This window comes from Chionomys nivalis, chromosome 22 (assembly GCF_950005125.1).
Source record: "Chionomys nivalis chromosome 22, mChiNiv1.1, whole genome shotgun sequence".
Taxonomy (NCBI): Eukaryota; Metazoa; Chordata; class Mammalia; order Rodentia; family Cricetidae; genus Chionomys; species Chionomys nivalis.
This window is the reverse complement of record NC_080107.1, coordinates 38,732,173-38,875,455: the sequence shown is the minus strand read 5'-3', so window position 1 is coordinate 38,875,455 and position 143,283 is coordinate 38,732,173. Positions and strand designations below refer to the sequence as shown.

General features: G+C 43.6%; 6 protein-coding genes across 6 annotated transcripts; 2 read left to right on the top strand and 4 right to left on the bottom strand.

Annotated features, from left to right (window-relative positions):
* Positions 1–35,315: 35,315 nt before the first annotated feature.
* Positions 35,316–38,418, bottom strand: Il1f10 (interleukin 1 family member 10). Its single transcript, XM_057755836.1, has 4 exons — positions 38,387–38,418; positions 36,554–36,639; positions 35,812–35,939; positions 35,316–35,528 (listed from the first exon to the last, which is right to left on the bottom strand). Exons 1-4 carry the CDS (start codon positions 38,416–38,418, stop codon positions 35,316–35,318), a joined length of 459 nt encoding a protein of 152 aa, XP_057611819.1.
* Positions 38,419–50,310: 11,892 nt separating this feature from the next.
* On the bottom strand, positions 50,311–54,306 carry Il36rn (interleukin 36 receptor antagonist). The gene is made up of 4 exons (XM_057755746.1): positions 54,175–54,306; positions 51,976–52,061; positions 50,743–50,870; positions 50,311–50,535 (listed from the first exon to the last, which is right to left on the bottom strand). The coding sequence occupies exons 1-4, from the start codon at positions 54,204–54,206 to the stop codon at positions 50,311–50,313; spliced, it is 471 nt and encodes a 156-aa protein (XP_057611729.1). The 5' UTR covers positions 54,207–54,306.
* Positions 54,307–71,499: 17,193 nt separating this feature from the next.
* On the top strand, positions 71,500–76,385 carry Il36b (interleukin 36 beta). The gene is made up of 4 exons (XM_057754603.1): positions 71,500–71,581; positions 73,360–73,467; positions 75,162–75,301; positions 76,173–76,385. Exons 1-4 carry the CDS (start codon positions 71,500–71,502, stop codon positions 76,383–76,385), a joined length of 543 nt encoding a protein of 180 aa, XP_057610586.1.
* Positions 76,386–89,748: 13,363 nt separating this feature from the next.
* Positions 89,749–91,746, bottom strand: Il36a (interleukin 36 alpha). Its single transcript, XM_057754602.1, has 4 exons — positions 91,662–91,746; positions 91,484–91,597; positions 90,877–91,016; positions 89,749–89,961 (listed from the first exon to the last, which is right to left on the bottom strand). Exons 1-4 carry the CDS (start codon positions 91,744–91,746, stop codon positions 89,749–89,751), a joined length of 552 nt encoding a protein of 183 aa, XP_057610585.1.
* A 13,833-nt stretch (positions 91,747–105,579) lies between these two features.
* On the bottom strand, positions 105,580–121,703 carry LOC130864341 (interleukin-36 gamma-like). The gene is made up of 5 exons (XM_057754601.1): positions 121,641–121,703; positions 113,453–113,555; positions 109,490–109,597; positions 108,568–108,707; positions 105,580–105,789 (listed from the first exon to the last, which is right to left on the bottom strand). The coding sequence occupies exons 1-5, from the start codon at positions 121,701–121,703 to the stop codon at positions 105,580–105,582; spliced, it is 624 nt and encodes a 207-aa protein (XP_057610584.1).
* A 15,125-nt stretch (positions 121,704–136,828) lies between these two features.
* Positions 136,829–140,699, top strand: LOC130864340 (interleukin-37-like). The gene is made up of 4 exons (XM_057754599.1): positions 136,829–136,913; positions 139,165–139,284; positions 139,872–140,014; positions 140,466–140,699. The coding sequence occupies exons 1-4, from the start codon at positions 136,829–136,831 to the stop codon at positions 140,697–140,699; spliced, it is 582 nt and encodes a 193-aa protein (XP_057610582.1).
* Positions 140,700–143,283: the final 2,584 nt, after the last annotated feature.

Genomic DNA, 143,283 nt, shown 5'->3' with positions numbered 1-143,283 from the left:
GTGTGTGTGTGTGTATGTTTTGGTCAGAGGACAGCCTGAAGGAGTTAGTTCTCTCCTAGCTTGGGGGTTCCAGGGATTGAACTGAGGCTTTGGAGGCAGGAGCCTTTACCCAGCGAGCCAGTGAGCCATGTCGGCCCATTTTATATCATTTCAAGTCGCCAATTCTGTGGCAGTTTGTTACAGAGCACTAAGAAGGAATTGGTACGCTCCTCTTTGGAGACCATGTCCTCTTAGGAACATCCTTTGGGTATTTCTTTGGGAGAAAAACACATGTGCTGTCTATCTGGAAATATATTTATTTCTTCTTGAAGGATCATTTCTCTACTATTGTTCTGCTAATAACAGTTAATTTTTCTTGAAGCATGTGGAAGATGCTTTCAACTATCTCCTGACTTTCATTGCTATGGGGAAGTCATTGGTCAGCATACCTTTCTGCCAAGCAAACTCTTCAACTTTGGTGTTCTACAGATTCAGTCTAAGTCATCTGTGAGTGAATTTGTTCTTGCTTATCCTTCTCTGTGAAAGTTTTGTACAGTTCTAGGCTCTTTAAATTGGCTCTTCATTTTGTGAATTTTTAAATTCTTCTTATGCAGCAGGTTTTCTTTTCATGTTTAATACCTACTGCTTAAACCGTTCTATTTTAAGTGCCATTTTTAGCAATTACATTATTTATAAAAAAAGTTTGTTTAATTTTTTTTCTCAAGTGTTCCAGGGCTTTTGTTTTATTCGAGACAGGGATTCTGTGAATAGCCTTGTCTATCCTGGAACCCACTCTGTAGACCAGGCTGACCTCGAACTCACAGAGATCCGCCTGCCTCTGCCTCCCAAGTGCTGGGATTAAAGGTGTGCACCACCATCTTTGGCTCAGGTTATTATCCTTATCTCTCTTGATCATGCTTACTTTTTTACTTTAAATATTCCAAACATAGTCATCGTAATCCCAAATCTGATAACTATAGACTTTGTGAGAGGTGACCTCGAGCTTGAATTTTAAGGTCTGAGTCAGGCAGTTTGGAAGACGGGAATTATGGTGACACGGAAAGAGATGGAGTCCCTCACTGCAGAGTCTTGTTGAGCTTCTCAATAGCTGGATTCTAGGACAGGGATCGCAGTGGTTAAAAGGCACTTAGGCTCTTCCAGAGGAAGAGTTCCCACTACCCACATTGGAGTGTTCACAACTACCTAGGGATCTGATGGACCTCCCAGGCACCTGCACTTACCTGTGTACAACCCCACCGCCACACATACACTCATAATTAAAATAAAAACAAAAGAATTCCATCATAGATTAGTTGTTAATAGATAGTAACTGCATAAGGCCTTTCTCAGGTCTCAGCTGAAAACCTGCAGTTTGCTGGGATTCTCAGCAGAAATTCCATTTGCAGGGAATGGACACGTGTTACCCCTGTAACCCTGGTGACACCTGGCTTTGTTTTATGGGGTTAAAATCTCATCCAAGGCACCTACCGGGGGGGGGGAGGGAGAGAGAGAGAGAGAGAGAGAGAGAGAGAGAGAGAGAGAGAGAGAGAGAGAGAGAGAGAGAGAGAGAGATCCTTTTAGCTACCCTTTAGATGAGCCTTGCACTCTCCCAAGTGGTTTAGGTTTACTGCTAAGATGAAGCTCTCATGCACACGATGTCTCATTGCGTCTCACTCCTTCCCAGAGTAGCTTTCTCTGAACCCTCATGCTTAAAATTGTGTTAAAAATTGTCTCACAATAAACCATGACTCTTCTTTTGAGGTTACATCTGTGATTTTGGATGTGCTTTTAATTCTTTTCCTGAGTACTTTTTCTCCTGTTTCTCTCCTCTCCTCTCCTCTCCTCTCCTCTCCTCTCCTCTCCTCTCCTCTCCTCTCCTCTCCTCTCCTCTCCTCTCCTCTCCCCTCCCCTCCCCTCCCCTCCCCTCCCCTCCCCTCCCCTCTCCTCCCCTCCCCTCCTCTCCTCTTCTCTAAATTTTATGTGCATTGGTGTTTTACTATGAATTCTGGATTTCCTGTAACTGAAGTTACAGACAGGTGTGAGCTACCATATGGGTGCTGGGAATTGAACCCTGGTTCTCTGGAAGAGAGTCAGTGCTCTTAACCTCTGAGCCATCTCTCCGGCCCACTTTCTTCCTGTTACTAATAAGATCCCAGTTCTGCTTCAATTGTTTCACTGTGAACACACCAAAAAAATAAAAAAAATAAAAAAGAACAGGAAAATGAAAGAAGGCACAGAAGAAATGTCACATTAAATTATTATTAACATCCACCTTTTTTTTTTTTGGTTTTTCGAGACAGGGTTTCTCTGTGGCTTTGGAGCCTGTCCTGGAACTAGCTCTTGTAGACCAGGCTGGTCTCGAACTCACAGAGATCCGCCTACCTCTGCCTCCCAAGTGCTGGGATTAAAGGCGTGCGCCACCACCGCCCGGCAACATCCACCTTCTAATATAATAATGGAGGTCTTTGTTAAGACAAGTAAATAAAAAATGTTTAAGTAAACATTTTGGTTAACGTAGTTAACACAGTAAAGATACTTCCCTCAAACTTGTTTCTTTAATATATAAATTGAAGAAAAAAATAAAAAAGATTGAAACCATAGATTAAAATTTAGAAGACAGAGTAATTCTGTGTGCTGATCGGGCTCCTGTGCTAAATGAAGCAACTGAACAAAGACCCACTAGACCATTGGAAAAAGTTAGTGCTGACCAAGTAGTTAAGATATTTTATTAATTTAAAAGTTAAATATAGTATTTTGGCTATGTTTTTAAGAAATCATATTTTAGAGATGTTTTTTGAAGTATTTATGGACAGAACAATAAAATGCCTAGCATCAGTTTCAAAATAACACAATAACAAAGCTACACAAGGGAAAATAGATGGAGCCAGGACAGCTTTATGCTGACAGCATGCTCGACAGTTTCAGACACATGGAAGTTCACTATACTGCTCATTGGGAGGATGGCTTGGGCGGTAAACTGCTTGTCATAAAAGTGTGACGACCCAGCATCCATGCAGGGTAAACACCCATTAAATAAATGAATGGAAAAAAAATTAAAAAGTGCACAAATCATTTAAAGGTATAGTTCAATTATCTCAAGAAATTTATATTCTCATTTTTATTCTTATCTTTTTATTTTATTTTTGTTTTTCGAGACAAGGTCTCTCTATGGAGCCTTAGCTGTCCCAGAACTCTCTATGTAGACCAGACTAGCCTTGAATTCTCAGAGATCAGCCTGCCTCTGCTTCCCAATTGCTGGGATTGAAGTTGTATGCTACCATGCCTGACTCAACTTTTCTCATTAAAAAAAAATTTTATATTTATTCTTTGTGTGTGTGTGTGTGTGTGTGCATGCTGAGGCCAAAAAGGAGGATGAGAGTGTCCTGCTAGGTTCTCATCCAGCAAGTCCCAGAGATCCTCCTGTCTCCACTCCTGCAACACTCAAGTTATAGGTGATCACAGTCACACCAGCTTTTAACATGAGTACTGATGATTTGAACCTGGGTCTTCAGGCTTGCACAGCAAGCACAGGTGACCACTGGGCTATCTCCCCGGATGCTGAGGTTCAGATGTGTGTGCGTGACTGTGAGAAACTGTCAGCAAAGATAACACCTAGGAGGAATGTCCTCCAGGGCAAAATCAGATCACAGGGGCAGCGAGGTATGGAAGATCAAATTCAGATTATGGGATCAAAGATATTGTTTGCTCAGGTAGCTAGCTAAACAATATAAGCACCAGGGGAAAAATTGTTTGCTCCTGAAGTGAACCTAGCCAGTGTCATGTGTCTCTGTCTGCCATTAACGCTCCTTTCCAGGTCCATGTGTTTGTTGCTCATGGCTACACTGGCCACATCCCCCAGCCCCTAAGGAAATCTTTTAGCAATGGAACTTTTCTCACACACAAAAGCATAGAGGGTAATAATATGAACCATTATGTGTGTGTTCGTATATATATATATATATATGTATGTATGTATATGTATATATATGTTAATGGGTGTGTGCACATGTATTAAGGTAGAGGTCAACATCAAATGTCTTCGCCTTGTTTTTAAAGACTTGCTCTTATTGTTTTTTAAGATTATGTGTAGGTATGTGTGCCTGCATGTGGCTATGTGTATGTGAGTTGAGTAGTCCTGAGGCCAGAGGCATCAAATCCTGGGAGATGAAGTTACAGATGGTTGTAAGGCTGGGGACCAATCTTAGGATCTCTGGAAGAGCACTAGAAGCTCTTAAGCCTTGAGCCATCTCTCAACAGAACAATGACTAAGACACAAACACACCCCAAAGTGCAGCAATGATTCTGAACCTGAAAGGTTTTACAGAGACATTTCAGGAACCCAGGGCCTCTTATGTCTGGCTCATTTTGAGGATAAAAAACCCATATTCCAAAAGTGTGTGTAATCTCAGAAGTGTTTAAAAGTCACTACTCTCTGGGAGCTTCGGGAAAATAAGTGAATTATTTGTATCTTTCTTCATTAGTCCTTACTACTCCTATTTCCAGTCCACTTTCCTTCTATGCGGATTTGAAGAAAGAACAATGGCATATATTTTACATAGCCTTTAAGTTACCCGCCCACTTGGGCGTGACCTCTTATACTATAAATGCCATTGTAAAGCGTGTTCACTCTCTTCCAGCTGCGGATTCGGTTGCTGCTTCCCATTCAAACAGAGGACTGTGATCTGTGAGTGTACCCCTAAATAAATAACACTTTATTATACTCAATTCTGAGGTAGTGTGGGATTTCTTTTTAGTGTCTGTCTTCATTACATATAATTTGAAACCACAAATTGGAAAGAAAAGAAGTAGAATTCAGATAAAAATAGAAATATAGAAAATGCTGAATTCTGACATAAACAGGAGAGCAATACTGAAGCCCTCATATCTAGTAAATCAGCAAAAATTAGAAAAAGTGTTCTTTTTTTCAGTCAAATCTATGCCAGCCATAGGCTATCACTCTTCTGACTTCCTCAAATGATGATTTATGACATGTAGCAACATTCTTCAAAGCATTGCTCCATTTTACCTGAACTGTGCATCTTATCTTAATAATAAAAGACTGGCTAAAATAGCAATGCATCTTAAACATTCTAATGGGGAGGAACATGGATATGTCAATTTCATTTTCAGGAACACTGACACAGAAAATAATCCAAACGGTAAAGCACGCATGATTGGCTCACCACAGATGAAAACAGCAAAACACGAGAGAAAAACTCAATGCACAAAATAAGGATGGTTAATCAGCAAGCTGTGATTTTGGAAAAGTATGCAGCTATTTGAAATGTTCAGTTGTGAAAGGCAAAGGGGTAAGTACGAAACAACTCGTTACATCGCCCAACGGGGGTTTTAAAAAGGGAAGATTTCCGAGGTGCACAGTTCTTGGAGGCTGTGGAAGCAGCGTGCAGGTTTTCCCTTATTTCTGAGCACAAGGTGATGCCTCGTGAAAGGATTGCACGGGTGACACACTGTGAGGTCTTGATTATGTTCCAACAGTTTACATTCCCAAGGAAACACTCATCACCAACAGAGCTACCCTGACGTGAAGTTAATGAGGAACGTGATCACGGAACATGATGACAAATTAGCCCCGCCTCTCAAATGCGGGTGAGAAACTGTGTATTTTCAGCGTGGCTCAAGACTCAGAGGAGCGTGAGGGTTTTCTTTCCATGGACTCTGCAGTCCTCATCTGTGTCAACAGCAGCCCCTGACGTCATAAGCCCTTGACTGTGGTCATCGTCTTCTGCCTACTCATGCTTCGCAAATGACCCACCTTTGTCTATGTCCTTCTGCCAGGAATACCTGGATGGTCAGACACGCACCTCAGCTCAGCTCCGAGGCCACCTTCCCTGAGAAGCCTATGTACTTGTTTTCCTTTATTGATCTTGGAGTCTCCTGTTAGGGTTCCCATGCCCCTTTTGCTTTTAAGTTTTGCTGTATCTTCCTGTGAACCTATCTGCTTGAGATTGAGAGTCTCTAAAAATCAGAACCATGATAAAGATGAATCAAGTAGAGATTTCGGAGTTAAGAGACCTTAGTTTCAAATTTTTAGCTGTTCCACTTAACCCCAAACACGCTACTAAGTCTCTCTGGACTTCTGTTTCTTTGCCAGTCCACAGAAGTCAGAAAGAGCATCTTTCCAAAGGCTATTGGCCAGTGTTAAGAACCCAGCAAGAGTTGTGCAGGCATCCAGGTGTGGGAGTCACTGGGGAAGAATAAGACCAAGTTTTCCAGCCACCAGTTCAGTCTTTGCACCAAAGAACAGGGAGAAGACCCAGAGGACCTCAAACCTGTAAGCCAGCTAGACTCCAACATCTGAGTCTGGACATTAGCCATTCCTCTCCCGTCTCCTTGGAGACCCCAGACATTAGAGAAATTGCTTGACACACCACTTTCCTCAAGTGAGTAAACCCAGGAATAGATGTAGCGGGGGTGAGGGAGTCAGATCCCCTATCGGCCCAGCCCGCCCCTCCCTTCTTTGGCCTGACAATGAGTCATTGCTGACATCATCTGAAACACTGCTGGTCTTGGAGCTGGTGACCTAACAACATGGGGAAATTTTCCTTCTGTGAAGCATTTCCTCCAGTTGAAGGAGATCCATCTCCTTTCCCACTACTGTTGCTTTAGCATCTCCACCGGCCCCTGAAAGTATCACCTCTAATACCTGTTGTGATGACGTTTCTCCTGTCTCTGTGCAGCCGAGAAGATCTGGGTCATGTGTCAGGATTCTCATCACTTCCTCCCTGAATGTGCAATAGGTGCGGCGGAACATCACGTAGTGACGAAAGTCGCTCAGTCTGCAACCAGGCGGGATCAGGGGGTCTCGACCCTATCTGCTGTGACGGACTGTGGTTTTATGATCCAATTTCTTAACTCTTGCTCCCTACCCAGGCCACTGACCTGGCAGAGTCCAATAAAATAAACCCACATCCTGGATGTCATGAGAGTCAAGACAGCTTGGTAAAGAACCGCGAGCCTTGAAAGTGGTTACTGAAATTAATAATGCTTACCTCTTTTCCTCTGAATGTGTAGCTGTTTGTTTCACCCTGTCCTCAAAAGTCCCAGCTGCCGGGCATGTGATGCCCAGAGTGCAGAAAAGTCTCCTCCCAGCTGCTGGCCTCCCCAGACGAGCTCTGTGCACAGAGCACCCACTTCTTGTCCCCATTGTTGCTGTTAACACATTACCATAGAAGTCACGTCTTGAACAATCTGCCCCTTTGCGGTTCTGTAGAAGTCACATAGGTGGCAGAGAGCTAAAATCAAGATGTCACTGAGAATATGCTCCCCTTAGACTCTCAGAGAAAATCCATTCATTTGCCTTCTCCCGTGAATGGGGTGCTCAGACAGCAGTAACTCAAGGTGCAGTTTTGTTCTGCAATTCTATTGTCCTTCTGTCTCTTGCTCAGCTTTCTTCCCCCACAAGGCAAGCCCAAACAACTAGAATTTATTTTTCTCAAGATGAGACAGTCATAGAAATGAGAACCCATTTCCTCCCAAACAAGCCGTAAAACTTAAAGTATAATCCCCTCCTCTTTAGCTTCCCATTTTAATGGTGACCACAAGGAAATGTTCTGACACACCTTGTCTCTTAGACACATCTTGTGACTCTAGGGCACAAGATCCCTCCCCATTCTGGGAATGGTCCTGCCTCATCTTGGGAGGGAGGAATTCTGCACAAAGGCCAAGTAGAATCTCGAGACAACTGGTTTCCTGCTTAGTGTAGCATCGTTAGATCATACACCTCGCCTGACGACGCTTTCTTTCCAGCTGTTCATACTTCCTGCTGACCTTATCATCATCGATGGGAGTGTAAACTAGTGCAGTTGCTATGGAAATCAGTGTAGATATTCCTTAGAGAGCGTCCATATGACACAGCTATACCACACCTGAGGGTATGCCCAGAGGACTCCACGTCCTGCTATAGAGATCCTTGTTCATCTGTGTTCACTGCTGCTCTGTTCACTACAGTCAGGAAGTAGAATCAGCCTAAATGTGAATGGAAGATGGAAATCAGTACATATACACATAGTGAAATGTACCCAGTTATAAAGAAAAAATTCAGGTAAGTGGGTAGAACTGGAAAACACCAGACTAAGGTTACTTAGGTTCAGAAAGACCAATATATTAGTGTTCTCTAAGGAACAGAACTGAGAGAATGAATATATATGGAAGATTTATTAGAACGGCTTGTAGGCTGAGTAATTCAATAATGACCACCTCCCGATAGAAAGGTCAAGGATCCTATACTTTTTTTTCCTTCACAAGACTAGATGTGGAGGGAGCGGGCAAAGAGAAAAGACTTCCTTCTTTGGTGTCCTTTTTTTGTGGGCTGCCACAAGAAGATGTGACTCCCCTGACCTCAAATCATCCAGATTTAGGGTAGGTCTTTCTACCTTAAATGATCCAATTAAGAAGAATCCTTCACAGGTGTGTCCAGTTGTTTGGGGCTTAGCTGATTCCGGTTGTCATTAAGTTGACGAGGACGATTAGCCGATCACAACAAGCGTTGACAGCTCTCACCCTTGTGCCTATATCAGCTACCTGTAGTTGTAGAGTTGGCTATTTAAGTTTGGGTGTGTGTATATAGAGCCAAGAAAGTTATAAAAGAACCCATGAGGGGGCCAGCGAGATGGGGGAGGTCAGAACACATGCTATAAGGAAGTACGGGGAGAGGATGTTGGGGGTAGAAAGTTTAGATGGAGATGGGAAGGTGGGGCGGCTGATATTTGGAGGGAGGTTAACCAAAACTAAGGATATATGAAAAAACCATATGGAAACCTACGATTAAACTAATTTAAAAAAATGATCAGTTTACTCTGAATTTTTGATCTTCAATTTTGATCAAATAGATTCATTGTGCTTTTGTTTTGTTAATTCGTCTTTTGGTGTGGGGGTATGGAGCATGGCCCCTGTTGTGAGCAGAAAAGGGTCACTTCCTTTACCGCCTCCACACTGGCTTGTAGCGCACCCACCTGCCTTAAGCGAGTCCACTTGGTGACGCTGCATCACCCCAGCCCCTCCTATAGTCTGTGCATCCATCCGCTCCAGCCTCCCTGGGAGGACCCTTGGGGGATGCCTTCCACACAGTCTCATTTTCTGGCTGTTAAGGAAGAACAGGATGTCAGAGAGCAATGCTCCTCTGTGAGCGATTTCTCTTTCTGCTCTCTGGATTTTCTTTCAGGACCTAAAACTCTCCTCCCTTAACTGACCATTTCTAAGCCAATTCTTCAGCCTTCCCAAACAATTAATGGAAATTATCAGATAATTAAAAAAAGTCTTTTTAAAAAAGGTCAATGCATTCTTGTTTAAATGCATTTAAGTTTACTTCTATTGCTTGTCCAATAGAGAGATATACATGGACTGCTAACAGTGACTGGTTTGCCGTACTAACGTTATCAGTACCCCATGTGTACACTGGTAATCCCATAGGGCAGCATGGCTGTCTTTGGTGTCATTGGAAGTGATTTCAGACCTCTGAATCCTTGTGTTAGCTACGTTCCTCACCGCTGTCACAATAAAACAGACAACTTGGAAGGAAGGAGGAAAGGGCTTGTTTTTGCTTGTAGTTCAAGGAGATACAGTTCGCTATGATAGGGAAGGCACGGGACAAGTGTGTGGGACAGCTGCTCACACGGCATCACAGTCACAGAGTAGAGAGAGATGCATGCTGGTGCGGAGCTTAGCTCGTTCTTTCCTTTGCACTCGCTCCAGACCCCAGTCCACCAGATGCGCAGATTTCATTCAGAAGTGGGTCTTCCCTCTTCAGATCAACCTCTCTGGATGCTCACATAAACACATCTAGACATGTATGTCAATCTGTCTGGATGTTCACATAAACGCACGTAGACATGTATGTCAACCTCTCTGGATGCTCGCATAAACACATCTAGACATGTATGTCAACCTCCCTGGATGCTCGCATAAACACACCTACCATGTATGTTCGTGGTAGTTCTAAACCCGGCTCATGACAATGACAATTTCCCATCATAACGCTGGTATGTTTTAGTAGTATAGCTGTGTGTTTGTGTTAATATTCAACAGAAAAGTGTTTAATTAGCATCTTAAAGTTATGATTTCACAGTTACTGGTGCTCGGGAGGAGGTAAAATGGTAAAAACAGCACAATGATGTGTGCTTTCCTGGCGTAGTGGCTTTTTCACTTATGATCCATTAACTGTGCACGCTTCTCGTTAAGAAGAAGACCAATCTCTCACTGACTGAGTCTTGGAGGGATGCAAGGCGGGATACTCTGCTGTTGGGCTAGAATACAGTTGTCTTCTGGGACCAGAGAATATGGTTGTCTTCTGGGACCAGAGAATGCGGTTGTCTTTTGGGACCAGAGAGTACGGTTGTCTTCTGGAACCGGATTACAGTTCTGCATTATGTGTCTTATCCTGAAAGAACCAAACTTTCCTTCCTCTCTGGACGGTAGGGAGAATTTGGACGCGTGAGCAAAGATAGGATAATTGTGTGCTACTATTAAGGACTTTGAAGCCGATGGGGTGGCACAGAGACTCAGAAAGCTTTAAGCTTTCCGTGGTGATGTGTAGTGGCTGGTATATGGATTTTTATTTAGGTGATTTTACCAAATGAGATCCAGGATGTGGAAGTGCTTGATCACTGTATTAGTTACTATTCTATTATGAATAAAAAGTAAAAAAATAAAAATGCAAGGAGGACAGGACTGCCCTAGCTATGGTGGAGGAGACAGCTTATTGTAGATCTGTGGGAGAGCATAGCCAGAGCAGGGGCTCTGGGGGAGTCCAGAGTGCACAGGACCAGGCTGAGCTGGACCATGTGGGAGAAGGGGAGGGGGAAGGGAAGAGAGAAGGGAATCAGGTGCAGTAGCCAGGAGGCCAAAGGTCCAAAAAAGGGAAGGGTAACCACAATTTTCTGGATTCTATAGGGAAGAACCTCTGGGGGGAAGGGCAGACCAGGCCCTGGGCTGGAGAGTTCAGGGTAGAGAGCAGGGTATGCCAGCCACATCCTGTAACAGGTAGGGATTGAGGGATGCTAGGAGAACCTGGCAGCCAGGTCCAGCTTAGATATATTAAGTAGACACCTCAGCTATTTGCTTCCAGTTTGAAAATGAATATATTGCTGAGAAGAGACATCATGATCAAGGCAACTCTTATAAAAGAAAGGATTTCATTGTGGGCTTGCTTACAGTTATAGAGGATTAGTTCATTATTGAAGCACAATTAATAAAAACTCAGAGACTGAAATTGGGGTTCAACCTGAAGACCAGAAAAAGCAAAGCAGCCAGCCACTGGCTCTTACCTCGACCTCAGTCTGAAGATGGCGATCCTGCCTCTAGGGATCTTAGAATAAGACTGTGTCTGAGAGCTATTTCCTCCTATTTTATAATCTTCTATAGTTTTGGGATTAAAAGTGTGCACCACTGGGATTAAAGGCATGCACTGCCTGGTTTTTATGGCAACTAGTGTGGCTACTGGGATTAAAGATGTGTGTTACCACTGCTTGGCTGTAAGGCTGACCAGTTTATTAAAATACAATGGAAATGCCACTACACAATATCAGGGCAGGGAGCGTGCTGGCATGCAGTCAGACATAGTGCTAGTTGAAACCTCAAAGCCCCCTCTCAGGGACATACTTCCTCCAACACGGCCACACCTCCTAGTCCTGCTAATCCTTTTCAAACAGTGACATTCCCTGGTTACTAAACATTCAAATATATGAGCCTATGGGGGCCACTCTTATTTAGATCACCAGAGGAGAATGACTCATAGAGGGGCAAAACTTCTGCTTCCCCACACAGTGAATAGCAGTCTGTCTTTGTGAATCAGAAGTCACATGAATGCTATACTCAGATACCCTGGGCACTCGGCTGCAAAGTAAAGACCAAGAAAAAAGTACACAGGCTTCCTTGAAGAGGGATGCAAAAAAAACAAAAACAAAAACAAAACAAAACAAAAAAAAACATTGGCTTAATTTTTCTCTGTGAGTATAACTATGTCTAGCAAACCTTTCCCAATTGGTAAAAACCAAGAAAAAAGTACACAAGCTTCCTTGGAGAGGGATGCAAAAAACATTGGCTTAATTTTTCTCTGTGAGTATAACTATGTTTAGCAAACTTTTCCCAGTTGGGCAAAGGGAGAAATGACCCTGAATACCACACTGGGCTCTCGACTTTCACATGCAAGTTGTTTCTTCTTTTTACACCACAGCAAATGTGGAAAAACACTAAAACAAACAAACAAACAAACAAAAAAACCCCGGTAGCTTGCTGCCTCCCAATGTCTTTTGGCAGCTTTTTAGTTAGTCCCTAGAGTGCCTGGAAATCAACCATTGTCCTTGCGTGTTTTTGTTTGCTATAAAAATATTTAAGTCTGGATACTTGATAAAGAACATCAATTGATATTGCTTATAGTTCTGGGGGTGCAGCCAGAGTATGGCCCAGGCTTCGGCTTCTCCCCAGTGAGGGACTCACAGTGAATGGAGTCAGAATCGTGAAAGCAGGTGTGGGGAGCAGCGCTGGGTGGTGCCAGGCTCACTAATGACAACCTATCCTCATGCCAATGAATCCAGTCCCAAGAGATAAACTGATTCTAGCCAGGCAGCATTTGATGCATTCCCGAGAGGGGAGGCTCTACAATCTACCTCCTAAGGCTCCATTACCTCAATACCTTCTCACTGGGGTCCAGACTTCCAGTGTGCAAGCCTTTGGGAGATAAGTCACATCCAGACCACACAGCCACATTTCTCTCAGACTCCCTTGCAGCTAGAGTTCCAACTGCGATTCCAATTCCACTAAGAAGAAACATTTATGAGGCTCCCAATGTGTCTTTTAGATGCACTATCTGTGGAAGGTTGTTTGTTTTCTTAACGGAGATTTTAATTACTATGGCATGCTTCTAGAGGCAGCGTTCTGATTTCTGAGGCTAGCTTGAGCTGTGTGTTTCTGGAGTCAACCAGGCTCCAGTGGCAGGCAGTTGGAACCTGACAGGTAATGGCGTCTTCCTGTTGCTGAAGTGGTAGATGAGAGAGAGCCAGGCTGAAGGCCTGACTCCTCTGGGAACTGTTCTTTACGGCCCTTCTCTCCAGCAGGCTCTCCAAGGACTGAGCTACTCACATGGAAACATTTCCTTTTCAGACGCCCAGAGTACTTTCTATTACCTGATGTGGAATCCTGGCAAATAAATCATTTCATCATTTTTCTTATTTCTATAATTCAGCGGGTTTTCTTGCCTCTGTCTAAAAACTCCCTTGCTCTGTCTGGATAATGCCTCCTTTCCCAAAACATTTGATTCAAAACTTATCACTTCTTCCTTGACACATTTACCCCCTATTGTTGCTTTTCTTCACCTCCATACACAGTATATGCGTATCCCTCCTTTTTATCCCTCTCTCCCTCTTTCCCTCTCTCCCCCTGCCTGCCTTTCTCTTCTTTCCTTCTTCTATTTTATTTAGTCATTTATCACACTTATATTAAATATCTACTGAAAAATAGCCCACCGGGGCTACAATAACACATAGAACACAAGTTTTACCCTTAAATTGATGACAGATTACTGGAAAGGTCCCAAATGAGTCTAGTTTGGCAACTTTGCTGCTGGGGGTGGGCCATGACCTACACTGTGTAGAGAATGGGCCGTATAAGCTGGCTGTCGAGGTGTAGAGGTGTTCCAGTGGGTTTGCTGCTGTGATGGAGCTCAGAAATCTGAGTATGATTACCGTACACAGAGAGGAGAAAGGATTTCCTGCAACCAATGGGCAGCAAGTGTGGGATGGAGCTTGTGAGAGAGCCTGGCGCCCCGGGGGACCTGCCAGTGTTTTATGATGGCTGTTCTTAAATACAGTGTAAGTGCTGGGAGATGGGGGACAACCGAGAGATGGCCCGAGGGACCTGTCAGCACTAAGTGTATATACTGAGCCACTGAGAAAAGGCATTGACTCGTCCAGGTGGAGGCAGTGTGGACCAAGGTTGAAACAAGGCCAGACTTTGCTAAAGAACTGGGTGGGAGCTTGCATCAATGACCCACAGATCAGGAGACAAATTCTAGATAATGATGCTGGCTACTAGGACGGAGAATCTGTTAGAAGTATTATGGTGGTAGATTTGATAGGACTCAGTAACTATTTGAGGCAAGAGGTGGTATTGAATGTGGAGGGATAGAAGGGACCAGGGATATTCTTATTTTGCTGCCTAGATACCTGGGGTATTAGAAAAACAGTAAGCACCTCTAAAAAAGAAGATGCATGGGAGAGGGGCAGGATGGTCCTGAAGGAAGTGGGAGGAAGGGGAAATCACTTTCAGCTGTGCAGTGTTTGAGATGCAGGTGAGAGGCACCTAAAGGAGATGTTCAGTTAGCAGCTGTACACATGGCCCTGATGCCAGAAGACAGTCCCCCAGTGACGAAGACTACAGGGCGTATTTGCAGACTTGAAGCAGAAGAAAGAGTGTGGAATGAAGGGTACACCAACATTCACATTATTTGACAATGTCACTCAAAGTGCCTGTACTTCCTGACTGCTTAAAGTTACACTTTTGTATATTAAAATTTGTATACTATTGTAATATATATATATAAAACATATATATACTACATAGATATAGTATATATAATATGTATTACAATAGTATCTTGAATGTAAGTGCTCAACAGGCAGAAATGAATGAATCAATAATGGATTCATTTGGTCATTTATTTTAAAGGGAGGAGCATAAGCTAGAGGGACCAATATTTTTCATGATCTCAAGGGAAGGCAGGGAATCAGAGACCCTTAGGAAAGACAGGCTTTAGGTTTTATGATAGAGGCAAATCAGACAAGGGAGAAAGCCTCGAAGCCCAGGTGACAGTTTCAACATTTTGGCCAATCAAAGCACCAGGGATGACAGGGTCTGGGACCACTGTGCCGGGACCGCCTAGAGCAGGAACACCTCGAATATCCCTACTTCTCACCACCAGCCAGGGCTGGGTCTACGTGCCAGGCATGTTTTCAGATCTTCCTTTGCCCTTGTTTAGAGACCTATTAAGAAAGTTTCTTATGTCGCTTAGCGCCTGGTGAAGCAAAAACTTCCTTTTCTTTTGCCCTAAAAAGGTCTCTTCCAAGCTTCACTGGGTGTCATGTCTGAAGGACTAGCCACTTCCCTTTGCTCAACTCCCAAGAGCACCATTGCTTCCTGTGCAGCGTGCAGACGGCCTTGCATGCTGCCTCCCACCCCCACACAGTGGACGTCTGCTCTGGTCTCCAGTGTTTTTGTGACCTATGGGGCCTGTGGCCAGGTATTGCAACCGTCTGACATTGGTCTTCAGGCTCAGCAAGTAGGGCAGACACAGCTGACCACAGCTTCTCTCAGGGAGCCACAGTGGAGGAAGAGTTCTGAGAACCCTGGTAATGACTCTGCAAAACCATTGGTCCCACGGCAACGATTAGTAAACTTTAATGTGTTTCCCTCCATCTGCTACCCAGCAAAGCTCTTTACTCTAGCCAACATTAATCCACTATGATCTATCTGGGCTTACTATTTACACAATTCCCAGGACACCCTCCCTTCCCTTTGGAGAACATAATTTGTAACAAGAAAAGTTTCACTTCCTGAACACTGTCTTCTGTCTCCATTTAATAGCCTTGTTTGTTTCTTCATATGTCATATTACTCTCCAAAATAATATTGCGTATGTATTTTTTATGTGTTCTGAGCAATAGAATATAAGTTCCTTTATTACGTCCTATTCACAAATGTGTCTTAGTGTCCGGAACCTATCATCCTTACAGCACACCAAGGTGATTTTAAATGAGTGAATCTCTCTCTCTCTCTCCGTTTTCTTTTTCCAAATGCTCCTGAAGGTCTTGCCTTAGATGAAACCTGCCATTTCTCCAAGACTCCTTTAGCTTTCTCTAGAAAGAGGAGAAAGACTTGGTACCCCTGCATTCTAGATACTTCAGGTCCAGGAAGATGGGTGAGCATGGAGTTGTCTCTCTGCCAAGGTTATGACTTGTCTGATGTTTATAAAATGCAAAACCAAGTCAAGCAAACAAAGACTCTACTCTTGGGATGTTAATACTTTCCTGTACATCCTAGCACTTAGCTACTGATTTCTTGATCTTCACTTTTATTTACCAGACATTTGGCATGCTGAACCAATTTGTCCTAAACCCTACAGGCACTTGATGTCCATTTGGATGACCAACACTGAGACTTCTAGGCCTCTTGACTTTCAACCTTTGGGGACTTCCACCTTCATTTCTGTTCTGACACTTACCCCCAGGGCATTGTGAATTGTTCATCACCATGCTTGCATCTTTCCTCTGACTAAGAGTCTTTAAATACCCCCCTACAGTTCCTTTACCCCCACTAGCACCACTACCCACGCATTTCAACTGCCCAGAGATGGGTTGTTCTTTGACTTACCCACCTCCTCCTTGGAAGTCTTCGCTTCCTTCCAGCCACTCACTTGAATCATTCTTCTGCATAGTCCTCACAGGCTGGCTCTTCTACCCACGCACCATACAACAGGGAGAAGTTTAGTGCCCAGGCTCTACCCTCTTGGATTTTGCAATGAAGTCTCTGAGCACCTCAGGACAACATGGCAGATCAGCACCGTGTACTCTGGTGACAGTCAAACTTCCTGGCCTTTGTGGTTGCTTTAGCAACCTTTCCATGGTTCTCGGACTGGTTAGCTCTTACTTTCCCATGGAAAACGCTTAAAATCATCTCCTCTTTAATGCCCTACCATACCTAATCTTCCTTTGGTTAGGGAAAAATTACATAAAATAGCAAAAGAGACCTTAAGACATTCTTAGTTTTCCATTGGTCTCTGTTAAATCTGATGGATTTTCTCCTCTTTCCTTTGTCGCATCCAATGGGACTAGAAAGCTACCATTCTCCAAGGCAAGTCTTCTGCCCTTTGGCCTTGGGTCCTTTATAACCTCCCTAAAGTACTCAACATCATCTATCATTCAGTAAACACCTCGGCAAGCTTGGCATATTTGAGATTACTCCGTCTCTTCCTAGAGCCTGTAACGTTTCTGTTTCTACTTGTTCAAATTCGCCCAAGCTGGAAGACAACTGTTCTCTGCTATTTATCACACTGCTGCTAAGTGAGATCCTAGTTAGTCCTTATTTCAAAGTCCAAAGGCCTGCCTGTTTGCTCGCCACACAAACAATGCTGCTTATAGCCGTAGCGTTCAAAATTAACAAGGAGAGAAAAAGCCTGAGCAGCTCAGGGAATATCTCTTCTCCCTCATGGCTTCAGTAGGAGAGATGCGGTTCTGCAACATAAACTCGTTCAAAGGCTCCATTTGAGAGCTGCTGAGCTGAGAACAGCCACCAGCCAGCACTTTCTCTCTGCTCATTACAAGGAGCGCAATGGATGGATGCCTGTCGCCATCACCAGTTCTGATCCCAGCTGAAAGAAATCTGTCCCACGAGTATTTCAACAAAGGGGTCTTATTGTAACTAGAGGCTAAAGAAACTGACGCCGCATCCCTCAAAAAAATTACCGCCTCCTTCCCTCCAAAAAAGAAATCTGTCATTTTAATCTGTTGTGTTCTTGAGGTTTGAAAGCAGACCCACAAATCTTGAGACTTTTATCAGTAAGAAGCGGAGTCTTCCTTCCCTCCCCTTCAATGCCAGCTGGCGTTAGCAAATAGGGTGAAGGGAAGTTATACTGGATGATTTCTGAAGTGAGGTCATCAAATGATACACAGTGGTTGTCTGCTATTTTTCCAGACATTTGCTTCTGGAAGCCAGTCACCATATTGCGGGGCAAGACTAAGTAGCGCGAGAAGGCCCCTTAAATGTATTTTGGCTGTCTCCCTGCGGATTCTGCAGACAGCCGCCATCAACTTCCAGATATGTGAGGAGGGAACTCTCAGGTGACTCCCGGGCCCACTCTTTGAACCCACTCAACATATGCTCAGTGGAGCAAAGGCAAGAGGTCCCCATTAACTCTGGCTGCTTTCAGATTCGTACACAAAATTAATAATATTTATTATTTGTTCCTATTGTATATAGTTGTATTTGGTTTGGCTCTATCTTATTTAGACAAAAAGGGGAGATGTAGGGGAGACCCAGCCAATCACCTTGTTAGCAGGGGGCGGGGTCCCCCGAAGATATTTTTTACTTATAAAGATTGCCGGCGTGCTCCTAGCCGCCCCTTCTACTTTCCTGTTCTCCGCTGGAACTTTGGTTCTGTGAGTCTTTCCCTAATTAAAGCTGAATATTTTATTATAATTTCCGTCTTCCGTTCATTTACGTCGCTACAGGTGCTTAAGCTCATACACGTAGCTATTGACCCAGACCACAGTGTCATGTGCTTTTTTGTTTTTTTTTTCTGATTGCCCCTTCAGAAGAACAAGTTTTAAGCTGTTGCGCCTTGAAAACATCTTGCCTTATCTCCACATCTGCCTCCAACTCCACCCTTTCTCTTCATTCTCTTCACAGCCAAAAAAAAAGGATTCATTGCCATCATGCCTATGTCCTCGCTCTCACTCCTTCCAAAGATGCTTGACCGCCATCTTTACTCCTGGAATGACTCGAGTCTCAGCTCCAATGCCCAATGAATGAAGCTGACAGGATTTGATCTTTGCCAATTTCTGTACTAATGGATCCTGCTCTGAAAACCCACTCCTGTTCAGACTTCCATAAGGCATGTCTCCTGATTCTGCTTGCTTCCACCTCCTCTAGTGGAGAGTGGTTTTCTGACTGTCCTTCCAGGCTTATCATCTTCTCCTTCTGCTTCTTCTCTCCTAATTAATCTCTCTCCAGAATTCACTCACTCTATTGGCTCAGTTATCACCTGGAAATTCCAAAATACTTATGCTTGTTTTAAATTTCTCTCCAAATATATATGTCACTGCCCACTGAATGCCCCCACCTGCAGTGTTAGATACGTCTTCAAACCTAAGTAAGCCCTTAAAAAAATACAACTTATCCTTTCTCCTCCATTATACCTTCTGCCAGGAGATAAAATCAGCAGCCATTAGTAGAAGTATTATAACAGACAGCAAAACTAGAAACTCCAACTTCACCAAAATTGATTAATTTTTTTCAGTTCTTTGTCCTAAATATGTCTTAAATCAAATAAATTCTCTCAACAACTGCTGGACACTATCCATCTCTCAGTGTGACTGGAGGTGATGAACTCTGGGGCAGGATGCCACTCTGTGAGGTTTCTTACGGAACTGCCAACAGCCTATTCTTGAGGATGGTAGAATAATTACTTTAGGAAGCAATTCTCACTGTGTTGGTGCCCTACTTAAAGTCATATGTGGGGACTGCTGTGGAACAAACTTTTTGCACACTATATATATGTATTACTCTCATTTGCTAATAAAAAGCCGATTGGCCAGTAGCTGGGCAGGAAGAGATTGAGTGCAAGAGCCAGGCTAGGAGAATTATGGGAATAGGAGGGGTAAAGTCAGAGAGTTACTGGCAAATGCAGAGAGGCAAGATGAGAATGTTCTACTAAGAGGAGGTACCAAGCCACATGACTGAACATAAATAAGAATTATGGGTTAATTTAAATGTAAGAGTTAGCTACTAATAGGCCTGAGCTATTGGCTCAGCATTTACAATTAATATAAGACTCTGTGGTAATTTGGAAGCAGCTCCTGGGATGAAAAACTCTGTTTTCAGGGGCTATCACATTTCCTTGATAAAGAAGACAAGGTTTTCAGTGTACCTTCACGAATTTCATTGTCTGGTGACATTCTGTTTTTCCCATGTGAGATTATTTTAGAGTGAATGAGCAAAAGTCCTTCTTTCTCACTTTTATTCCCCTTCAACTAGAAAACCATTAGAAAGCCTTGCCATTTTAGCACACATCCATTGATAGCCAGTTGTCATAATAAGCAAGCAATTTAAGTCTATTTCAGAAGGCAAGAAATTGTGACCCTATGAGTTATACGGTGAAGTTTGTGCACCCCCAGGAAGTTCCCAAGGGCTTTACGCTGATTTATAAGAATATATAAATAAAACTCGTCAGAGCTCCTGCCTTTGGGACTCACGCTCCAGTGCCACATAGCAAACATGTTGATAAATGAGAAACCTGAAGTACTGCATGCGGATAGGCACCAATGCATCCGTGCTTGGTTGTCAGAACCTCTTCAGAGCAAGAACATCTGCAGTCTTGATGATGGGATTGCCTAGGCCTGGGGAGGGCTTCTCTACAAGGAGCTATGAAGCTGGGATAAGGAAAATGCAGGAAGGAGAAGGGCCTGACCTCCAAACAGGGAAGGAAGCAGCATAACCTTCAACTGACACCAAACATCCACTGTGGAGCCTCGGAAAAACACCTCCTTCCCCAAGTGAACCTCAAATTCTTGCTTTCCTTGCCTGCCATATTGGGGAGGAATCACATTTCCTTGAACTTTTCTATCAGACCGTCTGTTTGCCTCTCTTGAGGAAGTGTGTGGGGGAAGTCATGACCGATGTGCAGCTTCTCCAAATGAAGACGATTTTCCATGATCTTCTGTGACTAATGGGTTGAGCAGAGCACGCCATGTTGGGTCACAGTTGTGGCATATGGTTCTACAGAGGGCAGTTATGTTTTGATTGTCAACTTCCTATTTAATTAGCCTCTTTCAGTCATGGAAACGTACACACACTGTGTCATACGTTCTGATTGGGATTTGACTCCTCTCGGGGCTGACTCACGCCTTCACTCATGAAAAGGACAAAGGGTTTCCTGCTGCACAACCCACGGCTGAGCTTCTGGTAAAGGCGGCAGACAACAAGGTGCTTGGGAGTGTAGTTTCAGGGATAGTCAGTCTGGTCTTACCCTTCTCCTCTCCCCTTTGCTCACAGTGACTTCGAGAGCAAATTCCTTACAGTTCTTTACTTCAGGAGGTAGCATTTATTTTCCCACCCATTTGCTTCGGGCCTGGCCCTGTGACTTGTTTGAACAGGATGTGAGCACCACTAGGTGAACTCTGGCGCTCAGAGCTCAAATGGAGACATAACCACTACCTTTGTCCCTTAGAATGATAGCATTCAGATGGTCCCACGAGGAAGTCCCTTCAGCCTGTTGGAGGATGTGAGGACACCCAAGGGAGATTCAGGGCCCCCACACAACAGCTATAACAACTATTAACCGTGTGGTTGAAACTGCCTTGAACTGTCTAACCCAGACCCCCCCCTGCCCCCAGCTGAAAGTGAGTGTCGTACACAGTGCACAGGTAAGATCAAGTGACAAACTGCTGTGTTAACCTGCTAAAATCTGGGTTGTTTTGTTTTGTTACGCAGCAATAGATAATTGAGTTGTGGTGCATAGCAAATTCTCAGACACAGCTGGATGACCAGCCCACCTCTGTACCCAGCTTTCTGAAGATCAGACTCTTCACTACTCCTACCTGCTGCTACAGTCTTCTCTGATAATTGGAACCGGCATCACGATTCAGTTCTCTAGAAGGCCAGACCCCCACGCTGGACTCTTTTTGGTTCTTCTACTTTGTTATTTCGGGACTGGTGCCCTGACCAAGTGTTCTCCCAAATTGCCTGAGTGTTTATTTGCTCAAAAATGACCCTGTCAATGTCATAAACATTGGACGTGCTTGTGATGCATAAACTAAGCAGACTGCAGCCTCTGCCTGGTGGATCTTCTATTATGGGGAAGGGAAAAGATAGATAGTGAATGAAAAATAAACCAGAATGTGTTGGAATGTAATAGAAGGTGATTTGCTGCTATGATGTAGGTGATTTGGGAGCGCCAAGATTTTGGTGCTGGGGACATTATAATTCTAAGTGAAGTAACTAAAGTGACTTTCTTTCACCAAAGATGTAGCTATCATGCAGATAATCAGAGAATAACAAATTTTTCCAAACTGAAGATGGACACAAAGGCCCTAGGGGTAGCATCAAGGCAGGTGGATAGGGTGAAGGGGGAGGGAGGTGTCAAGATTGAGAAATAAAAGAAAGCATTTGGCAAAGGAAGACTGAAAAGTCCCGTGTACGCCATGTTATAAAACAGAGGACATGTGAAGAATGGCCCCGAGATCTCGGAATAGGAAGAAGACGGAAGCAACAGAAAGGACCTGCAAAGGATCAGGCCTTCATGGTTCGGTCTTTTGAATCTCTGTAGTGCTCCTGGGGCAACAGGTTCAAACCTTCCCTCTCCCTGCCTTTCCTTTCTTTGCCTAATGGAACCCCAAAGCTGGGAGCCTAGGGAGTGATCTTCCCAAAAGATCTTTTGGGATGTTGGTGGGGCTTATGCGGGGCAAAGAAGTGTGTGGGTCGGCCAGCAGCTGCCGATCTCACACCTAAGACTAAGAAAGAGCTGCCCAGGCAGATCCGCATTTCAACTGGGAGGCCCACAGGCAGAGCCACACTACCCCTGACCAGGCCCAGAAAGGAACAGGGCTGTGAAGCCCCAGGGGACTCATGTCCTACTAATAATTGGGCTCATGCATACACAGAGCTGACCACTGACCACAGACAGCCGTGTGAGCCATCAAAGAGGGTAACAGTCACATGATCAATCCAGCCGGTGATCACAAGGGCAACTAAGATGGTGGCCACATATGGAGGTGGCCTTGATGATGCTAATAAAGCAATGATACTCACACAGCAGCTGGAGCTCTACATCAGCCCAGAAACACATGACCACCGAGGAATCTGAGATGTTCTGTGTCACTAGCCTTGACTCACTTCCTCTCTTCTTTCCTCCTTTTACTCCCGGAGGGCTCCTTGGGATGACAGGAAACACAGATTCCCACAGACTTCTGGTTCCTATACGGCAGCCACTCTTTCTTGTCTCTTCCACCCAAGATAATGTCTCAGAGACCCACTGCTGCCCCAGGGCTAGGATACCCATTCTATTGCCCGTGCTGGGTTCTGACTGTCTGTATCCCTGGGGGGGGGGGAACAGAAGACCTGGGGGGAAGTGTCTTAAAACCAGCATGCAGATGAGCTAATTGCCCAAAGCTGTTTGCTAATGATGGTCTGTCCGGTGCATATGTTCTTCATCAGAAACCCACTGCTTGGGGTTGTAATGTCCCAGCAGGCACCTGGAGACGTGAGAGGATGGCAGAAAGTATTAGTGACGTAATAAAAAACTCTATCAACAAACACATTGACAGCGACAAGATCAGAGAGGTCACCCAAGGCAGTAAAATCTTGCCCCATTTTCTTTCTTTCCTTTTTAATCATTTATTTATTTATTTCGACCAGCTTCCCCTCCCTTCTGTCCTCCCATTCCCTCCCCGTCCCTGCCCCCCCATCCATTCCTGCTCTGTTTCTGTTCAGAAGGGGCAGGCCTCCCATGGGTATCAACAAAGCATGGCCTATTATGTTGCTGTAGGACTAAACACTTCCCCTTGTATATAGGCAGATCAAGGCAAGCCAGTGAGGCATAGGATCTCAAGTGCCAGCTAAAGCTTTAGGGACAGCCCTGTTAGGAGTCCCACAGGGAGAACAAACGACACAGCTGTCACGTATATGTAGAGGACTTAGGTCAGTCCCATGCAGGCTTACTGGTTGTTGGTTCCGACTCTGAGTTCCTATGAAGCAGGTTAATTGTTTCTGTGGGTTTTCTTGTGATGTCTTTGACCCCTCTGGGTCCTACAATCCTTCCTTCTCTTCCACAGGATTCCCTGAACTAGGCCTAATGTTGGCTGTGGGTCTCTGTATCTGTCTCCATCAGTTCCTGAATGAAGGCTCTCTGATGACAATTGGGGTGGTCACCAATCTGATCACAGGAGATGGCCAGTTCAGGCTACGTATTTGCTATTGCTAAGAGTCCTAGCTGGGGTCATCCTTGTAGATTCGTGAGAGTTTCTCTTGCATGAGGTTTTTACCTGATCCTAAAATGACCCCTTTCCTGTCATCTCTTGCAACACTCTTCCTTTCCACTCTCCCAAACCAACTCCTCAAGTTCCCTTCCCCACCTGCCCAAGTCCATCCAGGAGATCTCCTCTATTTTCCTTTCCCAAAAAGGTCAGTGAGTCCCCACTTTGGATCCTCCTTGTTCCATTTACAACAAGCTAATTGAAGCTTTTAGGAAACCCATCAATCTGGGCCCCTCATAACCCAAAGGGAAAGTCCTTATGGGTTACCATATTATTATCCAGTTAGCCATGGCAGCTATAGAAAGCTTCAAAATCACAGATAGGATCTCTGACTACACAGACTCAAGTACTGAGTAAACACCAACTTCTCTGTGTTCAACACTGAGACTGAAGAAAGGCAGAAGGGACCAGAGAAAGGAGTCCAGATGACTGTGCTTGTCCCTGTAGGTGCCATTTGCCTGGCCCAAGGGATCTGTCTGATAAGGCTCAAAGGGTAGAAACTGGGTCTGTTTCAAATGTGACCACCCGGGCCACCAGACACATGACTGTATCAAATGCTGCCCGACCCCATGGCCATGGCCCTCGTGTAAGGATCCAGAGGATTGGCCCTGCTCCTAGAGAACGAGAGGACCAGCTGGTGGGAACATCTCACAGAAGTAAAGGTGCCCAGGGAAACAGACTTGCCGCCACAAAAGCTGACGGCAGCCTTACGGATTTCCAACCCAACCTCCTTTCATGTTGTTAACGTAATTGTGTCCTGTGTACTCACGTAATTGTTTATATGTTAATGTTAAAACAACGCGGGACAGAGGTCAGTCTGCTCCTGGAATTCCCCCAAATCACAGCACATGGTTTTTATTGTAGGCTTAAAAATATTTTGGCATGCCCAATTTAAAAGAAAATGACCTACTGGAGAGCGTGAAGGGGGCTGGTCCTGTGGAGACACAACCACAGGATCTCCATGACTCGGGGCACCAGGAGGCTATTCAAGGAGTTTCCGTGCGGGTCCATCCAGTGATGGTGTACCAGAGGCCAGGCGCCTTGAACCAGACCGATGACTCACTGCAATGAACATGTTGCCTGTGGGGCTGACTGGGTATACAACTGGCTGATTGACGAAAGTGTACACTGCGTGATACATCACGGCTTCCAGTGCCACCGGGATGAATGAAGAGGTGTTGCAAAGACAGAGGAGTGAGGGTTTTTTTGTTGTTTATTTGCTTATTTTGTTTTTAATTAGTTTGGGGGAGCATGTTACAGGGGTGAGAGGAGAGGCAGATATAGATGGACTTGGAGGTGAGTGGGATTGGGGTGCATGATGTGAAATTCCCAAAGAATCAACAAGAAATTATGTTTAAAAAAAAAAGTGTGTGTGTGCGTGTGTGTGTGTGTGTGTGTGTGTAAACTTAGGCACTCTTCTTTAACTCCATAGAATGGTATTTTTGGGTTTTTAAATGTTTCATAAAACCTTAAAATGTTACTTGTTTTTAAAAAGCAAGATTCAATAGAGTTATTAAACTATGAAATTTAACAATGGGTACAAATTTTGGTAAGGATTTCCTTTCAAATAAGGTGGTGGAATTTTTTTTTAAGGTTAATAGTCAAGGGTAGCAAAAATAAAAAGAAATAAAATACATTATATTGATAAAATATTTCCACAAGTTCTTTGTATATTTTGGAGATCAGCCCTCTGTCTGATGTGGGGTTGGTGAAGATCTGCCATTTTGTCTTCTTGACTGTGTCCTTTACTTTACAGAAGCTTCTCAGTTTCAAGAGGTCCCATTTATTAATTGTTTGTCTCCATGTCTGTGCTACTGGGGTTATATTTAGGAAGTGGTTCCCTGTGCCAATGTGTTCAAGTGTACTTCCCTCTTTCTCTTCTATGAGGTTCAGTGTGACTGGCTTTATGTTGAGGTCTTTGTCCATTTGGACTTGAGTTTCGTGCATGGAGATAGGTGTGGATCTATTTTCATTCTTCTACATGTTGATATCCAGTTAAGCCAGCACCATTTGTTGAATATACTTTCTTTTTTCCATTTTACATTTTTTTGCATCTTTGTCAAAAATCAGGTGTTTATAGGTGTGTGAATTGATATCTGGGTCTTCCATTCGGTTCCATTGGTCCTCCTGTCTGTTCTTATACCAATACCAGGCTGTTTTCAGTACTGTAGCTCTGTAGTAGAGTCTGAAGTCAGGGATTGGGATGCTTCCAGAATTTTTTTTTATTGTACAGGATTGTTTTGGCTATTCTGAGTTTTTTTGCTTTTCCATATGTAGTTGATATTATTCTTTTGAGGTCTGTGAAGAATTTTGCTGGACACTGAATCTGTAGATTGCTTTTGGCAAGATTGCTATTTTTACTATGTTAATTCTACCTACCCAAGAGCATGGGAGATCTTGCCATTTTCTGGTGTCTTCTTCAATTTCATTCTTCAAAGATTTAAAGTTCTTCTCATACACTCATACACTTTTCATGTACTTGTTTGGTTAGAGTTACTCTGAGATATTTTATGTTTTTTGTAACCAAATTTGACAATCTAAAACTAGAATCTACATTGAGAAATGAGATTCCTAGAATCTACATTGAGAAATGAGAGAACCAAATCTCACAAACTGTCCTCTGTCCCCCCCCCCCCGCACAGAGAGAGAGAGAGAGAGAGAGAGAGACAGAGACAGAGACAGAGACAGAGACAGAGAGAGGCAGAGACTATGGCATAAATACATGTATACTGATCAGGCTTGGCTCAATGTCTTTGAGATATAAAGTTTTTTACTTTATATTAAGAGCTATGTCCTTGCAAATACAGACTTGGCATTAAAGACTGTTTAGTGCAAATGTACCACATTTTCCTTTTACACAATGGAGTACTACACAGTAGAAAACAACAACAACATTTTGAATTTTGCAGGAAAATGGATGGAGCTAGAAAACATTATTTTGAGAGAAGTAACCCAGACACAGAAAGACAATTATCACGTACTCACTCATAGGTGGTTTTTAAACATAAAGCAAAGAAAGCCAGCCTACAAACCACAATCCCAGAGAACTTAAACAACAATAAGGACACTAAGAGAGACTTACATAGATCTAATCTACATAGGAAGTAGAAAGTAGAAAAAGACAAGATCTCCTGAGTAAATTGGGAGCATGGGGACTTTGGGGGAGGGCTGAAGTGGGGAGGGGAGAGGCAGGGAGGGGAGCAGAAAAAAATGTAGAGCTCAATAATAAAAAAAAGAAATCTTAAAAAAAATAAAGATACTGTATTTACGCAAGTATAGCCCTCTTCCATAGCATAAGGCTGGGAAGGAAAGAGACTTAAAGAGAAGTTATCTCCAGGACAGCACAGTCAAAAGTGTGCAGCACTGACAAGCCCCTCTAAGTGAAAGACTACCAAAGAATTAAAGTAAATGCTTTGTTTTGAAGAAAAAAAAAAGATTTCTTAGTGCTACTCAGGAAATAATCAGATCAACATTCTAATTTAAAAATAAAGGCTAGATCTAAATGAAAGTCACAAAAACGTTATTTTTAAAAATCTATCTTTATGTGTACCTAATGTTTATATATTTTCTCTACATGTTAACCCAAATTCCTTTTAATCTTTTAATTCCCTGCATAACTGAAATTTTAGAGTAGAGGACAAAAGCATATAAAATTGAGCATTACAGTCGAGCTGTTATCTGATTGATCATTGTCTAAGTTCTATGTCATCAAGTAGTCTGAAGAAGTCCCTGTTGCTTGGAGAAAATTACGGGAAGAGATAATAAGATCTAGATAATCCAAGTAAAGTTTTAAAGTTGGTTTTGGGGTGCTGGAGAGATGAATAAGAGGCTGAAAATGCTCTTGCAGAGAGACCGAGTTCAGTGCCATTACTTACAGGGCGCAGTGCACAGCTGGAAATTCACAGAGAGATGGGTTCAGTTCTGTTCTTACAGTGCGCAGTGCACAGCTGGAAATGCACACTGCTCTGGCAGAGAGACTGGTGATGGCAGAAGATACAAAATAATCCCACACTTACGTATAGTAAAGGGTTATTTATTTAGGGGAGACTTAGATCACTGTCCTAGATCGGGTTCAGTTCTGTTCTTACAGTGGGCAGTGCACAGCTGGAAATGCACACTGCTCTGGCAGAGAGACCGGGTTCAGTTCCGTTCTCACACTGTGCAGTACACAACAGCCTGTAACTGTAGCCCTAGGGAATCTGAAATCCTCTTCTGGCCGTTTACAGGCACCTGAACTGAAATACTCATGCCCACAGAGAGACAGACAGAAAGACAGGTGTATGTATGGGTGGACGGGAACACACACACAAAACAAAGTTGATAGAAAATTAATATTAATTAATTACTTAATTAATTAATTTGGGGTTTGAAACAACAGAAAGAAAAAAAAACAGTTAAGGCCCAGAGAAAGCAAGTTACAGGCTCAATTGATAGCTTTGCCCAGGGGATAAAATAGTTCCATAGACAGATAAGCCCTTACCACCTTAAGCAAGCCCCAGGCTGGAAAAACTATTATACAGGGGGCAATACCTGGCACAGCTATGGGAAAGCAGGGTTCAGTAGGGAACTAAGGAACATCTTTTCATTTTGTGCAAAGAAAGGTGTCCTATTGCTTGAAAAGAGGCTGGGCTCCCCTCAAAGATCAACGACACACATGGTTCCCTAATAAAAGCTCACGGGCCCCGCAATGTGATTTCTTTCCCAATATCAGGGCTTTGTTCTCTATCAGGCTTAATTGGTGACTCAGGAACTTGTAGTAACCAGAGTTAGTGGAAATGCCCCAAAGCCAAAGGAGTTATTGCCGTCAGTCCCAGCCTTGGGGATTGCCCCACAGACGGTATCAAAGCAAAGGATGATGCGGGGAGGACCTGCCTCACTGGGAGTGCCAAAACTCTTAGACCTAGAGCTTACCTCACTACCTAAAATTTGTAGCAAGTGAATATCTAAGATGCTTCTAAACTGTAGTAGCTAAAGCAGCTCTGATAGATGTCTCCTGTCAAGAATATAAGTGTCTTCTGATGTTTACTGAACATCTTGTCAGGGTAGTTGAGGATGCATTCTACTCAGACTAAATGAACTCAATAGTTTCTCTCTGAGTTCTTTACCTTCTTGTGTCTCCACAGCCTCAGGAACACCTTAAGGACAAGGCCCCTTGCACCTCCAGCTAAAATGCTAAAAGACTTCAAGATTCTCTTCAAACAGAAAGGATATCTTAGCTTCTTAAATACAAAGTTGTGATCTTTTTATAAGCAAGTAGCTGTAAACTTGCTTTGTGTTGTGATACATACATACATACATATACATACATATATGTATATATATGTAGAGGAGCCCCTTGTTTGGTTCCTGGCTGCCCAGCTATCTTAGACTCAAAATAATCACACAGAAACTGTAATTTAAAACACTGCTTGGCCCATTAGCTCTAACTTCTTATTGGCTAACTCATACATCTTAATGTAACCCATGGCCTACCAGCAAAGTTCCAGCACATTCCATGGCGTCTCCTGGCTCCGCCCTTCTTTCTCCCAGCATTCAGTTCCTTCCTCCTTGCCTACCTAAGTTTTGCCTTATCAACAGACTAAGGTGGTTTTTTTTATTCATTAATAGTGCTCACAGCACACAGAGGGGACTCCCACATCATATTGGTACTCTTGCTTCCTTTTGATCTATTCTACCATTAGATTCCAAAAAAAAAAAAAAAAGAAAACCAAAAAAAAAAAAAAACCAAAAACTACAGTTTGGGATTTTTCCACATTCTCAATCTTCGGTATATTTTGTCAATAGTCAAAGGGAACATTCCCCCAGGAATAACCTAACCAAAGATGGCTCTTCTGGAACAAGTATGGCCGTGGCTTCCCTGGGTCTTGTCCTTTCAGGGGACATTGATTGGCATAATTATCTTACTCTTATGTAGGCATTGTACCATTAATCTTATAAAATTTGTGTCTTCCAGGATATGATAGTTTTAAACTAGTTCTTTATGATGCAGCTTCTGCTGCGTGTGGTCCAAACCCTCCTCTCCAGTCATCAGGAAAGGATGGAGAGAGTTAAACGGCTGCCCTCAGGCAGAGTCTGTCTTTCTTCTGCAGAGACAAAATTATAGAAGACTGATTCTTATCATCCAAGCACCCCCAAAAGATTTCTGGGCTACAGCTCTTGGGTTGGAATTGGGTCAGGAGAGCAGGATACAGAGAGACATCATGATTAATGTGTCAAAGAAGTTAGCTGGCAGCAGATGCAGGGAAATCCCTCCTAAACGAACTACATGGAACAAAACTGAACGTGTTCAAAGAAAACACTTCGATTTCTGAGTGTGGGAAAACCGGGTGTTATTAAGTAACACATAAAGGTAGGGTGCTGTGGTCAGGAGCTTCTGAGTCCAAATCCTGGTCCAGGCGACGTTCGGTCTCAGGAATGTGTTTTCTTAATAAACTGCTTCCTTTTCTATCACTATCTGTGTATCCCAAGTCCAGCTCTTCATTCCATGCTGTGGAAGCTTGGAAATCTCAGCAGGTGCCCTCTGGACTCAGATACACACCTATAACACTATAGCGTCCGGTGTACGTGTCGGAGAACAGTGCAACAGCCGCTGCGGTGCAAGCAGAGTGGAACAGAAAAGAGCATGCAAGAAAGATCACAGATAACCCATTTCCCCAGATGTGCAGGATCCTCCAGTGTGGGGTTCTCTAAAACCAGTCAGGAAAATACATAGCTGGACACTTGAGTCTGCAGCCGTCTATGTGGACAGGCTAACATGGGTAGTAGTAGTCCACGTGATATGGCTATGATAAATGTCTGTCTACATGTTCCAAAGTAGAAGAACCTCCACTGAAAAGCAAGGTTCCAAGCCTTCTTCATCACACAATTCTATGACCAGAGCCTGGGCAAGATTGTCTCAAGACAGTTGGAAGGGATGAGTGTGTGGACGAATCATTCATTGTAGCATGTTTAAGTCTCCAGGGAAGAAGACATATGTGTTGTCTGAGGACATCTGTGTCAAAAAAAGTACTGAGTGAACTAAGAATAAACGTGTATTTTAATATTGAGCACGCGTGCGTGCACACATAGACACACGCACAGATGCACAGACACACACACACACATAGATACAGGCATACACAGAGACAAAATCATACACAGCCACAGCCACAGCCACAGCCACACACACACACACACACACACACACACACACACACACACACACACACACACACTTGGCTCCAGGCTTCCAGAGAACAGGGCTGATGGTCTCTTGTCACAGGAGTGCTGTAAAACTTTTTTTTTAAAAAAATATTTATTTATTTATTATGTATACAATATTCTGTCTGTGTGTATGTCTGCAGGCCAGAAGAGGGCACCAGACCCCATTACAGATGGCTGTGAGCCACCATGTGTTTGCTGGGAATCGAACTCAGGACCTTTGAAAGAGCAGGCAATGCTCTTAACCTCTGAGCCATCTCTCCAGCCCCCTGTAAAACTTTTTAATGGCAAAACAGTAAGGCAAAGCTTCTTCAGCGATGCAGAGCTACACTTTCTGTTTGAAAGTGAGGCAGAGGTGGGCACAGACAGAGACAGGCAGACAGGCAATAAGAAGCATTCATATTAAATTTGGTGAAAATGCTCACCAGGGCTCACGACCTCGCAAAGCTGAACTCTGTCGCCACCTGCAGTCCAAATGGTACATTGCAATTCCCCATCTTAGAAATAGGCTTGGGAATTGGCACCTTGGTAGCTAGAGATGCAACTAGAATTTTTCTAAGAGGTAGACTTTTGTTCAGAAAGAATCACAGTAAACTATTTATGTATGTAAATGTGAAATCCAAGTTAAAATGTTGTCAAATAATTCAAATGCGGAGGCATCAACTTTTTGAGTTTTGCTAGCTGATACCCAAGATAACATGATGTCCATTAAAGCTTTATTAACTTTCCTTTACCTACTCCCCCCCCCCCCCACCGGGATTGCCTTCATTTGAACTAACATGTGTCATTTATCTGGGGATGTTTTGTGTGTGCTTTGTGCAGTTCTTGATTGGGTCGACAGTGATGCTCAAGTTGGTATCTTAAGAATTTGGTCAAAAAAATCAGTCAATGTAACATCTGAATCTTGGTTTGGGTGATTTAGGGGACCTTGAACATATTGCCCTCTAGGCTAAATCTGTTCTAGAACCTCTTGGAACAAATCCCCTAAATGAATTCCACAGCAGACATGCACAGCATGAACAGGGCACTTGTGCGTGTGCACATGCGCACAGAGCACACCATACACACATTTCTTGCCCACCCACCAAGTTCCTGAGTGCAACCTGAGAGATCTTCACACTGTGTACCAGTCGCTTGTCCTGTCCCCACACCCACCGTTCTGAGAAGTAGAATAGCGGATAAGATCTCAAGGGTGCCTCTCCCACACATTTACATAATTAGAACATCTGTGGCCTGCTTGAGAAGATGGCGTGGTTTTCTAGGGAGGAGAAGGAATTTAAGTACGAGTCTTGGGCTACAACAGAAAAGTCTCCCTGCAGTTCCTGAAGTGTATCTGTGCGAAGTAACTCCTTCTCTTTTTGATTTTTGATCCCCCAATACCACAACATCATCATTCATTATCATTTATGCCAAGTAATGCTTAAGCATGCATGGGCAGCCTGTTTATGGTGGTTCTCCAGCTGTTCCTATCCTGGGCAGTCCTAGATGCTTGTTTTATTGTCATGCCCAAGGTTCCAATCTTTCTTTATGCTCTATCCAGTGTTTTGGGGGCCTTCCTCTTTGCCTTATCCTGTGCACTCCTCCAAGCAGTGCTATCTTTGGGTATCTTCCGTCACTCATTCTCATAACATGACCAAAGTATCTCAAGCGCCATTGCCAAATCCTGTAGTTTACTTCCTTCTGTAGATGGAGATGCTTCTTAATGTCATCATTGCATAGCCTTTCTCTTCATGTGACACCTAGAATCCTCCTGAGACATGCTATCTCAAACACATTCAGTCGCTGTTCTGAGGAGTGTCTCATTGTCCAGGTTTCGGAGTTATAAAGAAGACAACTCAAGACAAGTGTCTCATATACTTGTAATGTTGTTGTTATGTCTCTTGCTGACCAAACCTCTGCTAGTGAAACCCAATGTGGACAATTCCATAATAACCAGCCTTCAACTAATTCTACCAGAGCTCTGCAGCACGAGAATTTTTCTGGATTTTTCCGATTTATTTATTTATCTTGGTGTATTGGGGTGGTGGTAGGGGATGCACCATGGCCCACATGTGGAGGTCAGAAGACAGCTTCTGGAAGTTGGTTATCTCCTTCCATCATACGCGTTCCAGAAATCGAACTCAGATCATCAGGCTCGTGAGTAAAAATGCCTTTTCCAGCTAAGTCATCACACTGTCCCCAGTGTGTGTGTGTGTGTGTGTGTGTGTGCGCGCGCGCGCTTCCTAGCTCTGGATCTGTCAGGCAAGTGATCTGCCACTAAACAAAGCTCTTACCCCCAGGCCTGATCAATCTGAGGCAAGGTATCTGCTTTTTATAGTGTCAGGTCTACTTCCTCTACACTGTGTGTCCTTGAAGGGCAGAGGCCATGCCTTCAAGATCTTTGGGTCCCCAGCACCTAACGTAAACTTAGCAAATATCAGATACTGAAAATTTCTTTTGTCTGTGCAGAGAATGTGATTCTGCTGGGGCTGCTGATGTGCCTGGGTGTCCCATGGGCACAGATCACAAGAGGAGACCAACAAAAAGGAGGGATCGTTGTTAAAACAATTAACTGGGGGCTCTTCTAAGTCTTGAGTTCCGACTTCATCATAGCAAGGGGCAGCTTGGAGAACGGGCATAGTCTAAGAAAATGAAACTTAGATTAACTAAACAGAAACTGCCAACTAACCTCTAATTAGCAGCTCAAACAATTAGAAACTCCTGACTAACATTTAAGCTGGGACTTTCCACTTTAAGCAATCAATTTTTTCTTCCCCTTGTTTCGAGAACGCCTTCTGAAAGTAATCTCCCCACCCTCCAGTAAGCCCCCCTGGTAAAGCCCTGAACAACTCGTCATTGGTGCTGCCTGACTCACAAATCACTCAGATAAACTCTAACATGCCTAAACTTATGTGCCCAAGTTTATCTCCTAGCTCGTAGCCGAAGGAGATATGCCACTGTGGGAGGGTGAAGCAGGGTCAGGCTACCAGGGAGCCAGAGCACAGAAACTGACCTCTGAAGGGTACCTGAGTGTGTGGTGAGGATGCAGGACTGAGTGGAGGCTCTGGTGCTCCCAGATACGGGCCCAAACTCCTTGGCGAGCCATTTGCAATTGGGCCCCACCCATCTTCCTGCTTTAATTTTCAGCAACTCCTCAACCGCAAGCCTTGGGTTCCAGCCACATGGATGACACACCATACCCCAGACGTGCCCGGGGCTCTCCTCCATCACACCTTCCTGAATTGTTGATTCTACATAGAGTGCTTGGCCCCCTGTTCACTGACAGGAAGTTTTTTTTTTTCTTTGAGTCCAGGGTTGGATGTCTTCTTGTGCAACCCTGCGCTTCCTGGGCAGCTCTCCTCCCCAGTCTGCCTGGCACTGCGCTCTCCTTGGGTCATGTCCTGAGTGTCTACCCAGAACCTCATGCTCATCTTCCCAGTCAAGAATTTGTTCCCAATACCTTTTGTGTTCCAGCACTTTGCTGTAGACACTGGTGACACGGAAGAGGGCCAGCAGCTCACCTGTCACTGAGCCGGGATAGTACAGGCTGGATAGAGTCGTGTTGGATCAGGGACATGGGGGAAAGGATAATTCCATACTAGAGCAGGGACACAGAGTTTCTATGAAATGAAAAATTGCTGGGGCCCTTGGACAAAGAGTGCAACTCTAAACGCTCAGAAGAGTCCAGCTTGATTTTCTGGGGCATGACCTCCCCTTGAGACAGGGACTCCACTGGACCCTGGACTCAACATCCAAGAAAATCTGTGGGTGTCTTTCCAAGAAATCACCAGGCACCTTTGCCCGTTGAATTGTGTGTGAAACACAAGTCTTACTATGCCTGCGTCAATAAACCATCGCAAACTCCGTGGCTGGAAATAATGGAAGTATATTATATTACAATTCTGGAGGCCAGAAAAATCTGAAATCCATGTCAGGAGCATTCTTGCCTCCTTCAGTTTCTAGAAATCGCTCGCATTCATTATCACAGGTCCCTACTCTGTCCTCAAATTTTTTTTTTTTTTCGAGACAGGGTTTCTCTGTGGTTTTGGAGCCTGTCCTGGAACTAGCTCTTGTAGACCAGGCTGGTCTCGAACTCACAGAGATCCGCCTGCCTCTGCCTCCCAAGTGCTGGGATTAAAGGCGTGAGCCACCACCGCCCGGCTCTGTCCTCAAATTTAACAGCAAAGTTTACCGTAGTCTCTCTCTGACTCCTTCCTTCTCATGAGGCCTCATATAATTTCATTGGGCCCAAATGAACCATGGAGGAAAAGTCCCTTTTTGCTTTTTAATGTAACATCCTTACAGATTCTGGGGATTAAGATGTAGACGTCTTTGTAGTCAGACTCTGAGGAAGAAGGGCTCTGTTTGCCGGTGCTAGGCTGGACCGCAGTCCCGCGCCTTCTTATCGACTCTGTTCAAAGTAGAACTCAGTACGGGTAGAGGGGTCACTCTCTTTGGTAAGCTGCACTGGCTGCTGGGGCTCAACGGGGCCACAGAGGAACCAGCCAGGGAAAGCAGCAGCCTCGAGCCTGAATGCAGAGCCCAAGCTTCTCTGGAAGAAGGTGAAGCGGGTGGTTTGCTCTCCGCCTTTGTATAGGTCCTCGATGCTCACATCCTGTGGGGCAAAGAGAGACAGCTACGAGGTGAGATGATTCTGATTGGATGTCAGCCCTTGACGCCTCAGAAACTTGGCCAAAGAACTCAATAGGAAAGAGTTTGACCCAGGGACGGTCCTTCCGTTCCTCCCGTAGATCCCAAAAGGTGAGAATTCCCTCCTTGGAGGCAAAGAGAGATAGGGGGCAAGAGAGGGGATGTTCAGGTGCAAAGATGCATTTGCAATCTGACAACATGGGCAAGACTGACTGCTGTGTCCTTCAGGATGAGGAGGGGTCTCTCACCTCCACCTTCAGGGAAGGGCCCTCTCTTGTCTCAACACATGCCAGGCAGCAACTTCCTCCCTGGATCCCCAGGAAGATGGGCACCTTGGAGCGGTCCAGGCCTCGGTTAGGAAGGATACAGATCTTCTCTAGGGGGTAAGACAGAATGCGAGTCAGGCAGTAAGGGGACCCCAGGTGGAAGTTTTTTTTTTTTTAGCAAGATATGGCTCAGCAAGGAGCAGCTGTGCCTGGGCACACCTGGCCTGTTTCTGCATGGAGACTGCAGGGTGAGTGGAACTCTCCAGGACAGGCTGAAGCTGCCCTTCACCTCTTCTCATTATCATGGGGGCATCATTCTCATGTCTCTAAAGACATGAGAGAGGAAAAGAATCAAGGGCCTGTAACATGGAGATTGGGCGGGTCCTGGGAGAGAGGCCCCCTGAGACTGACCTGAACTGCAGTGGTCTCAACAAGGGCCTGTAACATGGAGATTGGGCGGGTCCCGGGAGAGAGGCCCCCTGAGGCTGACCTGACCTATAGCTGTCTGAATTAGGACCTCTAACATGGAGGTGGGGCGGGTTCCCAGAGAGAGGCCCCCTGATGCTCACCTGACCTACAGCTGTCTGAACAAGGGCCTGTAGCATGGAGATTGGGCGGTCCTGGGAGAGAGGCCCCCTGAGACTGACCAGAACTGCAGTTGTCTGAATTGAGGCCTGTAACATGGAGATTGGGCGGGTCCCGGGAGAGGTTCCCTGATGCTCACCTGCACTGCAGTTCTCTGAATCAGGGTCTCCCACGAGGAGCTGGCCATTCCGTGTGTACAAAACCTTTTGATGCGCGTCTTTGATTCTGAAATAGGAGGGCAAGGTTAATGGCCTGCTGTTACCAAGGATCCTTGCGTCTTCCAATCCCTGGGCTCTGGGCCACCACACTGAGCCTTTGGTGAATTCTCCATTTCCGGAGAGGAGTGGGGACGCTGCTCCCCTAAGGGCAGAAGCAGTCTCCATGCCAGAGCAAGAGCAGGTTTTCTAGGCTCATAAGTGTCAGAGGCTCTCAGGAGTGACAGTGGCCAGTTTCTCATGAAGAGATAGAGATGTTTTCACGGCTGAGTACTTGCTTTGAGACTCGGGTATCCCAGGGACACAGTGGGATTTGGAACCTATCCCAGCTTTGGAACCACTCACTAATGAAGAGACTGAGGATGCAATAAGTGTGATTTGCTTTGTAAACTTAAAAATAAAAGAGAGAACTCTGAAAACAGAGTCTGTGTCAGTAGACGCTCACTCCACTCTGGCCATGGTGAGGTACACTCTGGGGGGACTGAATCCAGGAGGCCAAAGCAGAACTAGATCAGGGCCTGATTAGTCACTGGGGATGGCTGTGGATCTAATGACCTGCCTGGGAGGGTGAGTATGCACCAGGGAAGCTGGGAGAAACTGTCATGCATGCGAAACATCAAAACCATGCCTGTTATTAGCCTAGTTGCCAGGCTGGTTTCAGAGATGCCCATCAATTGCTCTCAGAGCCCAGGTAGCTCCCAATACCTTGGACCAGCGCCACCACCTCCAGGAGCCTGGTCTCGCTCCGCAACAGCTGGTGATGGCTGTTTAGAAACAGCTCACCTGCTGTATTTAAAGCAGGCTCATTTGTACGTTAAGATCAAAGGTCTGCGAAGATCTTGCCACCTGGCAGTCTTCTCAGCCTTTGGGAGCTGGGACGTGACAGTTCACCTCCTGGAAGCATTCTGTTTAGACACCACTAAGTTATTGTCAAGGAAGCAGTGTAGTGGTAAATACTTGAATTCAGCACTTGGGAGACAGAGGTGAGCAGAGCTCTGTGAGTTCAAGGTCGCCCCGAATGTACATAGCAAGTTCCAGGCTAGCCAGTGCTATAGAGAAACTCTTCTTCCTTCCTTCCTTCCTTCCTTCCTTCCTTCCTTCCTTCCTTCCTTCCTTCCTTCCTTCCTTCCTTCCTTCCTTCCTTCCTTCCCTCTTCTCCTCCCCCTCCTCCTCCTCCTCCTCCTCCTCCTCCTCCTCCTCCTCCTCCTCCTCCTCCTCCTCCTCCTCCTCCTCCTCCTCCTCCTCTTCTTCTTCTTCTTCTTCTTCTTCTTCTTCTTCTTCTTCTTCTTCTTCTTCTTCTTCTTCTTCTTCTTGCCAGGTATGAGTTAAGGTCACCGTAAAGATGCTGCCATTGGGACTCAAGACTGTCTGAGCTTTCTAAGTGCCAGATATGCCAGTTCAGAGAACACAGCATCTGATCCCACTCCCTGCTTTTGAGTGGTTGTATAATATGAGGAAAGTAATACAACCTCTTGGAGCTGCAATTTCCAGATCTGTAAAATGGACTTAGTAATACTCTCCTGACAAAGTTCTTAGTCTGCTATCGGGAAAGAGGGCTGTTGTTTTGGGCAAAAACGAAGAGTTCAATTCTTGCTTCAATTCAATGCTTGAGTTCAATTCAGTGCTTAAGAGTTTGTGTGTGTGTGTGTGTGTGTGTCTGTGTGTGGCCAGAAGGAGCTTCATCCTTTGATTCAGCCCTTTCCCTTCTTATGTGTTTCCCCAGACCCCTTGATTGAGAAATCACCAAAATTACTTACATGTAGTATCTTGCCATGGGAAGGGAGCACATTCCTGCTGTTGGGAGTGTCTGGTCTTCACTGGGGAAAAGAAGACACAGGCTGTCAGAAGAGTAGCGGTGTGTACTTGGGGACAGCCAAGCTGGGACTCAGAGATACTCAACCACAAGCTGCTCCCATCCTGTAGGCATTGCAGAATCCTCCAAGGTCTCTGCAGCTCTCCCAGCTCTAGGCAGCTCTGCCTTTTCCTAATTCCTGGCCATTAGATCAGGTTTAGTCAATGGAGGTGTGAGCCTCTGCTGAGATTCTAAAGAGCAGATTCACTTAAAGAGCCTACCACCTCACTTCCCAGGCTGAGAGGTGGGTGTTCTACAGATGGGGGATAATCTCAGGGCAGATTCAGTCCCATTTCCCAGCCTGGCCGGACGGTCACCCAGACAGAGGTGACCTCTGTCCTCCTTACCCAGCAGGGTGTAAGACACTTAGCATAGGAAGGAACACCTTAGCTGGGGAGAACAGGCAGGGTCTAAGGGACGAAAGCATCGTTCCTGGGACTGGGGACTGCTGACATGTGTGTGGAGTTGGTCCACACACCTCCCTCTCTTTTTTCTTCCAGGTGAAAATCAGAACAGGATGGACATACAGACATTCGTGCTTTTGAAAATGAGCACCTTGACTTGAAGAGAGTGACCTACATAAACTCTAAGCCACAAAGCTTCCCAGGACTGTGTTCCTTCCTGGAGGAGTACCCTAGCCTCGAGCTCCTCCCTAAAGTGATCACCCAGAAAGTCCAATCCAGAACAGCACACAAGAAACTCAAGACAAACTACAGTAGGAGAACAGCTCTTAAGAGTAAATGCAGGGGTGTCTGGGCCTACTGAGTAGATCTCATTCATCCTGAGCAGGAAGGGGGATAAAGAAAGAAATCTTTATGTAAGAGAGTAGAAAATGAGATAGAAGAATACGGGAAGACACAGGACTTGGAGATGGAAGAAGTTATACTGAGGGAGGCAGGTAAGGAAGACAAGACTGATGCTGGTGACGGCACTGAGACCACCATGATGTCACTGAGATCCGTGCTCTGCTATTATAAAAAATGGAACTGTAGCCCAAGTGGATTTTTTTTACTGGAAAGCAACTGGGCAAAAGTTTGAGACCTATTGAGAGTAAAGAAAACAGGGCACTGATGAGGTTGAAGACTCCACACAAAGGCTGGCGTTACGGACTGGGCTCCAAGCAGCCTGTCTAGTCTATGATTGCATGTGCTGTTGCCATTTTCCAGGGGAAGGGAAAGGCCAAATTACCCAAATGTTTAGTTATAAAATAGTTCAATTGAATATTTTTGCAATGTTGGAAAGTTGGGAATACTCCCCATGTCCAAGATTAGGCCATTGGCTGAAAAAGAATGACAAATCCAGAAAATGAAGCATATGTTCATTAATGATGACATTTATGGCATAAAAATTTCCAAATATATGAAGTGAAAAGGGTAGGTTATAAATAACATACAAATTCCAGTCAATTCATAGGTATGTGGAGATACACACACGGGACCAAAGACCGCTGGTACTCTCCCTTGCAGCATTCAGTCACGGCTGGCAGGATCATCAGTGATTGTTAATATTCCTTAACATTTTCCTGTAGTAGATTTAATATCTTTTGTAAAGTAAGCATTATTCTTTAAAATTATGAAGTGTTTAGTTAAAGTCATAGATGCCAAAACACTTGGCAAGTATTTTTCTCCCTGGCCTTATTCAATAGTGCTTGAAGTAATGTCTTGTTCTCCAGGTCTGGGGTAAGGCCTGAGACTGTATTTTAAACATTCAACCAGGTCTTGATAATGCTGCTGGTCTCCAGACCACACTTGGAGCAGTAAAGAATAGTGAATTCTTCCTCTAGCCCATGCAAACTAATAGCAGCACAACTCAAGGCAAGCCTGTTTGATGACGTGTTCCCTTTGAGCCAGACCACCAAGGCTCCGTTAGTTGTGGCAGAGAAGTAAGAGCTGGGTTGAGGCCCAAGAGGGGCCGTTGAAGTTGGTAGGTGTGTGTGAACCTGCACATCCAGCCTGACTTCAACTCTTGGTCAATGCCAGCTCCAACAGGCAACAGAAATCAGTGTTGGTCTCATTAAGCTGGATCCTTGGGATTCTAGAAACTACCCATTTTGGCATGGCGCAGACTTTCAAAGTTTCCTATAGACTCTCACGTAGGGTTCCTCTGCCTAGGTTCTGGCTAGATCGTGATAGAAGAGTAAGAAGTTACTAGCTTGTACTAGTTTGAGGTCACACAGGAAGCCTGGGGTCCTGATGCTCTTCCCTGTGTGCCACACACTTGATTGCCAAAGTTTCCCCTTCCTTGTTAATCCCCAAACAACCATTCACTCAGTTTGGGTCTATGTCCCCCTTTCCTTTCTCTGATTTATTCCTGGCCACGGACCTTGGCTGACTCAGACTTCTCTGACTCTCCTGCCCTGCATTGAGTGCCTCCAACAGATAGTGCCGCGATCCCTCAACATTCTCTTCATTTTCTCTAACATTCTCTACACGAAGCCTTTTGTCCCCAAGAACAAACCAGCCTTCATGGAGCCCAAACCAAAGGCATTTTAAGAATTATTTTTCTATTTCTTACTACCTCCTTGGGATCTTTGACATTAGTTGAGTTCTTCCAATTCCCCGTCTATCAGAGGCACATTGTAGAGTCCCTTTCCTAGGGTCATGGCTAAGGCTGAGAGTCACAAGGAGGTATCCTATGTATTTGTATTTTCATTTGCTATGGAATTGTAATCCATCTCTTCCTACAGCTGCAACCATCACTTTGGCCTAATGCCTCCCAGACTTCAGCAGTCCATAGTCCACCCTCTTCTTTGGAAGTCCTGCCGTCATGCACACCAGATATGTGTAAGGTTACTTATCTTTTTCTCTCAATCCACTTATCTCTCTCAATTCTACTTCTCTCACTTTTCTAATATTTCTCTCATCAGTGAACTTCAAAACCCAAGAAGTACTGAACATGTACCTCTCTTTCTCTTTAGGAGACATTCCTTTAAAATGTGACTTTCTTTTTGTTTTCAGGTGCTACCGTAAACAACCTAGTACTCCTGGTTGCTGGACCATCAACCCAATCTATAAAAAGCATACGGAATTCATTTTTAAAGTACATCTTTGACCATACTACTCTTCAGTTCTAGAATCTACAATGGACACCTATTTTGCCACCATCTCACCCTAGTTTGCTTGTGCAATATGATCTCATTTCTCTCTCCAGGACTCCTTCCTCATCCTCTCTAAGGGCACACTCAGTGTTGCCTCTGGTTTCTCTGCTCCAAAGCCACCCTCTTCATCACTGATCATTCACGTCACTCATATTAAGGTCACTGGGCATGGCTTCAGTACACACGGGCTCAGTACCTTGTTTGTCCAATTGCACAACAACCGAGAATGAGAGCTCAAACACACAGGGTCATGTATCCTCATGGCCAATCCTCAGGTTCATGGCATTACATTATGCGGTTGTCAAGGTTCTTTCTAGGTCAAACTATGGTTGCCATGACTCGAAGTTTAATGATTCATTCATTTATGGTTATAACACTACTCTGAGCTCCTATTAAAATTTACTATATTGTTTATTAGTGTACATTAGACAATTGTTTGCCTTATAAAAGTTGATAAGATCCTGAAATCATGAAGCTCATCGGAAGCTCTACCCAACCACATGATTGACACACACAGGAACTTAAGATGAGAACACAGAAACACTGTAGGCTTTGACTGCAAGGATGGATTCCAGAAGTAACTAATTCATCTTGATTCTTTTTGTACCTGGGCCTCCAATCTATTCCCATAGCAATGAGATGTTAGGTAATTTTTTTTCAAAACTGTTTAAATTTCACAGGAAAAATTTTCTTTTTCCTCAAAAAAAAAAAAAAAAAACGATAGTTGGATGTATGATAGATAAGGGGGTGATGGAATTGCTTCAGAGGAGGTAGTGGAGACATTAGCATCTTGATGGTATTCCTACTGTCCTACTGAAGTGAGTCACAGAATATCTCTAGAGAATGTCTGTGTGTCACAAACAAAACACTGTTTGAATACTACTGGCCTAGATGATTATTTTTGAGATGACTTTGTGGTTTCAAATATATGACTTTGCTTTAACAAAATCTATACTTCTCCTTAAATTCTATCAAGTACTCCCAAACTTAGAGAGCATCACACAACACTCTGTAAAAGGCATTCCTTGCTCCTTGGAGAACTTGGCATTTTGAAGGCATTGACAGAAAAGTGTGTGTGTATGTGTGTGTGTGTGTGTGTGTGTGTGTGAGAGAGAGAGAGAGAGAGAGAGAGAGAGAGAGAGAGAGAGAGAGAGAGAGAGAGAGAGAATCTGTCACCACTGACCTGTAGATCCTGGTGTCTGGAACTCTGATGCCTGGAACCTCCAACTGACTTCTTCCGGGCACCAACACTGTGTTTATAATGTCTGGTCAGGGTGGGACAGACCTGCAGCAATCTGTAATTGCCTCCAGATCAGGGAAGAAGAGCCCAAAGATTTCATAATATCTTCAACACAGTACAAATAATAAGGAGGTGGGGAGATTAATGAGTATTTGTGGGAAGGGGAGAGAGTCACCCATAAAGCCTTGACAGAGGCCAGACAGTGACCTCCTGTCTCTGTAGCTACTGTCATTTGACTGTGTTATTAGTGGTTTTGCAGCTAGATAAACAATGCTGGGATCAAACATCTTTGATGCTCTGTGGGGTTCCATTTGAGACTTGGAAAGGTCTGAAGGACCAGAAATAGAAGACTACAGCTGCTGGGAACCAGATGCATCCAGGGAGCCACAATGAAGCTGGGGCTGGTTACATCACAAGTGTGGCTCTGCTTGGGAAGATGAGAGGAACCCTTTGCTTTTCAGACTTAATTAGTTGATGCAAAATTATTGAGATGGAGTATATAAGGAAACATGGCTGTAGAAGACATTGGCCTGTATAGGAGCCACGTGTTCTGGATTATTAGGAAGTATGAGAATTTGAACAGTGCAGGGTCAATAAACTCAGTTATCTTGTTGAAATTACATAACTCTGTCCATCTGTTCATCCATTTTCCCATCTATCCACTCATCTGCCCAGTGAATTATCTATCCAGCCAACCCTCTACCTATTTATTTTCCATCTGGACATCAATCCATTTGTCCATCCTTTTTACATCCCCCACTAGGGGTAAGGAATTGGACAGAGTGTTCTCTGGAGATTAACTGCCTTATTGTAATTTTCCTTTTTGGCTCATTTGCAAATTTCTGCAAAGGAGTTGGTGAGGAAGACCCGGATAATCACAGAATGAGAAGTGGGAAAAGGTGGATGAGGATGAGACCCAAGTTTTGCTTTTTTGTTGCTGTTATTATTGTTGGTATTTTAAACTAACAATTTGTCAATGACATATATGCCTAGAAACATTTATTTTGTATGAGGTAATGGAAGCTACTGTAGAACTTTGCTAGGTTTCCATTATTGTATTAGAATCCAGTTCATGTTTTCCACCACCTTTTGGAGAAAGAAAATAAATCCTTATTTCTTGTTAAAATTCTTCATTTTTTCTCCTTGAATTATGTTTCATAATCATTCATTTCCATGTACTGTGTTGTTCTGGGAAGATAAAATGTTTAACATATGATCGTCATCCTTTGGGATATGCCCAAGAGCAGTATAGCTAGTGTAGTGGTATAGGTAGGTCTTGAGATAGATTGAGTTCCAGCTTTTTAAGAAACTACCATGTTGATTTCCAAAGAGGCTGTATAAGTTTGTACTCCTAATGACAATGGAGGAGTGTTCCCTTGCTTCATATCCTTTTCACCGTGAGCTGTCACTTGTGTTTTTGATCTTAGGTGTTTTGACAGGTAGAAAACAGGATCTTAGAGTCATTTTGATTTGCATTTTCCTGATGGCTAAGAATGTTGAACATATCTTTAAGTATTTCTTGGTCATTTGAGATTCCTCTCTTGAGAATTCTCTGTTTAGATCTGTGCCCCATTTTTAATTGGATTATTTGGGGTTTTTTTTTTTTTTTGGATGTCTAGTTCTTTATAGATTTTGGAAATCTGCCCTCTGTCAGATGTGGGGTTGGTGAAGATCTTTTCCCATTCTGTAGGCTGTCATTATGTCCCTTTGATGGTGTCTTTTGCCTCAAAAAAGCTTTTAGGTTTATGAGGTTCCATTTATTAATTGTTGATCTTAGTATCTGCACTATTGGTGTTCTGTTCAGGAAGTTGTCTCCGGTGCCAGTTCGTTCAAGGCTATTTCCCACTTTCTCTTCTGTCAGGTTCAGTGTATCTGGATTTATGTTGAGGTTTTTTTTATCCACTTGGACTTGAGTTTTGTGGAAGGTGATAAATATGGATCTGTTTGCATTCTTGTCTATATTAGGACATCCAGTTAGACCAGCACCATTTGTTGAAAATGCTTTCTTTTTTCCATTGTATAATTTTGGTTTCCTTGTCGAAAGTCAGGTGTCCATAGGCGTGTAGATTTACGTCTGGGTCTTCGATTAGATTCCATCGATCCACTTGTCTGCTTTTATGCCAATACCATACAGTTTTTATTACTGTAGCTCTGTAGTACAGCTTGAGATCAGGGATGATGATGCCCCTGGAAGTTCTTTTATTGTACAGGATTGTTTTAGCTATCATAGGTATTTTGTTTTTCCATATGAAGTTGAGTATTGTTCTTCCAAGGTCTGTAAAGAATTGTCTTATGATTTTAATGGGGATTACATTGAATCTGTAGATTGCTTTTGGTAAGATGGTTATTTTTACTATGTTAATCCTACCAATCCATGAGCATGGGAGATCTTTCCATCTTCTGATATCTTCTCCAATTTCTTTCTTCAAAGTCTTGAAGTCCATGTCAGACTGGTCTTTCACTTGCTGGCTTAGAGTTACCCCAACATATTTAATGTTATTTGAGGCTGTTGTAGAGGGTGTTGTTTCCATGATTTCTTTCTTAGCTCATTCAATCCTCCTCAAAGACACTTGCTCAACTATGCTCAGAGCAGCTTTATTTATATTAGCCAGAATCCGGAAACAATCTAGATGTCCCTCAGCAGAGGAATGGATAAAGACACAATGGAGTATTACTCAGCTGTTAGAAAACAACAATATATATATATATATATATATATATATTGAAATTTTCAGGCAAATAAATGGAACTAGAAAAAAAAATCATCCTGAGTCAGGTAACACAGACCCAGAAAGACAGACATGGAATGTACTCACTCATAAGTGGACATTAGCTGTAAAATAAAGCATAACTATGTCACAACTCACAGACCCAGAAAGACTAGATAACAAGGAGACTCTGAAACAGGAAACCCAGATCTCCCTGGGAAAGAGGAATAGAAGTGATTTTTGTGAGTGGACAGCAGGTGGGTGGGCATGGGAACATGGGGTAGGGCAGAGGAAAGAGACTACTGGAAAGGGGGGCATTTCCGGGTCAGGTAAACACCTGACACAAGGGAATCTATGAGGATGATCTCAGCTAAGACTCCTAGCAATAGCAGATACACAGCCCGAATGTCCATCTCCTGTGACCAGGAAAGACTTCAAGTGGAGGGAGTGGAAAACCATCCAGCCACAAAACCTTTGACTGACAGTCTGTCCTGCCTACGGGATGTGCTGGGGGTAAGGATGGCCTAGAGACTAAGAGAGTGGTCAACCAATGACTGGTCTACCCTAAATTTATGCCAGTTGAATAAGTTCAGACCTGACACTGCCTGGAGCACCAGGAACGGCGGGCTGGATGACCCAGAGACCTAGGACAGAACCAAACACGCCTGGAGGAAAACTATAATGTCAACGTAATGATGCCTAACAATATTCTGCTATACTCATAGATTGGATGACCACCCCAATTGTCATCAGAGAGGCTTCGTCTAGCCACTGATGGAAACAGATGTAGACTGGCAGAGCTCAGAGAATCCTGCTGAAGAGAGGTAGGAAGGATTTTAGGAACCAGAGGGGTCAAGGACATCACAAGAAAACCCACAGAATCAATTAACCTGGGCTCATAGGAGCTCACAGAGACAGAACAGACAACCAGGAAGTCTGCCAGGGACTGACCTAAACACACTACCTACATGTTATAGCTGTATAGCTTGGTCCTCTTGTGGGACACCTAACAGTGGTAACAAGGCTGTCTCTGACCCATTGACTGGCTTTTGAGACCCTATTCCCCATACTGGGTTGTCTTGCTCAGCTTTAATACACGGAGAAGTGCTTAGTCTTATTGTAACTTGATATGCCATGTTTTGTTGATATCCATGGGAGATGTGCCCTTTCCTGAACAGAGATGGAATGGGTTGGAGGGTGAGGGTAGAGGGAGTAGGGGGTAGGAAGGAGGGAAACTGTGGCTGGGATATTAAATAAGTAAATCAAAACCAAATAAATAAATAAATAAATAAATAAATAAATAAAATATTTAATGGTTTTAAAGATTCCTCATTCTAACTCCAAGGTCAGGGACTTTGTATCCCCTGGGAGAAGCATAAATGGAGTTCATGATCTTTAAGGTTACACTTGGGAGGGGAGGCCATTCAGGAGAAGATGTCCTCCAATAATCTGTTCCCAGTGGTCCTGTTGCTGCTTCCTGAAATTATACAAAGCAAGTGCATCCTCCTGCCTGCAGACCTTTGGGTGCTTTAAGCATGAGGTGGCTGCATTTTGTCTTTTCTTAAACACCATCAGCTCCTTTATCTCTTCCCTCATGCCCTGATCTTAAAACATCTCTGCTCTCGAAACATCTGCGCTTGACACAAACCTCAACTGCTGTGGCCCAGGTCTGTGGCTTCTACCAAAATCACAGAAATCTAAAAACACTAGGTTGTCTTCATTTGAACAGCCATGACGCCAGACTCTCTCAGGCTGTACATACCTCCCTTTATTGTTACTGTTACAACAATGGCAAAACAAATGTGTTTCTGTTCCTTCTTTCCCTCTGGATTTGGAAGTGTCAGCTTTTCTAGGCTGAAGTCGTTTTGAATTCTGCCACCCTACAAAGGATAAAGCAACCACTCTGACCTTTGAGGATGAGGTGGGATTTGAACTACTCTTTAATAAGGGTGTAGATGGGGGGAGGAAAGGGAGAGGATGCTCTAGAATTGTGAGCTTCCATGTTCTGTATTCCCCATGCTCCAAAAGTTTGCCAAGTATTAATCTGGGTGCTCAAAAACATTGCTTAAAACCATAGTGACACAGCTCCTTAAGGTCGTCTGGGTTCAAAGCCAACTTTGTACAGGGAGACAGCCCAGAGTATGGTCATAGCAAATGACCAGGGAACTCATCTCTTCAAACGCTTCTTACAGGAGGTGATATCTTAGCAGGGTGTTGAAAAGCAAGTGATTTCTGTCAGCAGCCAGGATGGGTACAATGTCCCCAGATAGAAAATGCACCATGAGACTCTCTGACCCACAGGCAGACATTGTGAATGGGGGATGCAGAAATACAGCCTGGTACCCGAGGGAGGTACAGGTCCTCAGTATCCCCAAGAGGCCTTGGTAGAAATCGTGCTGCCTGTTGCTCAGGAGGTCTTAGCTGCATCTGGACTGCAGATTTTAGGACAGGTGGATATTGCCTCTTCTGTCCTGCCCTCCTTTTTGCTGGTCCTCCTACTAACCTGCCAAGCTGCCAAGCTGGCCTGACAAGGGAGCTACAGCTGAATACACGGGGCTCAGCTCTGAACCCCTTCTTTTGTTTTCACTCTTAGTCTCCAATATTTTAGGCAGGAGTATTAGAGACAGAAGCTGGCGTGTCGGTGGGAAGTAGTGATGGTTATAGATGAATCAAATCTTATGGCAACAGGTTAACAGTTTAACAAGTGAAGCATGTCAGCTTTTAAATATCTTATTTGGGTCAATAAAGGGCTGGTGTTCAGTTTGAGAAGAAAACTGAAAATACTGGAGAAAGTTTTGATCATAACAGAGTAAATGCACATGTTTCCCTTTCATTGGATATTACTTACTCCAGCTTATCAACTTCCCCCAGAGTCTAGAGACGGCATTGATGAGCTCACAGGGTTTCTATGAGACAGGAATCTGGAGGGGGTGGGCAGCTGTGCTACAGTGTCTCATGAGACTGTAATCGAGCCAGCAGCTGGGTCGCAACGGCTGCTGGGTTAAGTTCCGCTTCTGAGCTCACACGTGCAGCTGTTGTCCACGGGAGACTAGTCCCCCCCCCCCCCCCCCCCATGATCTCTCTACAGGGCTGCTTACAGCATAGAGTCTGGCTTCCCCCAGTGTACAGAGAAACAGGCCCCCAAAGAAGCCGTTAAGGTGCCTTTTATAATCTACCCTCTGCAGTAGCCCGCTATCACCTCCGCTGTATTCCAGCGTCCAGAGATAACTCTGGTAGAGCGGTAGAGGGAATGAACCCCAGGAAGCAGAGGTCGCCAGAAGCTCCATGTTCCCTCCAGCTGCTCGGGCCAATCATCCACACTTAGAAACTTAAACCAGCAGAAATGTATTCTATGATAGTGCAGGGGACTGGAAGTCTGAAGTCAAGGCCCCAGCAAGGCGGCATGCCATCTGAGGCTCTAGGAAGAAACCCCTCCTTCCCTCTTCCTGGCTTCTGGTTTTACACATAGTCCGGGGATCCTCTTTGGCTGGTGGCGGCAATGTCACTTCAACCTTTACCTCCGTGTCACAAGGACCTGTCCCCTGTGCCTCTTCTGTGTCGAGTCCTCGTTTTTGAAGGACACCAGTCAAGTGAGAGTTAGTGCAGCGCTCTAACTGTAAAGACCCTGCCCTGGTAAGGGCATCGTAGGTTTGGGAAGGACATGAATTTGAGGAGGGAACTTGCTAACCAACACAGTATCCCTAGGAAGCTGGCTGCCACTCATAATCCCAAGGGTTGCGATCATCCCGGGTCAAAGTGCAGGGTCGCTTTTCCCCTCCCCTCCCCTACCTTCCTCCTTCCCTCCCTCCATCCCTTCTTCCTTTCTTTCCAGTGCAAACTCTTTACATTCTTCCTAGCTTTTCTGGGGTTTGCCTCTTGCTCTCTGCACCTGCCCCTCAGGCAGCCCAGCTCAATTTAGATTTCACTTCAGGGTAGCAGAGGGTGAGGACAATCAGAAGTTATGTATGCTCCACTTCCCACCACATGGATTCCTTTCTTCTTCTTCTTATGCAAATAACATGCCTTCATAATGGAGGGTTAATAAACACAAATAAAAAGTCACCTATACTGCCCCCACCTGGACATTGCTACAATTGATGTAAGCACTTCCAGAGCCCTTTTAAAATAGCTTAGTTAAGTGTATTTTAATTAAGATGAAAATGCAAGCAAGACATGTTACTTTACAGTAAGCTCTTTCCACCTAATATTAACGAACATCTTTCTGTGTAAGTAACGACCAGAATCTGGGATGTTTTATTAAACCTCTGGTTTCAAACCAGAGCAGAATGCCTGGCCATCTTCCGTCTTCTCTTCTGACATCACCCTCTCAGTCCAGGGCCAGAAAAAGACGGCAGGGATAAAAGAGGCAGCAGAAGCCAGCAACAGGATTGAGGGATGGGGCTCAGCCAACCAAAGATCTTGGTGATGCCTCCTCCTCTTGCCCGGGAGGGAATGGCAGAGCTTCTGAGGTTCTGTGCCAGATCTCACTAGGCGAAAACAATCTCCACCACTCGCTCACCCAAGAATCATTTTATGTTGTTCTTTGTTTGTCCTATATGGTTCGTATCAGAGTCTCCACACTGAGCTCCAGATACCCGAAGAATTTACTGGCGCTGGGAAAGTGGGAGAAGAGAGTGGCTGGACCTCCTAAGTCAGAAGTGGGAGTCCCAAGAGGAGGGAGAGGAGGGGGTCGCCCTTCGTGAACCTCCTCCATCACTACCTGCCCCCCTCCCCCACATTGCCTACTCTGCCTCTGCCCTGAGGGTTTGGGGGACCACGCAGCCCTAGTCACACTGCTGAAAGTAGAAGTCCGTGATGGGAGCGTCCCAGGCGGCATCCTCAGGGATCTGGGTGAGCCTGACAGGCTGGTCAGCTTCGGGCACGGTGCAGAGGAACCAGCCTGGGAAGGCAGCTGACTCGAAGCTGGAGGTGAGGCCCATATCTCGCCGGTAGAAGGTGAAACTCTTGGATTCCTCGCTCCCAAGGTAGAGCTCCATAATGTTCACTGGCTGTAGAAAAGGGGCATGGTGGATGAGACACAGGAGTGGGCAAGAGAGAGGGCTAAGCTGGGCAAGGTCAAGGTCCTCAGAGAGGAGGCAGCGCTGGTTTAACAGTGCCTTCGCCGTGGTCCAGGGTTATCTGGGCTGTGGTGGCAGAGCATGAGTGCCTCTCCTGGCTCAGGCCCGGAATGTGAAGAAGCTTGCAATCAGACTCACCTCAAGTTTCAGAACTGGCTCCTTCTCTGTCCCACAGGACAGGCATTGTCTTCCTCCCTGAACACCCAGGATGACAGGGCACAGACTGGCATCCAGTGCCCGATTTGGGACAACGCTGATCTCCTCACCTAGAGGAAAAAGGCAAGATGCAGGCACCTGCTCGTCCTTCCGCCCACTTTTCCCCCCAGTAAGACCTTAAAGGGATTAGAACCAGTGTGAGGCGTCCTGCCTTCCGCTTGGCGCAGATCATAAACCAAAGTACAGGAACACCAGGTAAACCCATTCCTCTTGCTCAGGGCCAAACTTTGATTCTCTAAATTACAAGAGATCATCCCTCTCACCACTCCCTTTAACTCCCTTGACTCCTTTTTCCAGGTCCCCTTTTCTGGACTTTGTCATATCCTGTTAGAGTTGTGTCATGGCTTTAGCCCCTGTGGGATTTCTGCAGAAGAGGATTTCCCTCATCTTCTCTGTACATCATCCATCTCCCCATGTACAGATGCACAGACATCCACACACACATTACATCAATATATGCATATGTATATAGATATAATCACACACATGTATGCACCCCATGCGTATTACACATAATCAAAACATACATATCCATAGGCACACATGTAAGCAATCCTTATGTGCTTGTATAAGTATGCACATACATACTTAAGCACATTCATGTATGAACTTATGCATTCACATATAGCTATACCCTCATGTAGTGTTCACATATGTACACACAATGCAGCAAAGGGGTCTGTATAGATCTAGGACCCCATAAGGGTGCCCAAGCAAACATTTATGCAGCAATGTGGAAAGGCCTGCCAAAGTATGAGGGCATGATGAGTAAGCAGGAGGCCAGAGGGGGCCCCACTATCCAGATGTCAGCACCGAAGGGATCCAAGGATCTCTAGGGAGCAGAATGGTGAGCAGAGCCCACCTACTTGGGAATGGAGATCTATTTTAGCCTTTTGTACAGTACTGTCTCCCATGGAGATAGAATGCCCAAAAGAGTTCGTGATGGAAGCATAAGTCGCTTGTCCTGGAAAAATATCCTACCTCTACACAGAGGCTTCCCTGATGTTCTCACTTGGCTTGAAGCCTGTTTTATGATGCTCTATCAGACATGGTCGTTCTTGTGTCTGAAGGCCTGCCACTGGTTTACAGAGCCATTTAAAGGCTCCTAAGGCATATCACCTAGAGTACAGAGGCCTGGGACTCATAGATACCAACCTTTAACGACCTTCCCGGCATGCAGCCCGCCAGCCAGCAGCTGGTTATTGTGCAGATAAAGTATCTTCAAGGCTGAGTCCTTCATTCTGAAACACCAGGAAGGGACAAGACTCCGTAAGGGTAGGGATGAGCACTCTGCCTTGCCTGGTTCCAGAAAGTCTCCCCAAACTTAGATATCTTCTCTTCTCCTATTTCTACAGTGCCAGACACAGCCACCAACGTTCAGTCCTGGTTCTGCAGAATGACCCCTCTGCCACCCATCTGTGCCCGATGTCTGCTCTCTTCCCTTCTTAAACCTTTTATATCCCAGAAAATCTCTCTGCTCAGTTGGAAGAGCCTGTGAATTGGAGCCCGGGTTCTTCAAAGCCCAGGGACCACCTCTCCAGCCTTCTCAGATGTCCTTGACACACAGGCTTCTTTGACTAAACCTGTCTTGAAGAGCCTCAAGTTGTTTGGACATTCCTGGCCCTGTGGGATCCCTGTGAGCGAAGAGCTAACTCTGCGCAGGAAGGTTTGGAGAAGAGCTGCAGCCAACAAAACACTTGTCTTCTCTTCGTCGCTGAGCCATGACAGTGGCTTAAACATCACTCACAACCCCCCTTAATTAGAATCTGCTGCTTGGTTTTTTGTTTTGTTTTGCTATTTAAGACAGAATCTCACCATTTAGCCCTGACTGGCCTGGAACTCATTCTGTAGACCAGGCTGGCCTCAAACTCATAGTTCTGCCTGAATCTACCTCTCGGCTCCTTCTTACTGAATACTCAAAGCACACTTGCTTCCACTGGGCCAAATATTCTACCCTGAGGACTTTCTTTAAAGTCCTATTTTACTTTTCAAAATGACTTTTCGGCTGATTTTTTTTTTTTGACACTCTGTAAGGTGAAATATGCTTAAGTAGACCTTATGTGGAATTAAGTAGACCTCTGCTGATGTCATACGGGGATGCTTTGCAGTGTAACAACTGCTTTGATGTCTGGCTGAATATTTTAGTGTGTGTGTGTGTGTGTGTGGTGCATGTTCACAAGTTTGAGCGTGTACATGGGCCCACAACTCCATTTTGGGTGTCTTTCTTAATCCTGTACCACTTTATTACTGAAGTGGAATCTCTTCGCTGAACCCGGAGTTTGCCAATTTGACTATTCTAGGCACCTTGCCCCAGGGATCTCCTGTCTCTCCATCCCAGGTGCTGAGAAAAGAGACTGGCTTCAGACAGCCCCCAGGCTTTTATACAGATTCTGGGGGTTTGAACTCCAGAAGTCACATTTTTCCCAACATGAACTTTATCCACTGAGCCAACTCCCCAGCTCCAAACATGATGAGGAAGCAGTATTCTGCAGCCGCACTCACTCAGAGAACACGAGTGCATGAATTATCTCGGGGGACTGAGCCTCAGAGAACATGCTTCGAGAAATCCTCCAACCCCTTGGCAGCATAAGGATTGTTCTGGGACCCCCTACCGATGATACCCAAATCCACAGGTGCTCAGGCTGTTAGATAAGATGGATGTAGTACTTGCGTCTTACTGATATCCATCTCCTGAATACTCTAATCCTCTCTCCATGGCTGTCATACCTAACGACATGCAAACAGCACGTAAGTAGTGATGCTGTTATTTAAGGAAGTAACAACTAGGAAGCCTGTGTATGTTCGCCACATATGCAAATTTTCATAATATTTTCAATTCTGTTTGTCGAAGCTGTGATTGAAGAAACCACAGATGCAGAGGGCTGATTGGGTCCAGTAAGAGTAAAGACCATTCTCATCTGCTGCTGTCAAGTCTGTAGTAGGGTGCCTGGCTCAGTGCACACCAGGGAGCAACAGAGAAGGTTTTGTGCTATACCCAATCCCAGGAAGGGCCATGGAGGGATTACCACAGTGGCTGAGCTGATGGCAATTCAAGGCTATGGGAGGCAATAGTGGAGCTCTGTAAGGGAGAGCGGACTCTCCTCACCAAAGGCTGCTGCTCTAGACTGCCTAGTTGCTTGTCCCATTCCCAACCCACACACTTAGACCCAAGAGCCTGTGAGAATCCTGCTCAGTTCTTCTCAACCTGAAGAAATCCAGAAAAATCTCCAAGGGCAGGATTGGTCCCATTTTCCCAGTTAACTGTGAAGGCCCTGCTGGGATAACAACACCTTCTTGTCTACCCGGAACTCGCTTTTCTGAGAACGCCACCAGATCAGATGACCGAATACTCACCGGAAGCACAGTGCCCCACTCAGGACCATCATGAGCGCCACACTATGGATACCCTATTTTGAAAGAAACAGCAGGAAATTTTGGGCAAAGAACAGGCTGGGAAACCAGGGGCCTGAGTAGAAAGCAGACTCCAGAGCCCGTCAGCACTTGAACAACCTGTCCACAGCAGGAGATTCTGGACCTGAAAGCCAGGAAAGAGCCCACAAAAGAGCCCTCAGCTCTCTCCTTCTCCAGGCAGGAGCTTGTGGTTGTCCGCCTGCTCTTCTGAGATGCCTTGGTCCTTTAAGTACACAAAGTACACTAATGATCCAGGGAGGAACCCTGAAACTCACGAGGGAGGAGCAGGCTTTCCCAGAATGATTTCACACCATCCCAAACTCCCCCAAAGCACCTGCTGCTGCACCTCCTCTCAATGACGGAAACTTCTCAAGACAGCCTTCTTCCCAGGGTTCTGAAGGGGTTCCTCTGGCCTTCCCAGCTCTTCCCAGAAACACTCAGCTGCTTCAGATCCAGGAAGCCAGAGCAAGGTTCTTTCTCCCCTCCCTTTCTCCCTCCCTCCCTCCAGTCTCTCCTTTCTGCCTTTGCCAGACCTATGGAGCAGTTGGAGGCGGAGATCTGCTTAGGAATGTTTAGGCAACAGTTGTAGAAAAACCAGAAAGTCCAGACAAGCAAAAAAGAAAAAATATGCATGCTTACCTGTCTTTGGATACATTAAAAAAATGTCAGCACTTTTTCCTTTGTACACATTTAACTACAGGCAGCTTTCCATATGACAATGCCATAGAAACCGTGATTATTTTTAAGCTCTATTTTTGTGCAGGAACATAGCAAAATATCTTTCCGTACCAAATATGATAATGACATTATAAGTCTTAATAGCCATATAGTAGTTTATGTGTAGCTATAGCATCATTCATGTCTACTCATCTACTTATCATTGGTCTCCTACAATTGGATTTATTTGTTGTTTGATTTTGTTATTGAACACTGCTGTGATAAAACTTTATGATTGTATATTTTGTCTTAAATACTTGATTAGTAAAATAATATGCATTTATGAAATAATGGATATGTTTTTAATACCGCCACAAATTGTGGCAGAATTAGAGCTCAGGATCATTGCATAAGAAATATGTTAGAAGTTTTGAATACTTCTGATAACTATCGACTGTTATTGTGACACTCATCTCTCAGAAGAGTAAATTTAATGTACAAGTTGTCTTATGAAAAATTGTCCGATGAACTATTAGTTGACTAAATTGAACTATGCTATAATATCTAAAAACTAAAATGTCAGGAAGAAGCAGCCTGTAGGCAAAGCAGAGTTTTAAGGAAGATTGTTCTTATCTGTTAGAGAAGACGATAATGTTTCACCTAAAAAAGCCAGAGATCCAGGACATCTTTTGTTCTTCTAGATATGACAGGGACACTGCACCCAAGAAACCTCTGTGATGCCTTAACAAGACCTGCAGAATGACTACACCAGCCGACGTGTCATTGTGGATGAGGGAGTTCTCAAGGATGAGCACCCTAGTAGGTTATCCAGTCCCAAATGGTCAGCACTAAATGCATACACATACAAGAAACACTAAACAGACTAAGCACCTTATATATAGATGTGTGTGTAAAACAATAATAATAACTATAGAAGAAACAGTCTTGAATTTGAGAGAGAATAGGAGTAGTTACAGGGGGAGCAGAAGAGTAGACATGATGTAAATATAGTACTCAGGTATGAAAATCTCAAAAATATAAACACTTAAAAATTTTTAAAAAGCCAGAATACCATCTGCCCAAGTCATCTACCCTGACTTCTTGCGCCACTGAATTGTGTCCAAGTGCCGGTGCACAGTGTCTGAGGCCCTGAGACAGAATGCTGCTTGTGTGTGACTGGCCTGCAGGGATGCGGCAGGCTTGCTGGTGTAGAAGCAGGGATGTCTCTGCCAGTGTTGCCACTAAATGCGCTGACGTAAGGACCCGCACAAGGATAGATGAATGGAAGGACGCACAACCATTGTTAACCAAGTCTCCACATGTAAAAAGAAAATGATGTCAGTATGGGGTTTGGATCTCCCTCTGGCACAACCTGAAACAGACGTCCCTAACAATTACCTCTCTCTGGAACATATCCCTTGGTTCAAGTCATTCATTACTATGGATTAGCTCCCAGTGTATGCCTATGCTGTAGTAGCTTCATTAAAACACGTCCTGGCGTTCATCTCTACACCATTCAGGGTATGGAAGTCATAGAATCTGCCTAGGTACTCATCAGTGAATGAATGGGTGAAGACAATGTGGTGTACACATATTATGGAGTCTTATTCTGCCATAAACAATAATAATATTGTGTTACTTCAGGAACAAATGGAACTGGGGCTCAACATGCTAAGTGGAATAAGCCAATCTCATAAAGACAAGCCATGCAGGATTTCACGCATTTGTGAAATCTAGCTAGAAGAAGAGAACAAGAAGGTAAAAGGGGGGTTATTAGAGATATGGAATCAGAAAGGAGGAAGAAGAGGTCATAAAGAGTCATAGAAAGAATGATTATGGTCAAAGCATATCATATGCAGGTATGGAAATGCCATGAGGAAACCATTACTTTAGACAACTAAAGCCAACTCATGCTGAAATTCATCATCATTGTGAATATTAAGAAGTGGAATAGTTGGAACCTTTGAGAAGTTATCAAGTCCTGAGGGCAGAGGAATGAGCAATCTATTTAAGGATTACAGGTTCATGAGTTGGATTAGCTAGGGTGTGGATCTGGTATACGAGCCACCTTGGCCCTAACTCTTGTGTATGCCTCTTTCACTGGGCAGTCCCCTAACCCAGCTTCTTGGGTTTCTGAAGAATCTTCACCACAAGGGAGGCTTCCCTAGATGCCAATGTGAGCTCAACTTTCCAAACTTTATAAACGAGTCAAATAATCCTCTTTCCCATATAATCAAGGCACCAAAAAAAGTGGATTGTGTAGATTCAAAATCTGTCCCTGGATTCTTGGATATTTCAGAGGAAGCTTGTCATAGGGGGAGGGGAATATAAAAACGTGAGCAGGAGAAAAGCAGAACACCATACATGCATGTGAATGTCTATGGGAACATATCAATTTGGATGCCAACTAAGATTAACAAAGAAAATCATCCTACAGGAGATGATCCTTCATTTGCCATTTCTTGAGAGTAGGCTAAACCTGGTGACTTGTTTTCAACAAATACGTTCTGTGGCGGGAAATGACAGTGTCACTTCTGAAGCCAGGGAGTAAGAGGCACTGCAGCTTCCTCCTGGTTTATTCCTGGATTATTCCCCTGGGGGGGAATTCAGCTGCCACATGACAAAGACACTCAAGTGACCTCACAGAGAGGCCCACACTTTGGAGAGATGATGTCACCAGTGAAGGTGTATTGTTGACGTTGGCACAGCCATGTAAAGGACCCAAAGCCTCAGATTCATGGAAATGGCAAAGCCTTCCTCTGGGCCGTGTATGGATGTTGGTGAACAGTTGACTTTTAGCTAAAAACAGTATATTCAGAAAGTATCAAGCACAACTTCCTCATTTCCCATGACTGCAGCCCAGAGCTGCTCCTCTACAGAGACCCCTGCCAATACTAGCTAATTGTGTACCACAAACCTTCCCCCTTGTTCAGATGTATTTAATAAACACACTGAATTTCCCACTTGCAGGCTCATCTCCCTCAGAACCCACGGCCCATTTAATGCTTGCTTTTCTGTATGTGCGTCTTTCGTTTCTCCATTTCCTGTTGCCCTAGTCAGGTCAGTCCCAAAGTGCGGCCGACATGGTACCACACAGCACTGAACAGAGGTCTCAAGCCAGCCTTGGTGAGGACCAAGCTCAGAGGCAGATCCTCCACCACAGAACGAGCCTTTCATTGTCAACAGCCCAGCTGATACCTGCTTGGCAAACTCGTGAGAGCCTGGTGGAGGACCCATCTGATTCCAGAACCACCGGTTTCTTGCTTTAGGTTTGGGCTCATTTGCTAACTATAATGACTAGCTAGCACACCTTGTCACAGTGATTGGAAGTCTGTGTCACCCTGTTTTTCCTTCTCCACAATAGTCAGTGGCTTTCTCCCCTTATCAGCAAACATCTCAATTATTTGTGGTCTTCATATGTCCTAGATGGTGTCGGATTTGGAAGAGGGGCAGTATCTTCCAGGTGACTCATCACCACCCTTATGGCAACGGCCGTACCTCTGAATAGACAGGCATAAGGGAGTAAGACAGTACATCATTCATTTTCTGAGCATGCGTGCACAAACAGTCCAGGGTCCCCCGGAGTTAGGCTAAAGGTTTGCCTGACGTTTTTCCTACTCTTATACTGTGTGGCTACTACTTCTGTCTGCTTTATGAATGTGGAACCAGACACAGAAGGATTCTTTACATTTTACTGATATATAATAAAGCAAAAATTGAGACTAAGATGACCCCGAGGCTGTTGACTCCAAGCAGAGTCGGAGTAATCCCTTTAGTACCCGAGTCAACCCTTACTGTTTTTCTGGTCCCTACTGCACTGTGAATAAAAGATACATCTTCACTATGATTATAAGACCCTACAAAGTAAGGCTCCCATGAACCATTAGCCCCTCCTTTCCTCATCAAAGAGAGCGAGAGCCGACATGGACCTTTTTCTCTTAGCTGAGCCAGTCAGGGATGCTCCATCCAGGACCTTTGCACCCACTTATCTCTCTGCCCAGATAGCTCTGCACCAAATGCATCACTTGCTCCCTCCTTCGCCTCTTCTAGGGCTCTGATTCAGTGGCGCCTTTCCATCCGCCCTCACCATTGTATGCATCTGTTTGGTTCTCCCACGCTCCCCTCGCCATTCTTCATTTTTTCCCGTGGTACTCACCACCATTTAGCCTATTGTACAATCTATCAAATACCCCGGTAAGTATCAGATTCCCTTGCCTAATACCGCTGGATGCCGTTCACATCAGGGGAGGTTTTCCCTGTCAATTTTGTGGGTGGATGAAACCTAAACACTTTGGATGGTCCTAGTTTAGAATGTGTTTCTATAAACAGATCCTGTACCAGGATGAATGATATACTTTCTCAAGTTACTAAGGCCAGGGAGTTGTCTAATATTTTATCATTGCTATTTTACTTCCCATTTTCTTGATGTGGTAGTTAAGAAGATGGGTTGTGGGACTGGAGTGATATCTTGGTGGTTAAGAGCATTTGCTGCTCTTGCAGAGGACCAGGGTTCTCTTTCTCAGCACCTCCATGGGGCAGTTCCTAACCATCTATAATTTCAGTTCCATGGAACCCAATGCTGACTCCTGGAATCCATGGGCACTGCTCTCATCTGATACTCATATCTACACTCAGGAACATAAATTAAAGAAACAATTCCTTTTTGTCTGTTTGAGACGGAGTTTTGCTATGTAGATCTTGCTTGCCTGAAGTTCACTTGGACTAGGCTGGCCTTAAACTCGTAGAGATCTGCCTGCCTCTGCCTCTGCCTCTGCCTCTGCCTCTGCCTCTGCCTCCCAAGGGCTAGGATTGAAGCCTTACACCACTATGCCCTGCCCCACCACTAAGCTTCAAAGAGCATGGATTAGAAAACTTTGGCTTTTGGGTCAAGATAAGCCTAACTACTTGTTCCATAAATAAAGTTTTACTGTGATATAGTGAAGTAATATTTGTTGAAATATTGCCTACGGCTGTGTTTACAATATGAAGGTATGTGTAAATAATTGTGACTGATACAATGTGATCTGAAAAAGTATTTACTGCATGGCCATTTTAGGCACTTCCCAGAATAATGGCCAAGTCACCTGATCTTTTTACATTTTACAAATTTATATATAAAGTGAGAATTGTACAAATGATAATAATACTATTATTGTGTGAGTTAATACATGCGTTTAGTGCCTTGTAGGAGGAGAGAGCTGCTTGTTAGTTCCTACTGCCCAGAACTGAAATAATCATACAGACACTGTATTATTTAAATCACTGCTTGTCCATTACCTCTAGCTTCTTATTGGCTAACTCTTACATCTTAATTTAACCCATTTCTATCAATCTGTGTATTGCCACATGGCATTGGCTTACCAGCTAAAGTTCCATAAGGCTCTGGCGGGTCTAGATGGCTTCTCTCTGACTCCACCTTCTTCTTCCCAGCATTTCCCTGCCTACCTCTATTCCCTATGCAGGCCCCAAACAGTTTCTGTATTAACCAATGGTATTCACTGCATACAGAGGGGAATCTGACATCACATTCCCTTTTCTGTTTAAAGAAAAAGGAAGGTTTTTATTTTAACATAGTAAAATTACATAAAACAGTTATCAAGCAAGAATTACAGTTACTATATATATATATATATATTTATCTTTTATCATAACTAAGGAAAACTATAACTATGAATTCATTAACTCCATCAAAGACTCCAGAAAGATATAGTATTACCTAAGTAAACAGGAAATGCATTGTAAGCAACTTCCCAAACTCTAGAATTGACAGAGACTTCTTGCTGCCTGGACAGTCACCCAAAATTCTTCTGTGCTGTTGGGGCATCCATCTTCAGCCTACTGGGCCACAGTATTCAGCAGACTTTTCCACAAAGCAGGAAATTTCAAAGACAGTTCTGCCTATATTGGCAGTTTTTGTCTGTTATTTTCTTCTTTGTCCTACAGAATGTCTAGCAGACTCTCTCATGAAGCAAGAACCTTGAAGGATCGTCTCACCTTTAGGCAAGTTCAGCATTCATTTCTCTGCGGGTTCCGCATGTCCAGTTCATGAAGTAGCTCAGGGAAGAGCAGTCTCTTGTCCAAATGACTAACCAACTCCATAAGGAGCCTCTTTAAGGCCCATATTCCTCATAAAGTAGTTGGTGCTGCCAGGAGCAGATGTGTTTCACTGTCACGAAAAGTCCTAATTTCTTAAAACATTTAAATGTCATATTCTGGAGGTCTCTGAAGAATATCTGATTGAAATATATCTCTATATATCTAGAAAACCTAACTAACATGACTATAAACTTGACTATTATAGATGACTATCTATTAACCTATATTTCTTAATTATACATTAAAATTTAAAATGAACTACACAATCACAATACCTTAATCAAGAGCAGAAATATATATATATATCCTTCCCAGTCAAAAAATTCAAAGAAAACACAATAATATACATAATCCAGACTCTCAGTGAATTTCCCACTTTTATGTGGCTTATATTTTTACTTCTTTTAATCTATGACTGTCTATACTGTGTCCTTTTAAAGACTTTGTTTTTTATAACTCTCTATACTCTTTTTCTTCTCTCTCCTACATCTACTTACATTTATCCAACACTGTGACCCATTTAGAGGTCTTTTATGTCTGAATCTGTCCTATTGTGTATCTGTAATTCTTTACTGTCTTGAAAAGCTTTTAAAATGGTAAGTAGCTTGGTTGCAGTAGCTCTGGATGCTGGCTCTGCCTCTCTCCACTTTTAAAATGGTGGAGGTACCATTACTGCCAGCTCTGGGATCACCAGGTAGGAGCTGCACTCAGCACTTTAACTCTAAGAATGAGCGTACAGCACATAAAACCTTTTAATCTTAGTAATGGATAGATATGTCATGCAGAGCTTTGCACTGCCTGAAAAATATCTCTGTGTATAGCAGCAGGAATCTGCCATGCTCTCCTGCCTGTGCATCCCTAGCAGTCCTGATCCTGCTGCCTGTCCAGGTGGGGTGGGGGGTGCTGAGCTGCAGGCATAGTCTCAATTACTTTCCCAAGCAGGCATACAAGCACCCAGGCCCACCAACCCTATTTGAGTGTTCCATAGCCGGACTTCCAGAAAGAGTCAGAATTTGTACTGGCAGATGGCCCAGAAAGTTGGCATTTTAAAACTGCTGCTTTTTCCCTGCTACTGCTGAATCAGGAAAACCTCTCTTAAAGGAGCCATGCCTCTGCTTGCTTCTAGAAAACAGAGCCCAGCCAAGAAAATGCTGCTACCAAACCATGCTTAACTCTATTTTTTCATGTCTAGGTTTTGTTTTTGAGCTCTCTCAGGATTTTAAGTGAATTTTAGCTGGACACATGGGTGCCAGTTTGTAGGAGGAGAGAGCTGGTTGTTGGTTCCTGCTGCCCAGAACTAAAATAATAACACAGAAACTGTATTTTTAAAATCATGGCTTGGCCCATTAGCTCTCACTTCTTATTGGCTCTTACATCTTAATTTAACCCATTTCTATCAATCTGTGTATTGCCACATGGCATTGGCTTACCAGCTAAAGTTCTGTCAGGCTCCAGTGGGGCTTCATAGCTTCTCTCTGACTCTGCCTTCTTACTCCCATCATTTCCCTGCCTACTTCTATTCCCTACTCAGGCCCAAGACAGTTTCTTTATTAACCAATGGTATTCACAGCATACAGAGAGGAATCCCACATCAGTGCCTGTCATGTAGCAGGAACTTGAACAACAGCTATACCATTATTGCCAAGAACAGCATCCTCACCACCAGCATCCTCACCACTAGCAACATCACCACCACTATCCCCATCACCAGCATCCTCATCACCATCCTCATTACCAGCATCCTCACCATTAGCATCCTCACCATCAGCATCCTCACCACCAGTAACATTACCACCAACATCCTCACCACCAGCAACCTCACCACCAGCAACCTCATCACCAGCATCCTCACCAGCAGCATCCTCACCAGCAGCATCCTCACCACCAGCATCCTCACCACCAGCCTTGACGTCACCACCACTTCTTCACCACCAGTGCAGTCTTTTTTGTTTCCACAACAGTCTTAGAGATTTGTCTCAGCTTTCTGATACAACACATCACTCTGCCTAATTTTTATCTCTTTGTATAAAGAGCGTGGTAATTTCCTCTGCACTGAGATTTTGAGAGGACCTAATGAGGCAGAGCCCATGAAGATCTGACTCTGCAGGTAGCACAGATCCTGGTCCCAAATTTCCTGTCCCCTAGGTTCCCCCCACCTCCTCTGCACTCATCCTAAATATTAAAGAGAACATCAGAGGCCTAGCTTAGATTGACCTAAATCTGAAGCAGGTTTCAAGACCTAATGCCATCTTGTATGTGCTTGAGCAATTTCTCCACCCAACTCACCCTGTTAAATGACCACAGGATTTGTTATTAGGTTTTCAAAGCTCTGACAAGAAGGGTTAACTTTTTTTAAAAATTTATTTATCTATTTATTAAAGATTTCTGCCTCCTCCCCACCACCACCTCCCGTTTCCCTCCCCCTCCCCCAATCAAGTCCCCCTTCCTTGTCAGCCCTAAGAGCAATCAGGGTTCCCTGCCCTGTGGGAAGTTCAAGGACCACCCACCTCCATCCCGGTCTAGTAAGGTGAGCATCCAAACTGCCTAGGCTCCCACAAAGCCAGTACGTGCAGTAGGATCAAAAACCCACTGCCATTGTTCTTGAGTTCTCAGTAGTCCTCATTGTCCGCTAAGTTCAGCAAGTCCGGTTTTATCCCATGCTTTTTCAGACCCAGGCCAGCCGGCCTTGGTGAGTTCCCGATAGAACATCCCCATTGTCTCAGTATGTGGGTGCACCCCTTGCCGTCCTGAGTTTCTTGCTCGTGCTCTCTCTCCTTCTGCTCCTGATTTGGACCTTGAGATTTCAGTCCGGTGCTCCAATGTGGGTCTCTGTCTCTGTCTCCTTTCATTGCCCGATGAAGTTTGATATTCAGGAGGATGCCTATATGTTTTTCTTTGGGTTCACAAGAAGGGTTAACTTTTGCTACATGTTTACTGTGCCAGGCACTGCGTTAAGGGACAGCCAACTCTTGTCTTATCTCCTAGTCACATCAGTCATAGAGGGCAAGAGCTGTTTTTATTCCCACTTAGTAGAAAACAGTCACCCAAGGCCATAAATTTAGTAGGATGTAGACCTGCTGTTGTGGACTTTCATGTCCAGTTCATCTAGTCTATATTCCTTAATGGAGAACAACTTTGTAGATTATAGATTTAAAGGGAATGAAGATGGGTAAAGGGCAGAACTAGGAACGACTGCACATCACTGGCAGAGTCTCACTGCCTGAAGGACTAAGGGTCTATTTGAAAAGAATGGGGTTTCAGAAACAACAAAACAGCACAGCTAGTTTAGACGAAGAAGGCTCCACTCAGCACTGGAGCAGGCTACCTTGTGGACAGGGAGGCTCCTCATTGGGGAGGCTTTGTCGAATGAAGGCACGGAAGAGAACATGTTGCTGAGGCAGGGAGCATGGAGGTGTGGGCAGAAGAGGGTGTCTTATAACCCCCGACTTCCTTTTCCGTTGAGCTATACCATAGAATCATCCTGTGGGGCTGTGGCGATGGAATAGGGAGCAGCTTTGAAGAACAGACTTGAGAAAGACAGAGAGAAGCCGGTGGGTGGGGTCACAGCACTTCAGCTGGTACATCGAGGCCCAGTAGGGGATGTAGGTGGAGGTGGAGGGAAGAGGTGGTGAGGGGAACAGCCAGTTCTACCGGCTAGGACCGGGCATAACGTGCAGACAGCCCACATGGTGGGCGAGGCTCCCGTGTCTGTAGCACCCACAGGCAGTTTTCCCTGATTGTGTCACCGAGGAAAAGAAAGGGCCACCCTAAGGTCTCCACCCGAGATCCAGGTCAGTCCCAAGGGGCACTTCCCTTGTAATAAATATCTCAACAATCTCCAGACCTCGAGGACTCTCTCATGGATTGTACGGTTTGTGCATTGCTGGGAGGAACCTAATATTAAACTGAAATTAGCCACAAGAAAGACAAATGCTGCTGGGTCAGGAAAAGCGTGAATCTGGCTCCATTCACCCTGGTCTGGACAGGCTCTGTGGGCTGGACTGGAAATCATGTTGAATTGCCAGTCTCACACTGAACAGGAGAGGGCGCTAACAACCAGTATAAGCTAGAGAGGCTGCCCTTAGCTGATATTCTAATAGCCACAGGACTGAGTCACGTACCTAATTTTCCATTTTTTTTTTTTTTCTGCAAAACACCTGAACAGCTCACCCTGGCAGGCAAGCGCCTAGACACAAAGACTTGGCTTGGGCTCATGCGTGCCTGGCTGTGGGTGCTTCAACTCCCTTCTCTTGATTTTGTCAGGAAGGCCTGGCTCTAATGGAGAAGTAAGGGCGCATCACATCCTACGAACTCCTCGATGACAGAATCTTTTTAATAAAACAAATTTTAATCAAGGTACTAGATACTATTATGGCCTTTGAACAAAGTGTCTTAATATATTTTTCTTTTTTCTCTTTCTTCTTTCTTTCTTTCTTTCTTTCTTTCTTTCTTTCTTTCTTTCTTTCTTTCTTTCTTTCTTTTTTTGGTTCGGTTTTTGAGACAGGGTTTCTCTGTAGCTTTGGAGCCTGTCCTGGCAGAAAATCTTTTCCAAAGCAACAGATCCCTAGACCCAAATTTTAAAGTCAAAGTACCCTTTTTAAGCATTTTCCAGAATCAAATGTCTCTTTCCAGTCAAAAAAATTAAACACAATAACATACGTAATCCAAATTTTCTGTGCATATTCTTATTTTTTTTTTACTCTTTTTAATTTGACTGTCTATTCTTTGTCTCTTTAAAGACTTCCATTCTTTTGGAGGCTTTCAGTTCACCCTCCTGCCTCCTCTTTATTACTGACCTGCTGGCCAGTCTTCCAGAGGGCAATTTCTCAGCGTGTCACTAGTTCCCGATCTCACTGTGAGTCTCCACTTCTAATGCACTATAAAATACTACAGATTACTCTATGCCTGTTCTACACACTCTGTGCTCTATGGTACGGTAAGGTTCATGAGCCAGGCAAGGGGCTAGAGATTGAAACACACACGTGCGTGCGTGCACACACACACAGAGAGAGAGAGAGAGAGAGAGAGAGAGAGAGAGAGAGAGAGAGAGAGAGAGAGAGAGAGAGAGAGAGAGAGAGGATCCTTGACTAGTGGCCACACCCTAACTCACAGCTGCAAACCCACCAGAAACCACTCCTCTGCAATCAAGAACTCCTGAGGGCCTTGTGCTCAGAGCAGCTGCAGCAGATACAGGAAAACAAGTTGTTTACTCCAGTCAGGCAAGGGGTCACAGGAAATTCAGGGTCTGGAGGTCCACAGTCCCAAACATACATCCAGAAATGGAATTGCTAGATCCTATGGTATTTTTATTTACATTAAAAGTTATTTTATTGTGTACTTATGTATTTATATGTTTATTGAGAAAGGGATTCTTTGTGTAGCCTTGGCTGTCCCGGAACTGCCTCTGTAGATCAGGCTGGCTTTGAACTCAGAGATCCATCTGTCTCTGCCTCTTGAGTGCTGGGATTAAAGGTTTGTGTCACCACCACCTGGCTTAAACATTTTATTTTAATAATATATTTTAATTAATTTTTTGTGAATTTAATACAGCATGTTTGGATCATATCCAATGCCCATTCCTCTGCCTGTCTTCCTCCTAGATCCACCCCTTCTCTTTAGCCCCCCAGTTCATGTCTACTTTTTTTGAAAGAGACAATCTTGCTGTAGATGTTCTTGTCCTCTGGCTCTTCTGCCTCTCTCTCCTGTGATGTCCCTGAGCCTTAAGTGGAGGTTTATGTTGTGAATATGTCAGTTGAGGACTGGTACCCCTCAGTCCGTTGTTCTCTGCCTTTTGACCAGTTAAAGCTTTCTGTGATGGTCTCCATCTGGTGCAAAAACAGGCTTTTTTTGGTGAAGGTCGAGGCTCTTATCTGTGGATATAAGGACATATTTAGAATGCAGTTAGGAATTGTAGGGTCCACGGCATCAACCAACCACAGGTAGCTGGTTAAATTTACAGCATCAGGCATGCATTTCCTCCTATTGAGCAGGTCTTCAGTCCAGTTTGGTGGCTGTTGGTTGTCCCCAGTATATGAGCACGGCTATTGCACCTTTTGGAATATCTCGCCATGCTGGGCATCGTGGTTCTGGGCATTATAGCCAAGAGGGGCTATTGAATGCTTTTCTCTCTGTGTAGCTTACAAGACTCCTTCCAATACTGAGACCAAGGCTTCCAGGCTAGGTCTACATGGCTTCCTCCAAGTCCTCTGGCTGAAGTGTACAATATCTTCAGCATGCGATCGATCTTTCCTTCTTTCTCTGGAAGGCACCAAGCAATGGCAATGACCAATGTTTTAGGAGTCTCTTAGATTCTCCCAACCAACAACTTGAAAGGAGGCTTCCCATGCCTAGCATAGGGGGCTTTGCTAGATAGTCCATCGTTTTGTGGGGAGTACTGTCACCCTAATTAATATAACCTCAATTAAATTATATACATATACACACATGTACATATACCTATACACAGACCTACATGTTTTATGTAATTTGTGTAACCATAAAATACTATGACTCCCTATGGATTTTTCAAATATCCTCAGTCTTATTTAGCCCTCCCCATCCCTTCTCCCTCTGTGTTGTCCTCACTCCTGTCCCCAGTTCTGGGATGCTTCTTATTGTCAGGTGAACTGTTGTACAAATAACACTCGGTCCAGTCAGCAAAAAGCATTGCTCAGTTCGGTATCTTATCTCATCAGCATTCCTTACTACTTGTTCTATTAGCTATGGAGCAAGGAGTGTTCAGTTCACGGAGGGAATTGAAGGGAAGTCTGTTTGTTCTTTTAGCCCCACCGGTTTTTTCAATCATATAATTTGAAGTTGTATGATGAGGCAAATACACATGCTGAATTGTTCGTGTTTGGGAGGTTTGACACAGCATCGTGGATTGCCCGTCTTCATCCCTGTTAATCTTTCTTTCCTAGCGCTGATAAAGTCAGTACAATGTTCTTTCATTCGGTATTTATGTGGTATCAGAATCAATTCCCTTTCATCTATGTCCTTATAGCTTAGATTTTTTTGTTTCTGTTTTTGTTTTTTCAAGACAAGTTTCCTCTGTGTAACCCCTCTGGCTATCCTTGAACTCACTTTGTAGACAAGGTTGATCTCCAGGTTGGATTTTCTACCAGCTTCTGCCTCCGGGGTGCTAGGATTAAAGACATGTGCCACCACTGCCTGGCTATTTTTAGATTTTTAAATTAGGTTTCTTGCCGACATGCAGTTTTTAAAGACAGGGTCTTCTTCTAGTTTACTTTGGCCTGGAACTCACTATCCATCCTTCCAGGCTAGCCTCACACCTATAGCAGTCCCCTGATATTCCGCATTTGGGGATTCCCAAGTGTGGGTCATGGTTGTATTCTCTGAAATCTACCATTAAGTCTTCCCCTTGGAATCTTGCCATAGTCCCTAACTACTGTCCTTGTCTGGCCTTAGATCTGTGCCCACTTAACCAAGAAACCTGGGCTGGCACAGAAAACCTGGGAAGATTTGAAAGGGAGGCAGGGAGGCCATGCAGGTGTGAGGGCTCTGGGCTTCTGGGGAAAAGAAAGCACAGAAAACACCAGGAAAACCAGCCTGGTCTACAGAGCTAGTTCCAGGACAGGCTCCAAAGCCACAGAAAAACCCTGTCTCGAAAAACCAAAACAAACAAACAAACAAACAAACAAAAAAAAAACCACCAGGAAACTGCTTTTTCCTGGACTTCAACGTCCACCCAGCCCTGACCAGGATAAGACAGAAATACGGTCACATCGCCTTCCTGTTCAAAACTCTCTAAGGGTGTCAGTTCATCGTAGGACACTCAGAACCCTTGCCCTGGTCACCCCAGCCCTGAGGACCCACCCCTGCTTTCTTTCCCGCTGGATTTCCCTGGCTTCAGTTTACACTGGACCGGTGCCGGTTCTCCCAGATTGCTCCTTCTTGGTTCACTGGGCATCTGCACAGCTCTTGCTTTTTCTGAAAACATTCTAACCATCACAGGGTTCTTAAAACAACAGGTCACTGTTTTCTCTCTAGGATGATGGAGGCTAGTCTGTTTGCTTCTTGCCCCCAGAGTCTAAAATTCACCTACTTTCCAGAGGTACTGTATATTTTCATATCACTCTGATTATTTGGGGGTTGATGTAGTCTGGCCTACAGCTAAGGTATTTGGAAAGAATTTGATCCTCGTGAGCTTGCTGTTAAGATTTGATAGGTGGACCCGTGAGCACTTGGTATAGGCCTAATTATTTTCTATTTCTTATACAACTCCTAAATGCTTTGGGAATTATGCTTTCTAATATTTTAGAATATTTTTATCTCCAGCCTTAGGGACAGGAAGAATTGGTACCAGACCATTATATGAAATCCGTATAATACATTTTTAAACAACATGAAATAATTTAAACTTCACCTACTTCATTAAGGACACATGAGGCCAAGGGCAACCAATAATGTGTAAAGATATAAATAACAAATGAATTGGTAAACTGAATTCAAAGCAATGTTTTCACAGAGAAGGCAGGAGATGATAAGGACGGGATAAACAGAAAATAGCAAGATGGTAGCTAGTAATCCGGCCAGATTAATATGCAAATTAGATACAGATGCTATAAACACACTAATTCAAACACTGAGTTTTTCAGATGGCATGGAAATGCAAGACCTAGCCAGGGAGTGGTGGCCCACACCTTTAATCACAGCTCTTAGGAGGCAGAGGCAGGCAGATCTCTGAGCTGGAGTCCAGCCTGATCTATAAAGCAAGTTCCAGGACAGCCAGGCCTACACAGAGGAAACCCTGTCGCAAAATTAAAAACAAAACAAAACAAAACAAAAAACTCAAGATATAGTTAGGCATGGTGACTGGCGAGGTGGCTTTTCTGTCTTCTCTCTGGGCTGGTTTTCTTCTGTGAGAAGGACCAGTGACCTGTAAAGGACTGTTGTGAGGAATAAAAGATTATTCAGGAAAGGAGAACCCTGACGTCTTTATCAGAAACAGAAGCTCTCCTGAGCTGCAGCATACTAAATATGTAAACTCCTGAGATCAGGACTGAGATTTGCCATGTTTACATATTTGCACTCACATTTACATATTCACATTTATATTAACATATTTACATATCACATTTACATCTTTACTTTTGCCAGGCAAATAGCACTTTGTTGTCATGTTGCTCACTGAGTCAAGACAGCCACACCTCTGCCTCAAGTCCAGAGCCCATGTCCTCTGTGACTCAACTTCTAGCCTGTGCATTTCTTCACTGTTGTTTTCTGGTGTGGGTTCTGCTTTTGTTTCTCCAGGAGCCCAGACCAGTTACACCTGTATTGCCTCCCTGCCTCCCCTCCAAGGGCTCACAGGTCCTCCTTGCCTGGCACAGGCTTCTTGCTAAAGTGGGCACACCCAGGGTCAGGTGATAGGGCTGCTGCCAGGCTAATTAAAAGCTCTGGAGTCCTCGGCAAGCTCTCAGTGCCTGCAGATCCAGCTGCAGCCAAAGGTTTGATTCCAGAGACAAGAACCTCTGTGGACAAAGGTAATTTCTGCTATTTCGAGCCTTCTGAGGGAGACCTTTCACTGCTTTCTGTTTAGCCCTGGGTGTTTCTGGAGGCCTTGACCTGAAGTGCAAGGTAACAGAGAAATTAGAGTTGCTTATAATAAAAATGCTGCTTACATTTTTGCTTATTTCTGCTTTTAGACAACTCTCATGTGAGGCACTGAGGTTCTTGGACCGGGAGGACTGTGAACTACTGGTTCTCATGGTAAGAGACTGTGAACTTTGTAGATCTCGTGCTATTAACCAGAATCTCGGAATCAAATATCTCTAGAGATGTTTGAGAGACTTGTGATGTGGCCGTGGATGTTCACATGCAGAATCCTTGGAGGTGCTTCTCTGAATGAAGAGCAAAGGGACACACAAGTCAGAGGGGCGGGTTTTCTGACAGAAGAGCAGGAAGTGTAGCCAATCCCCTAGCTGTGGGGAGCTAGAACAGGGGTGGGCAGCACACCTTGCTCTGTTCTAAGCCTGACGATTCAATGTACAACAAGGCACCTGGGGTGATGGAACGTCCTCACCCTCCAGATGTGGTGGCGTTTCAAAGCCATCAACACCCGGAGACCTAGGACCACACCAGTCACTAAAGTGCTGGGAGCGTCTTCTCAGGGCTTGCTGGCCTTGAAATACGTTCTGTCTAGGTACACTTTAAAACATCAGCCTGGGTGCTAGAAAGATGGTTCAGTGCTTAAGGGCACTTGCTGCTCTTGCAGAGGACCACACTGGGCAGCTCACAACTGTCAACAACTCCAGTTCCAGAGGATCAGGCTTTCTCTTCTGACCTCCACAGACAACAGGCACACACTTGGTGCACATGCGCACAGACAAACAAAATACTCAACACATGTAGACACCACAGATAATTCATCAAGACATCTTAATGTGTATATAGGGTGAGGGCTTAGGGAGGCTCTTACTAAAGAAATTTTCATAAAATTCTAGGAGCATGTAAGAGAAGAATAATTTTCTTTTTCTTTCTCAGGGCCAGGCAACGATGGCCTTCTCTCCACAATCTAAAGTACGTTATCCTCCTCAAGAAAGCTTTGAAGACTCAGAATATAATGTCCACAAAGAAAGTAAGTGTGAATCACAAGCCTGTTTGGACCAAAGGGTCTAAGGGGCCTGTTTCACTTTCTTAACCCACAAATCTTTTTGCTCTGGCTCAAATACTCAGAAATCTACATATTGAAATCTCAAGGCACTTAATTCCTTTCTTGTTAGTTACATTTAGAATTGTTTGTTCCTTCACACACTGCAGCAAGTCATTGATGGGGCAGATGTTAGGGTAGGCCAGCTCAAGGGTCTGGGTGGTAGCTAATCTGGTTGGTCCTGGCCAATGCGACCCCACCCCCTCAGGCGAGGGGCAGGGCCAACTCTCCTAGGCCTAAGCCTTTGGGGCCAGCTCACTCTTGCCTGTGGTGAGGGGTGGGGTGGAGACAGAGTGGTGTCAGCTCTCCAATGATGGGTGAGGTCACTTGTCCTGCTACAGGGTCTAGCAAGGGTCAGGGCCAGCTATCCCCAGGGCTAGTAAGGGGCAGGGATGGTTCAGCACAGCCCTCAGATTTCAGCACACATAGTCCCTATGACCCCCTGTGGTAACACAAGCCCTTCACCATCAGCCCTGATCTTGGTTGCCTTTGGGCCACTGACCCAGACATTACCCACTGAGGTAGAATGGACCCGGATGGCACCACAGCCCATGTGACTGTGCAGGCCACCCAGATAGGCCTGGCCCTGGTAGTGGCATGGCTCTCAGACACTAGCATGAGCATAGATTCCAATCTCAGACCCAAACATGGTCCTCGGTAGCAGTCTGGTTTGGATGTCACGATAGCCCCAGGTGGCAGCACAGGCTACTCAGATTGGTATGGCCCAAGTTCCAGTGAGACCCTCGGACATCAACAAGGTCACAGGCTGTGGCCAGACCCCTGGCATCAGCAGTAGCTTCTATGGTATCAGGAGCCACATACATCAACACAGCCCCGGACTGCTGTAGGGCCACAGACCCAGATAAGGCCCTAGCAGCAGCTTTACCACAGCCTCAGTGGCAGTACGGCCCTCAGAAACCAACATGGCTACAGGATGTGGCCTAGACCCCAGGCATCCGTGTGAGCCCGGTCCTGTGGAAGGATAACCGCAGAATCTGCATGACTTAGGGGCAACAACAGGATATCCGGGAGGAGTTTCAATGAGGGCCCAGGGATGATGTGGCAGGGGACAGAAACCTTGAACCAGACCAATGACTCATCGCAATGAATATTTGTGGGTGGGGCTGATTGGACAGAAGGGTGGACATTGTGACATACTGCAGCTCCCAAGTTACTCTGGGATGCAGGAAGGAGGTGTTGGAAAGATGTCGGAGCGCCGTGAGTTTTTGGTTTTGAATTAGGTTTGCGGGGGCAATGCTGCAGAAGTGAGGGGCAGATATGGAGGAACTGGGAAGAGAGCGGGATTGGGGTGCATGCTGCGGAATTTCCAAAGAATCAATAAAGGATTATATTAAAAATGAATTGTTTGTTCATTTTGATTAAGATGATTAGATATTACACATACACACTGATGAAAGATTTAAGTAATCTTGGCTGGTGTTATGTGGAGACTTTATAAACCAGGAAAAGGTAATCCCAGAAGAAGTGGCAAGCGTCATGCATCTCCTGCAACCAGGAATGTACCCATTTCTTCTCTGTGCCTCGATCCGTAAACCATCCCTGCCCTATTTCCCTTCCTATGGCCATTTCTTCTCAGAACAACGCCTATCACAGAAATTCACAGTTCGTTGTTATTAGAATGGAGTTCAAACCTTAAGGCCAATTATACCCACACCTGTGTCTTGTGCTTTTCTGTTATCTGGCAGGTCAGGAATTTCCCAGAACCTACAGGATCTATGACTCCCAACAGATGGTGTGGGTCCTGGCAGGAAATTCTTTAATAGCAGTGCCTGCTAGCAGCAATGTCAAGCCTGGTAAGTGACATGCGAGGGGACTGTTATTCTTGAAGATGCATCAGGCCCACTGCGAGTGGACATCAGCCTGCATAAGTCTTCTGCCTTCCTTACCTGGTCACCTACCTGATGTTCAGAGGACAAGCAAGGAAAAACAGACAGCCCCGTGCTACAAAGGAAGATGTATACATAGAAACAACAGCACATTTACCCTCATGAAAGCATCCTCAAATAGGAGAGAATGATGAATAGTTGCCAGGTTTCTTTTAGAACGGCATTCCTTTAAATTCCAACCAACCATACCCATATCCGCAAATTCAAACCCGCCCATCTTCCCACTGTCAAAATTACATGTTCTTCTCTTTCGATATCTCCTCTTCTAATGATGGTGAAAAATTCCGTCTTCCCATCAAAAGGAAACCCATCTCAGCCTTGTCTCACTTCTTTAAAACTTCCATGTTTTGCTTAATCCCCCTCTTAACCTTGCCCATCACAGAGAGACCTCCCATATCACATCCCCAGCCTCAGTACCGAAACTTGCTCTTCATTCCCTCTTTCTCTTCCTTTGTGGGAGCCAGCTTTTCACTAGTATGACAGCCTATCCTCACCACCACCAAAAATAGCTTAAAAAAATACTTAAAGGTTGATTTGGGTGAATAAGTTCAGAGTTTTCAGAGCCTTCTGTTGGCTCCACTGATTTTTTAGGTATCTGTCAAGACAGACACATGGTATGGTGGAAAAGAGCTGCTATCCTCATGGTAGACAGGAAGTTGGGGGGGGGAGGTTTCAGCCTTCTTGCCTTAAAGGAACATCACCAATGGCCAGATAGGTTCTGTATCCAATAACTCATTCAGCTGTGAACTCATTAATGTATTAATTCATTGATGAAGTTAGAACTTTCATGATCTTGATCCTGCTTCAATAGTGCCCCCAGGTGATGTTCAAGTTTTCAATATATGGGACTTTGAGGGAAGTATTTCATATCTTGCCCTAAGCCAAATCTTCAATGTCCTCATAGTGCTTTGTCTTAGGTGAATAGTTAATAAATAGTTTGTCGAATGGGTTTGTTTCCTGTCCTATGCCAAGAAATAGATACAAAATGTCTAAACTCTCAGAAAATTCTTCCTAAATTATTGGATAATTAATTTCAACCAGGAATGATAGAAAATTCACACAACAAGAACTAAAGTAAGATAATGTTTTGTTTCTTACATATATAAAACCAGTGGACTGGGCCAGGCTGGGTTCCATGTTGGTTCCATGATGCCACCAGAGATCAAAGAGTCTACCTTTCTGATTCATCAACCTCAGGTTTATGTAAGCTATCACTTAAGTGTTTGATGTAGGTAACAGGATGTGACAGATGAAGTATTTCCAGGTGAGTCTAGTCTCTTAAGGAACCTTGTAGAAACCCCTCAGGATACCTCCACTCATATATCATGGACCACAGTAAGTGCATGACAATATTTTATTTTTATTTTTGGGAAACAATGTGCCCAAGTGACAACCGAGGTTCTGGTATCAAGAAGCAAAAAGAAACTGGTCCCAGGATAGCAACCAATAATCGCTGTTATGTAGCTAATGTGGGAGCTTTGAAGGAGGAAATGATGATGATGATGATGAGATGATGATTAGGAGGGTTAACAGGGTGTGGGTCAAAAGATTGAATTTCTTTCAAAGCCTGACATTGTCCCCATTTTTTATTGTGTTTCCAGTCATTCTTAACTTGATAGCATGTAGAGACCAAGAATTCCAAGACAATGAAAAAGGTAATCTAGTTTTTCTGGGAATCAAGGGTGAGAAACTTTGCCTCTTCTGCGCTGAAATCGGGGGCACACCAACTTTGGAGCTCAAGGTGAGTACCTGCAGCTGGTAGGGAAGGTACACCAGATTAACTTTTTTTTTTTTTTTTTTTTTTTTTGGTTTTTCAAGACAGGGTTTCTCTGTAGCTTTTGGTGCCTGACCTAGAACTACCAGATAGACTTTTATTTAAGGTAGCTTATCAGTTTACAGAATAAAATTGATATCCCTGCAAGTTTGTACTCTTCAGAGTAAGAAAGAAGCCCTTACTTGGCCGGTCCCCAGATAAATAACAATACCACTGAGTTATACAGCATTTTTTTTAAACCCAAGATTTGGGATTTAAAGTGAAAATCAGAGCATCAAACCCATGGAAGTGTTTCTGAAAAGTGAAGGGAACAGTGGCTTCTCCATTCTTAGTCCTGAGTAACTTCCTCCTATATACCATCAGAGATGCTAATAAACCACACTTAGGCAAAGGAATGCTAATCTGAAGTTTTCGTGGTATGTACTCACATCTGTGTACTAAAAGAAAAGACATATAGTTAAAAGTCTCATCCCTTGCTAATGATGGAAATTGTAATGCATAAATTCACTCAGAGGTTGGATATTTAGGCTGGCTGGCACAAAACTGTAGATGGGTGTATACCAGAAGCCCTCTCTCTCTATGCAATTCTCTTCCAGGGAGTTCCATACCTCAAAGAATCAGCAACTCTTGTATGATGGGACTCTGGGGAAAAGTCAGGCTATTTGGAAACTAGTAGGTGCCTGGTTTGATAGCTTGCTATCTTTTCTTTTGCCTGTATCCCTAGCCCATGTCCCTCCTATTGGACACAGCAGTTACTCCCATGATGTGCCCTCAGTGCCCAGTTACTGTAGCCCCTCTCCCTGGCCATCCTCATTAATAAGTCTCTTTCTTGCCCTAGGATGTAAGCATCATGGAAATATACAAAGAGGGCAAAGCACAGAAAGACTTTCTCTTCTACCACAGCACAGAGGGTTCCACTTCTGCCTTTGAGTCAGTCTCCTATCCTGGCTGGTTCATAGCCACCCCTGCCACGGCAAGGCAGACAGTCACCCTCACACAACAGAGGGGAGAAACTACGAGCACCAACTTCTACTTAGAGGCTGAAGATTAAAGCCCAGCATGGGCCATGTGTGGCCATGTGTGTGGCTGAGTCCAGGACAAAGAATCAAGCGGATGGAGAATCCTCTACTTGAAAAACACAGCAAGGCATCGTAAGAGACCACCATGTCACCTCTGCACCAGATGTCCATGTTGAAGTGTCACTCATCTGAACATCATTCCAATGTGAAGCCCAAGAATCACTTTTATCCTTTTCTGACCTCGTCCCACCATCCATTCGGCTACCAAGTACAGTCAAGTCACAGACTTACCTGCAATTCTCCCTCCCTGTTCTCACAGCATCCCATGGGGCAGAGGTGTGGATTCCAGTGCAAAATTCTTCCTTCTTAATTTTACATATGCTTATTGTAAATATGATAAATGCCTGAAAGATAAACACCAAGAATGAAGCAATGTAAAAGAAGATTTTATGTGTCTTGATGACCATGAGAGATTCAGAACATCATCAGTTAATAACTTGACACACGGTATATGCTTTTATTATGGTGACTGCTAGCCAAAGTGAATATAAAATGAATCCAAATTTCAGAGAGTCAGTCACATTAACTTGAATTTCAAACTAATTGTAATGTCTTTATTTAACTTTATAAAGTGAATGGAAATTGAAGAATCGGCTCTGATATTGTGTTTTCTGGAACTTTAAGAGTGTCTGTGGGACAGTTTTCAATCAGTTGTTTGTTGTGTGAGGGTGTAGTGCTTTGAATAGTAATGGCCCCTATAGAGTCATATTTGAATGCTTAGTTACCAGGGAGTGGAACTGCTTGAAAGGACTTTAAGAATTAGGAGGTGTGGCTTTGTTGGAAAAAGTATGTCACTGGCAGTGGGTTTTGAGGTTTCAAAAGCCCATGCCAGGCCCAGGGTCTTTTTCTCTGCCTATGGACAGGATGCACATCTCTCAGCTACCTCTCCAGGACCATGTTTGCCTGCATGCCGCCATGCTCCCTGCCATGATAATAAACTAACCTCTGACACTGTAAGCAAGCCCCCAATTAAATGTTTTCTTTTATAAGAGTTGCATAAGTCTTGTGTCTCTTCACCGCACTAGTACAGTGACCATGACAGAGGGTTAGTTTAGCTGGAAACCACACAATTACAATAGACTATATGGAACCCTGAATGCAAACATGAGCATGGCAATCTCTCTTCCTTTAGACCCTAACGTGCAAAACAGTACATTAGGCCTTGTAATGCTACAAACTCACTGCTGAGTTCAAAGTTCTTGGCTAGGCAAAATGTGTTCCAAGATCCATTCTAGCCTTATGTCCTCTAACATTAACACTAGTGATTCTGTTTGAGGTATTCCTTGAATCCTGCCTTATATCTCACAACTTATGACTTAGTCTTGTCATTTCTGTGCAACAATCTTCAAGGAGCCATTATATGACAGTGTCTTAGTTAGGGTTTCTATTGCTGTGAAGAGATACCATGATCATGGCAATTCTTATAAAGGAAACCATTTAATTGGGGCTGGCTTACAGTTCAGAGGGTCGGTCCATTATCATCATGGTGAGACCTGACAGTGTTCCAGCGGAAATGGTGCTGGTTAAGAAGCTGAGAATTCTATATAATCTTTGATCTACAGGCAACAGGAAGTGAACTGAACTGCAGGTGTAACTTGAGCAAAGGAGACCTCATTCCCTCTCCACCCCCCCCACAGTGACACACTTCCTTTAACAAGGCCACACCTACTCCAACAAAGCCACAACTCTTAATAGTGCTATTCCCTATGAGTTTATTAAGGCCAATTATATCCCAGATACTTACTACCATAGCTGGCGATCTCAGTTCCATTGATCATCTCTTCCTGTGCCCTAGGACAGGAAGCACAGGGCACAGAGACAGACTGTGTGAGATGGCCACTGACGAGAGTAACAGGACCCATGAACATCATCATGGCATCAGGTGGCATCTTGGACTACAGACACTAACATGGCCTTGGGTAGCAGCACAGGTATCAATATAGCCTGCTGTGCCAGTACAGACCACAGATACCAGCACAGCCTGGACTATAGCATGGACCATGTACAACAACCTGGCCTCTAGTGGCAGCATGGACCATGATGGTTTTTTGAGAAGGCCCAATCCAGAAGATGAACCGTTCTCCATCTCAGATATCCTGCTGTTGTTAGAGTGAGGGTGGTCACAGGGCTGGGCAGCGTATTCAGGAGCAGAGCCTATGAGGGCTCCAGGCTGCTGCTCACCACTCTGCCTACTTGGCAACTCCATGCTCCCTGGTCCACAACAGCCATGATCCCAACCCCTGTCACTGCTGCGTCTTTAGTTCTGTTTCTTTCACTGCCGCACACGCTGCTCTGTTCTTCCATTTTTCCCAGTTCTCCATCGCGCCATTATTTATCAAAGTGGCATTGCAAACTGTGGCGTGTCCCACGGTATATATTTTTGTTCAAACAACTTTATATGTAATAGTCATTATAACAAGTCATTGGTCTGACTCATTTCTGATTTCTGAAACACCATAAATCCTGGATTATTGCCAAGACTCTTCTTGGATATCCTGTTGTTGCTCAAAGTCAGGATAATCCTTCAGCTGGGCAGGGTGTCCGGGGACAGGATCCACTGGAACTCCAGGCTGCTGCTGGTTCACATGGTATGACCGTTATGCTGACAGTCCTCGGGCAACTCTACAGAAGGAGAGGCTCCATGCTGCAGACTGGGTCTGTTGACCCAAGGTTGAAATAAGGACCCTTCCTTCAAGCTGCTCCATGGTCCTGCTGGTGCTGGCAGCCACCACCATCTCTGGAGATACAACCATTCTCTCTGACGCTGAGTTTCTCACTGCAGCTGGGGCTTGGGTGGTGGCAGCAGTATCTTTGGCTCCCCCATGATGACTGTAGGGGTGACAGTGGGAGGGAGGAGGCACTGGCTCAGCAGCAGCAGCATCTCTCATCTATGTACCGGGTTCCACATGGTCACTTCAGGTCATCAGCTGTGGCCTGGTGCAGAATACTCAGAGTTGGGGGATGTGGGAGAGACTCCATTGTGCTTCTTAATAAAGACGGCTCAGTTCCTCTTTTGTTTGCTTTGTCCTGAAATGCCTGTTGTGTCTTCTTAACACTCTAAATCTGAAGTGTTTGGAGGTCGCACTTCAACTCCCCAGCCAAAGGCAGAACCTTTTCTTCTTCGAAGTCATAGAAATTTTAGTTTCTTATGGGAGATTTCTTTTGTTTGGCTTTGTACTATTCTTGCCTGCTGCATAACAATTTCTCTAGAAATATTGTTAAAAATTATCACTGCATACTGTACATCTTGCATTGGTATCAAAGTGTGTTGGAAAGTTCTTACATTGCCACGTTGGGCAGGGGCAACAATTCAACTCCAAGTAATATTAAGAGCAGATACTAAGCCCCTCAAGGAACATGGAACTGAAAAGCACAGAAAGTTCTATCTTATTTATTTATTGCTTAGTAACATCTCATTTCATTTCCTCCCCTACTTTTTAATATGATACTTGTAACCCCAGGAAACTATGACCATGAAAGGATGTCCACTCAGAAAGAGGCGGGTACAGACAGAACAGAACTGAATATTCCCGGAGTCTCCCACCCCCAGTAGTGTTTACCACCTGCCTCTCAGATTGTTGTGGGTACAGTCTGAGGGTTTGCACTTTGCCTAAGCCCTCCATCATATACCTTCCGGTATATGCACAACATTTGAGTAACATAGGACTCCAAAGAATTAGTGGAGATGTTATTTTTTTTCTAGGACAGAGCAAGGATAAAGAATAAGATGGCCATACAGATGACCAGGAGGAACTTCCAACAATGAAGGCCAACACACAGTAGGGCCTGCTACAAAGATTCTGAGTTCTGCAAGCTCAGGGGTGCATAGAAAGAGTGGCCAGTGGTACTGAAAATGTAACGGAGTCCTGGGTTGTGCTCATAAGCAGTCACTTCCCAGAAGGTCCATAGGCTGCACCTAAGTGGGAGAGATACAACCCATCTTCCATGTCTGATACAGGAAGTGAGCGTGGTGCCATGGTGAAGGAGGAAAAAAGAAGGGAGCAGCACCAGACTCAGAAAGTGTCCAGATATCCTATTTGTGGTACTGGATTGATGTTATAGATAGTATTTGCCACTTGAATTTAAGCTATAGACCAGAGAAGGAGACTCAAGGATAGTGGATTTCTGCATGGTTAATCTGAAAGCAGTTCAATAAAGTCATGCCCTAAGATTTGCAGGAGAAGGACAAGTTCCTTGTCAGTCTGTAGCATGTAGAGAATTTATGTATGTGCACTTGTGCACAAGAAAAAACAGATGGAGAAAGGATGCAATATGGTGTTTCTTCTGTTCTAATCTCGGAATCACATGTCCTTATGACTTTTCCCTACAGTCTATGAAATAGTTTAATACTGCATAAAATGCTGATTATATTTTGCTTTCTTAAACTGGAGGCATGGTGACCATATTCAAACCTAGGACGCTGAATGTCGGGCTATTCAAGGGTGTCTAGAAGGAAGGTTCATTCTCGTATTCCAGGTCCCCCTGAATTTCTTCCATTCGCAACCTGAGTGCAAATCCATTTAATCTGTCTCATCGATGTTTTTATTCCTGTCTATCTATTCTTTCCTCTTGTATGTTTTTGATAGCATCTATATCTATCTTTTCCTTTCCTCAGTTCTGATTTCCTTCATTATTTGGAAAATACATTTTAAAGTGTCTACAGCTTAAAACTGAACATCTCTGTCACTTACATGGGCCAAGAGGGGTGTCTTGATTTTGTTTATGATCTAATATAAACACTTGTGCCACCATTGAGGAAGGAGGAAAAGTGGACATACTGAAGAAATAAAAGCCACCTTTGGGTCACCTTTAGGGACAGGAAGTAACCAGAGAATCAAGTGGGCATTATGTAAGTCACAAATGCATAAAGACATCACAGTGTGTTCCCATAAATATGAATATTAGTGCATGTCAACTTAAAATGTGTGGTAACAAAAAGATACTTCTCTAAGGAAAGATCGTCCAGATCTGGCATAATGGAGCAGTGCAATGGCAGACATTCACAAATCACAGCACTCCACCACAAAAGGCCGCTTTCACCCAAGTATAAAAGGCACCTGGGTCATAAGCTGCCTCTACCCTCTTACCTTCCTGTTTCTTAAGTACCCCTTCCTGGTACTTGTCTCTAAGGGCTATTTTGCTTCTACTTTCATTATATATATATATATATATATATATATCTTCTACTTTCATGATATATATATATATATATATATATATATATATATATTTGCAATGTGCTTTATGTAGCTATAAAAAAATCTAGGAGCCACAAACTAGAGAAATAGTTGTCTTTCTGAAACGGATTTAATTTGCTTGATATGATTATCTCAAGTTGTATCTATTTTCCTGCAAATTACATCCTCGATGCCTGAAAAAATTTATGCACATGGGGGTGTGTCTGTTACATTTCTTCTGTCTACTCCTCTGTGGATGGACACTAACGCTTGCTCCCTCACTTAGCTTTTGTGAATCCTGCTGCAATGAACCTCTGTGCACGTTCCTCTGTGCACGTTCCTCTGTGCACGTACCTCTGTGCATGTACCTCTGTGCACGTACATCTGTGCACGTACCTCTGTGCACGTACATCTGTGCACGTACCTCTGTGCACGTACCTCTGTGCACGAACCTCTGTGCACGTTCCTCTGTGCATGTACCTCTGTGCACGAACCTCTGTGCACGTTCCTCTGTGCATGTATCTCTGTGCACATACATCTGTGCACGTACCTCTGTGCACGTACCTCTGTGCATGTACCTCTGTGCACGTTGACTTGGGCCTTTCAGGTAAACAGCCAGGAGTGGCAGAGCTGGGTCACGTGGCAGATCCACCTCTAAATTCTTGAAGAACCTACATACTGATTTCCATAGCAACTGCATTAGTTCCCATTTCCGTCAGCAGTGCAGAAGGTTTACCCTTTTCCACATCCTCCCCGCCAACTGTTGTTGTTTGGTTGGTTATGACAACACACAGTTGGCCCAGTGCTTGGCTTAGGTAACCACGGTTGAGTTATCTTACTAGAAAATGGTCACTCACCAAGCACATGACAAGGATCTCAGTTTTCGAAAACTCACAACCTCCGCTAAAGCTACTTTCTTTATACCCTGTTCATTCTTTTCACTTTAAAATGTTGTCAGGCCAGTGAGATGGTCCAGAGGATAAAGGTGCTTGCTGCCAAGTCTGATGATCTGAGTTTGACCCCCAGTACTTGCATGGTGGAAGGAGAAAAATGACTCCTACAAGTTGTCCTTTTTTTTTTTTTTTTTTTTTTTTTTTTTTTGAAACAGGGTTTCTCTGTGGTTTTGGAGCCTGTCCTGGAACTAGCTCTTGTAGACCAGGCTGATCTTGAACTCACAGAGATCCGCCTGCCTCTGCCTCCCAAGTGCTGGGATTAAGCCACCACCGCCGGGCCTACAAGTTGTCCTTTGACCTGCATACAGATGAATGGCATGGACACACACGCACACACACATATATATAGACATACAGGAACATACACACATGCTCACATACGTACACACAGATAACTAATAATTCTTTAAAATATTGTTAATTGTTATTAAAGAAATACATTCAGCAAATAAATCTAAATTGTTTGCCTCCAAATACTAATTTCTCTTTTCCTCAACTCAGAGGTATCCATTCTGGTTCATTCAATAAGAAAATACATTGCTGGGAGGTGATGGTGCATGTGCTTAATCCCAGCACTCGGGAGGCAGAGATAGGCGGGTCTCTGTGAGCTCAAGGCTATCCTGGTCTATAGAGAAAGTTACAGGACAGGCTCTAAAGCTACACAGAGAAACCCTGTCTCAGAAAAAAAAAACAAAACACAAAAAAAAAACAAAAAAAAAATAAGGAAAGAAAGCACCCAGTGATTTTCTCTGTGTGCCTTGTGTATCTGTAAGTGTGTGGTGTGTGTTACTCACTCACATGCATTGCATTTCCCTGATTCGTGTGATAGACTACATGTCCTTTCTCACCCAGCCAGGTTTGAATAGATGTCTGTGCTGGTAGGGGCAGCTTTAGCTCTTTCTCTGCAGCTGCTGTGAACTTTCCCACAAACTCATTTCACTGTCAGTGCTTAGCCATTCCTTCAGAGATAGACAGGGAGGTTGTTTCATAATCAGTGTGGCCATGAGCATCCTCCTGAAGACCTCCTTGGATATCTGCACACCGTACTTATGCATGCAAGGCTTTCTTTAGACTAGAAGGGTGAATTGAGGGGGGTGGAGTAGGTATGTTTTTACTTTCAAGAGAGCTTTCTGTCTTAGGTATGACTTTTCCCGTTTACCTCCAAGGTCTCTTTACTCTTCCTTGCCTAATACTTGCCTTCAGATTATAAGAATTTTGTTAGCTCAGTATGAAAGACACATATCTCGTTGTCCTTGTAATTTGTTCATCACTTCTTAATAAGACACTCACTTTTCAGCACACTCTAAACTCTGCCTGAGTTTTCCACCCAGCCCTTTTTGGGAGCAACAGGGATGACACCTCTGTCTGTTGCCTAGTCCAGACGGCACTGGCATTTCACCTCAGACAGTGTTAGGTGCAACTCCACCCCTTTCACAACATTTACTCAGATACCAGATGGTCTGCACCAAGCCCTGCCTTGGCTTTCCCAACCTTACTAGGTGTCTCTTCCTAATCCAGTTTGCTGTTTGCTCCTCACATGACTTCTAAAGGTGAAGCTTCTCTGGAGTCACCTCGATTCCTCCTCTTTCATGTTGTCTCACTAGGTAGTACTGTTTGCCCCATGAACTTAAGTTCTAGGTCTAAACTACCAGATGACCTTTGGCCCAGAACTCTTTACTAAACTGTAGATTGGAACAGTGTTGATTCGTTCTGTCTCATAGCTTACAAATAGATGTGTGGTAAGCAGAGCCATTAAAGTTTATCTCAAGGGAAGAAGGTGAAGAAAATGCCCAGAATAGGAAAACTGGACATGACATGGCAGAACTATTTGGCAGAATCTACCAAGCCGGAGCCTGGAAGCTTTCCTTTCTGAACACGGGAGCTCCCTGAAGTCAGATAAGACATTTTCCTAGACTGTAACAGTGAAGTCCTGGGAAAATGGCTCCTTCCAGCACGTTTCCCATAGAACCTAGGGCAGGTCACCAGTGCCTAACCTAGTGTTTGATGATACACTCAAATCCCCTTTTCAAGAGTCTAGAAAGTTGGTCAACCTCTGATTCCTAAGTCTTCCCAGTGCCCTTTCTTTAAATCCCATTGGCTGGAAATGACAGTATATCCATGGGATGTAGTTTTGCTCTTGCTGTTGTACATGGAGTATGGAGTTGACATGAAACAGCTGTGGAGCTTTTAAACACGATGCTGCCCCTGCCAGATGTGAGGATTCAGCCATACCTTTTCACTCACCTGAACTCCAGACTTCTCTGATATTTAAAAAGCACCACTAGTGCTGTTTTTAAGGAAGACTGATTGCTTTTGGTATAATTTGGATAAAAAGAGTCAACCCAAAATCTTTGGTTTATCTCTACTAAGAGTACTAAGATCAGTTACTCCTAGGTAGACAAAAGGCTGCAGGGCTTCGAGGAACCTTTCCTTCCTTGGCATTTAACATCTGGAATTTGTGTTCATTAACTAGAGTTTTTATGTTTGGAAGGTATGGTGAGTTCCTGTACTATATATAGGGCATTGAGCACATGTCTAAGACAGATGGCTGTCAGGGTCAGTGATTAAAAAAACAGGTAACTCTGGCGTTAATTGTGATGTCTATAAGTTTATTGTGTTTTGACATTTTAAATATCAATAGTAACACAGAAATCACGTTGGTTGGACCAGTTCATCCTCCCCCTTTAAACAAAGTGTTATTATTTGTGGTTCTAGGAATTTGGCTCTAAAATAGAGGTGCCTCCAAAATGGAAGGTTTGGGGGAAAGATTTACAGTAAAGCTCTATTCAACATCTATATTGAATAATAATCATTTTATAATACTAACAAAAATGTGAATATTTTTAAACAGGAAGTCTTGGTTTAAATACAGTAAGTAGACTGTTGTGGGATATGAGTTTACACTGTGTGAAGATGTGCCACTGTGATTGGTTTAACAAAGAACTGAATGGCCAATAGCTAGGCAGGAGAGGTAAGACAAGACTTCTGGGCAAAGAGAGGGACTTGTGATGAATGTAGGCACACAAGAAAGACACCAGCAAGACACCGAGGGAGTTGGACATACAGGATGGAGGAGAGGTAAAAAGCCACATGTCAGAACATAGATTAGTAGAAACAGGTTAATTTAAGTTACAAGAGCCAGTTAGGAACAAGCCTAAGCCAAAGGCAAAGTTTCATAATTAGTAATAAGTCTTTGTGTCATTATTTGGGGGCTGGTGGTTCAAAAAGAAATAAAGTCTGACAAGAAAGACCGGTTACATCAGACAATCAAGGTAGGCAAGCTGTCATAAAAAATCTTGACTAAGAGATCATTCTTATGGGCTGGCCCAGATCTTTGACGCAACAGGGAGTCACCTAAGACACCCAGATGGGTGACCCAGGTGGGATCCAGCTCGTTCAGTGTAACTGAAATGGAACAAGTACACATCACAGAGGTCTGATGACCCCTTGTCTCTGCAGAGCAGCTTGACCACAGCCTCCAGATCCCCGGCCTCCATAAAATTTTGCTTATTGCAGTCCCCTTTGCCTGAGACAGCCCCCTTTTCCTTAATGCTCTCCTGTTATACTCCCACCCGACTAAAAGCACCATATAAACCCCAAACTGCTCTTTGGCAGTGCTGAATTCCTTTTCTTGGGGACAGCCCGGCAGTCATACCCCACGTAAAGCTTTGCCTGCTAGTCTCAGCCTTGCTCCTGAGGTCTGGTTTTCTTGGTAAGTCAAGCAGTACTATCATCAACAGTTGTAGGTTTATAAAACCAAGGTTGTTGTTACTATTGTTCAGAAAGTGTACCAAGGAAAAAAAGTCACACCACTTCGAAGAGACCTAAATATAAACTGGTTTAAAGGAGGAGGGAAGGGAGTGAGAACTGGGATTGGTATGTAAAATTAAAAAAGATAGTTTTTTAAAAAAAAACAAAAAAGAAATTAATAAATTAAAAAAGAAAATGCTCTGATAATAAAGTGTTCTCACAATGTTGGTAAAAAAAAGAAATGTATTATAAAAGAGCTATCTAGCAGAAATGTGCAAAAGGGGTAGGGGTTCTGTTTCTTGCAGTGTTCAGTTGTCACTGTGGTTGAAAATGAGTAACCCCCAGTTCTTCTGAAGTTACTGGGATGTGTCCTCAGGACTGGGCACCAATTTTAGGTAAAATGTGACTCTAACAGTTTATCTCTTGAAGTTTTATAGTGCAGGAGATAGGTAAAAGAACCTGATAGGGCCCTTTTTGCACTGAAGGCAAAGGGAGGCTTTGACTTACTATCGTTTCCAGCAGGATGAAGAGATGAATTTATCAACCACCACACTGCAAAGAACTTAGCTTTGTGTGTGTGTGTGTGTGTGTGTATAATGAAAGAAAATCCCGAATGCATCTGCCTCCTGTAAGACAGAGAAAATGGAACTCAATGGGTTTAAAACTACACAAACAAAAAAAAAGATGAGGACACAAAGTTGGGTAGGTCGGGAAAGAGGTGTGGATCTGGGAGGAGTTTGGGGACAGAGTGAACACGATCAAAACATACTGTAGGAAATTCTCAAAGAATTACTAAGAATATTCTTGAACTTAAAAAGAATATAGGAAAGAATAAGCCTTCAAAAATGCATATCCTCACCATACATGAAAGCCAAGTCAATTTATGGTTGATAAATTCGAAGGAAAAATTCAAAAGATGCTCACAGAAACACATTTCAGGGTCCAGGCAGGAGATTTTCAGACAGTTATGTATCTACATCGTGCCCTGAAATACAGAACACAATCTTTTTATCAATGGAACTCTGCTTGTCCTAGCTATCCCATATTTGGGCCTTGATGAACTTGGTTTTGGAAGAGACCACCTTCCTTAAAAATCTTGTTAGTTCTGAAAACTAAGAGACTTGGGACCGAGGAGAGGGGATAGAGGGTAAAGTAGGTGCTTCTCAGATCTGAGAACCAGAATTCAAATCCTTAGTACCCACATAAGTGCTAGGCAGGCCTGGTGACTGTGCTAGCCTACTTTCTACGGCTTTTATAAAGATTATAATCAAAAGCAATTTGGAGAGGAAAAGATGTATTTGGCTTACACATTCTGGTCATAACTTATCAAGGAAAGCTGTCTTGGTTACTGCTCTCTTCCTGTAAAAAGACATCATGACCAAGGTGACATTTCTAAAGAAAATCATTTAATTGGGTGCTTGCTCACAGTTTCAGAGGGTTCTCATTATTTCCATGGTGGGAAACAGAGAGATCAGGCACTGGAGCAGTAGCTGAGAGCTTTCCATCCTCTCAGACCCTCAGGCAGCAGGTAGAGAGAGAGACACTGGACCTGGTGCTGGTATTTGAAATCTCAAAGCCTATTCCTAGCAACACAATTCCTCCAACAAGAAGGCATCTACTCCAACAAGGTCATATCTTCTAATCCTTCCCCAAACAGTTCAACAACTAGGGACTAAGCATACAAATATATGGACCTGTGGGGGCATTCTCATCAAACCACCACAGAGGCCAAGGCAAGAACTCAATAGGGTCAGGACCTGGAGGCAGAAACTGAAGTAGAGATCATGGAAGAATGCTACCTATTGGCTTGCTCCTCAAGGCTTTCTTCTACAACACAGGGTCACCAGCACAGAGGTGACACTTCCCAGAGTGGATAGGACCCTCCCACATTGTCATTAATCAAGAAAACGCTTTACAGACTTGCCAATCTTTTGGGGGAATTTTCTTAACTGAAGTTCCCTCTTCTTGCTTGTATCAAGTTGACTAAAAAGTTTAACCCGTTTGTAATCCCAGGATCCCTGAAGGTAGAGATAGGGAGTTCTCCATGAATAAGCCGACTAGCGGTACTAGCTGCATTGGCAAGCTCTGCACCCAAATGAAAGACCCTGCTTCAACATAAAAGGTGGGCAGTGATTAAGGCAGACACCCGACATCAACTTCTGGTCTTCACATGCACATACATGCAAATACATACATACATACAAGAGAGAGAAAGCAACTTCATATGAACCTGCTTTATAAGCTATATCTCCTTATAAATGCAAAAATATTATGGCTGTTTCATTCTACCAAAATTATTGTAGTCAATAAAGAAGGCGAGATAGACGATTTTATTCCACCAAGTTCATTCCTTATAAAACCCAGCAGTAATGCTTTGGATGAACACTTGGTAAGATGCTCTGCAGCTGATCCAGATGTCACAGAGAGGGGGAAGGCAGTCACAGGAGGGTTCAGCGTTCTTTTTAGTCTTCCACTTTGTTGGGGGTGTAGATGGTTGCTTCTTCTTGTTGGCATCTGAGAGATCTTGAGAGAGTGCCACAGAGCAATGTGCCTAAAAACCCAGAAGTGTGAACACATATGGTCACCGTCCACATTTCTTAGTTTTCGTATTAGCAGCTCTATAGATACATATATCTCATGTAGTATATAGTTAGAGCTCTCTTGGTTAGTTTTGTGAAGGTGTTATGATTTAACTCTATGACTATGCAAAGATGCAAAGATGCCCAATATATCACTACCATTTCTCCGACAACCTACACCAGCATTTAGATCATTACATGAATATATTGGATGGCATCAAACACCTTTGAGTGAAAAGCCCAGAAACAGATTCTTTCTTCCTATACCAGGCTCAGACTTTGCTATATTGCCCTTTAACCTGCTTCCTATCTCTGAAACTTGGGTATGTCTGTTAGTTTGCTTCTTTGCTGCGCTGATAAAACATTTGCCAAAAACAAGTTGGCAAGGAAAAGGTTTATTTCATTTTACATTTCCCAGTACCAGGTAACTGTCCATCACTGACCAAAGTCATAGCAAGAACATAGTTCTGGAACGTGGAGGCTGGAACTGAAGCAGGGACCACAGAGGAGTGCTGTTTCCTCTACGTGGCTTGCTCAGTTTGTTTGCTTATCCACCCTAAGATTCCCCATCCTGGTGCGGCACCAACCGCAGTGGTGTGGGTCTCTCTTATATCAATTGCTAATAAAGAAAAGTCCTGCAGGCTTGCCAACAAAGCAATGCTGGCATTTTCTCAACTGATTTTTTTCTTCGCAGATGAGTCTAGCTTATAGGTTGACGAAAACTAACTAGCGTTGACACAAGCAAACCTGCCTCTCTGTAAAGAATTGACCAGGATAACAACGCTCATGTAAGGAGAAAGAGCCTTGAGGGCCAGTATGGTAGAGGCAAAGGCAGCGTTCTCTGCTTGGCAGACAACACCCAATACAAGACCGACCTTACTCCACCACAATCATCTCAAAGTCGGTGATGTGGGTTTTCCCCAGTTCTTGGGTCAGAAAGAGCGGACAGCTTCCTTTGGAGCACACAGCGATGAACCAGCCAGGGAAGGCTGCAGATTCAAATGTTGATGTTGTGCCACTCTTGTTGTGATAGAAGAGGAAAGATTTTACAGATTCCTTTTGGCTGTACAGTTCCAGTATGTTCCCTTCCTGGAGGATGAGGAGATCCCAGGAAGAAACATCACCATCTGAACTGTTCATTTGTCTCTAACATCAGCACCCTCTCCCCACATGAAAACCTGGGGACTTCTGTTTCTTAAGAGAGTATTTAGAATCACACTCCCCAAATATATGTTAAGAGTATAGTAGAAACATTAGGACATGACTGTCAAATCTGCTTGTTCGTGTGTAGCTTGGTATTTCTAATGGTTTGAGATATATCCTCAACGCTGAGATGAGAGGCAGGTGCCATGCCTAGCTGTTTCAGTCATCCCAACTGCCCTGTCTCCCTGCTCCCCCAGCCAGCCTAGCCTAGTTGGTGAGCCTCAGATTTAGTGAGAGACCTGTCTTAAAAATAATATGTGTGTGTGGGGGGGATGATGGTGCACACCTTTAATTCCATTGCTTGGGAGACAGAGGCAGGTGGATATCTGTGAGTTCGAGGCCAGTATGGTCTATAGAGTTAGTTGCAGAGAAGCCCTGTCTCAAAAAAAAAAAAAACAGTAATGATGATGATGTAAGGAGAGATGAAGGAAGATACCCACTGTCAATCTCTGACCTATACCCACATGTGTACACACATGTACATAGACATGTGTTAATGTGAACACGCACACATGCATGAGTAACTCTAAAATCCTTCCTCCTTGTCAAAACTTACTTTTGTAAAATAAAAAAAAAAGTTATTTTGGAAAAAGCTACTTCCAAATATCCCTCCAATTTTGTTTTCTCTTGTTCTCTGAAGATGCATGCACTCTTAAGGGAACAATAAATTGCTGTGAGGATAATCTGTGAATTGCCTTTTAAAAGATTTGAAAGTCAGGGTTTCTGTCAAATGAGAGTGTTATGGGCTACTTAGATGGATTCTGGTCAAGTGATTGCAGATCCTTCTCTTCCTAAACTCACCTTAAGCCGCAGCACTGGCTGCTCGCCTTCCTGTGTGCAGAACAGACAGCACTCAGGGTCTTTCAGTCCCAGATACATAGGCTCCCCTCTGTGCATCTCAAGGGTCTCCAGATATTGGCATGGGAGTAAGGTGACAGTGACTAGGGATGCAAGGGCAGAAACCGGGGTTCAGTTCATACTTCCAAAGTATCTCTCTACACTAGAGACAAAGAAACAGTGGCTGGAATCTCCTCGCCAACCTTGTGCCACCCGCCCGCCACTCACCACCTGGCTCACACAGCCAGCCCATTTGGGTGACTCTTTCCATTAGAGAAGTCAGCTTCTCATAGACTCAAAGTTTAACCTCATAGATCTTTCTTTGTTGTTTGACTCTTTGAAACGGCACAGAAAAAAACTTCCACCTCAACCTCAACCTTCCTGGAGTCACCTCTCGTTCCCTTGACTTATTCCCTAGTTGTTCAAGCCTATGGCTGCCCTCTATTCGAAACTGCCGATGCAATGCTGCTCCAGGTAAGGCCAGCTAACACACGTGCGCTGAAATGAAAAGCTGAGGCCAGACCCACAACATTAGCCAGAGGGGCTGCCACAAAGGGCCTGGGCTACTCACTTGGGACTGTTTGCTCTTTCCTAGGGACTGCAGTGAGGATATCGTTGTGAAGAACCCACACACGGCTACTAAGGTCCTGAATATGTCTTAACAAAGGTGTTTCTCTGCGTAATTCTGTAAAGAAAGTAAAAATGCGGATATGTAAGGACCAAGACACAGAACACCCCCACCCACTCACCCACCCACGCTTCCCAATCTTTTGCTCTTCCATGAAGGTCTTTACGTTTTTTATCGTTTATTATGATGATGTCATCCTTATCCATTATGGTGATGAGCTGCTATCCTAGCTCCAGTATCGTGCAGACCGACCCTAAGGGAGGAACAGAGTTAGTCCCAGTTTGACCCCAGGCAGCCTCTCTATCCCAAGTCTCACCAAGACCCCTCTACATCCTTAGACTCAGCTTATTGTCCAAGCTAAGCAGCTACTCTATAACTCCCGTGCAGGCCTGAGGTTCAGCAGGACAGAGAGCACCAAGGCCAGAGGCAAACAGCAAGAGATCAGAAGTCACTGACTGAAAGCCACAGGATGCATCTCTCACCTGATTATGGAGGAACTGAGGCTGTGCACCACGGAACTACGGCTGCTGCTGCGCTCAGCTTCTCTGAAAGGCTCTCCTGGGGCCCGTGCCTTTTTATACACGACATAAAGGAAGTTCTGCCTCAGTGGATCTGGGACTGCCTGGCACCCTGGATAATTGCTGGTTCCTTGTGCTGGAGGGTTCACTGAGCATTTATCGGAATAAATGTCAGCGGCGGCAAGGTTGTGACCTATCAGAGAGTGTCCTGGGATGTGAGGGCATGCTAAACCCGTAAGAGCAGAAAGCAGGAAACACAGTTACAGATTCTGACTGACTGAGGAAATAAACATTATGGGATTTCCCCAGGGTGGATGACAGGACTAGGTGATGTAAAATGAAGTGCTATAATATTGCTCATTCCAAAAGAGCTGGTAGCAAGGGCAAGAGCCAGTAGAAGACGGAGTCTTAAGTCCTATGTAGCTTTTAACCTGGCACAAGTCACCTTAGGCTGACTGAAGGGGATGCTCTACTTTCTCCCAGCCAACACGTGCTTCTGGAAAGCCACTTCTCCACCATTGAGCACCGATTCCTGGACTGCCTGCCCATCCCTCAGCTGATATGACTCATTATCTTGTTATAGGATAAGGAAGCCTGAAGGAACCTACACACCTCAGGGTGCTCCCTTCTGAACCCCATTTAGGCATAGAACACACCCAAGCACAGATTCCTAACACAAAGAAATCCTTTATTAAGCAAGACAGAGAGACAAGATGGCTGAATCTGAGTCGGACAGAAACAGCAGCAAAGTCTCTCCAAGAGTGCTTTTTAAAGGGGAAAGGTTGGGGGGTCTGTGTTAGGATGAGTTGGTAGGCTTTGATTGAATGTATTGGTCAGTGTAGCTAAATAGGGAATTCTGATAGCTGGACTTTGGTGGTTAGCCTCAGGAAGGAGTCAGGCATGAGGAAGTAGCCAAATAAGAGAATGGACCTTGATGGCCAGCTTTAGGAACGTGAAATTGCCTAAATAAGGGAACCTAAATGGTTTAGCAAGAGAGAAGGAAGTGGGGAGGGGTGGGGAGGCAGGGCCTGATTACGACATATTTTCATGTTTGGGCCTCTTGGAGTCCTTCAAAGCCTAGTTGTCAGATGGTCTGAGACAACAGTATCTATATTAGATCTTTGCAAAAGAAAACTGAGGCATTGGTTTTGATGTTTTATCCCATATCTGAGTTCACAGTCTTCCTCCAATAGATCCCAGAACATGTCACCTTCATATCTCACTGGCTTCCATCTCAGGGACAAATGCTACCAATGAGTTAAGGGATTAGTGGATAAGGTCCTAGCCTTCCTGTCCCCTGAGGGCTCCTAGTTGCTCCCAGTCACAGTTACCTGTAAAGGTAACTAGTATACCCTACATTTCCTGGAGCCGTCTCCTAATCAGGTTCCCTGCTATAACGGTAACCTCAATTAAGACAGTAGCTCAGTGTTCAAAAGGAAAATACTTGTATTCAAATGATAGGTATTCAAAATAATCAAATGATATGTATTCAAAATGTCAGCATTCCTAATTATGCACACATTTATTCTAAAGCAGAGGCTGTGTATGATGTTTTGGCATCATCTGGCATCTTTCAGAAATACAGAAACTCAGGCTTTACTCCAACCTACAGACTCAAGATCTGAAAGAAAAGAATATTAAAATTGCTATACCACTGGGAGTAGTGGTACATGCTTTTAATTCCAGCACTCATGAGGTGGAGGCAGGTGGATATCTATGAGTTTGAGCTCAGCCTGGTCTACATGGTGAGTTCCAGGACTCTGGGACTTTGCCTTCTGTGTTTACAGCACAAATCCATGCTCAGTAACACAATCAAAGCAATACAAAAAGAAAGAGGTGGGGGGTGTCCAGGCATGTCTGGGGGCAGGGAGGGACCATTTCCTGAGCCCTGAAGCCATTTTTCTCCAATCCCTGAAAACTATGCAAATGGACTTTGTTGGCACCAAACAGGAGGAGAGAGAAAGATGAAAAGAAGCCATTTCAGGAGAGCCATGGGTACAGGTACGAGGATATTGGATTATATCAAAGAAATGCCCTTATAACTTCATCAGCGTAAGACTTCATAAAATCAAACACAAAAGTCAAATAGTAAAACTAACAAGTAATAAAGATGCATTTCCTCCAAGGGAACCAAAGACTGACAGTAATGGGAGTAAGAAGACATTAGAATAATATCCCAATACTGAATTCATCTGGACTTTTGGGTAAGATAGCGGATTACAGACTGACTCTGGGTGAGGTGGGAAGGAATCATGATTTGAAATAATAGACTTTATCTGAAAGAGAGAAATAGAGGAAGAGTCTTGGAAATCCAAGAAGGAAGCAAAAGGATTCCTGAAAAAGCAACCCCCCGCCACCACACAAAAAAGAACAAAGAGAAGATGGAGAAGCAACCGGAATACAACCTCAGCCATGAGCTCCATGGCCAGGGAAGGGGAAATAGAAGCAGCTTCCTTGAGACAAACCACAGTCCTCACAGGCTTCAAGCGCAGTTGCAGGTTTTAGTGAGAAGGTGAGACAGCAGTGGAGAGGAAGCCTAGGATGTCAAACTATCTTACTTAGAGGCCAGCACCCAGGCAGCATCCTGAGAATCTGCTGGTAAAATCTGAACCACCCTAGGGGCCTGATGAGGGAGAACCCACAGGTCTGAGACTCAGGTCTGAGCCAGCTCCTGTGGAGAAAAGGCACCTGCAGGCAGGTGTGCAAAGCAAGGAGGACCAGGCACTGGAAGAGGAAGGATGCTCTTCAGCTACAGGACTAGCTCGGGGGGAACTGCATAGGGAGAGACAGCCCATGTTGGGTGATCACAAACTGACCTCATTAACTGAAAATAGCTCAAAGAGGCTGGTAGCTTTGAGTCCAAAGTCAGTGTATGATCTGATTTGGGAACTTCCTTTGTTCACCGCCTTAGAGCCTGAAAACACTGAAGTGTGGGCTGTACAGTGTCTTAGAGTTTCTATTACTGTGAAGAGACACCATGGCCACAGCAACTCTTAGAAAGGAAAGGATTTAATTGGGGCTGACTTACAGTTCAGAGGGAATTTTCTTTCTTTTTTAGAAAACTATTTATTTGTGTATGAGTGCTCTGTCTACACTTATATGCCAGAAGGGGGCTTCAGATCCCATTATAGATGGTTGTGAGTCACCATGCACTTTATGTTCCTGGGCATCAAACTCAGGACCCCTGGAAAAACAGTCAATACTCTTAACTACCGAGCCACCTCTTTTCAGCTCCAAGGGGACTTTCTTTTCTGATCCAATTTATTCGGTGCTCTGTATGCTTCTTGTACATGTACAGGCAATCCTTCTCTAGGTTAGGAAAATTTTCGTCTATGATTTTGTTGAAAATACTTTCTGGCCCTTTGACATGTGTTTCTTATTATTATTATTCTTATTCTTCCTATTATTCTTAGATTTGGTTTTTCTATAACCTTCCAGATTTCCTGGATGTTTTGTGTCGTGAGTCTTTTTGATTTAACATTTTCTCTACGAATGTACTCATTTCTTCTTTCATATCGTTAATGCTTCAGGTCTTCTTTTCCATCTTGCATTCTACTGGTGAAGCTTGTTTCTGTAGTTCCCGTTTAAATACCTAAGTTTTTATTACCAGCATTTCCTCAGTTTGGGTTTTCTTTATAGATCCTATTTATATTTTCAGGTCTTAAACAGTTTCATTCAGTTCCTTCCAGTGTTTGTTTCTGTTTTCCTCCATTTCTTTAAGGGATTTATTAGTTTCCTCTTTAAGGACCTCTATAATCTTCATAATGGATATTTTAAGATCTTCTCATGTTTCAGCTATATTTGAATATTCAGGGCTTGCTGTATTGGGTTGCTGGGCTCTCATGCAGACATATTGTCCTGTTATTGATTGTGTTTTTATACCAGTGTCCAGACATCTGGGATTAGGAAGATTATAGGTGCTGGTATCTGGTTTTGTTTTTATTGGGTGGTTGTTTTGTTTCTTGGTTTCTGTTTCTGTAAGTGAAGGGAAAGATATTCTGGAAGCCAAAAAATGCCTAAAGTTCTGAAGGGAAAGTTACTCCAACTGAAGTGTTACAGTTCTGTTCCTGCAGGGCAGAATTTCCCCAGGAAAGTTCTTGCTTCAGGAAAGGTTTCCTTAATGCAAGTCTGCTCCAGCAGGTTACAGTTTCTCCAGCAAGGTTGTTACAGCTCTACCCCGGAGAAGTGCTACAGATTGGCTTAGCTTCCCTGGAGTGTAACAATTCTGCTCCAGCAAGGGAAAGTTTCTTCAGCCAAATGGTTACAGCTCTGCTCTGTTCCAGCAGACAAACCTCATTCAAGAGATTTATTGGGAGGGGGAATCCAGGAGAGTGTCTGCTTCTGCCAGGGTGGAAAATGGCAGCCCCAAACTGAACAGGTACAGGGCTTATATAGAGTTTCTTAGGGGTAAAGCTTTTCAGGGTGAAAATTTTCAGGGTGATGATTGGTAGAATCTCAAGGATAAGCTCAGGGATTGGTTGGATTTCATGCTCAGGCATTGGCTGGCTTTTGTGCTCAGAGATTGGTTAGATTTCAAGTCCCGAGTTGGTTAGGGACTGGGTGTGTTTCCTTGGCTCTGGTTTTAGATCCAGGGTATTTTTTTTTTTGATGGCCCTTTTAACACTATGTTTCCTCTCTGGATTTTAGTAGAGTGTGGTGGCTATGTTGGCTGGTAGGAAATTTTCTGTGGACCTTATAGGTGTGGCTACTGAGAGTTCCAGCTAAAATGTGTTTCTGGGTATTGGGAGCTGATACTTAGATAAGCCAAGGGGTTAAAAGAATTGAGGAAAGCAGAGTGTTCCATCAGAATCTGCTTATTTAGTCTCTTTGTAATAGAGTGGAGAGTGAAGAGAGAGGTCACTCCAGAAGTTCTGCTACAGGACTGGGGATAAGACTGGGGAATTGGATCTGGTGGAAGAACAGAAGGAGAAGGGAAGATCTACAGTCTGCCTACCTATGTTTCAGGCAGGGGTGCTCTGTGGGTTAGCCAGGAATGACTGTTGAATTTGGGGGCTGGGATAAAACAGCAAGTAGAGAGATGAGGGGTAGAAAGAGAAGAGCTGTGGGATCTACTAGAGATGGGGTTGGAAGCGTCCTACTGCAAATGTTCTGTTGTAGAGTTGGGGATTCAACTGGAGCATTGGATCTGGGGTCCAGAGGGAGAGGTGAAGATCTGCCCAACAATAAGTTTTTAAATTGACATACTAAAAAAATATTTGAAGACAAGTACACCTTAAGGCAGCTCATGACCATCAAGTCAGCACTGCAGAAGATACCTAAGGGTTATTATATATAGAAGAGGAAGAAAAATAGCTTAAATTATGAGAGCACAGAAAGGACTAAATTTCCTGAGAGGAATGGCTGAACAAACAAAATCTAAAGATGGATCTATTTTGTCAGACATAGTAAATTAGTAAACCCTTGTTATTAACAGGGAATAAAGTAATGAACAAATAATAATCCAACCCCAAACAAATTGACTTACATAAGTTAATGAATATATCTCAATAGTAATGTTAAATGCAAATGACCTCAACTTACCAATAAAAATCAATGTAAACCATCAGGCTTGATTAAAAATCTATATCCAAATATCTGTTACTGGCAACAGGCACACCCTAAACTTAGAATCAAAGATAGAAAGCTAGAAAATGAACAAACTGGAGTAGTTATTCTAATATTTGATATAGTAGATTTCAAACCAAAGCTAATAGAGGAGATATTATTAAAAGAAACACTTCATAAAAATAAAACCATAAAAAGATATGTATCAAGCATTAAAATTTTCAATTTTATAAAAACAAATACTTAAAAGACATGAAAGATCCTGATACAGCAATAGGGGTGATTTCAACACCTTCTTCTCATCCAAACTCAAAACCAGTAAGGTATCTATGGAACATTCCACCCAACAGAAAGAGAACGTTGGAATCTTTCCTAATCTAGATTCCATTCTAACCAGCAAATTAATTTTTGATAAATACAGAAAAATCATAATCATTCCTTGTATCTTTTCAGGTCATAGTTCAATACAACCAGAAGTTAATAGACAGAAGAACTGTATAAGCATACAAAGACTGAACATTTCACTTTTGAGTGACAAGTGAGTCACTGAAGAAATCAGAGAGGAAATTTAGAAGTTTTCACACTATCTCAATAATAATAATCAAGGGATGATGAGATATTATCCTTCAGGCTATTAAATAGGAAAGAAATGTCCCTCACTGCCCACTCTTGACTACTCTCTCCTAGGCTTAAGTATTTCTCCCACTGAGTCTCTTGGCATCTTCTCTGCTAAACACTCTGACTCACATGAATGAATCCCTAGAATGTGTGACTGCAGTTGAGTGCATACTCTATGATCTCATCTCCACAAAAATTAAAACATATAAAGCGACACAGTACATATTCTAGGGATAGTCATATATGCAGTAATATTATAATGAAATCCAAAGGAATAGTGATCACCAAATTTGGGAAGACATTTAGAGAAGCAGGGAGTTGGGGAAGGAGATGGAAAAGAAGACTGTGAAGTGAGGCATCCAAAGGTCTGTTTCTTCAACTAGGTGATGAGACCTTGGAAATATTTGCTGTAAATAAAATCTCCACACTCATTCAACACTTATTTTGAACCACAGGAGCAAAAACTGGGTTCTGAAGAGATTTCCTGAATGTTCTAGAAATAATAAAAACACAACAACAATAACAATCATTTATTGTTTGCCACAATCTCTTTCCTTCATTAAAATCTTATAACAGCTTTACTAAAAAGCCATGGATAAATCAAAATAAAATAAAATGTCATTTAAAAGGTAGATCCCTATATCAAGTAGAGAAAATACAATAGCCCTGTCTCATACAATCTTATCAATCCCTTTCTTCTCCCAGATAATATTCTTGCTGGAATAAAGAATTGCCTTGCCTTATCTTTTTTTCAAGTCTTATTGATTCTCTGTGGGTTTCACATCATGCATTCCCATCCCACTTATCTTCCTATCCCCTTGCACCTGCCCTCTGCCCTTGCAACCTCCCTGCAAATCAAAACTCAGTTTAAACGAAAACCCAAAAATAAAACCATACAAAAACAAACAAACAAACAACAACATAAAAGTGGGAGAATTTTGTATTGGTAGCTGTAGCGTGACCTATTGAGACACACAGTCTACCCTTTAGTCCATACATCCTTACTTGCAAGTGTTCATTGCCTCAAGTCACTGGTCTGGCTCGAGGCCTCTGGTTTCTGCTACACCACTGATAATGGACTGCTGGAGTTCTGTGGGGGGCCTTGAGTACCAGCTTCAGTACCCACTCAGGGCTCAGAATAGGACATCTATGGCAAGTGAGGATGTGAGGGCAAAAAACTGACTCAAGCATGTTACCTCTGCATGTTCTTTATTTTTCGGGCGAGGGGAAAAAGTGAAGTGAAGGGACGCGGAGAATAAGGGGTGATCGCCACGCGGCTTTTAGTTTTTAGAGACATAGTTGGAAAATTCCATAGGCAAAGGCAATATTTTGATTTGCATATCAAAAGCACAAAAATGGCAGGTAGAACCTGACAGAGTAGTACTCCGGAACGCATGACACCACCCAGGAAAGTGCCAGTAACCAAGGGAAAATACCTGTCATTCCAAACCATCAGATAAGGTTACTAAACATCCCTGAATCCTGGATTTATCCATTCTCCTCCATCCATTCTCTTCGGTGATAACCAGCTTTGGGGATCCCCAGATTTGTTTGTTAGCAAAGGTGGGGCATGCTATCTTCCTGTTCAGTGCCTGTATTCTATAGAAATTCCTATGTGGTCGGTTAGCAGGTAATTCTGTGGGGTTGACTCTATATACATTTGACTGTTAGGACAAAGAGTGAATGTTATTGCTCTAAGGCCTCACGGTATCTGGGAGGAGCAAGGTCATTCCATTGGCTGTGCAGAAGTTACCCTGCTAAGGTGTTTTGGGAGTGAATCCCATTTTGAAGGGAGAATCATGACCTCACAAGATTTTTATAGACTCGACAGTCACTTTTCCAAAAGACAAATGTTCCCGCTGCTCTGCAAAATGGGGTGCTTTATAAGTCGTATACTTGTGGGTCTGCCTTGATGAATCTGTCAGCTGTACATTTACTGGATAGTCTTGGGGGCTCCAACAGAGTTCCTCTTGAATACCCTGTTGTCCTGTGTCATGGAGATTCTGCCATTTTGGATATGTAGGTTCACCCCCTTCACATGCTCCGATAGTTCATAGATTTTTTGGATGTTGGTGTGGGCCAACTCATAACCCTGTTTCTGGGCCTGGGTGGTAGCTAGATTGGTCAACCTGCCAGCTTCCCCTCATGGCCACTACCCAGGAGAGCTCTCCAGCACTGCCTTTTCTAGGTCACCCAATGCAGCTTGCAGTGAGGAGTGGGGTCAGTTCTGCTCTCAGGGCCTCAGATCCAGGTCCCCCTTACCCATATTGCTAGGGCCAGCTCTACTATTTCGCACGGGGAAGTTGCCGCAGAGGACATGAAATGGGGTTGGGTTTGCTCTCCTGCTCTCATGTCCTCAGAGTTGGTTCGCCTGAGCTCTAGTGTGCTGCCCAGGTGGGGTGCAGGGCCCACTCTCCTTCACCCTCAGCTGGTGAGGGGCGGGGCTAGTTCTCTCACTCTTGTGACCCCAGGGCCAACTATCTCACCTACCACAGTAGCAAGGGGTAGAGGAGGGCAGATCATCTTTCCTTCATCCCTGACACGGCATGGCAGGCAGGGGGAGGGGAAGGTCTGCTCTGTTGCTGGCTCACTTGCATCCCTGACATCACGGTCAGTTCTAGTGTGCTGCCCAGGGCTTCTTTAACCTCTCTGTTTCTCTGCTTCTGCCTCTGTCGGTCTGTCTACTTGTCTGTTTTTCTCTCTTTCTCTCTTTTTCCCCCTCCCCTTTTCTTTCTCTTTCCACCTAGGCCTGGCCTCATACTCATTATCCTCCTGCCTCAACTTTCTGAGCGCTAAGATTCCAGGCATGTACTACCACATAGAATTTTCTTATTTTTATATAGGGTTCATTATTTCCTCCACAAATTTTCCCACCATCAAAACCTTTCTAATTCATTTAAACATACTGAGCTCACTGTCTAAATGACAGTTATTTATGCTGAGCCTAGAAAAGCTCTGCTCTGCCTGGTTATCTTCCGGGATCTTCCTTTACCATTATCAGGCAGGCTCACCTTCCTGTTCTCTGCTGAAGACACCCAACTTTAAGGAGGCCACATTTTCCTATTGTTTGGGAAGACATCTCTTTAGCAGTTTTTTTTTAAAAGCAAAACATATGGAAACAAATCATTTTAAAACTTTTAAAATTTATTTATTGTATGGTGTGTGTGTACATGTATGTGTGTTATGACACATGTGTGAAGGTCAGAGGACAATTTTCATGAGTCAATCTTTACTTCCGTTGTTCTACTGTAGGTTTCAGAGATGGAACTTGGGTCATCAGGCTTGGACAGCAAGCATTTTTACCCACTGTGTCATCTTGCCAGCTCTGAAAATAAACTTTCTTGGATGGGCTTGTTCTACTTTTATTCTTAATCCATAAAGTATGTGTGTAAGAACTTCTGCCACGGAAATAACTTTCCTCTACCAAGTGTTGCTCCAACGGCCTCTGGTACACTTGGTCACAGTGAGGAGTGCAAGGCTATTGTGGGTCTTCCATCCTTTGAATGGGTCTGGTTTTAATTCTCTAGCAGTTATTTTTAGAAATTATCACTGTGTTTCCATTCCCCAAAGTGTCGATGCTGATTTCTGTCATCGAAATTGGTTTCACCTATTCTTAAACTTCTTATAAAGGAACCCGTACATTATATCCCTCTTGTGCTTACCATTCTTGAGCATTTATGTCATTCATCTAATATCAAGAATTTCCCTTTACTGGGTAATATTGAATGCATTGTGTGTGTCACTGGTTGATAGGAATTTGGGTTCTTTCTATGCTTAAAGTATTATGAAATTTGATTCCAAGGCTTGAGCATTTTTTTATGCAAGTCCTTTTGCACAGCTCAATTTTAAATCGCTCAAGAGGTAAAGGCCTCAGGGGGAAAATGTCAACATCAGCAAGAAACATAAACATTTTAAGATAACTTGATTTCTACAGAAGCACACATATAGTCCTAACTATGATTAATCTGAGTATATCTACTAGAAAATTATACTGAGAGGATCCAGGGAAGCGTTAGTCAACCAGCAGTCCCTAGGGAACTTGTTGCAATGTCTTGGACGTTTTAATTTACTAGGTGTGGGGTTTGTGAAGGTCTAGCACATGCCCCTGGCAATTCTGATGCTATTTCAAGTCTGAGAAATGCAGTGAAATAAGTATATGTCAGCTCTTGTGTCTTTGCATAATCATATTTGGGTGGCCAGAGGTACTGCATTTGGGTGAGTCATCTGCAGATACCTTGCAAAATAAGGCCAGCTTCAAGGATGGGAGGGAGGTGCCCCTGAGCTTGCCACAGGTTAGGCAACAAGGTTCTGCCAAGATTGAAACATTTTATCCCTCCAGGGAACCTCCCTAAGCCGTAAAGTAAACAGTGCAAAATAGCTTCAGGAAATTCCTGAAACTGACCAGATTCACTAGGCCCCTCCCAGTAGAGTAAACAATAAAAGCTGAGACTTCTCCTCAGAGTACCTAAAGTGCAGAGAAGATTGAGACCAGACCATCTGCCTGAAAGAACAGAAACCCGCAGAGCTGGCTGGAAGAGACTTAGATCAACTGAGGCACCTGGCAAGGACATGCTTCAGCCTGTTGAGTAGTCTGCAGGCTGTGCAGTGTGCTCCAGGCTTCCTAGCCTTTGTGTATTGCCACCCATGCTGGGGTGGGTTTTGGTGATGCAGTTGTCTTTGAGTTCTGCTTCTGTAAGTAACCCCTCACCTGTATTCCTGTATGTAACCCTAAAGCAGTTGTCTTTGAGTTCTGCTCCTGTAAGTAACCCTTTACCTATATTCCTGTATGTAACCCTAATAAAAATCATTGATTTACCAAGCTGGTCTTTGGTGGTATCTTTAATTTGGTCTGTCATGTCATGGGATCCCTCTTTTGTGTAAGTAGAAATGTGTGTTGTGTCTCCCTAGGAGAAATTTTGTCACATACATCATAACATCATGAAATAACTAAGGTAATACCATCCTACCCCAATATTATTTTGTGCCTGCCTGATCACGTCTCAGCCTTCTACCAACAGCCACATTCTCATAGACAAAACTTCTGGGGCACTCCATGACCTTGACCATGGTCCAACCACACTGTGTAGTGTCTGGAAGATATTGCTGAGCCTTGTAAAGAAAGTAGATGTTACTAGGCAACTCCCAAACCTCCCAGACTAATGTAACACAGCCCCCTAGCACTGTTATAATTATGGTTTTATCTTTTAAAATGCCGTACCCTTGAACTTGGGCACTAAGAGACTTTCCGAAGATGTGAGTCCATTCTTAGTTTGGCTATTAATAAAGAACTCAAAACTTGTAATTGACTTGATCAGTGTAGTTGTCACTAGCCATCTCATGTGGACCATTTCAATATTGTTCAGGGTTATTTCTATTGGTTTCTTTTCTTTTATGGAGGGTGGACTGGGATAGGAAAGCAGTTTATTATCCTGGGCTTCCAGCCTTGTCCACGGGAGCCCTGTTTGCTCTTGGTACAGGTTACGGAGGAACACCTCTGCCACCCTCCTGGTTGTCTTCCACATTGAGACACCACATTCTCAGATCTGGCACTGCAATGCCTGGCCCATCAGGGGTACGGTACCCTCCTCTTCTGGAGGTGGCAGAGGTGGCACCAGGAGTTGTCACACTCTCTAAGAGCCCTGTCGCTTTGCTTGGTGCTCTCTCATCCAGAGTGCCACCCTCCCCACCTCGTCTTGTTCCTGATCCTTATTCCTTTGGGCTGTCGGTGAAAGGATTCTCACCCTTCAGATAACACTCCAGCTTCTTACATTGTGTTTCATAATTACTTAATTTCAGCAGACAGAAATTTGAAGTCCCCAAATCAAGAATGTCATTATTTTCAGTTATAGTACTCAATGTTAGTGCTGTTCTCTGTATTTCTTACCCACTCCACATTTCTTCCTGTCCTTATTCATAAAATAAAAATGCAGGAGAAAATGATGCCATTAAAACATTTATCCATGGGGCTGGGCGGTGGTGGCGCACGCCTTTAATCCCAGCACTTGGGAGGCAGAGGTAGGCGAATCTCTGTGAGTTCGAGACCAGCCTGATCTACAAGAGCTAGTTCCAGGACAGGCTCCAAAACCATAGAGAAACCCTGTCTCGAACCCCCCCCCCAAAAAAAAAACAAAAAAAAAATTTTATCCATGGACTGGAGAGATGGATCAGTGGTTGAGAGTGTGCATAGCTCTTGCAGAAGACCTGAGTTAGGTCCCCAGTATCCATATCAGACATCTTACAACCTCCTGCAATGCCCAGTTCGAGGGAATTCAACAGCCTCATCCGGCCTCCAATAGTACCTGCATTCATGAATACAGACACACACACACACACACACACACACACACACACACATTTAAAAATAATAAAGTAAATTATCCAAATCCTAAAAACAGGCAAAAAGATCATCCTGGGCCACTGTGTAACAGGCTCTCCTAGTCTCACTGTTAGAAGGTACAACTCCCCATGACTCAGCGCTTACTCCCATGTGTATCTCTGTGCACAGAAGCAAGCTGAAGGGGGAGAAAAGAACTGAAGAAGAGGAAGCACCTTAAGGAGGCAGGACTAGCTAGGGTGGGATATCAATGCTTTAACCACAGATGTGCATTGTAATGGAAGGAATATTAAAACACTTATGGAAGTCTAAAGTAATAAGAGTTAATGTTTTATTGACATGACCTATTACTCACACACATTGTTCTCGGTGCTCATCTCTACCGGGATGATCCGGGAAAGGGTTGCCCAAGCCGAGTTACTTGTTCTAACTGTTTATGAGTCACCAGGCAGCATCCTTGCTCTTCGTGGAGCAACCACTGTACCCCAACATAGTTGGCAAAGCCCTAAACATGTTTTTAAGACTACTCATTCACCCAGGAATCTAATCCCTTTGCTGGTGTGTCCAGCTCCACAAACCAGTCGGCCGCTAAAGGATCAAAGCAATTGGCTGTCACAGGGAATGTTACTGTGAAGCCTCTGATACTCAAATACAAGGATTTGATACTACAAGTGTGTAAAACCTGGTATGAATTAGGTCGATGGCTTGGACACAAGGATGTCACCACTCACAGGCCATTCCAGGTTTTCTACAGCATGCTTTAGGGACAGCACCCCATCTCTCAGGCATGATGCCTTGGGGGCTTGGACCACTGCAGCCTTGGAGGACAGCCTTACATGGCTCCCATACCACCTATTTTGGAGTACACATCTTGCTTTATTGCTCCTTCGTCTATGAAGTGAGATAATGCTGGTCCTGCTCACCTCTCAGTGTGAAAACACCACAGATCAAATAAAAGTTTTAAGACAAAGACTTCCAGGCAACCCTCTCCCTCTGTGCTGAGTTCAAGGCCCTATATCTAAATTGAAGTTAATGTTGTAGTATTTCCCCTGTTCTGATGTGAGGAAGATGGGCTCGCCACTCTTGGAGGATGCAATGAAGCTGCCAGGGAAAGCCACTGACTCAAAGGTGGACGTTCTGCCCGTCCGGGTATGGTAAAACAGGAAGGGCTTCTTGGGCTCAGGATGGTTGTACAAATCCAAAATCTCCTCCTCCTGTGTGTGAGAGAGAATACACATGAGCAAAATAGAAGCTGCTTCTGAAAGGCAAAGTTATTTTTGCAAAACCAATATCTATTCCCGAGTTCAAGGAAGCCTCTCTTACAACAGAACAAGAAAAGACATTTCAGGGGATAGGAATTTAGTTCAGTGTTAGAGCATGTCTAGCAAGTGCAAGGCCCTCGGTTAAGTCTCCAATAATGCCCCCTCTCCACAAAGAAAAAGAAAGATGCAGAAAGGGAAGGGGAAGGAAGGGAGGCAGATGAACATGCGTCAAGTCTCCCTGCCTCTCAGTATCCTTGTTCTGTGTTTTCTCCTTCACTAGCAAACACCCTCTGCCTTTAGCATTTCTACCCACCAACCACGAATGCTTCTCAGACTTTCCCAGACTATCCTGACATTTGACTCAGCAGAGATTGGCTGACTGTCAAACAGCGAGGCCTTTGTATTTCTAGCCTCCCACCCCACTTCCGTCATCTTCACTTCCAGTTTCCAACTCCCTGAGGAAGCCTGGATGAGGTCTCCTAACCACCTACTGACCGGACACATCTCATCCATACTTGTCCTCCCTACCTGAAAATGACTAGACATGGCTTCTCTCCACTCCCTCATCCATGGACATTCTTCTAGCTGGCCTTCCCGCTCTCTCAGCAGCACCCACTTTTGCTTTCTCTGCTCATTCGTTTTTATCTGTATATTTGCTTTCATCTTCAAAAACATAGGCACGGCACTGAATGACAGACACACGCTGAGAGTAATCGTTGATGATTTCACCATTGTGTCAACGCTGCAACACTGCTTACACACCCAAAGCAGTGACAATGTCTCTGGATGACATCATCTCAGGAGACCACTTTGCATGAAATCCATTGTTAGCCAAACCAATGTCACGTGTCACATATCTGTATTCTAATGACCCAACACCTCTGTCAATTCTTACTTTACAGAAAACCCCTCGCGATAGCTGCCAATATTTGCCATCTGGTTTATCTCTTTAAACTCAGTCTGTGTAAGCAAGATTTAACCCCAACGCTATCTCATTAAGATCCCCTAAAATCCATACGTTATCAATGACCTAGGTCAAAAATCCAACAGAAGAGAGACCTAGAAAAAGGCAGACAGAGCTCAGATCGCAATCACATTTACTCTGTCCACAATCTTGTTGTCGATACTTAGAGTGTTTTCAGAATCTACCTGCACCCACGCCATACCATCCCAGAGCCATCGACTCCCACCTAACTCCCCATAAAGCCTCCCGAGGCCTTCCCCTCTTCCCCCATCTCTGATCAACCTGCTGTCAGAGTGATGCACTTTAGATCTCAGTTATTTTGGGTCACCCTGCTCAAGGCATCCCAGGCTTCTCCTTTCACTTGGGTGGGAGGCCAGGTCCTGGCAGAGGTCTGGTCTCAGTTCACTGCTATACACCTGTCTACACTAGCCCGGGACCCAGCCTCACCTGCTGACTTCCCTGCCTCCTGCTCACCCCAAGAATTCCTCCTACACAATGACACCTACCAAATAATTTACACTGGGGCCTGACTCCACTCCTGTTTCTGCTACTCCCAGGCTCAGCCCTGGTCTGATTTTGTTTTGCTTTGCTTTTTGGTGGAACTCATTTGTTTTGCTTTGTTTTTCCTAGGATATGTGACCAGTATACTATTATATTTATCATTTGTATGTCTCTTCTTCTATAATTTAGGCTGTACAAGCTCAGAGCCCTTTGTCATTCTGTTTAAAGATATCCCATGTAGTCATGTGATATAATTAAGTTCCTGCACATTTTGCTACGTTAAATTGTATTGAGTTGAATTAACCTAATTAAAGTGAGGTTTATGGAGCATACATATAAATGAAATTATATTTATGTATATATATTTCTATGTGTGTATATAATGAATACAACCAACTTGACAGCTTAGGAATTGGAAGAGCAAAGATGAAGCTTTTAGAAAAGGTTAAGGAAGGCTCATTTAGCAGGCAAACCAAGACAAAAGCATAATTATAAACTGGCTGAGAAGTTCTAGAAGGCAAGGCCAATGGGTAAATAAATAAACAGTGGGATGACAGAAAGCATGGCAATTACATAAGATAGTAGACAGTACTAAGGCGAGGCCTCTGACTGGTGACTGGGAATTCTTAACAGAGAAATCCAGGAGAGTTAGGGAAAGGACACACGTGAAGGCACAATGACAGAGGACATCTTAAAATTTAAGAAAGACTAAAATCCTCAACTAAAGAAGGGCAGATAAATTGAAGTCTCTTACATGTCTGTTTTTTATGTTGCTCCAGGGGAGAGAGAGTTTATTTGGCTTAAAATACCAAGCTATAGCCCACTGCTTCTGGTAAGTCAAGGCAGGGCTTAGTCTTCCCACAGCTGACAATGACGGTAGGCTTCTACAGGATATGCCCGTATTTTTAAAGGGGCTAAACCCAAACATGCTCAGGAAAAGAAAATTCTTTGTTAATTCTGAAATTTGATATCCTGCCAAATAAACCATGTCAAGATACACGAGTTTTTCTTAAACACCAGAAAGGAAAACAGGCAGGGAGGGGGAGAGGCGACAAAGTGGGGGAAGGAAAAAGGGTGTGTGTGACATGCAACAACAGAAAGGAAGCTGGTGGAGAGTTAGAGGTGAGGTTAAAGGAGGGAGCTGGGATGTTGAGGATCCACTAAAACACGCAACCTACTGCTTTCTGTACTAACTTAAAAATGAAAATTATAAGAAAAGAACTGCAGGCTTTTTTATCTTTATGTTATTTTTCTGGGTCACCGACCTTGAGCTGCAAAGTGGGCTGTCCATCAACTTCCTCACAAAACAGGCATTTGTCTGGATTCTGGATTCCCATGTAGATGGGAATCCCTTTGCCTTGCTCCAGAGACTCTGGATACTTGCATGGGAGGACCGTGATGGTGACTGTAAGGGAAAGAAGATAATGATTTCCTTCTGAGGCCGGGAAGACAAAGTGCTCTAATTGTTCTGATTTAGCAGAGCAGCGTTTGTCAAGCGAGGCCAGAGGATGCTTGACGAGAGTAACCCCTGCTACCCAGACTAACCAAGTGGTCATCCACCCACTCACCCATCTGTACTGACAGGCAAGCCCTGTCCTAGTAATTGGGGCCTTCACAGAGTTAAGCAGATGGTAGGATTGAGATGTTCACACCTGTGCTTAAACACCTGGAAGCCGCAGCTCTTACCCTACGCCGTATCTGACCCTTGGAGAGCTGTGACCATTAGCCTAATGGGATGTTGAAATTTACCTTTCTGTGTTTCCAGCTCATTTCATCCTTTTAGGATGCCTTCATGTATATAGACATACATCTTCCCCTTCCATAGGACAGATCTGTTGGTGACTGTGTTACTCTAGTCTGGTACAAACCTCTCCCTGATTTCTCTTTCAAGGCAGGAGTAAAATTCTGCCCCTTCCAGGTAAGCCCCATGGAAAGTTAAGTTCGGTTTTGATACATAATTAGACATATTTTAGAGGTACACAAAGTATTGGTTTAATGCACGTCTATGCCATACATCAATGAGGAAACCAGCGAGTTGGTATATCCTTCATCTTATGTATTTAGCATTTATGTATGGTCAAACACTCAAGAAGCTCTCTTCTGACTACTGTTAACTGTGATAGGGTACTGACACTTTCTTTAACAGAGGCTATGTAAGGAGCAAAGCAGTGGCAGGTGACCACTGACCTGGGGCTATGTTGCTGCTCCATGGAACCACCACAAGGCCCTGACCACGAAAGATCCACACCTGCTGCTCCAGGTCAGAAACCCTCCCAGACTGAGGAGTACTTCTGGCTGTTGGAATGAAAACAAATGATAGGCATGAAGATTAAGTCTCAAAAATAGGAGGAAGATGAAGTAAACCCAGGGCTCTTTCTGTAATGAAGGTTTGCATCCAGGGGTTTACATTCCTAAACTGGCAACATTCATGTAACCCATCAACCTGGACTTCCTTTGCAGTAAATCCATGGTAAGCAAAGGCCACTAAGGATTACTGTTCTAAGAGGACAAACAATTAAGACAAAGTGACAAGTAATTCTACACTTCCTATGTGTTGAGACCCAGCTGCTTGACCTGATACTGTGAGCCATAGCTAGAGCAGTGGCTAAGTAGTGGTCTCCACCCTGCAGAAAATAAAGGCCTAGTGGCATATGGGCACCTTGCTATGTGCCAAGAGCCATATCTGAGGGATAGGATGGAATTCTCGGGTGCCCAGAGGACATATATGAGGATGCAAATTCTCCAGCGCTCTAGTGTCCCATTCCCAACATCACCTCCAAATATGTCATTTCCTTGATTGTTTGCCATAGTAAGCTTGTCCTGGTACCTGAGGGAGGAAGAGACATCAGGAGGAAAGATAAGCTTCAGGAGACATTTCCAAGATTTTTCAAAAACCTGAATCCCCGGGCTCTCATTCAGGATAGAACCGGAGTGAATAACCAGACACAATACTCTAGTTAGAAGAGCTAAGCCACCTCCTGGAACCAAACCTCAAGGCACTGGAGACAGAAGAGCCAGTGGAATTCTCCTCTACCCCCAAATCTCAATAACATTATCTCCCTACAGATCTCAAGGCCATAAATAACATTTGGCCTTAAATATTTCCCCAGTGCCCAGTTCCTTGTACATCTTTCCCCCAAAGGCCTTTCCCCTTCACTGCCATCTCTTTCTGCCTAAGGCAAGGGAGGGCTTCATGTTGGGCGGTTTGGCCAGAATCCCAGCAATTCAGAAGTGAAAGACAGAGGTTCACACATAGAATAGGGCCCAGAGTCATGGCTAGATTTTTTTCCCATTCACTAAGCCCTAAGGTACAGAAAGCCTAAAGTCTAAAGTTTTGTAGGTATGGACTGTACCTGCCAAGAAGATGCTTTATGGAAAGTCCAGGAGACCAAGTCACAGCTGGGACAGCTCCCAGGTGCCGTGATGAGCTTTGACGGAGTCTGTGTCATTTATCTAGGTGAGTGCAGGAGGCTCCAGACTCTTTTATGGGGTGTGGCAGCATGGAAGACACCCAGTTTCTCCTACCAGAACCTTGCTTCTGGGAGTCTCAGGTGAAGAAATCATAGAATAATCATGAGTGTGACTTGTCTGAGCTCCTTTAGAAACATGAGGAGCCCAGCCTCATAGGTCAGTCACCAGGAAACAGAGGTCACGACAAACCTTAGATTTCTCAAAGGTAGTGACTGTAGGGTTTTCCCAGAGCTCAGCTGACCTCACTGGTCACTTTGGGGTTAGGCTGCAAATTCAAGAAACACAAAAGACTGGGTTGGCTCCTGGAATCCGGACCTTTAAAATTTTGCCCTGGGATCTCAATAGTCTCCCTAGTCAAACTTTTTTTTACTTTCTGCCTGGTTCTCTTTCTGGCATTTGAGGAATGTGCTCCTATGTGACCTTGGAAGACAGTATAAAAATGAATTGAGAATCACTCTTATCCAAAATCAGGTTCGGTGACTGTCACTTCCCAAGTCCCTTCCATTAACACTTCAGTCAAAATGTCTCTTCCTTGGGATGCTCATCACAAAACAGCATTGTAAAGGTGCCATTTGCCCAAATCCCTGAGTGTTCTGTTTCAGTCAGAACCCAATCTGGGAAACAGAACCTGCTCTAGGACTTTAAATGTAGAGAGCCAAAGATAAGAAATTGGGCTTGTTCCTGCAGAAAGGTTCATGGAGGCTAAAGAATAAAAGGAATTGTGGTACTGTATATAGTAACAATGTGGTAATGAAAGGAAAAAAATAACCAGGAGCTCAAATGAAGGCTCTTGGGGTAATGCCTTGGGAAGTGGGAAACCCTGCACCAAACTGATGCCCTTAAGAAGAGTATGCAAAAAGAACACCAATTGGTTTCCCAGTGCCAAATGGTCAGTACTGAGAGCAAGCACACAAGCAACATTATATGTACGTAACAGGTTATGTTTAGAAATATATATGTATATAAAACAACAAATTATGAAAACAGAGAACAAGAATTTGAAGAAGAGCAGGGAGGGATAGATGGGAAAGTTTGGAGAGAGAAAAGGAAAGGGAGAAATGTAATTTTAATTTCCAAAAACCTAAAAAGAATATGCCATCTTGTGGATGCATGGTCCATGGAGGTAGAAGGGGAAGGTCAGCTAGCAGAAACTCCCTAGGGAAATATTTTCAGGCATTTAAAAGTCTCTGAATATATCTTGAATTCTCCATGGCTAGAAGAAGATTGTAAGAACCTGTGTAGTCTGATGATGTGTCTCTTTAATTTCAGCCTTTGGCTCCATTTGCTTTTGACTCATCCTCAGCTTCCTAGCATTTAGGGATACAGCCCTTCCCAAGTGGCCATCCTTGAGTCACTGGTCCAAACTTCAGTGCGGATCTCAAAGGACAGAGACATTAGAGGAAATGGGAGTGTGGAAACCTGGATCTGGTGCTATAAAAACATTTCAGACTGGGGAGATGATGAGTAGAAAAGAAACAGGTCACCAGTGAGAGTGATTATACAGTGAGAGAGGACACCAAAAGGACAGAGGAGTCAATCTGATGCTTTCATAACAACTGTTTCTCAGGTGAACTAACTGGGGTCTCTCACGAACTATGTCAATCTATGTTTCTATGTTAAATTAATCTAATATTATGTTAATAGAGTAAAATATTATATTAGCTATGTTAATCTCCTCTGAGGTTGCAACACCCAGTGACATAATCCCTTTTCTCTAGGCTCCTTTCACATGGCTTAATAAGCTTTTAGTATGACCACATTGGGAACCAGTCTTCCATAAACACCATGGGGCATACTCAAGCCATATCCAAACCATACCAGGAGTGATGATGATAAAGAGGAGGAGCAGAAAACAACTCTTGAAGAGCAGCTACTGAGAAAGTCATCCAGAATTCTTATCTCAGAAATGAAATGGATAGATAAGTATTGTGAATATAAGTTCCCCTAACATTACTTGCAATGATTACCAATATTGACACTAGTTGTTGGACCATGAGCATGTTGCTTTAAAATGAGGCCACCTTAAGAGATGTGGCAGGCTGAGAGGGATCTAGTTATACCTCCCGGAAGCCCTGGTTCCAGTTCTTCTATTCTATAAGTACAAGTAGCTATGTCAATATCAAGCATCCCTCTCCCATCTCTGTGGCTGCAAGTGAGCACAACCCTACAGTCCTGCTCAAGACAGAAGTGCCCTAAGTTATGCTAGAATGTTAGATCACAGATCCTCTCATTGCCAAGTTGTTATTTTTCCCCTGAAACTCAAGCCACATCCTCCCCAGTTTCCTCTCCCCTGCCTCTCCCTCCTTGCCTCTTTACAGAGAACTGATAAGCAAAGTTTACTATGGCCTTGCAGTCTTCCCCTTCATTGCCCATGGCAACTGTGAGCAAACCCAAGTTAACCTTAAGGTATAATTTTACATTTATCCAGTACCCTCCAGCCTCTGACTAGCTGGCTGGCTAGGTCAGGCTAGGTCACGCAGTGGGTAATCTTCCCTCCCACTCTTGGAAACCTAAAGGACAGAGAAGCTCCCTTTGTGTTATGGAATTGAAGGATCTGCTTCTCCTATAACAATAGCGCTGTGTGTTCCTAGGCATTTGGGGGACTGAAGAGGATCCCCTTCAGAACCTACATCAGGCTGTCTTCCCAGACTCAGGTCTTCCTTGGGCCCGAAGGCTCACTTTCCCACTGCGAACCGTGATGACGTAACTTCTCATCTGAAGAGTGGCTCCTCTCGGCTTTCTTTCTTTGAGCTCTCACAATGTCCTTGGTTATTTCCGACAGCTAAAACACACAGCACAATTTTGCTGCTAAAAGAATCCAGTTGCCAGTAGCTTCCTAATAATGTTTTGGCATCATCTAGAATAGTGACAACAATGGCATTAAGTGTGCTTGGAGCTGAATCCTGGTAAGTACACACATGGCTAAATGTCTTAGGTATGGGAATAGTTTCAAGATAATTATTAGTGCAGATTCTAATTTTCAGACTCTGAGAAGGTACTATCCATTGGCTTTCTTTTCTTTCTTTTTTTTGTGGAGAGAGAGTTAGGTAGAGAGGGTAGTAATTAGTCCTACAGATTGATTCACATTATTAGATTGAGGAAAGATCAAAGGAAACTGGGTAGGGTGAGAGAACTCCCATACCATGAGACTCTGTAGATACTTTATGGGTATCTATTGATAACCTGCACTCATATAATCAGGTTGACAATCAAAACTAAAACATCAGGGATTATGCAACAATAAAAACCATTTGCCCCTTCCCCAACACTTAACAACTATACAGAAATGCTAGTGGAGCACTAGAGTCTCAAAATCAAGTACAGAATTCTCCACTGACACACTCAGAGGATCGAATCCACTGTTGCTTGTAATCTCTCAAGAGCAATCTACAAAAATGGCTAGCATTCTGGTCAGGGGCTGCCACTGGAAAGGATACAGCCTTTAGGGCATCAGGGGTACACCATGAACCACAGAGACCACTGAGGGGTCACTTGCACTCTAATAGACTTGAGGAAGTGTCATGGAAATTTCTGGGGCAGCATCTGGTGTAGCCCCTGTAGATAAAGCAATAGTATAGACGTCCATGTTGAAAGGCTTCTGCTCTGTCAAGCAGCCCGACCCTGTGGCCTAAGACCTGCTTCTGTCACATCTTTCTGACGCTGGTCTCCATGAAACCCACATTCTATGATGTGAGCCAACACGCTATTTAACTTCATCCCTCCCTTGCGTGAAAGTGAAGGGCAAATTTACAAGAGTAACCCCTGAACTACTCAACACAATAGCAGAAATAAATAGAAATGTCGGAAGAATTCTTGTCAAAGAATGGCACCATATAGGACCACCATGAAGATGTTTCTCATAAATCATGGCAGCTAGGGATCATTGTGCAGTTCTGGGCAAGTGGAAAACTAAAGCAACGCAAAGCTAATTTGAACAGAACACACAATACCACTTAAAAAATAGTTAAGTGCCTAACACTTAAAGTTTCTGGATAAAAAGCCAATGGCAGAGAATTCTTAGTCATTGCCCAATGGTCTGCATTCTAAAAACTGCCAAAGAAAAGCTGAGACATTAGGTGCCATCAAAATGCTCAAATTGCAAAGAAAATGTGGACCAAAGACACCATGAAAGAAAACCAAAAAGACAAGATACTCAGGAAAAATTATTTACAACACACTGAAAAAAAAGAAGCAACTCATTCCCAAAGATTTTGGTTACTATTTGCTAACTGGTAGGAAAAGTTAGATTTAAAGGCATTTTACCAGATATGAACTACAAATGTTCAATAAACACAAGTAATTATAACTATCTACAATAGTTAATTAGCAATATACAAATCAAGGCAATAAACGAGGTTCCCTTTCCACTCGCCAGGAAGTCACTAATTACAAAGACAATACTCAATGGTGTGAGGAAACCGAGTCTGTGGCTGTTTCTCCACGTATCATGTGTGAATCAGCATAGGAAACTTATGGGAGACAAATTACAGAAGGTATTAAAGTTTTAATGCGTGTGCCCTTGCCTTGGTAATTCTGCTAACAAGAACGTATCGTTTTGGGGGCTTCCAGCTCCAAGAGCTGGAAAAGCCATACTGAAGAACCTAACACTATCGAAATCTCCTTAAATCTTAACTGGAGCTTGCTTTTACAACACATTTGAAAGCTGTTTCCATGTTTGAAATGCCCACTAGCAATTCCCGATCCAACCCTCTTAGCAAGGATCTTTCCTTCTACCTTCTTGGCTGTCACCATCACTAAAAAAGTGTTAATGCAAGAAACACAGCAGTGGTGTTGATCATCTTCTAGGTACCTGTAAGGACTCTCAGTGCTCTTAATTTTCATGGGAAAATTCTATAATACACTTTCCATCATTGCAGCCGTATCACCAGTACACAGGCCTCCACAAGGCTTTAGCATTTTATTAATATCAAAGTGCTACCTGCACTGGTTAGTTTTAAAACAAATCAGTTACTTGGAAGAAAGGAACCTCGTCTGAGGAACTGGCTCCATCAGACTGGCCTGTGGGTAAGCCCATGGGAACATTTTCTTGATTGATAAGGGAAGGCTCAGCCCTCTGGGTGCCGTGCCACTCCTGGGTAGGTAGTCCTGGGTCGGAGTTGTATAAGAAAGCAAATTGAAGCCGGGCGGTGGTGGCGCACGCCTTTAATCCCAGCACTCGGAAGGCAGAGGCAGGCGGATCTCTGGGAGTTCGAGGCCAGCCTGGTCTACAAGAGCTAGTTCCGGGACAGGCACCAAAGCTACAGAGAAACCCTGTCTCAACCCCCCCCCCCAAAAAAAAACAACAACAAAAAAGAAAGCAAATTGAACAAGGCATGGGAAGGAATCTAGTAAAGCTTCATTCCTCTATGGTTTCTGCTTCAGTTCCTGCCTCGAGTTCCTGCCCCCATCTAACTACTAGAAAAGGGGCTCAGATGAAAACTGAGGCTAACAAGAATTTTAGGGTTAAAATGGCCAAGTCAGGATGAGAAACAAAGAGCTCGCAGCTGTGTATGAGACAACCAAACTATAAATAAGAGGAAAGATGGAACTCTGGGCTGGAGTCAGCAGTCCCAGTGGCCCCTGGCTACTTATTCAGCTAACTGTAACAGAGTAAGTAAAGATGGGTTCTAAGAAAGTCTTCGCCTATTTCAGAAAAAAGACCTCCGACTATCTTGCAGAAAGGTATTAACTAGGAACCACTACAATGACTTCTGTAGCTGTGAGAACAAGAGGGAGTTCAGTAAAATTATTGAGACACCTGAAAGGTCAGAAGTAACAAGGCCAGCAAAAGACTCACAAAGCCAAGGTCAGGCATGGACAAAGGCGGGGGTTCAACTACTCCTGTGTAGGCATGCATGATGACCTCCAGGTAGACCAGCTGAGCATGCCTCGAGTGTGTGCATCCTCCATTGGCTCAGCCATGACAGTCCAGGGAACTAATCAATGTCACAGCGATTGCCTCAGCCCATGCCCAGTTTCTGCCATTGACAGACAAAACCCCCAGATAAGGAAGATCAATTTTTTTCTCACTGGGTACCCCTCCTAACACTTGGGTGTTTTGCCTTTCCTTAATTTCTTATTTTTCCTTACTATCTCTTAGTAAAGCTTACTTCTGCTTTGCTTATTCATAGGAGTGCATCTTGCATCATTGGCATGAACAAATGAACTCAGGGGCCACTGTCCCAGGTCAGTCTTTGGTGACTGAGTGTCTGGTACCCTAGGTCCTTGGGCTAAGCACAGCAGAGCTAAGAACTGTACTATGTGCTAAAGACAAGACAAGATATGACAAGACAAGACAAAACAAAACAAAAAAACCTGCAGCAGTTCCTTTGATGTTTTCAATATTTTTTATGTAAATAAAATATCTAGGCTAAAGAATAAAGTAATAAATGGGGTAGTCAGATTGAAACTGAGCTATTCTGTGATGTAGCCCTGATTGGTAATTTTAATTTTTTTCTTATTTTACATAAAAATAAATAATGGTGGCTTGGGAATCTGAGACTTTCTAGCTTCAATCAAAAATTATGCTAATTTTGACTGTAAAATAAGTATTTTTAATACGTAAAAACTATTTACATGTAAAACTCATAGAAAACTTTACATTTCAGAGAGTTAATTAGTTTTTGGTTGTAGTTTTTTTGTTTTGTTTTATTTTTGTTTGTTGTGTTTTGAGACAGTGTTTCTATATGTAGCTCTGGTTGACCTGAAACTCACTCTGTAGACCAGGCTGGTCTTAACTCACAGAGACCTGCTTGTCTCTGCCTCTCAAGAGCTGGGACTAAAGTCATGTACCATCATGCCCATACGAGAATTAATTCTTTAACAGCTACTATGTTTAAAAATATTTCACCTCAAGTCCCACAAAATAATTGATAAGCCCCAAATTTGTTAACAAATTAACTTTATTCCATAGTGAAATTTCCAGGACATTGCTAAGATATAAGAAAAACAAGAACTTAGGCATAGCTTAGTGGTAGAGAGCTTGCCTAGTGTGGGCCACCACACCTAGGTTTCTCAATTCTTATCCCAAAGTACTACCCAGGAACTGAGTTGCCCTTCTAATAGGCTCTGTTGTCTTACTGCTGATTTAGAAAAGAATCAGCACATAGGTTAAAGAAACACTCTCACATTATTTCTAATGGGAAGATTTTTTTTTTTAAAAAAAAAAGACGGAGTAAATGTTGAAAGCTAGCAAGTGCTTTTTTGTATCAAGTGCAATAACATTATAATTTTAACTGTTAATGTAACAATTTTTATAATGAACTTTTTTGTTTATAGGATAAACCTTTTATGATTAGAAATATTTTAATACATTGTTATATTTTAAGAGCTATGGGTATTTTGATCATTTGTTTTTAGATTTTGGAACTTTTTCTTTAGCAACCACAGATGGTATGATACCACATTGCCTGCTAATATCATCATCATCATCATCATTCTTTTCTGGCTTTAAAATAAAAAAAAATACTATCCTCATGCATCTGTATAACTTTTCGCTTTCTGCCTAGAATAACTTGGTTACAGAAGGAATTAATTGTTCCTCAAAAATTTGGTAGGATCAGCCCATGAAATGACCCTTCTCCAGTGCTTTTGGGGAAAAGAAATCCTAGACTATTCTTCCATTTTCCTGATGTGTTGACTGGCTTCTTCTATTTAGGATGTCGAAAATTTGAGAGTATTTATTTCAGTATAGCTTCTGTTTTCTAATTTCTTTGTTGTTTCTGTGGTATTGCCATTACTCTAGTGTAAAACACAGTATGCTGGCAAGTATTTCTTCTTGATGACACATCTTTTCTGCACTGAAGACTGACACTGGCGTGGGTCCAGCAAAAGTTTGCCCGGCAACTATTTAAACCAACACAGGATAGGTGTCTGAACCCTCTTCTGCATATATATATATATATATATATATATATATATATATATATATATTATATAGGCTGAGCCAAGTCATGCTTCTTTCCACTGACTAGACTGGAGGTATAGCTAATGGTAGAATAGCTGTGGACCACATCAAGACTTGTTCAAAATGTTAGAAAAGTGCCAAGTAATGTAAAAGGGAAATGAGAGTATAGAAGGCAAAAGGAAATTTAAAAATAACAAACATTAACTCTTTTTAGTTTTGTATAACACTTAAGTGAAATGAATACTTTTTCTATGGAAGGATAATGTATCAAATTGTATCAGACTCTTTATGGGCTTTATTTTGTTCTTGTTAGTTTGTTATTTAGAGATGGGGTTTCTCTGTGTATCTCTGGCTGTCCTGGAACTCACTCTGTAGACTGGGCTGGCCTGGAATCAGAGATCCATCTGCCTCTGCCTCCTGGGATTAAAGTGTGTCCACCATGGCTGACTGACGTTTGTGGGTTTTACCAAGACATGATTCATCTGCAGAGGTGTGGGAAATGATACATACTCCAGAAAGTCTGTTAGTCATTATGAAAGGACTTTGGGTGCTGTGTTGGGAGGACAAGCTCCCCTTGCTGAATGAGTCATGCACCTCCCTGAGGGGCAGAGCCACCGTTTACTTGAGGTGCGTCACCTACTCCACACCATCGCTGATCTCACTGCTTTACCTCCCAGCATTCCACTTCGGAAAACAAGGATAGACAAGCCAAAAGCAAGACACCCATCCTTCAGATCTGTTTCTGCTGTTGCAGGGCATAAAGTGCTCTAGAAGTTGCTTTCTTTGACTCTGGCTTGATTTAAATAGGGCTTGCCCACTGCTCATTGTATAAACCTCCAATTGTTAATGATTTCAAAATGTAGACACTCAACTCTCAATAAGGTCACTTTGGTTTTAGTCTTTATTAGCAGAGGTAAAGGGTCATGATAGAAATCACTGGCTGCAGGACTGGGGAGGTGGTTCAGTTGGTAAAGTGTTGCACCTGAGTTCCTATCCTTAGCATCCATTTAAAAGCAAAACTACTTGGAGATTTTACCTTACCCTCGTCCGAATGGCAAAGTTGTTGTTGTTTTAAGACAACAAATGCAGGTGAGGATGTGGGGAAATGGGGAACACTTGTTCACTAATACCCAGGAAGACAAGCTTCACATGTTCTTGAGCACATGTAGATACTAGCTTGAGTTTACATATCTGTGGTTAATCTGAATAACCATGGATCTCATGGAGCTATGGAAGAGTCACTGGGGAGAGTCTTTAAGAGAGGGTAGAGGGATTGGAGAGATGGCTCAGTGGTTAAGAGCACTGCCTGCTCTTCTAATTCCCAGCAACCACATGGTGGCTCACAACCATCTGTAATGAGATCTGGTGCCCTCTTCTGGCCTGCAGGCACACATGCACTCAGAACATTTATATAGTAAATAAATAAATCTAAAAAAAAAAAAAGAGAGGGAAGACAAGATGCAGGTGGTATAAATACAGTCAATCAGAAAATAATAGGACAAGAAGGATTAAGTGGTGTTGGGAATACCAGTGCGGGGTGGAGAAGGAAGAAGGGAAAAGGTAACTAACACTAAAGACCTTTGGGAAAGTTGTATTGAAACATACTACTGTAAAAGCATCCTAAAATATACTCATATATACATGTAAAAGAGTTTAAATGAAGTTACTTTGTAACAGGGGTTGGGAGATTGACAATGCCCTTCCTAGATGTCCTAGGCTAACCAAGATCCCAGTACCAGAAATGGATTACTAATTTTGGAGTTGTTGATCAGTGAGATAGTGACTCCTACTCTTGGTTGCTATGGTGATTTGAATGCGAAATGTCCCTCATAGGCTCAAGTCTTTCAGTACTATGTCCCCGGGAGTAAAGAGTCTAGCTTAGAGAGTGTCAATTATTCTCTTTTCCTTCTAACATTCTTACAACAAATTGCTGGTCTTTCCACATTAAACACTGCCAAGATTTGAGCGTTTGTAAGTTAATTCCCAATATAATAGTATTAAGCAATAGTGTCTTCGGGAGCTAATTAGGTGAATGGGATTAGTGTCCTGATAAAGGGGCTTGAAGACGCAGCACGGTGGTTGTCCCTTTTACAAGCATTCTGTCATAGGAAGCCAAGAGTAAGCACTCACCAGATTCCAACTCTGTTGGACTTCCCAGCCTCCAGAATTATGGGAAATTTCTAGTACATTTAAATTACTCAGCTGAGGCATTTTTTTTTATAGCAGTAAAAGAGTGGTTTCCTTTACCAACTTCCCAGTAATCAGCTCACGTGACAGCTACTCAACGTTGATACTCTGAGCCACTGCATCTTCGTTAGGCATAGTCAAAACAGATCATGTCTGAGAAACAGGGAAGTGTGGATCGGGGAGAGCGCACCTCAGTTTAGCCATTCTCCTGATTGAATTTACAAATGACAGTCAACTGGACAGGCAAAGTTATCACTAGGAACTGGAAACGTTGAGTCCAGTCCACTGTATTCAAGTATTCAGATCCACAACCCAAGAAAGCTCCTGCCACAAGATGGCGCTGAACTCCTGCAAGGGAGAAGATGAATGTATGTTTAACACAGAGGAGAGAGGTGGGGTGGGGGGAATGTGCTCTGGCTAACTGGAGACATTCCCTAGGTCTTTTTTTTTTTTATTAACTTCCTAAGAACACAGGCTGCATGTTTTGGTTTTTTATGTTCACACATGTGCATTATTATGCCAACATTTTTACTTTTATTGATGTTTCGTAGATTTCACATCATGCATTCTGATCCCACCTACCTCCCTGTCCCCTTGAATCCACCCTCTGCTCTTGCAACCACACCAAAGCAAAACCAAATTAAAAAAAAAAAAAAAAACCAAGCAAAACAGAGAACCAAAACAAAAAGAAAAAAAGAAAGACGAATCATGTTGTGGAAGCTGTAGTGTGGCCCCGTGAGTCACACAGTTTACCCTTTAGTCCATATATCTTACTTGCTTGTAAGTGTTCATTGCTGAGTCATTGGTCTGGTTGGAGGTCCCTGGTTTCTGCTGCATCACTGATAATGGGCTCTCACTGGGCCTCCTCCTGAGTATACTGTTATTGTCCTGTGTCATGGATATCCTGCTCTTTTGGATCTATAGGTTTGTCCCCTTCACATGCTCCAACAATCCGTAAATTTGGTGGATGTTGGTGTGGGCCAACTCGTAGCCCTGGTTCTGGGCCTGGGTGGTATCTAGATTGGTCAGCCTGCCAGCTTTCCCTCATGGCCACTACCCAGGCGAGCTCTCCAGCATCGCCTTTTCTAGCTCACCCAATGCAGCCCGCAATGAGGAATGGGGCCAGTTCTGCTCTCAGGGCCTCAGATCCAGGTCCCCCTCACCCATATCGCTCGGGCCAGCTCTACTATTTTGCCCAGGTAAGGTTCAGGGCCCTCTCTCTCGATTGCTATAGGGTACATGGTGGAGAGGGTTCCACCATGGAGGGAGCTTTTACACGCTCAGGGCTGTCTGAACATCAGGGTCAGCTCTAGTGTGCTGCCCAGAAGGGAAGCAGAGGCTGCTCTCTTACTATGGTAAAACCACCAAGCCTACAGAAGAATGGATACAGATGAAGGAAAGGGAATGCCCAAGGACTGCACCTTCTACCCAGGCTAATATTTTATCCACGATTTCTCAGTGTAGACACTTGACCTTCAGGACTAAATAATTCTTTGTTTTGAGGACTGACCTGGTCTTTATCAGTGTTTCTGGCCTCTATCCACTAGTTGCCAGCACAACACTAGGAACCATGGTTGCTAAATGCCTCCAGGTGGAGGAAATAAGTTTGGTTGAGGAGCAAAGCGTTATGAACAGAGAGTGAGAAACTCAGAAGGGAATTAAAATGATCAGCCAGAGGAGGAGGAAACCAGGACGGCACGGACTGCAGAGCAAAGTGAGAAAGGCATCCCAAGGAAAAGCGGTTGCTCTCTCTCAGATGACTCTTACATGAGTGCCAGAGGTAGCGCGGCTACACATCTGGCTTTTCCAGTTTATGCCTCTTGTACAGATAGGAATATTATTGTTCTCTTTCCTTAGAGATGTTCATTTATCAAATAACATGAGTGATAGATCAGATGAGAGAATAAAGTCACACAAAAGATACAAAGGGAAGTTAGTAACCAACTTGGCAAGATTGGCTTAAGTACAGTGATGAATGCAAAAACCACTTTAGGGTGGATCTGGAAGATGAGATTAAAGGGGCTAGCTAATCATAGAAAGCACCCACAGCACTTCGGGAGCTTTTCTGAGCAGTGTGGAGGAGGGAAGGGGTAGAAAGAAATCGCGAACATGCAGGTAGAGCTGCTGCACGTGCCAGGAAATCGTGATGCTAAAGGGTAGTAGGTGGGAACATAAGCAGTTGACTCTGAGCAATGGGAGAAAGGATGGAAGGACTGGGCGAGGGGACGCTGTAATGGACAGCAGGCACACATGTGGGATTTGTCTTCTGGTTGCTCCTGTATTCTTAGTAAAACAGAAAATGAGGTCACAGGGGAAAGAAAGGAGAAGGTGCTGGAGTTTAGAGGAGAGAGAAGCATGAAGTAGGCATCAAGGAAACCAGAAGACCCAAGGAAAACAGTGTGTGACGGTCCCAGGAATGGGGCGACACGTCAAAGCCTGCTCATGCATTGTATGCATATCTAATTCTCCAGTCTTCATTAGGGCTCAACTTAGCCAGGGTTGTGTTTTTGCTACCTATGGACAATGAAGTAAGGAGACCAGAAAGGAAGAGGTGCTGAGAGCCAGAGTGACTCAAGGCAGCGAGGGTGGCGATGGGGCTTGGAAGTTAAGCTGGACAAGAAAGGAACCGAGAACCTGAGTAGTGTAAAGAAAGGCAGAGGGCAAAGTTGAAGTGTTTAAAATATTTCATTTTCTATAGATTTCTTACAATGCTACACTAATCAAAACAAGGTGATCTTGGTATAAACATATGTCATGAAGCAGAATAGTCTAGAGTTAGACAAACACACACACAAAAAAAAGAAAGGCAGAGGGTAAAAGATTAAATCAATTTTGGATCTCGTGGGTCAAAGGAGATGAAAGTGAAGGATCTGAAATGTGAGGAGTTCCAAAACTTATCAAGGGCTGGAGTTGCCGGACAGGAAACGACTAAGCGAGGCAGAACCTTCCAAAGCCATTGCAAGAAAGAAAGTAGAAGACCCGAGAGGTTAATTCGATAAAGCAATGTCCATGAGCATACTGAAAGCAGCTAAGTGTGTAGGGTTCTGTTGGGGAAAATGGCAGTAAACGCCACTGGAAAATGACTGATATCTGCAGTAGCAGAGAATTCCAGAAGGGGGCAGGAGCTGGAAATATCGCTGCAGAGAAGGGAAGAGAAAAATCAGGGAGAAGCAACAGTCTTACTCCAAAGGTGGCCCTATGGAAAGAAACAAAACAGAAGGCAGGGGCGTGATGCCAAAGGGGTCCAGGAGGGGATGGGTCGAGGTCTACTAGGAGAGGCAGTGGAAACTCCTGGAGAAGATAGGTATGATCCAATCACATTCGCCAATAAGGACACCTCTGTGAGGCCGCTGGTTTTGCAGTTTCCTATTAACGGTTTACAGGGCTGAACTAATTGAATGGTCATTTGCAGTGCTGGTACCCCAGGCTGAGCTAGTCAGGATCAAGGCCTTGTATAGACCATGGAGGTCTTTTGAGGAGGTTCAGTCCAGTAAATGAACCACTCTTCACCTCAGACATCTATCTGCGGCACTTGGGAGGGGCATAAAAACACATGCCAAGAACAAGCCCATGTTTGGAAGGAACCAAGCTCTCAAGACTCTTGTCTTGTTTTCTTGGTGTGTTCTCACAGGCCTTCGGAATTCTCCTCATACAGCCCCATTTCTGACACCCAGTTCCCAATCCTATTCTTGTTCGTTCTTATTTATGTAATCTCTTCTTAATCCATAGCAGAGTGAATCCCAGTGCTGGAGTGATGTCTTTTGGCATGGGTCCAGGGGCAGGACTAAGTTTTTTTTTTTTTTTTTTTTTTTTTTTTTAAGGGAGTTGACCAGGCTCCACTGAGTATATGAACAGCACAAATTGGGCTTGTTTTCCCCATTCTATTCTTTGTGTGTGTGTGTGTGGGGGGGGAGAACTTACAAGGGTGGGGGACAGATGTAAGACTGGGAAGTGAATGTGATTGGGGTGCATGATGTAAAATTCCCAAATAATCAATAAAAATACTATGTTAGAAAAAAAATCCCAATTCTGCATCTCTATGTCTGATGTCAAAGCGCTCTTCAGATTTCCAACTTCTTTTAGCTTTGTTGACTGCAACACACTTCTTTCTCTTGATCTGGTTGCACTCCGTTAGCAGCTTTCCTATGACTCTGGTGTCTCCAACGTTTTGGGGACTCTAAGGCAATCCACAAAGGCTTCATCTTCACAGTTTCAAGCAATGACCTTTCTAGGCCTCTGTCTTAGTTAGGATTTCCAGTGCTGTGAAGAGACACCATGGCCACAATTACTCTTATAAAGGAAAACATTTAATTGGGGTTGGCTCACAGATTATGAGGTTTAATCCATTAACATTATAAGTGGATATGGCAGCATGCCGGCAGACATGGTGCTGGAAAAGGAGCTGAGAGTTCTACATCTTGATCTGCGGGTAACAGGAAATGAACTGTGTCACTGGGCATAGCCTGAGACTAGGAGACCTCAAAACCCACCCCCACAGAGACACACTTCCTCCAACTGTTCTGCAACTAACTGGTGAAGAGCCTTTGACTTTTCTTTAGAGAGGGACCATTGAGGTGACTACAGAGGCTCACTGGATTTCCTTGTAATTTTTAGAGGTGATATATTTTCAGTGGACCCCCCCCAATGAAAAACCCAATCTATGTTTACGATTCTGTCCTTGTGGGAATATAGATTTAGGGACCCCCTGCAACTCTTTCTAATCCTTTTTCCTTTTGGTTCCCCATTCCGTGAAGACCAGGCAGCATTAGAGGTAGGGATACAGATTTTTGAATTCGTCTGTTGTAGAAAGTCTCTTCCCCAGAGATTAAATGAACCATGAGTAACATAAATCTGTAAGACTACCGTTATATCTTCTGGACTTCTGTGGTGTCATTCTGTACCACTTTGTTCAGCCTTCCTAGAGCTCATAGCTCCCAACCCTATTGAGGTTGGATTCACCTCCATAATGGGCCAATGAAGGGGCATTCTTGCAGTTTATGCTCCGAGGGTTAAGAAGGGTCACCTGAGTATGGTTCCCATGAATTCAAGCTGTGTACAATCACAAGGGAAAAACACATGTGACAAAAACATGTTTTTCCTCAGGGACATATAAAGGATAGTCTAAACATTTAGTAGATTAATAACAGCAAGCAATATTGAATAAAACGCATCTGGGAGGATCGTAAAACACACTCCAAGAACAACTTTGTATTTTGAAGAAACTGAGGTCATTAGACTCTTTCTTGTCTTACTGCTTGGCAGGTTCTCACAAGTACTCAGAATTGTCCTCACATAACGCCATTCCTGGACCATGTTCTGATATGTCGCCCTGATGAAGATTCCTGAAAAGAGTAGAATTAACTGGTTTTCATGATCTGAATTTGGGATGTCCTCTACAGGTTCATATATGAGGGCTTAGATACAAGCTGATGGGCTTTGAAGAAGTTACTAGGCCCTAATGGCTCTGATCTAGACAGTGGTCTAATCCCTTGCTAGATTTATGATACGATACATTATTTGCACATGTCAGAAACTATGAGGTAGGTCCTATATAGAGAAAATAGGTCACTAAAAAAACATATCTTGTCCTGGCCACTCCCCTTTCTCTGCTTCTTTAGGTGTAGTTTTTCTGTCCTGATCACCTGCTCCTTGGCCCGATAGCTGCTTCCAAATTACCACACAGAGACTTAATATTATTTATAAATGCTTGACTAATAATGCAGGCTTGTTACTAGCTAACTCTTACATTTAAATTGACCCATTTCTTTTAATCTATGTATTGCCACGTGGCTTGTGGTTTTACCTGTCCTTCAGCATGTCTTGCTTCCAGGGTGGCTGGTTGGCATCCCTCTGACTCCACCCTTCTCCTTGTTCTCAGTTTGGCTTTCCTGCCTAACTTCCTGCCTTGTTACTGGCCTATCAGTTTTTTAATTAACCAATGAGAGTTATGAAGAGTCTAAGAATAAGAATACAGAAATGTAGGTTCCAAAAATAGAAATGCAGAAATATAGAAATATAAAGTTGTAAACCCAAACACATTTTGGTAAAAATAAATAAATAAAGCTGTCAGCCAGTGTTCACCTTTAACAAACACTTTCTGCCTTTAGAGCAGACACCCTGGCAGCCACTGTGTACAGAGATGAACTTTTAACAATCGTCTCCTGCCTCCCAGCTTCCCAGCTAGGCAGGTACCGGGGACAAAGGTTAGCTTCTAACTATTGCCTCTGTGAGACCCTCTGCTTGTATTCCCTTAATTTTCAGCTGTCTCCCTACGTCCTATGTGCCTCTACTCTCTGCCTTGCATTCTGTCAGGGAAAATGAGAAGCAGCTGTGTCAGTCACAGGCTTTTTGCAAACATCCTAAGTTAACATCCTATAACCAAAAGTTGTAAAACTTAAAATGTAGTGTGACTTTAAGCCTGACCTCAAGGTTGTAAAAGCTCTTTGACCCACACCTGGCGCTTGATTTTACTATAAAACGAGGCCCTGAACCAACCCCCATTGCCACAGGTATACAAGCCCATCTGGCTGTGGTCACAGCTAGAGCTTTAACAGCTACAGCTTTGTGTGCCCCATGGTGATCTTTTTTTCTTTTTCTGGACTAAAGTTTGCTTCTGGTTTAATAGACTTTAGTGGTCTGTCCTCATCATTGGGCGACGATGCTTGGACCCAACAGTAATACACGATCACAGTGTGCAGAAGCATTATTCCACAGCAGCTTCCTGTCCGTTTAGTGAGTATTCCCATGACTGTGAGGCTCAGCTTCACCAGACCCCTGGATCGGCAGTGAAATCTCTGAAACTACAAGCTAAATTTAATTTTTACTCCTTTAAATCATGTCAGGATTTAAAGAACAAGTTAACAAAAAAATTCCAGCTGACCTAACAAATATATCCACACCTAGAAATATATCCAAAGAAAAGAGTATTAGCTTGTCAAAGAAATAGTCCTCAGTTTCATTGCAAAAAAAATTCATAACCGCTGGAATAACTCCAAGTGTCATAGTTGACTTCCTGTGGCCTGCTTAGCAAGATGTGGATAGCGCTATGTCTGCCGGCATGCCACCATGTTGCATCATGATGATAATGGACTAAACCTCTGGAAATGTAAGCCACCCCAACTGAATCTATTCTTTATAAAAGTTGCCACGATCATGGTGTTTCTTCCTAGCAACCAACACCCTAACTAAGACAGAAGTTAGTACCAGGGATTGATGGGTCAGTTGAACCATGCATTTGGAGGGATTTGGGTTTAGTACTGTGGGTTTGAAAGGCAGTGGGATGCTTTCAGCACTGCTTCAAGGGCCATACTAGTTGGTGTGTAGAAGACAGTGGTGCTAAGAGTTATTTGAACTCTGAGGGGGCTCACTCAAGAGGTTTCGGAGGAGAAGAATTTTAGTATGTTTCCTACAAATAATTCTTGTGATATTTTAGCGTAGAAAGTGGCTGCCTTTTGCTTTTTGTCCAAAGAGTCTGCCTGAAGCTAAAGTGAAGAGTATTGAATTAATTTCTTGGCAGAGAAAATCTCAAAACAGCCTAGTATAGACTCTGTCGTGTGGTTATTAGTGGTAACTCTAAAGATGATGTATAATAAACTTTCCTTCCTTCCCCCTAATCCTTCTATATCTCTCCTTGTTCTATTTCAAATTCACATCTTGTTTTTGTTAATTGTTTTTACATACATTTAGGTATATGTTTATATTCTAAATACAACCTGTCAGTCTGTATAATGTTACTTGTAGTTTGCCTAAGCCTGCTGAACAAGAGCGCAGCTCCTCTTCGTGGGGCTTCTTGGCTTTCTTTGCAGGACTGCAGGTTGAAACAGTAAGCATTCCAGACACGTGGAAGAAGAGTAGAAGCTATCCATCCGTCGAGAATGGGGCCCATTTTGCTATAGCCTCTGGATCAGTCCCAGAGCCTGTACTGATACAATAGGAGGGCACACTTAACATCTCTCAGAAGTGTCAAGGAATTTGCATTTATTTCTATTCTATTGTAGTCTTTTGGGTACAAATTATATTCTCTCTTATGAAAATGCCTTCTTTCCTTCACATTGCCTCTACAAATCCCATTCAATAATGAAAATGTTTGCAAAATGCATATACAATGTAGCGAGCTGCGTGAAGCCACACCTGATGGCAATGTAGAGAGCTGTGTGGAGTCACACCTGATGGTGCTGGCTCCCGCCCTCCACGATCCTGAAAGCGCATGCTCTCTGTGATAATCAACTCCTATGGCTAAAGCCTGACTTATGCTATTATCACGCAATGACTGTCAGCTGCTTGCATATGCGTGGACCTATGGGCAGTGCCCACCTGGCAATCCAGGATTGGTAGCCCATGCCTACTTAAGGGCTGGGAGAGGTTTGCCCGGAGAGAGGGAGATTTTACAATTGTCAAAAGGTCCTGAATAAAACTGCAGTGAGAAGAGCTCCGGTGGTCGCGTCATCCTTGCTGGACGAGGGGGGCCGCGACAATACAATAGTGTGTCAAGTCCGCTTTTGTGTCTTTGTTCCTTTCAGCCTAAGCAAGTACAATTACTAGAAGCAGTCTTACGTCATTACTTTATGACCAGTTTGATTGGGGAAAACAATACACATTTACATTTCTTTTCAAGATAGCGTTGAGTCGCTTGTGAACCCTCTGTGCACAGGCACTAACCTTTCTTGGAGGACATGTTCTTACATCTTCCTGGGGCCTTACGGTTCTGCTAATGTCGCACCACTTTGTAACACACATTGCTTTTCCTTTACCTTTCTGTAGATCTTTCCTTTTTCTTCTGACATTCCTACCAGCTTTACTGTGGTCTTCTATCTTCTACCCGCAATGCAGAACCAAAGCCAATATTTATTTACCAGCTACTATGGCATTCTGTCCTAGTACCAAATTCTTTTCTGACCATCTGGGACAAACTAGCCCAAAGATTCGTACCTTATTCCACGCATAATTCTGCGATTGAGGCAGAATTTAAGGCTCACCTGAGCTGGTTTATTAGGTTCCATGCAGCTCACCAGAATGACTGGGCTGGTTAGTTGATGCTGATAAGAATCAGATATTGGGGACTGTCAATAACGTGGGTCTTGACATGCAGCGAGGCAGCTTTATACTTCCTACACCCACACGACTGTGTTGTAAGAAGTATGTCAAGGGAATAGAAGCAAAAGACATCGTTTTTATTGCTGGAAAGAGGTTGGAAGTGGGTCCAACATTCCCACTGCTTGTTATTGGTGATCACCAATCACAGAGCCAGAGGAGGGGACCTTACCGGACAAGCAGAGAAGCATCAAGGACTTTACAATCATCTTCAAGGTGACAAGCCAATGAAACAATGAGATGCTAATGATAACCACAATGTTGTATCTATCCACTCCCATTCTATGACTCCCAGTGAAGCAATAGTCTCTGGGATTATTGCATCCAAAGATACTCCAGAGCTTCCAGCATCTTCTCAGAGCTACCGAAAAGCACATCTGTGACCCAGGTATGTAGTCCTGGCATATCCTCTGGGCTGTAGGACCTGTCACTTAGTTCTTACCAGATCTGACCCAAACCTACATCTTACTATTCCTTAGCTGTAGGCTTGTATCACCAGGAAAACGGAATGGCACTTATTAAGTTGGCCTAGCTTTTTTCACTTGTGGCTCTTCCATCCTTTCAATCCTTACCTTTAAGTTGTATGCTGAGCAACTTGCTTGAGGTGCAAAAGCAGATATTTTACTCAGCGGAACTTGTTCCCCAAATCGATAGTATCTTAGAAGTCTGGGCAGTGGTTGAGAATGGAGTTTGAGGCCTAATCCCTTAATGCACTGTGGCAGAGTGTTGTTGATATCACTTGGTCCTCTCCTAGTGATGTGAATGGATTCTAAAGGTAAACAGCAAATTTGTCTCAGGAAACTGCTTCTGGAACCACCTTTTATGGGCTTTCTTTTCTGGGTGGACAGTGGTCCCTGATAGCAAACATAGCATTTCTTTAAATGAATGGACATATAGTAGATACCAACTAAATGACTGATATGAATTCTGCCAGCCGTGTGGCCAATGATGTCTGTATATTTATCAGTTTACTGCTATTATAATGAACCATCTAAGGCTATATGGCTTATAAGGACATCAGGTTTATTTGGCTCATGGTTTTAGATGCTGAAGCCCAAACAGTGTGATGCCTACCACTTACTGTAAGGGCTCTTCCGGTTGTATCACCTTAGCTCTTGATGCTTGGGAGAGGGATTGGTCATGGCAGGAAACAGAGGGACCAGAAATGACTACAGCTGGGCCTTACCTGATGAAGGCCTTACCTGCTAACATCACTGCACTGGGAACCAATTTTCCAACACTTGAACTCCAGAGAGCTGAACCACATCCAATCCACGGCAGTCTGACCATCAGTTCTCTGATGTCCTCAAGTCCTCAGAAGATACCAGAATTACCCTGTTTGCAAAGTTAAAGTAAAAATTGACTCAAACCCCTATCTCTGTTTCTTTATCCAAATTCCTGACATTTCACAAATGATTCTTGTTGAGGGTTGGTCCCTGATTTCTTATATTTGCTGATCTTGTTCTCAAGGTGCACAAATTGAAATTGTTTTTCTCTTTGGTGCTAAATTGATTCAAACTTGGATCATCTCCACCACAAATAAAATAAAATGAGCACTCTCACAAATCGTGTGTATGAGCCCAATACTTCTCCAACCTCTGTTGAGTCTGCCTTCCCATGAATTTCTTTGGGTAATCCTATGTCAGCCACAATGGATAAAATGCCTCATAGTGTGGTGCACCTCAAGATGCAGGTGTGATAGGGATCAGCCAGGCTTCTTGTTAAAAATCCAAGCTCTGATTCTGATTGGGCCGCAGGTTTTATGTTTCTGATGATCCGTGGACCATCCTAGTATTGTAGATCCACTGAGTACGCTAGGAGCTAGCAGGCACAGGCTGCCAGTGGCTCACCCTGAATGTCAGACACACTCCTGGCAAGCGTTAGTCAGTGTTGGTACCCCTCCGAACCTTCCTATACATCTAATCTCAGCTCCCTGCCCTCCTCATCTTTGCATTTCTCTCAATTTCTCTATGCTTATACCACTTGCTCCTTCTTCGTTTGACAGATCAGTCTTGTCCTGTCCCCAAGCTAACCCCCCATCACACTGTAAGACATTCTTCTAACCCCTGAATGTTTATCAGAAGATTTTTTTATTAATTCCAGGGCAGTACTTCTAAACCATAGTTTCCTAAACTTTCCTATTTCTAATTGACATTTGGGGATTTCTTTTTCAAGGTACCTTTAAGCCAAAATAGACATTTGATGATTCTCCTTACTAAGAGTTGAATTGAAACAAACTAATAGTATGTTTTGCCTGGGTCTGTATTCCTTTTTATTTATTTATTTATTTATTTATTTATTTATTTATTATGTAATTATGTATACAATATTCTGTCGGTGTGTATGTCTGCATGCCATCAGACCCCATTACAGATGGTTGTGAGCCACCATGTGGTTGCTGGGAATTGAACTCAGGACCTTTGGAAGAGCAGGCAATGCTCTTAACCTCTGGGCCATCTCTCCAGCCCCCTGGGTCTGTATTCCTATATTTCACTCAAGAACTCTACCTCAGAGCCTTCATGTGAGTGTGCTGAGGTGCCCTACAGCTCTATACTTAAGGGGCTATGTTTCTAAGCTAATGGTTGGTAGAAATGTGATGGTCAACCCTTCCCCCCAAAAAGGTAAGAAAACACTCCCAGGTTATGTCTAGCTTTTTGACAATATAACACAGCATTGCCATCTACGGAGTTCATGCTTGAGAACCATGAAACTAGTTACATTTTTTTAAAATAAAGACCCACAGTTTTGTAAGTTTATAGTTTGTGTTGGACTGCACAGTTATCCTCAGTCGTATGTATATCCTGGCTGCAGGCTGGACATGCCCATGACTAAGCTGGGGCTTGTATCTGTTCCGAAATGAGACTGAATGAGACAGGAGAGGAGATTTCCGAGTTGTCTGTCCCACTGCCCATAGCAACCTGGTGCAAACTGGCCATAACACTGCTCTAGTCAAAAAGTCAGTGGGATTTCCAAGGAGTTCGGCAGTTAGAAGGCATAAGAAATAAAGTGACTGATAACGATGACTCATCTCTTATCAGAAGTTCCGTCTAGGTGGAGAGCTGAGAAATTGTCTGAAAGCTAGGTCATCCAGAAGCCCAACTGGCTTCCGGTTAGGAGCCCAATCTCGCATCACACTGAGTCTCGGTCCTGCCTCTCGGAGCGCGTTTAAAACTTCTCAGTGTCAGAGCAGTTGTGTCCGGCTTCTGAGGTGGAACCAGAGTTCTAGAACTTTGAAAGCTCCTCATTGATACCAAGATTCTGCCAGAGCTGAGCGTATGGCCCATGGGTCTACTGCATCTCAATTCCCTGGGGACTTCTCAGTACCGCAGCTTTGGCCCCCACTTCACACATACTAAACCAGACCCTGTATTTAACAAGGGTGCTAGTTAATTAATATGCACTTTAAAGTTTGGGAGGACCCCCTGTCCTAGATAGGATCACAGAATGTCATTCTTCCCAACATGTCGCTTGTGTGTGTGTGTGGTGTGTGTGTGTGGGGGGGTGTTTCTGTGACCACCACAGTCAGCAGAGTAAGGCAAGAAGACGTCCAGTTTATCATAACTTAGTAGCCAGTGTTGGTTCAAACTTCCAGAGGTGGACACCAGCCGGTTTATTTTAGGCATATTTAAGTTCAATACAATTTTGAAAAAAAGTCCCCTGCTGTAATATAATCCCATTTGCACTATAAAGCTTAAGATATAACTACATTGAAATTCTTTTTAAAGTATTTTTAAAGCCCACTAAGAAGGGCTTTATAGTTAGACTACATGTTCATCTTAAAGACTGAGGGGAGGATCTTGTATGGACTTGGTCATACAGATAGCACAAAAGTCACTAGGCTAGTAATCACCTTCAGTCCTGTTTATTAGGGCCTGGGAGGTCAGGTGTACCCTGGCCCTATAGATAGCATGGAGGTCACCTAGGCTATTAGCCACCTCCATTCCCAGCCTCTGGGCAGAAAATAGGTTATATATTTCTTCCTTTGAAGAGACTACGCTGCACGTTTAACATTCCTGCTGGGCCTCGGGCTTATCTGTGAGCTTAACTGTAGCCACCAACACCCTTGTGTGTCCTTAGGAGACCAGGGAACTTTGATAGCTTGTGTAAACATTTATATAAGGTAGCTCAAAGGAGTTGCTGTATTATCAAAAAAGCATTAAGGACCTGGATTTGAATGCCTCAGCCAAGTGATCCTAACTCTGAAATTAGGGACAATTCTCAATTCCAGTTCCTTTACCTATAAAAGTGCAGTAAAAGCTCTTCATGTTCTTTGCAATCTCATGATGAGAATTTTTTTTTTTTTTTTGGTTTTTCGAGACAGGGTTTCTCTGTGGTTTTGATCATGATGAGAATTTGTTAACTCACACATGCCAAAGATTTTTTAAATTTTTTTAATTTATTTTTATAGTAAGATATAATAAGATAAACAAAAATGAGTTTGACAAAACAAACAAGCAGAAGTAAAAGAGCCCTGGAGAAGGCTCAAGAATCAGAGACCCTCTTGTTCAAACACTCAGGAATCCCATAAAACACTGAACTGGAAGTCATAATATATATGCAGACAACCTGGCACAGACCCATAAAGGCCCTCTGCATGCTGACTCAGTCTCTGTGAGTTCATAGGAACTCCGATCATGCTGATTTAGAAGGTATTGTGTTCTTGGTGTTCTCCATCACCTCTGGTTCTTACACTCTCTCTGTCACCTCTTTTGTGGGATTCACTGAGCCCTGAGAGAAGGGATTTGATAGAGACATCCCATTTGGGCTGGATGTTCCAAAGTCTCTTACTCCCTGTATAATAATGTCTGGCTGGGGGTCTCTGTATTTGTTCCCATCTGCTGCAGGAGGAAGCTTCTCTGATGATGGCTGAGCAAGGCACTAATCTGAGTATAGCAGAATGTGATTAGGAGTCATTTCATCCTTCCCTTCCTTCTTCCTTCCTTCCTTCCTTCCTTCCTTCCTTCCTTTCTTTCTTTTTTTTCTTCTTCTTCTTTTTTTTTTTTTTTTTAGAAATGGTGGTACAAACTTTGTGCCACCTTTGGCCCAGCATATCTTGCAGGCAGGACACCATTGTAGATCAAAGGGCTTGGAGTTTACATTTATTTTTTTTTTTGGTAGCATGCAGAGTACCTTCCTGTACCAAAGATGCTGGAATGTAAGGGTGAAGGCTCTACATAGGTACTAGCTCAATTTTTCCCATGTTCAGTGAGTTGTATAGGTGTCTTCAGCAATGGGGCCTTGCTGTCACTTTGTGGAGAGCAACCTATAGTATATAGTATATTGACAACAACTTGGGTTGTTTGGGGATTCCCTTGGGACCCCTTTGGCCAATGACTTGTAGATGTAACCAAATCCTAGTACTAGAAGCATCATTTGGTGACAAGAGATGGCCAGCTGGGACTCTCTCCCCCATATTTGGCAATTTCATTCAGATCACCTTGATACATGTATATATTTTGGGAAGCTTCTACTATCTTAGGATCCCATATTACCCCTCAAATGGCCCATCATTTTGCTGTGTTTCCATATTCCCCCCTTCCCACCTCTTCCCCTCCCACTCTGTTCCAGCACCACCATCCATCCATAACTATCAATTCTATTCCCTTTTCCTAATGAGATCTCTCTATACTCCACAATCCTTTATTCTATACCTAACCTCTGGTTCTACAGATTGTAGCTTGGTTGTCATTGACTTCACAGCTAATATCCAGAGATAAGCAAGTATGTGGCATGTTTTTCATATTTGTCTTTCTGGGTCTGGGTTACCTCACTCTACTTCTATCCATTTGCCTGAAATTTCCCGATTTACATTTTTTAAAATGTCCTAGTAATGCTCCATTGTATTAATGGAGCATTTCCCTTATCCGTTCATCTTTGAAGAACATCAGAATTGTTTCCAGTTTCTGGGTATCACGAATAAAGCAGCACTGAACATGGTTGAGCAAATGTCTTTGGGGTAGGATGGAGCATCTTTTTGGAATATACCCATGAGCAGTATAGCTGGGTCTTGAGGTAGATCTATTTGGATTCTTTTATATGCATCCAGTTTGACCAACACCATTTGTTGAAGATGCTCTTTTTCCAAAGTGTGTTTCTGGGTTCTTCAAAAAACAAACAAACAAACAAACAAACCATGTTTCTATAGGTGTGTGGATTTATATCTGTCTTTTTAATGCAATTTCATTGATGAACACATCTGTTTTTGTGCCAATACCATGCTGTTTTCTTTTTAATCACTATAGCCCTGTAAAACATCTTGAAATTGGAGGTGGTGACACTTCCAGCAGTTCTGTTATTATTCAGGATTGCCAAAGTTGTTGTTGTTGTTGTTGTTTTTAAACTACAATATACTATTTAGCTCCAAAGAAGTGAGATTTGGACCCTACAACATGAGTGTGATTGTGAGCCTGATCTATTCCAGGACACTAGTAGTTGAGTCTTTTAGAGCCTTGCTGCCTTCCCAGTGTGACCTCTGATCTACCACCACCACCACCAACAGCAGCAGCATTATGAAGATATTAAAAAATATAGGATTTCAGGACTCTCCAGGTCACTGACTCAGAACTGCATGGTTCCTGGAAAGTAAGCTTATATGGAAAATACAATATACCAAATGCCTGAAAGTATATGTTTATTTAAAAGAAAACCCAGAATTACTTTTGTAAGTAAAATTAAACTAGAATTACCCTATGAATGGGGATGAAGCTGGCATTGAGGCAGCGTTTCAAAGTGGAGCCGGGGCTATGTCCTGCAGGTATCAAAGATGTGAGGAGGCTTTCGAGGGTTGAAAGTCTCCTCAGTCAAAATTCTCCTGTGCACGCTGGCTTTGCCTTCCCTTCCCTCCCCCACTGTGTTCACTCTCTGCTCAGGCTATGGCGTCCTCACCCAGCTGCTCAGATGTGAAAATGTCCCCCAAGTGCCACAGAGACCAGGATGAACCCCATACAGAGCCAAAAGGTAAGAAACCCATTCCTCGTCTCAAAATGGGGTCTCCAAACACAGGGAACTGTACTTAAACCTTTCCACAGAAGCCATGCTTTCTCTGACCAGCCTACAAGACATCTGAGCGGCAGGAATTCCTCCAGGACACTGATGGAGATAGACATGCTAGAGTTCAGGATCTCAGGCATATCATTAGCAAACACAGGATTTTTGTTATTATTTTTACATTGTATTTAATTACTGGACAGGAGGACAGGTGTCATGGTGCATGGGTGGAGGTTGGAGGACAACTTTTGGGACCCAGTTCTCTCCTACTACAAAACCCAGGGATCAAATTCAGGTCACCAGACTTGGCAGCAAGTGCCTTTACCCACTGAGACACCTTGCTGGTCCTGCAAATCAAGTTTTGATACATACGTCCAGATGAACTTTGAAGCACTGCTTTTCCAGTAGATGGTTTGGCCGCCCCCAGATTTTCTTCTTTGAAAACAAATGAACAAACTCAGGCATCAGACAAGAGGGATCTGGCTAGGTCAATCAATTATAAATGTTCCTGTGATTTAGAAAATTATTTTTAAATCTTTATTTTTAAATTTATTATGTGTATGGGTGTTTTGCCTGCAAATACATCAGTGCACCATGGGCATGCAATGTCTGTGCGGGCCATAAGAGGGCATTCAATACCCCTGGGACTGGCCTTACCAACAGTAATGAGCCTACTAGTGGGTGCTGAGAATTGAACTCAGATCTCTGGAAGAGAAACCAACACTTTCTCTAGCACCCAATTTTTGTGATTCTGATGAAAATATTTTGAGAAAATGTATCTGCGAATTCATGCTATAAAATAATCTTCATGTTGTTGAATCCAGTACCTCACAAAGTTAACGGATATAGAATTTCTTTAAAAAGCATTTGCATGCCTTCGGTGTATGTGCTTTTAAATGACGTAGAAACTGTAGACGTTAGGAATGAAATCATCCCAGAGTCCAATGAACTATGATCGTGGAACTGACGTGCTAATCTCTTGTCTTTGTTTCAACAGCAAAATGCCCTCTACTGTCAGATCCCAACCCTGTTGCTACGATTTCCAACCACTCAGGTGATCTTCCAAGGGATCCTGGGGTGACGGGGCAGGGTGGTGGGCTCTTCAGCATCCTCAACAAAGGAAGCAACTCTTTCTGACGACATCTAAGTCATATGCAGTGTGGCACTTTTTCCTTTCCTTTATAACGTCACACTCTTTAGCTTTTCAGATAAAATTAACTCTGAAAATCAACACATAACTCGGTGCCCTAGGGAAAGGTCAGATTTCAATGAAGAAGTCCAAACCAGATGGCAGGCTGAGCACAAACCATAGGGTAGACAAGGTATGGGCAGAAGACAATTGGGAGGAGAGTCCAAATCCAAATTGGAGGTGCCAGTTGAAGGCATCGTGTTTATGAGGCAAGGGATAAGCCCACATGTGTATGACTGTATGCATATAATATACAATCATAGAACACAACTGATGACCTATTACACTACCATCTGCTAGATTCCGTCATCAGCCCTGTATTGGGCGCATACTCATCTGTCACGTAAAATCTGACCTCTGTCACTCATGGACAACTCATCCACTCTAATAGAGAAGGCAACATGAACAAGTTGTCTGTCCGTAGTAAATTCATATTCAGACAAATCCCCAGCCACAGCCGCAGCTATCCCTGCACACATAGAGAGTCTCAGCAAATGCAGGTATCTCCCTCTGGCAACCTCCCGTTGCCATGCCCTTTCTGACATGGAGTTGCTGCTTCTGGCTGTTTCCTGCCCTACCCTCTCACCCCTACCCTTCTATTGTCCTCACCACTTGAAAGGACAGAAATCCATGGCATTATGGCACAGTTGAGGCACAGGCCCAGCAAGGAAAGGATTCAGACAAGCAAATTCTCAATACCATGACTATTTGGAATGAGGAGCCCTTATAGTGCCCCCACTCTTCATACCAACCCCGTGAGAGTTACTTTGTCTAATCTCTATTTATTGGTCTGCAAAGTAATATTTGGAGAAATTTAGTAACTTATCTTGTGAACGATTGAAGAGAGGTGATTGTTTCTGAGACAGCATGGTCTCACTGCCCCAAAGGGGCCAAAGTTCATGTATCAGTTGGGGAAAAACAAAAGAACAATAGGACTATATAGTGTCTGAGCCTTCAGCATGAAGAAAAGATTTATAGCTGGACTCAGACTGGTTCATTATTTGTAACCTCTGTTCCTGTTTTGTTTTTCAGCTCCAAGTATTAAGCCATCTTCCCCATATAAACATTTTATTCGCGATCCAAACCATCAGATTCTTGTCCTGGAAGGCGGCACCCTTGTGGCGGTTCCAGACAAGTGCGGCAGACGTGGAGGTGACCCTCAAATTTTTTCTACCCAATGTAGGTGATATGTGCTCCCCTACAGCCCGTGAATTTGGGCCCTGCCCCACGCCAGGGGGACTGCTCGGCTCCTCCTCCTTTTATTTTGTTTTTTTGTGTTTTGAGACAGGGTTTTTCTGTGTAATCCTGGCTGTCCTGGAACTCGCTCTGTAGACCAGGCTGGCCTGGAACTCACAGAGATCCATCCGCCTGCCTCTGCCTCCCGAGTGCTAGGATTAAAGATGTGCGCTGTCACTGTTTGTCTTCCTCCCCTTCTTAAAAGGAGGAAGAGGGGGTGAGTTTGGAACCAGGGATGAGCATGAATGAATGAGTGAGGTGATAGAGGGAACCAAAAGGTGTCCCCCACCCAAAATAAGTCTCTGCAGACAGGTGGGGTATTCAAAACCAGAGAGGGGAAATTCTGAGAAACAGAATGTTCTAGGTTTCTGAATCAATGCGAGTACGAGGATTTATCAAGCTTGTTATGCCTAAAACTTCAACCGGAAAACAAAAAAAAAGAAAAGGAAGGGGGGAAAAGACAAGGTTTTTATTCAGGAGCTGACCCAGTTTTCTTTTTCTAGAGATCTTTTATGTGTCAGCTTTACCCATAAGAACACTCAGGAGTGCAAAGGCAAATCGGATTACTTTGGCTGTGTGTAAGGGAAAACGCTTTCTCTGCTGCAAAAGAGTCAAAAAACCAAAGCGCCCCTCATTAGAATTAAAGGTAAGAGCTAAGAAAATCTCCCCCGTCCTACCGTAACCCAGGGAAGTAGAAATCCTTAGTGCTAAGATCACCCCGAAATTGCTTCTTTCTCCAGAAAAGTAGCCTGGTCTTGTGTTAGCCACCTCTCAGTCACAGTAACAAGTACCTAGATTTTGGTTCACAGTCTTGGCTAATTGACCCTGATGCTCGGGGTCCTTTGGTGTACCACAGCGGAAGTGCACAGGAGTGAGGGCTGCAGAATGGTTAGGATGCAAAAGAGGAAGAAGGGATCGAGGTCCCACCACTCCCTTTGAGGGCTCACTGCCCAACGACTAAGCCCCTCTTAATGTAGTCATCACCTCCCAACAGCTCCAAGATGAGGATCAAGGCTTTGACATGTAGGCCTTTGGGGGTACATTCTAGATCCAAACTGTAGCAGCTACTAATAAATTCTCCTTTGTATTTCCAAAAGAAAATGAAAGATTTGTCGTCACTGAGTTCTAAGAAGCTCCTGCCCTTCACCTTCCTGAAGGAAAAGGCTGGCTCCTACTTCACCTTGGAGTCAGCTGCTAATCGAGGGTACTTTATCTGCACCTGCAGTACACCCCGGCAACCTGTAGGGGTGACGAAGGAGCTGGGGAAACAGAAAAACACCCACTTTGAATTTGTAAGTGCTAATGTGGATGTCAGTGAGTTTGAAGACTGAAAAAACTCAATAGGACAACGGCCAGATCAGCTCTGACAGCAGAATTTGGTTTCAGCCTGACACCAATGAACAAATAGGAATAAATAATTCTCCTTATAAATGCTACCTTCAATCAGCAAGCCCGGGGATTTGATTTTTATTGTGTGCGTCATTTATTTCTTTAAAGTGTTTATCGTTAATTTGGAAATTTCTAGGTTGAAATAACTTTATAGAAAAAAAAAACACTCATAAACCTCAAAGGGCTTTCCTATTTTCTGAAACATATTTGGCCGCCTCTGAATGAGTCTATACTCCATGACATAAGCCAGCATGGCGGTGAGCTATTTCTCCCGGAAGGCGGTTTGAGTGATGATACTGGCTTTCGGATCAGTCACACAGAATGTGGACGGTGGGTGGGTGCTAGAGAAACTCACCAAGCTGCAAGTGCAAACACAAGGGTTTCTGTGGAGCCCCAGGGCTTTGGAGCATGGCAACGCTCTTCTGATGAGTCTTCCCAGGGAGAAGGCAGAACATCAAGTATGAAAAGACGGGAAGAGGAGAGGACCAAAGGGTCTGGAGTAGGTGGCACGCAGAGCCGGTATGGGGAGGCCTGAGGGCAAGCAGCAGGGCCCTTGCCCCTCAGTGGGGCATTCCAGTCAGTCAGATGAGATCTAGCTCCAGTCCTCTGCAGGATCACACGCAGGGAAAACAATCAGACTGGGAACTTGAAGCAGGGGCTCAGAGTTGGAGAGGAGAAGGCTGTGTGCATTTAACTTTGAGGGATGCATGTAATATATCTAATACTTTGATGTAGAAGATTCCTGCCTATTCAGAAGCTGTCGTCTGCCACTAGGACAGTCTGAAGAAGATCGCATGTCCCTCTGTTATCTGCCATTCTGTATCTGTTAGAAAGACAGACCCTATGTGTGTACCTAAAAGTCAACTATTTACCCAGTCTCTGGCTGTGCCTTTAGCAACTAGTGAGCCATAGCAATCACCATCCAGCTGAAAATATTGATGCTTATATTAGCTTAGTTACTCTTGACTCATTTACTGGCTTAGAGTTTAAAAAGTCCAAGATTAACACCAAAATTAAAGCAAACAGCACTTGGTGAAAACCAAGATTTAACATTTCAATGAAAATAATAATAACAAACTAAGCATTCTATTTTGTATTATTATGAATACAGTATAATTCATATATAATTCCAGAAATAAATAACTTATGCGTTTCTTATACTGTATACAGTGATGAAATCTCACATCCCCTAACTTAGGAATCATTCCAGTGCATCTGTGTTGTATATGCATTGCTTACCTGTTACTTGTCTCAATTGTTAGCTCTGTTCTCATGGTACCCAGGGCTTGTGTTCAACTAGCCCCTTACTGAACTTCATAACAGCTCCACGGTCCTAGAGTCCTCAGGGATGCTGTCACTCTCAGGGATCAGACAACACCAAAGAAAGCTATAAAGTGCTTCCTCTGCATTTTCAATGTTGTAGGAAAGGAGGGTAGATTAGATGCTGAAGTTGCTGAAATATATGACAGGTTATAACGTGTTCGCTGAAAAACTGAACTTTGTAACAAGTATACAAACATAGAAAAAAAAAACCTAGCAGCAAGAATAGGATTTGATACTATCCACAGCTCCAGTATCCATCAGAGGCCTTACACCCTCCTCACAGACAAGGAGCGTTTACCTGTTGATACTATCCGCAGCTTCAGACATCCACTGTAGTCCTTAGACCATATTCTCTTCATCGAGAAGGATAGTTTAACTGTTGATACCATCCACTACCCATTAATTCAGACATCCATTGTGGCCTTGTACCATATCCTCTCAGATAAGGAGAGTTTCGCTGTTGATATTATCCACAATTTAGCTTAACTACAGTAGGCTTTATAGCATGCCCTCGGTGACAAGGACCTTTAACCTGTCAGTACTAACCATAGTTTCAGAAAGCCACCATAGAGTTTAGAGCATGTCCTCACAGAGACAGAGAATTTAACTGATAATAGTATGCACAGATCAAAGCTTCCATCATAGACCTCAGACAAATTCCTCACAGAGGAGAATTTAACTGTAGATAATCTACACTTCATGCCTCTACCATAGGACTAGGGCTGTGTCCCCACACAGAAGGAAAGTACCCACCATAGGCTTTCCACCATGTCCTCAATAGAGGAGAGTTTAATCGTTGATACATCACAGAGTCAAGCATCCTTCATAGGCCTTAGACCATGTCCTCACAAAGAAGGAGGGGTTAACTATTGGTATACCCACAGCTTCAGGGATCCATCGTAGGCTTAGATGATGCCCTCACAGAGATTCAGCATTTAACTGTTGATATTCTCCACAGCTTCAGGAATCTACCAAAGGCCTTAGACCATGTTCTCACAGAGAAGTAAAGTTTAACTTTTTTGAATTTTTTTTTTTACAGTATTGGGTGATTCACTTAGCAAACATTTTACTAATAGCCACTTAGCATTTTTAAACCACATTGATTTAATCACATTCTAAACTGGTTCCTTTGAAGGAAAATAAAATCATTGCATTTCAATCTATGCTTCATTCAGACAGCATTTATTTAATTTCTCAGTTGGC

Excerpts from the sequence above, each read along its gene's own strand:
- Il1f10 (XM_057755836.1), bottom strand. The coding sequence starts at position 38,418 with ATGTGCTCCCTTCCCATGGCAAGATACTACAT. Across the intron at positions 36,640-38,386 it reads CCCATGGCAAGATACTACAT|AATCAAAGACGCGCATCAAA; the intron begins GTAAGTAATTTT and ends CTCCTATTTCAG. Across the intron at positions 35,940-36,553 it reads TTCAGAGAACTGCAGTGCAG|AGAAGATCTGTATCCTTCCT; the intron begins GTGAGCATCAGG and ends CTTACCCCCTAG.
- Il36rn (XM_057755746.1), bottom strand. The coding sequence starts at position 54,206 with ATGATGGTCCTGAGTGGGGCACTGTGCTTCCG. Across the intron at positions 50,871-51,975 it reads TGCCGGGAAGGTCGTTAAAG|GTGAGGAGATCAGCGTTGTC; the intron begins GTTGGTATCTAT and ends TTTTTCCTCTAG. Across the intron at positions 50,536-50,742 it reads AGCCAGTTCTGAAACTTGAG|CCAGTGAACATTATGGAGCT; the intron begins GTGAGTCTGATT and ends CCTTTTCTACAG.
- Il36b (XM_057754603.1), top strand. The coding sequence starts at position 71,500 with ATGGCCTTCTCTCCACAATCTAAAGTACGTTATCCTCCTCAAGAAAGC. Across the intron at positions 71,582-73,359 it reads ATATAATGTCCACAAAGAAA|GTCAGGAATTTCCCAGAACC; the intron begins GTAAGTGTGAAT and ends GTTATCTGGCAG. Across the intron at positions 75,302-76,172 it reads CACCAACTTTGGAGCTCAAG|GATGTAAGCATCATGGAAAT; the intron begins GTGAGTACCTGC and ends TTCTTGCCCTAG.
- Il36a (XM_057754602.1), bottom strand. The coding sequence starts at position 91,746 with ATGGATAAGGATGACATCATCATAATAAACGATAAAAAACGTAAAGAC. Across the intron at positions 91,598-91,661 it reads AGATTGGGAAGCGTGGGTGG|AATTACGCAGAGAAACACCT; the intron begins GTGAGTGGGTGG and ends CTTTCTTTACAG. Across the intron at positions 89,962-90,876 it reads AGCCAGTGCTGCGGCTTAAG|GAAGGGAACATACTGGAACT; the intron begins GTGAGTTTAGGA and ends CTCATCCTCCAG.
- LOC130864341 (XM_057754601.1), bottom strand. The coding sequence starts at position 121,703 with ATGCAGCAGAAACCAGGGACCTCCAACCAGACCAATGACTCAGCAATG. Across the intron at positions 113,556-121,640 it reads CAATGAACACTTACAAGCAA|CTGTCGGAAATAACCAAGGA; the intron begins GTAAGATATATG and ends TGTGTGTTTTAG. Across the intron at positions 105,790-108,567 it reads AGCCCACTTTGCAGCTCAAG|GAGGAGGAGATTTTGGATTT; the intron begins GTCGGTGACCCA and ends TCTCACACACAG.
- LOC130864340 (XM_057754599.1), top strand. The coding sequence starts at position 136,829 with ATGGCGTCCTCACCCAGCTGCTCAGATGTGAAAATGTCCCCCAAGTGC. Across the intron at positions 136,914-139,164 it reads ACCCCATACAGAGCCAAAAG|CTCCAAGTATTAAGCCATCT; the intron begins GTAAGAAACCCA and ends TTTGTTTTTCAG. Across the intron at positions 139,285-139,871 it reads CAAGTGCGGCAGACGTGGAG|AGATCTTTTATGTGTCAGCT; the intron begins GTGACCCTCAAA and ends TTCTTTTTCTAG.